Source organism: Brassica napus, chromosome C2 (assembly GCF_020379485.1).
Source record: "Brassica napus cultivar Da-Ae chromosome C2, Da-Ae, whole genome shotgun sequence".
Classification (NCBI taxonomy): Eukaryota; Viridiplantae; Streptophyta; class Magnoliopsida; order Brassicales; family Brassicaceae; genus Brassica; species Brassica napus.
In genome coordinates, this window is record NC_063445.1 from 53,287,027 (window position 1) to 53,429,329 (window position 142,303).

Here is a 142,303-nt window from a genome sequence, read left to right on the forward strand (position 1 = left end):
GTTAAGTTTATACCTGAAAATAGGATTTTTTTTCGAATAGCCTTTACTGTAGTTATCTATAAACCGGCACATTACATTCAAATGGTAAAGAGTTCTTTGTTATTCATGAATTATTATTAGCAATAGCTTGGTAAAGATATTTATATATATAATAATAATCGTCCATGCAAAAAGTATTCAAATGATAAATGTAAATATAATAATAATCGTGATATGTTCTTTGTTGAATTTTAGTTGACTCAATATATGACAATTATATGGTTAGGTTTGCCATACAAGAGTTGTAAACTTTTTACCAAAAACAAAAAAAGTTATAAATTTATAATGGAGCTGTATACGTCAAGAAGATGCCATTGATTTTCTGGTATGATTCCTAATTTATAAAAGAGCTTGGATCGGTTAAGGGAAGAAGTGATGAGTGGGTAAGATTTTTAATTGAAAACGGTTTTGGTAATGTCATTAATCATGATTTAAACAGTGGCATAGGATGGTAATATTTTAGGAAAAGTTAGGGTTATTTCAAATTTGTACTCCTGTTTTAATAGTTTAGATTGGTAATTAGTGGATTGACATTCGCCATTTATATATTACTTAATATCTTTTAGAATTTCGGATATATCCCTAATAAAAATCTATATTCCGCGATTATATATGATGCGGAAAATGACGTATATTGGTGAGTGATCGCAAATAGAAAGTGTAGGAATACATATGGTATAGTTATTTTATTAATAAGATTTAGGTTATATATATGTTGGTACTAGACAATGACACATGTAAACGCATTTATAGATCGCCCACAAAACGACGTTTTCTTGGTTTAACAACTTTCCCATACGGCCATGAAGTTTCAACCCACTCCTCTTCACAATACTAAAGAAAATATGGTTTTCGGGTGTTTTCCCTATTTTATTTCAACGTTGGATGCATTGGCGTATTTAGGATTCGAATTGACTCAAGTTGACTTTCTTGCAGGCTTCAAATGTTACCATATTTTTGCAATCGATCGTTATATAGCTATGTATACAAGATCGACGACATGATAGTGCCCGATGCATATATGTTCTTCGTGATGGTTAAATAATTCGCATCACGTAAACTCCATTGATTGATTATATTAATTTTTGTAATGCCTTATGTTTATTGGAAAAATAGTTTCTTTAACAATAATGAAATATATATTACCTATATTTATCTAATTTTGCAAAAAAAAAAAGGTCAAAATTCAATTTTTTTTGCTCAAATGAATTATATGGTTGTAAAAAAAATTGAATTGTGACCATTTTTGCACTTTAATAACTACATATTTAAACATATAAAACATCGAAAGATATAAAGAAGAAAAAGAGCAAAAAAGGTCACAATTCAATTTTTTTTTTTACAACGACAAATTCATTTAAATATGTAGTCTTGGAATATAGATTGTAGATATATTTCGCTATCTAAAATTAGGAGAGATGGAGAAACGTACACGGAAAACGAGGAGGATTTTCTATTTCATTTTTTTATAAAAAAATTGTTTGTTTGGAGAAGCAAAATCCCAAGCAGCTGTCTGTCCCCTCAGAGTTACTAAAGTGAGTTTGTCTGTTAGTGCAAATAACGCGTTTAAGGGTTTAGTGTTACAATATTCCATTTTAATGATACCTCTCATCTCTCTTGACTTTGACTTGTGCTTGTAATTTTCTTATTTCAATATGTAATAAAAAATCACCAAAGCCGCAATCATCGGTATATGTTCGCACTCAAACATGATCCCTTCATCTCTCAAGTCAACAGGTTGTTTTCCCTCCTGCGTTGCAGCCAGAACGAATCTTGAAGGTGCACATTTATCAGACGTCAAAAAGAAAGATGCACATTTATAGTTTAAATATCCTTTATAAACCAAATCTACACTAGTCTGTCATTAGTTTAGAGACTTGATATCTATTATACCAAACATCATATACAAAGAGCATGCTTCGTTTATTTAAAGATGTAAATAGGATGAGTGGGGAGAAAACTTTTGTGTTTGAAACCAATTGATTTTAGTTTAATTAGTTGTCTCGTCAGGTTTAGGTTGGGTGTCTATTGTCTAAGTTTCTCTAATCACTAAAAACAATATTTTCTCAAATCATGTAATGTTTTGGTCTCGCTTAATATATATGATATACGAAATTTATGTTGTCAATCTCTCTGTCTTAAGTAGGTTTGAACATGTTCTTAAGAGTGTGTTTAATTAGACCTTTACTGTTCTAAAGAAGTCTTTTTTAACTTTTTTTGTGGCTTGCTTAGACACCCATGCTTTAAATAGCTTTCCTAGATTCTTTAGGCTTGATTTCATCAAAACTATTGTATCACCTTGTATCATTAACATGTTAATGAAAATTCACATACTTAACAAAAAAAAGTAGGTTTGCTCCGATACGAGTTTTATATAATCACCGATCACTTGTAGAAAAGACATCAGAGTTCAAGGTCAACGAATTCATTTTTATATTTGCACCTTGTAATTATATGAACGTACACACCTGTGACCTGCCCCATTTGGCTTGGACCGGCGATACTCATTTGACCTTTGTTCATTTCAGTTTTGACAAGTGACATGGCAATATTTAAAACTTTCAAAATTTAATCTTTGAATATTTGGGCTTTGAATACTATTATGGTCAAAGGTTATTATATCAAATTATCAATATTATTAAGTCAGCTGGACAAATCACTATACATATGGATGTATAATGTGTTCATGTCAGAATGAATATATACTTACATGTAAACCAGTTCAAACTTTAATGAAGTATAAATACACTATTTCGTTGGAATGGGTTAAAGAGAAAAATCAAAACAGACTCGTTAAAATGATACTATTAACAGCAGAAAGAAAGAAAAAAAATCTAGAACAACAATTTTTTTTTTCTTGTCAAGGATTAAACTTCCTTCCATAAATTAAAAAAAAAACATTTCAGAGGGGTTGAACTGTTTGTATATTGGTATGATGTGGTGGGAATAACCCTAGACATATCAGGTGTAAACACTACTAAATGATCTTACATATTTTCTACAAATTTCATTTACATAACGTAAGAAATATCATCAAGATTAAAATGTTAATAGAATATATCAAGAGTTGATAAAAAAAACAAAGAATAAATAATTGAGATTCGCTTCTAGACATATATCTACGGATAGCTTAAACATTACACTCCTAATCTAATATGAAATTAAAATTAATTGATCATATGATTGATAGTCAACACCTTTGACTTTTGACCACTTCATCTTACCCTTATTGATATATACATTTTTAGATCTGATCTCGTGAACTTGAGCAGTTAGCTAGATATGATCTTGTGGTCAATCACATCCTTTTTATTTGTTTGAGATATAAATTTTGTTTTTTTTGAACCCATATAATAACTCAAAATTTCAAACGTAACAAAACCCGATCTCATCCATGTGCACAACACATGCATACGACATACATTCTAGATCTAGCATATATATATATATATACATACATACAGTATAACCTCTTTAAATTAATACTCTATAAATTAATATACACTAAAAATTTCTATAAAAAATATAATTTTACAGTCCCAAATTGAGTTTTTGGTTCAATTAGTATATCGATAAATTAACATTTCTATAAATTAATTAAAAAAAAATTGTTTTGGTGTAGTGTCAATATTATTAATTTATAGAAGTTTCACTTGTATATAGTTTCGGAAAGTGAGATGTAAGTTGTAAACACACATAATAGTATGTTTTAAAAATATCATATGGACCGAAGTATCAGACCCTTTTACATATACAGGCGTACGCATAAATTAATAAATTCCTTTTGAGAAGACTTTAATATATACCTCCTTAGTCCTTACGAATAAAATAATCGATAGTTTAATTGATATTGTACATGCATTAATTATTTACCGATTGGAGTTGTTGCGAGTAAGTTTCCTTATAGATAGATAGATGCAATATGTGCATATTAGATACAACTATAATAAAAAAAGGACCGAGTGGTTATTGTGGCAGCAAGTATTTGTATTCGCAGTTTGGTGATTTTGGTTTTTCTTTATAAGTAAAGCGTATGAAAAGGGACTGTGTGGACGTACGTCCTTTTCTTTTTTTTTTTGTAAAAAGGATTTCATTAAATTAAAACAAAGTACAAGATGTGATTTGTTAGATCACATAGTTTGAGAAAGTTTGATGCATAAAGCAGAGAGAAAGAACTAATACATAAGAAAACTTAATACTACTCTTAAGATTAACCAAACTAAGAAAGATATTAGTGCGCTTGATATGAACCTCGACCTCTACGGCCTCGTTTTCCTTTTCCACGAACTGTCATCCATCCCATATCTTGGTACCTTTGTGTCGGTTTGATCAACCGACCCCCTCTTGTCATACTTCCGAATTCATCCATTTGTTCAGTAATATGAAAATCCATGTTACTTACTTCTTGGATTGACTCGGTTGAAAGAGAGAGCTTTTTTAAAGGATTATTTTCTGAGAGTATTGAACCCTCATTCATGATAATTTCAGATGGAACATCGTCCATAGCTTGTAAAGAAGTGTGAGCAGATGATGTATCTGCTAGTGTAGAAGATAGAGTAAACTTTGTATCCAGAGAAGATTTACCGAAAGTAGTAGAGCTATCCTTTTGAGGAATAGCTACCTGAAGAGACATGGATTTTGTAGTTGCTGGTGAAGTATAAATGTCCGGCGAGGACTCTCCTGGCTTCCCGAATTGAAAGGGAACATGTTGAGGTGTGAGGACAGTTTTTTGAAGACCAAGCTCTTGTCCTAGAATCTGATCCATCACTAGATCAGGCAGCTCACTTGTAATGTTTTTTGCCTTTGTACTCTCTGGCACCTTAGGAGTGACACAATTCTGCTGTACATCAGAATCAACTTTATCCGAGAAAGTGTCTATAGCTACCACCGGGATGACCACGTCCTTATGTTCAGATCTTTTTTCATTTGTGCATGGAATCTTGTCTTCCTTTAGTAGACACCTCTTTGCTTTGTGACCTAGACTCCCACATTTTTCACAGGTTGATGGAATTCAAGAGTAGATCACATCAACTAAAAATATGTTACCTAGCTTGTCGTCCAATGCAATATGTTTGGGGAAGCTCTTGTCGAGCTCAATTTCCACCAAGATCTTAGCCTCTCCAATGTTCAAGGGATCCAGCCTTGGTTTATGCGTAAGCATTGGCTCACCTAGCCCTGAAGCAATATGGGAGATTCCAAGTTTAGAGTAGCAGCTGGTTGGGATATTTTTTAGGGTCACCCAAGCTGGTACAGTGGAGATTTCAGGTACTTTTAAAGACCCTTCTGGATTCCAAGGAGCCACAAACATTAAGCAGTCGTCAACATGCCAGACGCAACGCTGAATAATCCATTGTCTTGTCTCTTTATGTGGAACATGGAACAGGTAAGAGGATTCTCCTAGTTTCCGACTAACAATTGTGCAGCTTCGACCCCATAACCGGTTTACAACAGCATGTGTAAGACCACCTGATGGAACAGAACAGCGATGAAATTGCCCAATCACATATTCTCCTATGTTCTCAGGGCCAAGTTGAAGTACCTTAGTTGGAATGATGATCTCTGGAGTGCCATCAAGTCTGAAAGTTGGTCTGGAAGCACGATACAAGTTCCTCGTAGTCGGGTTCATCCTTGCAGCCCATGGAAACCGGAGTGAACCATCTTCCTTTAGTTCTGGAGGCGGCAGTTTTTTAACAGGGAGATTCAACGAAGAAGGTACTTTCAGCAAAGAGTTCTTCTTCGTAAAGTTGGTACTTTCCCCCAGGGAAGGCCAAAAATTCTCAATCTGGCTCTGCACCAACTCTAGATCATATCAGCAAGGCGTTGATGGCTCAGGTGGTGTGAAAGGAGGAGGGAACTTTAGAACAAGTGGCTTTGACCACGCTCCCATAGAAGGTACGAATGGTGCTTGTTCTTCTTCCATGGTCTCCTCGGATTGGAGAGGAACATATGGTTGTGTTTGAGGAGCCTCATGAGGCTGACTCGCTTTTGGAACCTGGTTAGAGTTTGCAGGAGCAACATCAAAGTGGCCGTCGTCACTGTAAGGAGAAGGTGGAGCTGAGGTTGACAAGGGAGTGACAGGGTCGTGGTTGTTGTTACAGTGTGACGACGGTGGATTTATGGTTGACGAAGGAGCAGTTGTTACAGTTGTGGTAGACGACGGAGCAGCCGATGCGTGGTTGTTATTGCTATGAGGCGGCGGATCTTTTTTCCTAAAAGGTGGTATTTCAGGTAGATCCATGAGTGGCGGTATAGGAGAGACAGATTGTTTGAGGAGATGGCTAGGGAATTCAACAAGAGAAGCTGGCAACGCCTCCGCCGTTGCGGATTCATCGACTGAAAACGATAATTTAGTTAGGTTTCGACGAGAGCAAAATTAGGGGCGTGTGTATCACACTTTCGCTTTACTAATTTTCACCGTGTGCTATCAAGTATAATTAATTAATCACTCATATCGATGGTCTCGATGGTCCATCTATCTTATTAAAATAGAAGTACACTTATAAATTAACCCTTAGTTTTTTAATTTATTTACATATCAATGCCAATAAAGTAATAAATTTACCTACTTTTTAGCATTCTTGTCTTTTATAGTTTAATAAATGTATTTTTATAAAATGAAATACAACAAATTATGTACTATTTATTTAAGGAATACTTCCTATAATCAAGCTAAATAATAAATTACACTTGATCAATACCAAAAATGTAACAAAATGTTCATTATACGGACTGGTTATTTTTTATTTTGGTATATTAACTATGTCTAAAAGCATAGAAAATGTTATAAAAATACATAATATAAAACACACAAAATTATAAATAATATATATTCGATTATTTGATCGCACTACAAGAAATCACATACTTAGCGAGGAAATTTAACGAGGAAAAACAATCTTCGTAAATTTACGTCGATTTTACGAGGAACTTACGTGGAAAACTAAAGTCATCGTTATTTCCTCGTAACGTAACGACAAAAGTGTTTCGTCGTAAAGTGGATGTAATTTAACGAGTATTTTACGAGGACAAACAATTTCCTCGTAAATACGACGTAAACTTTGCGTGTTATTTACGAGGAAATAGTTTACGTGTATTTAGCGAGGAAATTTTGAATCCACCAAGTTAGCTTCCTTCCATACCCTCGGATGAGAGATTCAGGTATAAATTGGTTAGCAGTGATCAAAGTTACACCTCGAGGACGAATCATCAGTGGAGAAGAACCACCATTGCAAGAAGAACAGATAAATGAAGTCGAGGAACCGGAACAAGAAATTGATGACATCCTTCTCATTGATCCGCATAATCACGAGTACGAAGATCTTACCGATGATGCCACAGACGAAGCTGTTGAAGACGAGTTTAATGAAAATGATGATGTTTCTAGTGATGACAAGAATGTCGATGTATCCGATTGATGTATTTGTTTTATGAATAAGATGAGGGAGTTTGTTTTATGAATAAGATAATGTGGGGTTTGTTTTATGAATAAGGTAATGTGGGAGTTTGTTTTATGAATAAAGATGGTTTGGAATAGAAATAAAGATGGGGTTTGAAATATATGAAGTAGAAAATAAGGAATATGGGGTTTGGGGTTTGGGGTTTCGGATTCTAGAGATTTAAACATAACACTCGTTAATTCCACGTAAGCCAACGAGGAAATAACGACGAAATATTAAAATAAAGAACGCATGCTCGTTAATTCCACGTAAGCACAAATCGTCGTAAAGACCACGTATAAGAAATCGTCGTAAATTCCACGTAGGCAGAAATCGTCGTAAAGACCACGTATAAGAAATCGTCGTAAATTCCACGTAGGCAGAAATCGTCGTAAATACCTCGTAAGCCAACGAGGAAATAACGACGAAATTTAAAAATAAAGATGGAGTTTGGAATATATGAAAATAAGGAATATGGAGTTTGGGGTTTAGAATATGAGGTTTGGGGTTTCGGGTTTCGGGTTTGGAGTTTAGAGGTTTCGGGGTTTGAGGTTTGGGGTTTGGGGTTTCAGGTTTGGGGTTTGGGGTTTGGGGTTTGGAGGTTTCGGGGTTTGAGGTTTGGGGTTTGGGGTTTGAGGTTTGGGGTTTGGGGTTTGGGGTTTGGGGTTTGGGGTTTGGGGTTTGGAGGTTTCGGATTTTAGGGATTTAAACATAATACTCGTTAATTCCACGTAAGCACAAATCGTCGTAAAGACCACGTATAAGAAATCGTCGTAAATTCCACGTAGGCAGAAATCGTCGTAAAGACCCCGTATAAGAAATCGTTGTAAATTCCACGTAGGCAGAAATCGTCGTAAATACCTCGTAAGCTAACGAGGAAATAACGACGAAATTTAAAAATAAAGATGGAGTTTGGAATATATGAAAATAAGGAATATGGAGTTTGGGGTTTGGAATATGGGGTTTGGGGTTTGGGGTTTGGGGTTTAGAGGTTTCGGGGTTTGGGGTTTGGGGTTTCAGGTTTGGGGTTTGGGGTTTGGGGTTTGGGGTTTGGGGTTTGGGGTTTGGAGGTTTCGGGGTTTGAAGTCTGGGGTTTGGGGTTTCAGGTTTGGGGTTTGGGGTTTGGGGTTTGGGGTTTGGGGTTTGAGGTTTGGAGGTTTCGGATTTTAGGGATTTAAACACGTAAGCAGAAATCGTCGTAAAGACCACGTTGGATGAAATCGTCGTAAATACCTTGTAAAAGGATTTAAACATAACACTCGTTAATTCCACGTAAGCAGAAATCGTCGTAAATACCTCGTAGCGTAAAAACTAGAAAAAAAGGGAAAAAGATAAAAATACCACATGAATTCTAATATCTTATCGTTTTCCTATTTTTTCAAATATTTATAATTTGAATATGATTTTACTCAGGAATGTGATTTCAGATAGGATGTGATTTGGGAGTTTGTGTGTGGTTTGAGAATGAGAGTTGTGGGTATATTTATAGGAAAGCAAGGCTCGTTAATTCCACGTAAGCAAAATCGTCGTTAATACCTTGTATATAAAAACACGGGCCTTTGCGATTCCTCGTAATTTCCTCGTATTGAAAAACACGGGCCTTTGTAACTGCTCGCTATTTCGTCGTAATTTTACGACGAATTTGCGACGATATGTAATCTTATATATACCCCCGAGCGCTCACTCTTTCTTTCCTCTCTACTTCCTCTCCACCTCCTCTCCATTTCGTAGCAATGGTAAGTCTCTCTAATTCCTCTCTAATTTGGTTAGTTTAGGATAGATTAGGTGGTTAGTATAGGGAATTTAGATAGGTTTACGGATTTTATGTTATTTAGTGTTCATTAGGTGGATAATGTTGGGAAATATACTATTGATGTTAATTTTAAAAATTTAATTGGGCCTTGGGGATCATTGAGAGGGTGAGGAAGAAGTTTAACGCGAAGGCGAAAGTTCGCTTGTTGGACACGGTCTCCAACTGGAAGAGTGACTGGATCGTGAAGGGGTATGAGCGTGGCAAACCCGCTGAGCTCACCACGGATGTGTGGGATGGCCTCATCCCGTCTCTTATGGAACTTTACGAGAGGACCCACAAGAACAAGGCGGGCGTATTTGTAGATGGCAAGTCCGAGAAAATCTACAACGACGTGGTTGCTCGGGTTGAAGACCGCCAGACTCAGCTGACCCAGCAGTCTACCGACGGATTACCCGTCACCTTATCCACACTTGAAGTGGATAAGATTTACGAGGAGGTAAATTTTCAAAAAATTTAATTTTTTATTATTCATTTAATATAACTTTAAATTTTTACTAACAATATTTATTTTTTGTTTTTAAGGTTGTCCCTAAAAAAAAGGGACGGACGTTGGGGATTGGTTCCGTCAACGATGTTCCGAGAGCGACATCGTTTTATGGTCAGCGACGGGATGATGAAGTCACTGAGCTGCGTAGAGAGTCCGCTCAGCTGCGTAACAAAATCTCGTATGGATGGAGTCGAGGGCTTCTTGGACGTTATAGCGGCCACAAATCCGGAATGAGAGTCCATGTTGAGGAACATGCGACAACAACATCCCATTCGAGGCGAGTCATCCGACGTACATAACGAGACGGATGTTACGAGGAGGAGTGATGAATTCTACCAGGCGATGAACGACCCTTAGTTTTTTTTTTCCGGTTGTTGTATTATAAATTCAAAACTTATTTATATATAAAATATTTTCATATTGATTTATTTTTATTTTAAATTTTAATTTTATTAATAAATTAAATAATTTTAGTTATTTTTTAATTATATTTTTTAATTCTGTAAAATAATAAAACGAAGTAAATTCGTAGCTAAGGTACGACCTATTTACGTGGAAACCTTACGAGGAAATAACGAGAAATAATAAACGAGTATTTTATGAGAAAACATTTACGAGGAAATAACGAGGAAAGATAAACGAGTATTTTACGAGGAAAAACTTTCAAGGTATTTACGTGTAGTTTACGAGGAACTTGTTTCGAGGTATTTACAAGGAAATATAGCGACCTCCTTACGTGGAATGTTGACGTGGTCTTTACGACGAAATGATCTACTTCGTCTTTACGACGAAATATATTCCTCGCTACGTTACGACGAATTAGTGAGGAAATATGTGTTACGAGAGATAAGTAACGAGCAAACGTAGTTCCTCGCTAATTCGTCGTAAAGCCTCTTTTACGACGAACTCACAAGGAAAACCGCACTCGTTAAGATTATGTTTTCTTGTAGTGTCGTATGAAACAAATATAACCAAAGACAACATTTTTATTTTACCTAATTTTTTGATCCACAAAAAATACATTTACACCAACACACAGATTATATTTTAAAAATATGGGTGTAATAATTGACGAATCAAAAAAATAAAATAAAATTATTCACTATAAAATTTAAAATTTATGGGTTTAGAAACATATTAAACAATTATTTAATACATATAAATTTTATAAATATATATTATCATTTATATAAGATAATTTAAAAAAAAATTGAAGAATATCTGCGCGGATGCGCGGATCAAGTTCTAGTTATCATTAACCTATGATAAGTAGAAAAAACCAAAGTAAAATGTTTACTGAATAAAGTGTTGTGTGGGGTGGCTTGAGATGGAAGCAACCGACACGAATGTAAGGAAAATAAAACTAGCTAATAATTACCGCGTTGAAACTCACGTTCCTATGACAACCTTCTTCTTACTGCTATTTTGGCCGTTCGATAACCATGTGTCGTCATATAAACATCTGCGTGATATTACACTGTGTTGCTGCTTTCGATCACACTCGCAAGCAGGGGCATATGCAGTTTAAGGCGCATGAGTCACGTGCCCCCAACTAATTTTTTTAAAAAAATGAAAATAGCTCAAAATCTTATTTTTTAAAATAATTTGCTCCAATCCTATGCTAATGCCCTCTGTAGAAAAAAAAAATGCCCCGTCCAGTTTAAAAGTTTATAGTAAAGCCCCAGGTTAGAAGATTTCCTAGATCCCTCACTGTTCACAAGAGATGGACTGGGTCGAGTGGGTTTATGATATGACCCTTCATTCTCCTCATATACAAAAGGCTTTGTATTTACCCCACCTCCCAACAAAAGCATCTTCCAAATTTTTATTTTTAGACGAATCGGAACTTGGGATAAGATAAATGAAAATGAAATTGTAACGAAGACAGTAAAAGTGAAAATGAAACTGTGATTATCCGAAAGTATAATATTTCCTTCCTTTCAAAAAGATACATGTTCTAGATAAAAAATTTGTTTTAAAAAATATTTTTTTTTATATTTCTAATGTAATTTTTATCAAATAATAATAAAGAATTGTTCAAAAAATTAATTACATTTTTTAAAATTCTATTAGTTTTAAAATATAAAAAATATAAAATTACAAAAAACTTTACATTTATAACTAAAATTTTAATAGATTTTATTAAAAAGTGTGAAAATATTAAAATATATAATATTTTGAAACAAAACGAGTAATACTCAGTATTTATTTAGGCTGTCCTGTAAGTGGTAACAACTTTCCTTTATATCCGCTAAAATATATTTGTGGAATATATGTTTAAAAAAAAAAGGAATATATATATGGGATAATTTGAAAAATACCCTATTTATGATTTAAATTTTGAAAAATAAATCTAGTTTTTTCTTTTTTTGAAAACTACACTTTCTTGTTTGCAATAAGACATTTTTGTCCTAATTTGATTATCAATTACAAATTCTTACAATTAATATAATACTTTGGTTATTATTTTCCATGATTATTCTTTTGTAAAGATTTTATGTGATTTTGATGAAGTTGTTATCATTTGGTGTTTTTGTGTCAGAAAAAAAAATTTGGTTGAATCTTCATTTTAGCAGTTGATCCTTTTTCACATCATAAAACAGATAAATTCAAACATTTTAAGAATGGTAAAAATACATAAAACCATTTGCAAGTAACGAAAAAAATTGTAAAAAAAGAGAGGAGAATTGTAAAAATACATAAAACTATTAGCAGAATTTTCCAAGTAAGGAAAAAATTGTAAAAAAGAGAGGAGAATACATTAACACACTCTTTGATTCTAAAAAAAAATTGTCTGGATTGTTTTTTTGTTGAATCAAAGAATAGCAATTTGTTTGGATTGTTTCATGTATGTATGTCGTATATGAAAACAAGAAAAACAGTCACCAGGTTAGAATAGAAGATCATTAAGTGATTTGGTAACGTAGTGTTCGAAAAAATTTGTTTTTAAAAAGGTTATGTACTTCTGTTCTGAGAATAAAGATCTCTGGTTAATCATCAAGTAGTTAGTGGAGCTAATTTTCTATTTTATATCAAGAGTATTAAAAATAACGATTGTTGGTAAATTTGTTTTAATTTTTTTAATACGTTTTCCTGTTTTACATTAAAATATCAAGTTATATATTAGATAATATAAACATTAAATTTGGACAATATAGTTATTTCACTTATGAGTAAGTGTAGTTTTCAAAACAATAAAAAGAAAGTGTAGTTTTTAAAATATAATCTCATCTAAATGTATTTTTCCAAATTTTCCCTATATATAAAATAGTGTAAGAAAATAACAATATATTTTCGTTGAATTTGTTTCACTGCATTTATTCTATCGTAACATGCTTTAGTGCCATATGTTAAACTATTACTATTTAAATCCTTTTAATGAATTACGACTTTGCTATTGAAGCATGTGTGAGTTTGTTTGGTGTGTACAAAATGATACAAATGGTTCGAAAAATATTATACCGAGTTTATTTTGTTATGAATAGAATTAACAAATAAAAGCTATAAATGTCTTTAACAAATAAAAATGGAAACGATGGTGGAGGCGTGGAGCAATAAATAGTTAAGAGGATTAGATGACCGATGACTTGTTGGATAAAAAGCAAACTCTGCTGCGGTATGCTTTGAGTCCGCCTATTAGAAGCTTCTTTCTTACGCGTTTACTCCTTATTTTTTATTTGAAATTTTAAGTTTTCTTCTTGCTTTTACTTTTTGTCAATGTATTCATTCAGTAATTTATAGTAGTATTAATTTTAAGTTTTCTTCTTGCTTTTACTTTTTGTCAATGTATTCATTCAGTAATTTATAGTAGTATTAATTTTGTCTTTTCCTGTTGGTTTTATCCCCTCTTTGCCTCGGAGCATTTTTCCTCATCTGATACTATTCTCTGTATGCGTAAAAGTGTGGGCTCACTTCTCACATTGTTTCCGGTTTATTTAGACCATCAATTTATATATTTTTTAAAAATAAAAAAACTCTATAATAAAATTAAGTTATATTCCAATAATATTTTATTTTAGAGTGAAAATAAATGATGAACAAAAAACAAATGAATTATTTTATTTATAAAGTAAAACTATTTTTATCTAGTATAGAATGAAAATAGAGTATCATTAAAATATTTATACTCTAAATTTTAGTTTTAAAATGAAAAATAAAATAAGATTGAAGATGTTCTTAATTTAGAATTGTTATTATATCTTGATCCCCGTTTCCCGTTAGCTTATTTACATTTATTTATCATAGGAATATTCATTTTGAATAGAAAAATGTAGGCAGTTGAAGTTAGATCGCTGATTATGGTCGCTCGCATTGGTAAATGCAACTCAAATAAAAAAAAAGTTATAAACGTAGTGCTTACTTTAAACGTAGTTGGTGTTTGAATGAATCTTTAATATTTATTACCATTGGTTAACGGAAAATTAACAAAAAGAACTAACATTTGCAACATGTAATACCGTATGAAAAGAATCGATGACAAGACGTTCAAGTCAAATTAAAATTAGGCAAAATTTTATGCCATAAAGAGCACATTTTTTTTCCCGTCAAGTGAAAGACCAGTTAGAAGATTAAAAAAAAAAAAAAAAAAGTGAAAGACCAGTTGCCGTTAAAAGTTAAAATTTAAGGAAAGCCACAAGATGCTTAAAATAAGGGAAAATTTGGATAAATACTTCATAAAAAGATTTTATTTTGAAAACTACACCTTTGTTTTTATTTTTTGAAAACTACACTTTCTACTAATTAAATTGACTAAATTATCCATGTTAAAGGTTTGTAAATACCCTAAAATTAAAATTAAAACATTAATGAAAACGTGATTAACGCACCAAATTGATCTCTTTGCAAGTAAAAGAAAGGTTTGAATTGCCGAAATCGAGTAAAATACACAAACTCGAGTTCTAATATCATGGTGAGTAGTGTGCTAGTGTTATTCTCCTATCCAACAAGCCCCACCGCAAGATCAAAACTCGCTTTAGCTAATATTTCGAAGAGCTAATGAGGGGTTTAGCAATGGGATGAGCGTTGTCCCAAAAAAACCAATGGGGATGAGCAGAAGCTGCCCTCGTGGCCTTTTTCAAGTCATACTTTATCAACAAATATTATAAATGTTGTTAAATATTAGAACCTCTAAATGAATATGATTTAAACACACAAAATAGGAAAATACAATTGGTGAACTGAGAATGCCATTTACGAAAGTTAGCCATACATATGATTTTCAAGATATGCCATCATCTTTTTCCTTTAGGAACAGAGATTGCGTTTGGTTTCTTAATTTTATTTGATACCGTATCACCTGGGATATTTTATAAAAGATCAAGGAACACCAATTTGAAGTCAAACTGTCACAGAAACATACCCAAGAGGTTTCCAATCCCTCCTCGAAACATCTTCAGTGTGTGAGACATCTCTCAATAATCATATTATTAATTAAACCAAACCAATCAAATTTTTGGCTATACCGATTACTTTGAAAAGATTTAGTGAATCGTAGGTTTTATGATAAATAAGACTTTAAAGTTTGTTAAGAAAATACATATTTGAAAGTATTGTATCCAATGATAGATTAAAAATATTAGATCAGATATTTCCGTTAATAGCTATACCAATATTGAAATTTATTTATTAAAATATTACATCTAATGTAAATCAGGACAAAATTGTCTTATCACATACAAAAAGAGTTAGTTTTCAAAAAACAAATAATAAGATGTATTCTTCAAATTTAGAAACATAAGTAAGGTATTTTTCAAATAATCCCAATAAATAATCACATGCGACAAGACCCACATCTTTTCATTTCCTGCGTCTACGTATTTTATTCCACGCGCCACTCCTTGTGTTTACGTTTGAATACACATTAGTGTATGAGTCTTGCCGCGAGGAATTCGGAGGAAAGCATGTCCGGCATAGCCAAGACATACGTCTTTTCATGTACGAATGTAATAGACGTTTACTCGGATTCACATAAAAATGAATGTAAGTTTTTCTTTTGGTAAATAAAATGACTGTAAATTAATTAAAAGTTTAGGTTTTAGAGTTTCTACGATCCAAAAAAACGTATGCTTTATCTGAAAAAACAAGTTAGTACTCTGCTCTGAGTTAGATTTTAGTGAATATTCATACTCCCTCTGTTCCTAAATTTTAGATTTTTTAGCTAAAACACATTTATTAAGAAAGTAACTTTTTATCTAAAAAGTATCATTAGAATTTTAAATTAAAAACTATTCAACCAATTACAAAATAGAACTATTAAATTTGATTGGTTACATAGTTTTTGATAAACTTAAAGCTACCTAAAAATCTGAGAACATCTTACATATTAGAACATAAAAACTATTTTAAACATCTTATATTTATGAACAGAGAGAGTATTTCATAGTAGTTATCAAGGAAGTGAAATAATTCGTCAAAGTTTTTATGAAAGATTTCCATTAATATTTCGCTTCAAAATGATATATGCTTTAGATTTTTCACACATATTAATAAAACATATTAATTTCAATATTAAATGCATAATTTTCTGTGATTATCTATTTCCTATAGTTTTAAACCAATAAAATTCAAAAAATGCAATTAATTTTCTTAAAATTTACAATTAGTCATTATTAGTTGATAAAAAGTGCATTGGAAATTCAAAAATATATCATTTTGAAAAGAAAAAAAAATTCTATAATATGTATATCTTTTTGAAACATATAGAGTATATAACACTGAGAGCTACACAAATTTCATGTAATGTTTATCTAATTTTTACCGCATTTTAGAATTATGTAGGAATCTTTGACCATGACCGGTCCTGGGTAAAGCCGGATGAAACATTTGCTTAGGGTTCCCAATTTTTTTGAAAAATTACATAAATATAAGCCCCCAAATTTTTTAAAAAGTCCCCAAAATTAAAGAAAAAAAACAAAATTAAAAAAAAAAGATTTCAATGAAATCTTTACAAAAATTACCTAAATCTCTCGAAATCTCAGGACCGGCCACGTCTTTGACAACTAATCAAACGATAGCTCATTCAGCTTATGACACACCAATTATTTGCAAAGAGTTAACTTTTTCACACTTATAGTTAAAAAAGTGAAATGTAGGGGATGATTGGTTTGGGCTGTAGATGCTCTGGACAGCTAAAATTTAGTCTACAGCTATATATGTCAACCAATCGAGCTTTGCTTTCCTTAAAAAACTCACAGCAAAAAAATCTCTGCAAAATCAAAATATGGCTGTAGAGAGCTTTATTTTCAGAGCAAAAAATTAGTGCTTTAGAAATTTACAACAAGGAAAGCTACAGCAAATAAATCTACAGATTAAATTCTACAGCAAAAAATATAAAGTTACAGCACTTACCAATCATTCCCGTAATATCTGAATAGAGTTTGGACAAGAAAAAGTCTAGTTAGTAAAATTAGAGACCAGATCGTGTAACCATGCCGTTAGGAGACACGACACGACACAACGTGGGAATAAAGCATAAAAAACAACAGAATGAAGGGACGAAAATTAAATGCTCGGCAGAGGACGGCACCGTCCCGATAACATTCACAACCGTAAGCCTCCCATGACCGGCGTTTACCGGTGACCAGTGTTTTTCTCCTTTTTATTAAAATTCCCTTTATTTAATATTCTTGCCCGCGTAAATGAAAAGGACATTTATAATAATATTAAAAAAAAAACAAATGGAAAACCTCCTAAATCCAAGCTGTTTTCCAGATAAACCCAAACTCCACAAAAGTTATATTCACACCTCTCTTTTCTCTTCTCATCTCAAATCACAACAAACTATTACAAAATACAAAAACATTTCATCAAATCAACCAAGAAAGCTAAAGAAAAGTTCTCCTATCTCTTCCTCATAAAGTGTCAGAAGATTGACAATGATGATGATATTTCTATAAAGTATATCCCTTATATATTCTATCTTTTCTATTACATGGAGAAGAAGATTAAAGAGGATCATCATCAAGAACAACAAAAAGAGGAGCCCAACAGTACCAAGAACACAGAGACAACAACAACATCATCAACACACATGATGAATCTTATTACAACATCAGATCATCATCAGATGGAGCTAGCTGGAAACAACATGAATCTCTCTAGCATCTTCGATATTCCAATATCTTCACCTTTTGCTTATTCTTATTTCGAAGATCACTCCTCTAATAACCCCTACTCTTTCCTTGACTTGCTCCGACAAGACCAACATCAGTTTGCTTCCTCCTCTAACTCATCTTCTTTTTCATTCAATGCCTTTCCTCTCCAAAACAACACCAACCACATTTTTACGTATTTACCCTTGTCTCAACCTGTAACAACAAAGGATGAGTCCTCAGAAGTTGTGAGCACAACACCGACATCTCCAAACTCAACCTCATTCTCCTCTTCATCTAACGAAGCTGCTAATGATAATATAAATAAAGAGGTTACAGTTAAAGACCAAGAAGATGGAGATCAACATGGGCCAAAGGGTACTAAGCCACAGTAAGTAAATAATTAACCTTCCATTTTATAGACTGATTGATTTATATATGTTTGGATTTTATTAATATTTGTGTGAACTATCTTGTTTTGAAGGTTGAAGGCGAAGAAGAAGCAACAAAAGAAGGGAAGAGAGGCTAGGTTTGCGTTTCTGACGAAGAGTGATATTGATAATCTTGACGATGGTTATAGGTGGAGAAAGTACGGCCAGAAAGCTGTCAAAAACAGTCCTTATCCCAGGTAAAATCTATTACTCTGTATATAAGTGAATACATATATATTACAGCCCTAGCTAGATCCATGTAGATCATGGTCATCTTGCATGCATCTGTGTTTACATATACTTCCTTAGATCCATTTTTTCTTATTCATACGGATGATCATCTACACCATCTACATGCTATTTTTTGGTTCCATATTACATTTGCGAGATGTTGTGTTACATACATGTTCATTCAACCTATCAAATACATAACACACTATATTCTGTGTATGTATATGGGCATGTGCGTGTAGAGTACCCTATACTCAGTGTATTATGCCGAGTCTATATGCATTTCACATGACTCTAACCCATACTTTCATTATATGTCGTTTTAGGTTTCAGCACACGGATTAAGAAAACAATTAATTTTGTACATTTCCTATAAAAAAACACTATTATACACCTAACCATATTTCAACCAATAAAAAAATAAATTTTGCATAAAATTAATAAATTTTGCATTGAAAATCGAAAACGACACTTATTTTGTAACGAAAAAAATTCTCTAAAACGACACTTAATATGAAACGGAAGGAGTATTATATACGTAATATAACCGGTTCAACCATCGGTTATAACCGGTTCAACCATCGTTATATAACCGGTTTTAAAAACACTGATGTTCACTATGAGTATAATATAGAAGACTATATGTACCTAATACGCGTGTTTGTGGGGTCCAAAATGTTTGAATTTTCGTTTCCAAGAATATATTTTATTTTGTTCCATTCCATGAGGTTTCTGTGTTTTGTTTCTTCCCTTGATTTATGTTGCTTGTGTCGGAAGATATCTCAACTTGTTCCAAAACTTCATCTCAGATCTCGAGATCTTCTGTCCTTCATATCTTCCTTATTCCCTTTTACAAAATTTTATAGTACATAAGAAATTATTGACTACTTTTGGTTTGTAAATTTATTACTCCCTCTGTTTCTTACTGTAAGTAGTTTAAAGAAAATTCTTTTGTTTCAAAATGTAAATAGTTTCCAAATATCTATATAACTTTTATATTTATTGGATATAGTGTAACCAATCAAATAATATCAATTTTTTTATAATTGGTTGAACTAATTAATTAAATATTATTTTTCTTAAAATACCAACTTTCTTAATATTAGTGTTTTTAGTCTAAACTACTTACATTGTGAAACGGAGAGAGTATCATTTAATATAAGTTATTTTATTGTGCAGAAGCTATTACCGCTGCACCACAGTGGGCTGTGGAGTGAAGAAGAGAGTGGAGAGATCCTCCGATGATCCTTCCATCGTCATGACAACTTACGAAGGTCAACATACTCATCCTTCCCCCATGACGCCACGTGGACACATCGGAATGCTTACGTCACCAATCCTCGACCATGGTGCAACCACCGCGTCATCATCATCGTCATTCTCTATCCCTCAGCCACGCTACTTGCTATCTCAGCATCATCAACCTTACAACATCATGTACAACAACTCTCTAAGCATGATCAATAGAAGCTCCTCCTCTGATGGCAGTTTCGTAAATCCAGGGTCATCATCATTCCATGGATTTGGTTGTGATATGTCACAAGCTTCGACGTCAACTACTTCTACCATTAGAGATCATGGATTACTTCAAGATATTCTTCCTTCGCAGATCAGATCGGATACTATTAACACTCGAACCAATGAAGAGGACAATAAATGAACAACTATTTTCCCCGGGGTACTTTTTTTTTCTGGCCGGAACCGGTTGATTTATGAGGAGTTTTTGACCGGTTTAGATAATTAAGCCGATATTGCTAGCTGGGTTTCTAATGTTTTTTTTCATCAATATTTAGCATCGGGTTTTTTTCGGAATCACGATTAAACAAATAACCGATGCTAACGTAACTAGGAAGTAGGAACAGAGGTTTGTAGCATATGTGATATAGATGTAACTTCATTTTTGTTTGAGCATTAATAAAGTGTTTCCTTCCAGGAGTATGATAGTATGCATACCGCGCATGCATTTGGAGTTTGTTAAATTATATGTAGACTTTTTATATCATTTAATTTGCAATGCTGCTATCAACTAGGCCGGCTCTCATTTTACAATTTATTCAAACCTTACTAAATTCATTCATAATCATGCATTCTTGTAGTTAAATGCATAACATATATACATTCATTCAATAACTTCAGTTTAGTTCCAAGACGTAAAATTAATTAGTGGACATACAGTTATTATATGACCTGGTGTACTAGATTGTCATTGGCTAGATTATATATAAAACTAGTAATTAATTGAATGTATATATGTTAATTTTCAAGTTTCATAACTACGATACTATCCCTTCATACTTATTCACACCCATGCACACGCACCATTTATTCAAAACTAACATCTATAATTTCAAAATGGGTCTTTAACAAATTTTTTTTTTCAAAAATGGTGACAAATAATAATAGCTTAAATAATTAATCTTTTGGCTTTAAACTCAAAAAGTCTCTTTTAGAGTTTTCTTCGCTGCGACTTTTATCGTAGTCGTCAATCATCACATATAACATTCAAAAAGACTTTTAGGATTAATAAATAAGCACGCAGTTTGTCATATGCGTACTTGACCCGCCATTGTTTTTAGATATGGGCATTTATATGGACCATATTTTAATATAAACAACATCATTGATTTATTTCTCTTTTCCTTGACCAAATATAAACTGTATTATATAGCATAAGTTTTGATAAATATCTACTTAGAAATTACAATATAAGAAATAAAATTGAATTGTTATGGTACGGAATTATAGTAATGTCATATTTTAATATATCCGTTTTATGTAAGTCAGCTTTTGACATTAATTAACAAACACAAACCTAAACCCACACACACACCGGTGTATATATATGTCAATCATAAAGTTGATGCATGGAGCTATATATGCGTGCAAATATGCTTTAGGACTTTTTCAGGAAGCCGATAGCTACGCAAGTGATGTATGGCTGATATTAAATATAAAAGTAAATGCAAAAAGCATAGAGTTAGTAATGTCCATAATGGACTGTCTTTTAATCACTAAAACAAATAGAAACAAGAGGAGTTCTAACAGGCTACTCAACAACTCTACTCCATCACCAAGTATCAAAACAAAGCATGCCTTTTATATTATGGAGAGTTAATATACTAATTAATGTATTTCTTTAATCACACCATCCCGTACGTAAAGTTGCACGCATGTACATGTAACATGTATACGTATATATATATATATGACGTATATTAGTATTATTTTTTACTGCATGACGCCGGTTATGTTAGGATCTTAATTAAATGTTCACTATAAAATAAGCTGAACGAGTTTGATGGTAATTAATTAAAATTCTACTATCATAAGAATTAGTAACTAGTATTAAATTTGAGCTAACTTTTTCAAACATTTCATCAAGTGATCGTTACGACTTTAAGAGAAAAGTAGACGTATTGCATATTGTATAAAATAGTATATCATTTCATTTTAAGCTGAGAAAAGAGAGGGACATACGTGGCAAATGAGATGTGAAATGTTGACGGTTCGTATAATAACATCACGACCAAATGTTAATTTAAATTGCACCATGCAAACGTTAGTGTTCAGCTAATCACATGCATGGTATAAACATGTTTTAATTTCTAATAAAGAGTTTCCTGTAAATTCACTTTTTAACTCAATTCTGCAAATAATATCCTCTGTTTAAACTGAAAACGTACGGGTCAATTGTATATAGTATACTGTGTATGCAATACATGTACGAATTTGTGGTATACAAGGAAGTAATCGAAGTGGATTTGGTCACAATCATTTAGTTGTCATATAACATCATTTAGATTCTAATTATTATGTATGATTGGTTTAATGATGTTACTCATTGCAACCAAATTTTGGTTATTTTATATAAACATCTATCCACTAATCAATGTCAGTGAAAATATTAAGGATCATGTAATGAATCTACTTAGATGACAGAGTGGTTGATTTCGTGAAATCAATGAATTGATTGATCAGTTATTGACATACATGTAGTAGAATAATGAAGTACAAAAAACCACAGATAAAATGTATACCGTTTTCTTTTATTTCCCAGTCAATCCTGTTTTGGGGAATTTTAAATTTTACATGTGGTGGTTTCTGTTGGGCTTATTATATTACTTTTTAGATATGGGCTGCTTTGTGCTCTGAATTTGGCTCATATAGATGGGTTTGCCGCAATATTGATGTGAATCGGTTATAATTACTATATATGTAATATATTCGAAGGAGTCCCTAATAAAGCCAATAGTTCGGTTGGTTACGTCCTCTTCTGCCGCTATCTATCTCGTTTCAGGTTCGAACCTTTCACGGTGCATAATTTTTTGCACTAATCTCTGCAAACTTGTTCCGTCACAGCTCGCCGGTAATCCTTCCTCTTGCTTTCTTACGCATCTCTGCGTCTCTTAGTCAGGGTCGGCCCTGAGATTTAGGAGGCTGTAGACAATTTTCAAAAAAAATTAGGGAAATTTTTTTTTTTGGTAAATTAGGGGCCTAAAAAATATTTTCTGTGAGTTTTTTTCTATGTAATTTTTTCCAAAATTTTTGGGAACCTAAAGCCAATGTTTCGTTAGGCTTTGTCGAGGACCTGTCCTGCTCTTGGTTAGTGATCCGCTAAAGTTTGAATCTTTTTCTCGAGCTCGTGAGATTCTTGTGATCCACGTTTTAGAGTTTGGTTGAAATCTTGTTTCTTGACTTTGCATTGTTGCTAGCAAGAGCGAAAGAGATGGACTTTGAGGACGAAGACAAACCAAAAGATGTCTCCAAGACCCGCAGGTTTGCACCTGGTCGTGCACTAAAGCCCAAACCTGAACCAACTCCAGTACATCCCTCACAAACTGATGCTCCTTCCGAGTCTGTCAGCAAGAAGACGACGTTGATTGAGGAAGAAGAAGAGGACGTTGTTGTTCGTGAAATTGACGTGTTCTACAATCCATCTATTGGTGCCAACACTGAGGTTAGCTAGAGATTATTATTACTTTCACTATTATAATTTTGCTAATCGTTTTAAGTGTTTTGATTTCTCAATGATGTCACAGCTTTATGTTCTACAATACTCTCTAAGACCGTCTTGGCGTGCGTATGAAATGGATGAACGTTGCCAAGAAGTGAGTGTTGTTACCTTTTGTTTTTGTGTTGCATTCTTTTGTGTTTTTTTTTTTTATTTAATTTTTTTTTTTGTGTTATAATCATTTGTTTGTTAATGTGTCTTTTAAGGTTAGAGTGAACCCTTCTACCTCCGAGGTGGAACTTGATTTGTCTATGGATGTTAATTTCACTAACTTTTTTTTTTTTTTTGATCAAAGTTAATTCCACTAACTATGACTCAAAGTTTGCAAGTGAGTTACATATGACTAAGCAGGTCCGATTCTAGTTCCAATCTTGATCTTTTCATGCAACTATGGTAGGATCTGGGTGTAAAATATTGGTTTAGAGTGTTTTTTATATAGGGAAAAGACTCCAAATTACGATTTTTTAATTAATATTAAAAAAAAAAATGTTTATACCCTCTCAAAATCTCAAATATGGCCCTGAATGCAACATTCATTCATTCATTCGTTCTTCTTGTATTTGGTAGACCTTGACAACAACATGGAAACCGCCTCCTAAGTTGGACTATGCTATTGGAGTTCTTTCAGGTGATAAGGTATTGATTGTATTTCCCTCTTTTCGAAGCTTGATAACATTGTACTGTCTAGTGTGGATGATATCTTATATAAGACTGGACTTGTTGTTGGTCTCGCAGTTACACTTGAATCCTGTTCATGCTGTTCCTCAGCTCCGACCGTCTATGAAGTATCTTTCATCCAAAAGAAAACAAGCAGAAGCTCCTGAAGAATCTGCCAGAACATCAAAAAAACAGGTAGGGGTCATGATCTAACATTGTTCCTCTAGAGTTTAGCCTTCTTATTTTCTCTTTGTCAAAGATTGTACTGAGTAGTTTGGCTACTAATGCCACCATTTTCATGATTCTCATCCCATTTTTTATTCATGACAGAACAAGGGAGTACAAGCTTCCAAGGATTAGAAACCAGTACCTGAAGAAGTAAAGACAAATGTGTTTATTTTGGTTTATTAATTGAGTTGTTGTTAGATATGGATTTGTGAATTTAATACTTACATCTTTCTTTATTCCTTTTAGAATTGGGTTTCACTCGAGTATCATGGACTTGAATCAGAATATCACTCTAGATACCTTACCAAAATGATGGCCAGTGAGAACTCTACTATAGACTTCAACATGAGCCGGTATATGCTGTCTTCCTTTTCACTGCTAGAGACAATTAGTGTGTGTTTTCTTTATGTCTTCTTGTATCTCATTGTAGGAACGCTTATATCAACTCATTGTGCCGTGGGGAAAGCAGCAGAAACTCCAGAAGGTTTCACTTTGAGCTCTCTTTCATCAGTTTTCTATATGTTTATAACCAAAGTGTCTTTTAAAGTCTCTGACTCTCTCAGGTGTTTGCGCAGGTGATGCAACTCTTAAGGATGGGTTTGTTTTAATGACTTCAAAAGTTTTGAATAGATGCTGAGAGATTCATTTTTGTTATCCATTAGGACCGTTACGCCATGTGCATTATAGGTTTAAAAGAGAGGATCACACGTTTTACGAGAAAAAATATTAAAAAAGCAAAAGCGATGAACTCGGTTCGTCTCGCCTCTCCTGCGTGATACCCTCTCTCCTTAAGTTCATCACTGTAGCGCGGGCCCCACAACACGTGGCGGCCCTCGATTGGTCAATTTTTAAAAAAAAAAATTAAAAAAAAATAAAAAAAAAAAAGAAAAATTTTAATAATAAAAAATTAAGAAGATGAACCCCAAAGGGGGTTCAGTGATGCTCTTGCTCTTATGATTCAGTAACATTTTGAGACAACTCTAGTGAACTTGCATTGTCCTACTTTTAGAAAGAGAAACTAAAACAATTGAACTACTCAGTCCAAAGGTTACACAATTGATGTGATCAAAAGTAATACAGACTCAAAAGCTAAACTTGTTGAAGAAGTGAAAAGCTATCAAGAAAGGCATATGAAATCCTCCTTTTGAAACTCATTGTCATTGCCTTGATGGTTTAGTGAGTTTTTGTTTTGTTTGGAACAAGTTTGGGTATTAAACTGAACACTTAAGTTGAATCTATCAAATCAGCTTCCTTCCGAGAGCTTCTTTCCTTTTTTCTTCTTCTTGCTGCTACTACTACTAGTACTAGTGCTACTGGCACTTGGTGAAGGAGAGCTCTCGGCAACATTATCAAACATACCAACTTGCGCCGCGTTCTGCAACCACTCACAGAACTCTTCCTCTGTCATTGTCTCATCCATGTTCCCGTTTGGCATCCTCTGGTTTCCTCCTCTTTACCCTGATGAACCACTTGTTCCTCGCTTTGCACCTGCCATTGTTTCATACACGCTATTTGTCTACACTCTCTTAAACCTTCCTCTTCTTCACCTTCTGAGCTTCCAAAACCATGTCCCCTAGTCTCCTGTACGTTAGCAACTTATAATATTGAGGAATGAAGCAAAGAGAGAAAGAGACTTTAGCAACAAAGATGTATTCATTCACAGACAACTATAAACATACCTTCTGAGAAGAGTTTTGAAACCTCCTAAAGTAGTTTAGTAGTTCTTCCTTCTTTAGTTCATCGTCATATGACTTCCTTTGTATAGAATCAAGCACTACCTAGAGGGCCAGCTAGAGAGATCAGAGATGGGGAAAACTTGATGCAAATTGATAAAATCATTACCTCATATGCGTTCTGAAGTTTCTTAAAAGCTTCAGCTGCTCTCTCATTCCCCATATTCTTATCAGGATGAACCAGCATCGCCTATCAAACCATTCACAATGAGTATCCAGCAATTAACACAGGCAGAGAGAAGTAAACATCATTACCTTTTTTCTATATTCCCGTTTAAGAGAAGCCATGTCAACATCACCATACCGAGGTAACCCCAAAGCTGAGTAGTGGTCATTACAATCTAGCAACCGAGCAACTTCATCCTCTTCAGATGTTAACTCAAAGTCTGTTCCGCTAGTTGATGCCCACTCCTGGACCATTAAAGGGCTCGTTGGGTCCATCAGCTGTGCTCTGCTGGTTTAACTTGTTACTGAAGAAATATATGAGAGCATCGGTTGAGATGAAAGCGTGATTGAAAGCCAGAAGAAGACCTAGCCATCCCACATAACCCCATGCACTATAGACTGAGAACACTGCTCACAGGAAGGAGTTTACGTCCGGAGAAGAGGAAGAGCAGTGTTGTCCAAAAGCTACCGTAGAGCCATAGCAAAACCAAACTGGAAATAGCAACGGTGATGAACCCAACAACAAATCCAATGAACAACGAGACCAGAACAGTTGCAACCTGTAAGTACATATGCATAAAAACCATGGTTCTAAAAATCGGTCTAGATGGCGCCTAGGCTAGCCGAATCGATTTACTCAAACTGGTTTAAATCATTGTAAATCGGTTTAAATTGTTCTGGATCTAAATTAGTTTAAATATGTTAAATTAAGTAATAATGCTAGTATAAATCGTATAATTTCCTTAGTTTTGTATATCTAATTTTAATAATTTATTAAAATATTTTTTTTTACTAAACCCAAAAACTAAAATAAATCAATAATTTGCGAGTCCTCTACAAAACGCCTAGTTATTGAACACTGGAAAAAACACATAGGCAATTGTATGATCAGAGATTCTTACCGACATCACTATGATTGTAAAAAAGGAAGCTGTTCCCATGCGGATGAAAGAATCAAAACCTCTGATTGCACAGTCCAACCAAACCAGAGATAGAAGAAGAACTATGCTATAAGCCATGTGGAGACAACAGGGGAAGCTTGCCGAATCTTCTTTGTAACAAGGTCACGTGCTTTATATACTCGTGAGTTGAGAAAAGCTATCAAAGGCCTGTTTCTTTCCATCCACTGATTCAATGGTATCCTCAGTTTCCTGATAGCTGCATTGTATGTTAGAGCAATGTTCTCAGAGGGGCTGCTGGTGCTCAAAATATCAAGCAAGCTTCTCATAAGACAGTTGATGTGTTCATGACCATAAGGAATGTATCTAGATTCTTCTTCTGTTACAGAACCAGGAGGTCTACTATCTCCAGCTAAGTCTGTATCTACTGCATGATCCATGTCTCTTTCAGACGTTTCACAAACTGGGATACTTGTTGTCTGCTTATCATCTTGGGGATTCTGTTTCAGGACACTCTCAGTCTCACTAGCGTTCCATTGTTCCTTTTCAGACAGAGAAGTTTTCTGCTTCTGCTTTGTTTGTTTGTGATCCACTCTTCCTTTCCTAGCCATGAGGACTAAATCAAAACAAGTATGTAAAGCGCAATCAACTGGAGAAGAACTAATCCAAATCAAGTCACTGCTGTATATTACAAACATCTAGCTAACAATGAAACTACACTAGTCAAGAACTCGAAGAACTGTCAGAAAGGTTCAGCCTTTAGGCATGGCAACCAAAAAAAACACAAGTTCGAATTTTTGAATAAAAAAGACGAAACTTTGGTATCAGGAGAGTCATTGAGATCAAACCCATGAAAATAATTTGAAATTGAGGTGAAATTAAGAACAATTTGGTACCTGAAACTCTGATTGCAAACGAGAGGCTGAGGAGGAGAGAGTGAATTAAAGGTGGGGAGAGGTGTGCGTGCGCCCTAGAGAATCAAGGGGGTTCATATTTCATAATGAGTGCGACTTTGGTAAGTGATTGAAGGCAATGAAGAGAAAGACACGGCACGCTTCGGTTTTGTAAATTTACATTTTTTTTCTAATTTAACTTACACACTAGATTCTGATCGGACTTCAAAGGGCGAGTATATTTTTGTTGAAAAAATTATTTTACGTAATGAAAATTATGATTTTTAAAAAATTATATATTTTGATTTTTTTGAATTTTATCTAAAATTTATTTATATGACTTATTTTTGATCTTTTAAATAGGATTTAATTTTTGAAGACTCAAAATAATTTTGACCTGTATTATGATTTTGTTTATTTAACCCATTGTTAAACTTATTTCACACTGATTTTATTTTTAATATTTTAATTTAAATAAAATATTTTATATTTTCAACCCGCTATGTATTAATAAAATTATTTTTGTATGTTTTAATCTTTTTCTATAATTTTATTAAACTTAGTTTATATGATTTAATTTTTCATTTTAAATGAAACTATTTTTTAAGGATTTGAGATAATTTAGCCTTGCATTATGGTTTTGATAATTTAATAATTTGTTATTTCAGCTTGATTTTATTTTAGTGGTTTAATTTAATAAATATTAAATAATATAAATAATAATTATTAATAAATAATTAATGAGTATTGAAATGGTTAAATCTTTAAAGTAATATTTATACCTTATTATTATTAGTGGAACTGCCGTTTAACATAAAATTATTATTATAGATAATAATTATTAACCCATTTTAAATTAACTGTCATTATTCTAAATTATTTTGTGAATTCTAATTTATACTTAATTTTTCACTCATATATATAATGTATTCGTGAATTCTAGTTAGTATAAATTAGAGTTATGGGTTTCTGGAATAAAGAAAATAAAAAGGGAGGTTATAAATTAAATGCATGAAGTTAGTTATTATTAATAGAATGAATAAATAATTAAACATAACATATATGTCATGTTCCTAATTTAATAGAATAGATACTGAATTGAATTTCAAAAAAGTTACTTTATAATAATGAACCAAAAATAAATATTATTTAAGATTTCAACTTAACAGCTTTTCAATTATTTATATTAATATTTTGTAAATATGATACTATCTGTATTTGTTTGGCTATTTAGAGAAAATGTTTTTTTGTCATATGTTTGATTCATTGCTTTTTTTGTCAATGTTTGATTCATTGCTTAAGCCCAAAAGGCTTTTACAAAATGGTTTTGAAATAATCCATTACAAATTTACAACCATAATAAGTCCAACACATGCTGAAATTAGGTTACTGGTTGTCATGAACCAAGTGACGTCATCACCGTCGCACCACCATTGTAGGTTTCAGAATTCGTCTTCTCTTCACAAAACAAATTTGACCATTTTTTTTTAGAACCCGCCATCACACTCTTTAGGAACAGTTCAACTCATGGCAGTAAGCAACCTATTAAGAATAGGGCACCGATTGTTGATAACACATGGCTATATAAGAATCCACCATCACATTCTGATTCTTCATTGACCATCGTCTATGTTTCTGTTCTTCAACTATATGCTTCGTCAATCCTTAAATCAATAAATCGAACTTTGTTGTGAAAGAAATACGTAACTGTTGCTTCTTGTTACAAAAAGAAAAAAAAATACGTAACTGTTGCTTTCAAGAAAGAAAAACAATACTGTTTTTGTTAGACAAATAGAACGTGGTTAGTGCTTTAATAACATTAGATACATTTATATACAGACAATAATAAGTGGTTGAAATAATTGTTGGACCCTAATTTTATTAATGGATCACACTACTATTTTAATAGAATAGATGTTAAAAGGTTAAATTCTAAAACCACGGTAGTTTTTTTTATTTTGGTGTTGAACTAGACCTGATGTTCTACAAAGCGCTATAAACATTTTTGTTTTTGTTTTCTTTTATGATATTTTCTCAATGTTTAATTTTGATATTTTTTACATATGTTTTGATATCTTATGTAATATATGATCATATTTATTTATGTTTTCTTTTATGATATTTTCTCAATGTTTAGTTTTGATATTTTTGACATATGTTTTGATATCTTATGTAATATAGGGTCGTCTTTTTTTTTACTGCTGTTAAAATGGAACGCTAATAATACAGCATCTAAAAATTGTATGAGATTCGTGATGTTAGAGCATGAGCAGTGGGAAGCTCTCAATACAGCTCTTATGATTAAAAAAATAGAATAGTAATAAAAGACAAGAAAGAGAAAGAGAGTCGTCCCTTGTAGGAGGGACTCAAAAAGGATAGTCTCTCTACGTGTCTTCATATAAGTTGCTCCACTAAGTTTACAAAACACATGTCATGCTATCAATAATTTCTACTTCTTTAGCATTAATTTTATTGTCTGAGAATTTCGGTTGAGTCTCTCAACACTAAGAGCAGTATTAACCGGGGTGTTTACCCAGGTGCTTAACTTAAAAAAAAAAAAATGGAAACAGAGCGCTTGTTTAAACGCAGGAAGCGCCGGTTGTTTCCACTGTTCTCGGACCCCACTGACACGTGGCGGCCCGCGAATGGTTCATTTTTAATTTTGTTTTTAATCAGTCAAAAACCAAAAAAAAAAAAAAAAAAATTAAGCATGGGTTAATTATGCTCTAATGTTGCTCTTATTAAATCTAGTGCCAGAAAAGTGGAAAGACGCGGGCATTTCTGGCGACCGAAACTAAAAGGACGATGCTATTAATTACTTAATTTCGTTCATGTTTTTCAGCCGCTGCGACAGCGTTAACAAAAAAAACAGAGCTATTATGTATGAATCATACTATTTCATATGTGATAAATATTGTTTTTATGATGAAATGATTTCGACAAGAAATTAATCATAGGCTCTTGGGTCTCTTTCATATTTTGTTAGTTAGTTCTTCTTAGGCTTAAAGGCCTTAAATCTTGAGTATTGAGTAGACCCATTTGTATTCTTACGACGATACTGATAACTTGATAAGTAATGAACTGATGATGATGCATTAACATATCAATTACGAAAAGAGATGTCCAACTCTAATAATACGAGGTTTTTTGGGAAGGAAACCAAAAAGTAAAACCATGTGGACTTGCCGAAGGTCCAAAGTGGACAATATCGTACTAGTCAAATAATATAGAATTGGACATGGATTTAATAAATCTCAACATTGGTATCAGAGCGCTAGGTTGACGAAGATATGCAAGAAGACCAAAATACTTTTCAAGTAAGAATAAAAGAGGTTCGGCAGAAACAGTCAAAATGATCATGGAACATGTAATGTCATTCTCAAAGGACCGAGACATTGTGGGAGGCGCATTCTCAAAAGAAAGAAACACATGAGATGAGTGTGGTCCTTAGTTTGAAGCGAAGAATGTGAAATATCAAATAAAGTTCCACATTGAAAATTAGACAAAAGAAAGTCTAATATATAAAAGGATGGCCAACTCTAATAGTATGAGGTTTTTTGGGAAAGAAACTGAAAAGTAAAACTATACGGGCTTGCCTAAGACCCAAAGTGGACAATATCGTACTAATCAAACAATATAGAGTTGAACATGTATTTAATAAATCCCAACATTGGCAAGCTGAAATTAACCTAGAACTAAAACATTGTTGATTACCTGAATTTTTTTCATACTTTACTGAAAATTAGAAGATCTAAATTTTCTGCACGTTGGCGGGTAGGGGTGTCAAAATGAGCTAGCTCGCTCAACTCAGCTCAGCTCATAGTGAGCTCGGCTCTTTCATGAGTTAGCTCAGCTCAGCTCATTTATTATATGAACTTCAATATGTAAACTCGAACTCAAATCATCTAGATCGTGAGTTAAATGAGCTAACTCGTGATCTAAATAAAAATAATTATAATAAAATAAAATAGTGATAGAATAACTTCTATAATATTGTTCAAAATTTAAATATTAAAAAATCCAAAACATAAATATTAAATACTAGATAAAAACCAACACATGACAAAAAAAAAAAAAAACACCTAATATAAATTAAATTAAAGCAAAACCAATAATCCAAATCCCTATTCTTCGTGAGAGTCTTGAGCCAATTCATCTTCAGTGTCTTATATGTATGTTTTACATTTTAATTTTAGAAGATAAAAATGATTAATATAGATATTATCTTTTAAGAAGATTTGGTTTGACATTTTAATTTTAGAAGATAAATATGATAAATATAGAAATTATCTTTTTTTTTACATAAAAATAGAAATTATCCAAATCCAAATATAATATATATAAAATATATTATATATTATTGTAAATATAAAATGAACAAGCTCATGAGTTAGCTCATGTTCATCAAAAGTCGTTCATATAACTCGTGATCTAATTTAAGCTCGATCATTAAACTCATTTATTAAATGAGCTTAAAATATAGAGATCGTGCTCATGAAAAAACGAGCTGAGCTGAGCCAGATCATGAGCTATAGCTCATTTTGACACCCCTATTGGCGGGTGCTTGATATTAAAACTATATCACAATAGTGAAAAATAAAATAAATATAATTACAAATATATTTTTACATCAACTTATATATCATATTTGGTATATATATATACATATACTATCAAAATTAACTGTAAGTGTACATTGATAATGCAAAACTAAAGCAATACGAATCAAATAAAAAATTGTTAATAGTTAATTGATTCAATTTTTATTTAAGTTTATCGGTTTATTAGGTTAATTAACATTCTGTACCAGTTTAACATATTTTAACTAAAGAAAACAAAAATGTAAATTTATTAAAATTTATATATTTAAATAAAAACATATTTAAAATTAAGGAATAAGATATATTTAAAATAAATAATCATTAAATACAGTATAATATTTATGTAAAAAAACAATGTTAACTCTCTTAATTTTATTTTTAAAATAAAGTGAAATAGTTAAACTATCAAAATAAACAAAATAGTAAAAAGTATATTGATGGTTTTTTTTTTTCAAACAGATGTAGTTAAAATATGAAAATAATAATATCAAAATGTAAAATAATTTTTTCTTTTAAAATAAAATAATATTATATTTTTAAAAAATCTTTCTTTGCATAGGAGAAAACTCCTATTTGTTTTTTGTATACAAAGAAATAATTTGTTTTCCATAAAATTGGATATGTTAAAAGAGCCCACAAAGAAAGAATTTATTTTTTTTTTAATTTTTATTTGTAATGATTTACATGTAGTTGTCTATTAACATAGTAATACATAATCTAAGTTATAATCGGTGCAAGCACGGGGTCGTAGACGTTGTTGTTGCTCTATCTAGATCTATAAAGGTTATGCTGTGTTTGTGAAGTTGGTGTGTTGTTATTGTCACTGATTCTCCAAGATTTGTATTGTAATATGGTGGAGTTGGTCAGTTACAAAAAAAAAAAAAATATGGTGGAGTTGGAGTGATGAACGGTGCTACTTTTTTTGTAGTAAGTGTTGTGTATGCAGGGTAATATACATGGTTGGGTTCACTTGATGTTGTATTTATTTTCAAATTATGTTTATATTAGGGGTTGGCCCGTCCTACAGGCGGGTGAGTTTATAATAAAATTATTTCATATTTAAATTTTATAAAACATTTGAAAATTTACTCTAAATTGAACATAATAAAATTCAATTGTTTTATTTTATTGGTTTGAGTTGAAAGACTACTAACATTTTTTTAGAAAAAAAGAACACTAATTTTAAATTAAAAAATATATATAAAAAATGGTTTATATTTATTTTTGTGATTTTATTTCACTTTGATATAGTTGAAGAAGTCTAAGGTAAGAATAACTAACACATTTTTCTAAGAGTTTCACATTTTTATAGCTTGAATTATCGTCTTCGTAATTTTTTTAAAATGTAGTTTAATTTTACGTATTATATGTGAAAGTTGAAATAGAAAATCGAAACCAATACATATTGTGCTAGAATTATAAAAACGAATTTGGTCATTTGCTTGTAATAAAAGCATTTGTCATACCGATTGTCTAGGTTTGGACTGGTAACATGTTATTGTTGTTCTTATTCTCTAAAATATTATTATTTTGTAATAATTTTTGTTTTTTTTTTCAGTTGTATGGATCAAAACAAAATCTGGTGTAAATTATATTTTTTTAGATACTCGGAAATTGAAGACAGAATAAATAAATTGCATCATAATTTTTTTTTGAAAATCGAGATATCTGATTCGTACCTACCCTTATTTGGAAGATTTACAGTCGGAAGTTGTGTAAGTTCGAAGGGGGATGATTGCGTTTCTTGTAACCGCGTAGTTGGATTTGCAGATTTTTTTTATATTTCTTTCATGTAACAGGTAGTAAGAGGGTTGATTGAACTTAGATTGGCTACAATACGGAGCTGCTGAATAGTGTTTGTTCATAGTTGCTTAGAATTGTTTGCTAAGTGGTTGCTAACTGTTTAATTGTATTTGTCAATGATTTGGTTCATTGGTGATGTTAGTCATTAAATATTTTGTAGTTTAGTAATTTGGGTATTGAAATTTTCTGTTTTTGAGATTGTCTTGGCATTTTGGTGTTTTTATGTATTTTACGGGTGAGTTATGGGAAAGCATTTTCTATCCGTTTTTAACTTGCTACTCGACCATTATTTTTGTTGGTATGTTGTTGGTATTTTGTGCGTGTTTTTGGTGTAACTAATATATATAATTATAAAAGCAAGCGTTTAATTGAGTAATGTATTATTTGCAAATTGAAAGAATGAGGCTAACATTTGCCCGAAAAAACATAGTAGAAGGCTAGATTTTTATAGATAAGTACAATTTTTTTCATTTGTTTGTAATAGTAAACGTCTTATGATTGGAAGTAAAATTGTAAGGTCAACCTTAACTTGAAAGTGTATGTACTGGCGTAGTGCCCACAATATCAGAGATGAACCGTGGGAGCTGGTTTTCCTCTGGATTCACAACACCTGTAGCCTACATGGTAGACAGTGTTTTCTATTGAGATAAGGAATAGAACAACAGTGGTTTGTTAATGTAAATTATGCACAAATAGTATTACCAAAATATGACCAGCGTTTGTTTTCAAAGATTTTTACTAATTTTTAAAGAGAAAATGACCAGAATGTATAACAAAAGTTGGTTTATTACTAGAGTGTTAAACATCTTTTTAAAATGACTAAAATGTTTGGACATCCATAGTAAATGACTCTAAGGGTTTTTGGTTAATTTTTTTAATTGAAATTATTTTTAAACATATAATCCATATCAGTAATTAAAATTACACATCACAACCACAATAGAAACCAACCGTCTCTTCTCCAACATAACTAAATCGAAGTTTAAAAAAAAAACTAACTAAGAACATCGTTTTGTCGTCTCGAAGAAGAATCGTCGAAGAAGGAACCGCGAGGATACTCCCACTCTCCGTCATCGACATTGTCTGTGTTAACTTCCTCTTCGTCGAAATAGCTCTCTGTCGTTGTACTCTGTTTTCTCTGTTATCATCGTGCCCGAAATCAGAATTCTGAACTCGTTTGTACGTTCGGAGTTCGGAGTTACTTAATGGCTGAGTTATGTGTTAAATCACGGCTGAATTATTTTAGTTGATGGTTGAGTTTTGTGTTAGTTTGGAGGCTGAGTTTTGTTATAACCTGGTGTTGCAGGTGCATGTGAGGAGAATGGTTTTGAAGGACTCAATGCCGGGTGAAGATGACGACCCACAACTCGTTAGGTTGATAACAGACATACATTCAGGTAGATTTGTGAAAGGTTTGTGGGAAGTGCAGGGGAATGCAAAAGGGAAGGGGAATGAGAAGAAGAGAATGAAAGGTGGAGTTTCGTCAGAAGCTGAGCCACCCACTAAGAAGCAGAAGAAAGTTAAGACACAGAATGAGTCTGAAGCTGATGCAACGGGAAAGGGTTATAGCGAGAAGGAAGGTAGCAAAGAGTTAGAGTTGGAGAACAAAGCGACTCTAACGACCATTGTGAGTACTCTGGATATTATTTCCAGAAAATTTGATCAGGTTGACTCACGGTTGGAAGCTTACGAGTTAGACTGGAACATACCATTGATGGACCAAAAGACCATTGATGACAGGGTGAATGCTTTACTGGAGGAGCGTCTGAAAGATCTGGGGATTGGGAAAATTCCTGAAAAGCATGATAACCCCTCTCCACAATTATCAGATAACTCTTTATCGATGGCATCACCGGTGGTTTGAACGCATCAGAAGTCTGTCAATAGTCCAGCGTTAGTAGCTGCGACTCCTGGTAAGGAGTTTGGACCGAAAAAGAATTTGGCCAAGGAGCTTGAAAAGGAATCAGGGGTGAAAAGGACTTTGGATGAGGAGTTTTGTAGTGTCGATAAAGCTACTGATATGCGGCCTCTTGATTTCGTAGTAGTTTCTCCTTCAAAGGCTACTAAGGATGATAAGGCTACTAAGGATGATAAGGCTGCTAAGGATCCAGCCTATGGACGCGGCTGCAGGCGCAAGCGTATTGTTAAGGGTGAGGAAGCCGATGAGAAGAAAAAAGCAGCGCAGGTAGATGATGCGTTTAAGAGGAAGGAGAAGGCTGAGGCTAAGAAAAAAACTGCTGAGGATAAGAAAAAAGAGGCTGAAGCTAAGAAAAAATTGGCTGAGGCTAAGAAAAAAGAGGCTGAGTTAAAGAAGAAACAAGAAGCTGAGCTAAAGAAGCAAAAACAGGCTGGGTCAAAGTACAAAAAGGTGACTCCACCGCGTGACGGTGTAGCAAGATGCAAGGTACAACCTGATGTAGAAGACAGTTCATTGGCTGATAAAACTGACGAAGTTGTTGCAGAACAGAACGAATTCGCGCCGGAGTCTGATGTCGAGAATTCTGAAGTGGTTAGATCTGCCATAATTAAGGACTACCGGGAGAAAAATGTTCGGTTAATTCCAAAAGGGTTGTCAATGATGGCAGTTTCTTCATCATTAGATTTTCCGAACGTAAGACATGATGGAACGACGTGCATGAGGAAGAATGTTACTCCTTCATCAGCAATATATGACCCTCTAGCACCTGTTGATCCGACACTATTGGAGAAACTTATGCAACACATCAAGGCAATTCCACCCAAACCACCAGCAGCACCAGGTAAAAAAGAAGTACTAACAGCTGATCATGAGAGTGACTTCTACAGCATACTCATCCATGAGAGACTGTGGCCGGAGAATGAGTATGGATGGGTGTTTGATAATGTAAGTCTTTATTACGGCTGAGTTATATATTATTTTATTTTATTACGGCTGTGTTATCTAATTTTTACGGCTGAGTTATATATTCTTTTATTATATAACGGCTAAGTTATATATTTGATTACGGCTGACTTGTTAATATTATTTATGTAGCATGCCGTGGCGTATATGAACGTCCTCATTAAAAGGTCCATGCGAGAGCCCACTCCATTCTGGTCGAAGCGGATTGCCTTCGTTGACGTTTGGTGGCAAAGTTTTTTGATTCACGATTACGCTCAGTTCATGTTCAAAGGCAATGGTTATGAAGATATGATAAATGGTAGGATTCCAGATCATTGTCGAACAAACTTGAAGTGGTATGAAGATGTTGATCACTTGTACGGATGTCTTCAAACTGGCGGAAATCACTGGGTTGCGTATCACGTGGATCTGAAGAAGGAGAATATTGATTACTACGATCCAATCTTTGGAGAGGTAACACTCGAAAGTGAGCAGAGAATTCTAAATTCATTTAAACCGCTGACGCACATGATTCCCGCTATGTTGAGTGTACATATTCCTGCCAATATCTGACCCATTAGCAGGAAGAAGTTCTCATTCAGAAGGAGGAGCAAAGGATACACTCCACAAAACACCCAGTTGGCGATTGTGGGGTGTATTCGTTGAAGTTTGTGGAGTGTCTAGCACTTGGTGTAACGTTTGATGGGATAAACGATCAAAATATTCAAGGTTTACGGATGAAGATGGCAGCAGATATCCTCGCTGAAGGAGGAAATGTTGTGACAGACCAAATGATGACTAAATGAACATGTGTTGTTATGAAGTACTTGACTTACGTTGTTGTTGTTTTATGATGAACTTATGTTGTTATTTTGTACTTGACTTATGTTGTTTTTAAGTATTTGACTCAGTCTTATCGTTTTTATAACCCTGCCGTGTCGTATATACGTAACTCAACCTTACCCCAAACATACCATATAATCGTAACATGTTTATATAACTCAGCCGTATCGATTAGTATTAGTCAGCCGTTACGATATTATAACTCAGCCATACCTCAAACATACCCTATAATAAAAAAAAATAAATGTTTATACTTTAAAATGTTAATTTGAAACTCCAATTATATATCTAAAGTGAATATATTATCAACTGAATGTGTCTTCTTTATTGAATCTACGAGTAGGCCCGGGCATAATATCCATAACCCGAAATCCGAACCGAACCTAAACCGAAAAACCCGATCCATACCCGGTCCGAAATGTAAAAAATATCCGAATGGGTCTTGTAAGGTGGTACAAAACATCTCCGAACCCGAAGTGTTATTAACCGAACCCAAACGGGTAACCCGAAAAACCGAAAAATCCGAAAAATCTGATAAAATATCCGAAGAAACCGATCCGAATATCCAAAACAATATACAATATAATTGTATGAAACATGAATATATACTTCAAATATTCAATTTCATATTTTTTTTGATATGTTATCTAACAATAAGTATTTAAAATTAAATAAATACCTTAAATACTTAATTATATATAAATGAGTATATATTTCTTATGTTTTACTTTTAAATTTTAGATTTTATTTCGGGTATATCCGAACCGATCCGATATAACCCGAATCCGAATGATATATGATTACTTTATGGGTTCTATGATGTGATACAAAACCGACCCGAACCCGATGTGTTATATCCGAACCCGACCTATACTTGCAAATTTAGTAGAATGGGACGTAGGAGGTGTTATAAAAGAGAACCGAAATCCAAAAAACCCGATCCGAATGCCAACGGGTACCCAAACGCCCATGCCTATCTACGAGTTTAGAATCAATCATGATCTTGAGGTATATGTTTGTCTTGTCTTACAATTACTCATAAACTTAACTGATACATTTAAGGTGTGAGCATAATTCAAAACTCATAAACTATTATTGTGTTATTTATCGTGAATTTGTGTTTTTATAACTATTTTTGCACCATAAATCCAAATCCCAAACTTAAAAACCCAGAAAAGCAAACCTAAACCCTAAATAAGCAACCTTAAACCCTAAACCCCATTTACTAAGTCAGCCGTAAATGTGGTCTGTAACTCAGCCGTGAAGTGTAACTTCATCCTGACGTTTGGCGGGAAATTTTAACTCAAGACGTTTGGAAAATTTTAACTCAAGACGTTTGACGTTCTGTACCTCTCTATATATTTTAACTCTTGGAAAATTTTAACTCTTGGAAAATTTTAACTCAAGACGTTTGACGTTCTGTACCTCTCTATATATTGTCTCCTCACTTACACCTTTCTCTCTCTAAAAAAACCTAAACAAAAACTCTCTATCCCCATCAAAAGTTATGACGATTGTTCCTGGTTATTCGACGATGTTAGAGAATAGTGTCAATGCGATACTAAGCTATGCAAATCGTGAAAACCTCCCTCTTCTATACCCTGGTCCGGGTGAATTACTTGACACAACCAGTACTATCTGGTTCAAATTTTTAAGTGATCTCTCTCTCGTCATCCCGTCGATTCTTGCAGAAGGCTGGGTTCATGATTGGCCGACATACCGCGCAATTCCTGATCATTTTAAGGAACACTAGTTTCTTTAACTCGCTGTAAGAACAGTTTGTCTACTTAAAATGATAGCATAGCGTTGCTGAGTTATTTTTCTGCTGTGTTCTCAACGGTTTTGTAATTTTTTTTTGTTGTAGCGCAAAAACACATGGGATCGAAGGCATAATTCGACAGTTTGGACACATTTTAATCTTGTGGCCATAACGTTATTTCGTTGTCAGATGCGCTATTTGAAGGGAACTTAGGCAATCGGAGGCGACAAGCTTCTGTGGATGTTAACAAGAGTCTGGCGTGATCTCGTCCACATGTTTGAAGATTTTGGTCCTGACAATTTTGGTTTCTGAAAGTGATGCCTTGTCTGTATTTTGAATCTGATAATTTCGGTTCTTGAATGTAAACATGTCGAATTCATATTTCTTGTATATTAAGTACTATAACCCAGTCATAATGTGTTTGTTTAATTCAGACGTATCTTTATAATAACTCAGCCTCTACGTATAAAATAACTCAGTTGTGAATGTTAGTTTACGATAAACCCGGCCATAAGTGACCGAAACTCAGCCGTAAATAAATTAATCATAATTCAGCCATTGTAAAACGGCAAAACCCAGCTGTGAATGTTAATATAATATATTTCTAATGTGACGTTTTCACTTGCTTGATTGGACTTAGTTGTCGATTAATTATAGCGTGTGTGGAAAATACAGCTCAAACCTAATATCGAGGCTAATTATTAACAGTATGTGACGCATGTGTCGAGGGATTTACAATATCGACACATTTAAATATTATTTTAATTATGGCGCGTGTGGAAACAATGCCGTTTCATCATGTCGTCTTTCTCACCCTAATTCCATGTAATTCCATTTTGTTTCTGAAATTGTTTTGAGAATCAAAATGTCTTCTTCATCCTGCGTTTCAGAAAATTCTCACAGACGCTGTTTGAACGCGGAAAGAGGAATGCTGAAACAGTGTTGGTGTGGTGAACCCTGTTACATTTCTACATCTGGAACCGCTACAAATCCAGAAAGATTGTATTATTGCTGCGGAAAAGGGTATAATAAGGTTCGTTTTGATTCTTATTTCGCATGTTCTGTAACGTAGTACTTAGATTGTACTATTCAAATGGGCGGATGAGTGTTTGGTTGAAGAGGTTGAGGATATTAAGTCACTGATAAGTGGCATGAACAAAGACATCTCGGAATTCAGACTTAGCGTTGCTCGGTTGGAGAAAGAGATTGAAGTAATGAAGACGACATCTGAGGGAAAAGGAGAAGAATGTATGATTCAGGGTTGGTGTTTGAGGAATGTGTTTGTTTGTGGGGTTGGAATGTCGTTACTTTGCTGCTACTACTACTTTGTTTAGTAATGTTTTGTAAGTCAGCCTATGTTTTATGTAACTCAGACTTAACGTATTAAAGTATCTCAGCCGTGAAGCAAACAAATGATAACATTGTTTAGAAACTCAGCCGTGAAGCAAACAATTGATAACATTGTTTACAAACTCAGCCGTGAAGCAAACAAATGATAACATTGTTTAGAAACTCAGCCGTTATGTATAAAGTAACTCAGTTGTAAAGTGTAAAGTAACTCAGCCGTGCAGCTGTAATGTCTAAAGTAACTCAGCTGTAAAGTGTAAAGTAACTCAGCTAACTCAGCATTGTTTATACCACAACGAAGATTATCACTCACCCACTTTCATTATTAATGGGACGTTTCCACTTGCTTGATTGGACTGAGTTGTCGATTAATGGTGGCGCGTGTTTAAAATATCGAGGCTAATTATTACTTTAACTCAGCCAACAATATGAGAATATCGAGGCTAATTATTACTCCTTCCGTTCGTTTGTATTGACGTTTTACATGTCTGCACGTAAACTAAGAAATCTGAACGTTTTGCAATGCACGTAAATGAACCTCTTTTTTTAAGTGTTTAATGCACAATAATGCAGCCGTAATTGAACAATAAATCAGCCAAAAGAAACAATAACTAAGCCTTCATTACATTCATTTGAACTTAAAAAGAAAATAGCAAAGAACTTAAAAAGATAAGTTACCGATAGATTACATCTTCACCACTTCCTTGTGTCTCTAATAACGCTTATCGGTTCAAAATCACGTAAAAACATGCCAATCTCTTTGATCCAGAAACAGCGCTCACACATGTTGTCATCATTAGTCATATCAAGGTGCCACAAGCAGAGACATTGTCGCCACACGTGTTGCACATTGGCATCTGTAGAACGACGGAACAAACTTTGAAATGAACAGCGCCCTATTTTGGCGGAACTCGTCAGAATGCCACAAATCCCATTCCCATTCCACAGATCGCACTAGTTTCCCTATCCTCTGAACGCATTATTTTGGAATACCATGAAAATATTGCCCATCACACAAAAAGATTGCTTGAGTAATTGAGTGTGTATACACAGCACGCTCATATCCTGCATCTGATGCACGCTTCATGAGAGAAAGGCCTTCTTCTTGAAGGCCGAATGTGAACTAGAACTGTACACCCTTTATATAAAGTGTGCTTAGATTTCTCTCAGCGTAGCAAGATTTCAACAACTGCGAAGGCATGTTGAGTCCCCAGGGAACGGATAACACATCGTAAAAATAGTATACACCACACCGCTCTGCTAACGCTTTCATCGGCTTGGACGATGCTTTGAGGCCATATAGATCTTGAAAGGAGTTACAGGCCACACGTTCAACCACTAACGCCTGAATTTCTTCAGGCAATTCAAGAAGAGGGAAATATTCCATTTAGATAGAGAGAGAAATTGTGTAAAAATAGAGAGTTGAACATATAATTCTTCGAGAAATGCCTTATTTATTCAGCCTAATACAAATTCTTTCCATTAATCAGCCGATTATTGACTTCGCGACGTTTCTTATTTTGGACGGGAATTATAACAGTTGCGTTTGAAAACAGAAACCCAGCCGTAATGCAAATACATGAAAATCTCTAATCCAGCCGTAATAAATATAAATGAAAACAAAAACCCAGCCGTAATTCAAATACATGAAAATCCATAATCCAGCCGTAATATATATAAGTGAAAACAAAAACCCAGCCGTAATTCAAAAACATGAAAATCCCTACAACACTTGCTTACATCGGACAAGTTTTCGCATTATGGCCACTACGTCTACATCGAGAACATGTGTGTTCTTTCCTAGGACGTTTGTTTTGAAGTGCAACTTCTAAAGCAGATTTCATCCTATTTTTCTTAGGTCTTCCTGGTTGTTGACGAATATACGGGGGAAGCACGGTTGGTTTGCCACGATTTCTGGAACAGGTTGCGCTGAGTCAGCCGGCATGATAGATTCATCGTATGCGCTCACCAAATATTCTGTTATAGTAAGGACTGCACATGGATATACGACAAACATTGTTGTACTCCGCAGCTGCGATTGCGTGTACACATGGTAATTTCTCGCGTTCGAAACGCCGACATGTGCACTTTCGCTCAACCAAATTAACAACATTCAAAGACTCGCTAAAAGATCCATATTTAACTTCAGTGTGATGATCATCAATCCTTTGGACCGTCAATTCTCTGGCGGTAGTTACACGACTCTATTAACAAAAAAAGAATAAATATGAAACGACTGAGTTATTACATATTATGGCTGATTTAAGAATTATAAAGGGTGACTTATGAATTTTATGAAACGGCTCACTTAAGAATTTTATGAATTTTAAAGACGGACTTATTTTTACTGTTACGACTGACTTACATGTAGTAGTTTCTCGACACCACGCGTAAGCGTCGTTGGCTGCGATCTGGCATCCTCTCTCCATTCAGCAAACCATCTGGTCATCATAACCCGTATCGATTCTAATATTCGAACAATGTTTAGACCTCTAGCATGCGACAATGCTCTGTTCATTGATTCCGCTATGTTTGTAGTCATCAAATTGTACCTCTCGCCCGGGAAATGAACATGCGTCCACAGGCGGACATCAGCTCTTTGGAGGTAGCCGTGGAGTGCAGGATGAATCGCTTCAATCTCCTCAAAAATCGCAGTAAAGTCAGACATCCTAAAATATCTCGCCGCTTTCTTCACCAGACGGAATGCTTCTTTTCCTTTGTACCGTCCCAATATGTTCTTATATAAATGGTAGGTGCATATTCCCCGAGCAGCCAACGGATACACATTTGTAAATGCTTTCCCTATCGAGTTATGCTTGTCCGAGATTATCGCAAGACCCTCATCGTCAGGAATCAGAAGTTTTAGTTACGTAAAAAACCAATGCCACGAATCATCATTTTCTGTGTCAACCACTGCAAAGGCTATTGGAAATATCTGGAAGTTACCGTCCTGACCTAGTGCTGTGAGTAGCGTCCCTTTATATTTACCATTGAGAAACGTACCGTCGACTACAACAACTTTGTGCATGAAAGGAAACCCATTAACGCTCGCACCAAAGGCAAGAAACACATACATGAATCTTCGAAGCTCATCGATTTGAAGACGCGTAATTGTACTCGGATTTGCCCTTCTTATCATGTATAAGTAAGAAGGCAAGCTTTCAAACCCACACTCAGGTGTTCCCTCATCGATTTCCCTTGCAAATTTCAGCGACCGGTGATTTTCAATAATCCATCTGGTCAAATGAAAAAACGATCCTCATTACTCAGCCGCATCAAGTAATTAAGACAGCCATAACGTACTGAATAACTCAACCCTATTTTACTATAACTCGGCTTCATCTAAATATATAGTAACCCAGCCGAATTGTATGATTATGTCAGCCTGTACATTTGACATTACTCAGCCGTGTCGTTAAAACAAATTAGCCACAACAAAGTAATTACCTTTATACCAAACTGCTTAGTGATATCTATTCCGACGCTCGTAGGGCGAACGGCCGGACTAACGTCGCCGAGAAAGTTCTTGTACAACATACCTAAAATATCTGGTGTTGCTTGCCGAGATCGATTAGAGCGCTCTGTGCAGGAACATGTATGCTTCGAATCGTAAATACGAACATAAAACGCCTTGGATTCTCCTTGGGTAGAAGCACGAACTCTCCAAAGACATCCATCAACCCAACACTTAACAACGTATGATGTCAGGGTTGATGTTTCTACATCAAAATCAAATTTATACCTCACTGTAAGAAGTTTCAGTCGTCTCTCCAAATCGTCTTTACTATCGTATCGTTGACCTACCGCAATGTCTATCGACGACATCTCCAAACTTAGAACCTCCAGATTCCCTTTAGATCTGCTCATTGAGAAGTTCTGATATCTCTTCTTGGGAGGTAGCGTTGGTGAATCTTCGTCATCTGTAGGAGACTCACTGTATGAGCTGAAATTATCATCTTCAGATGACGCACCGTCTGAATCGTCGAACATATCAAATCGGCTTTCAAATTCATCATCTTCTTCGTTTTCTTCGTTTTCTTCGCCTATTTCATCTTCTCCGACTACGTCATGTTTTTCTCCTTCGACATTACTAGAGCAGTCATTCTCATTGTCCTCTTGTTCCTTCTCCAAACTGCAACCATCGTAACTCCCACTGTAATTTTCGTCTCTGGACTCAACTACTGAAGCTTCTGCTTCTGCTTCTGAGCTAAAGCTCAAAAATGTTTTACTCTTCTCTCTTGCTCTGTTCTCCGTAATCTCCACACAGAGACGTAGTTGTTCGATTTTCTTCAGGCTTAGAAAACCTTGAAATTGTCGAGTATTGGACACGTAAACTGGTGTAGTGTCATGCGCCATCATTTTCAATGCTTTATTCGAGAACATGTAGCTAAGCTGAATATGATCCTTCAAATCATTCAATCCGTAATCATCGAGAACAGACTTTGCGAAATCTTCATGTGTTGTTTTCTCATCTAAATGAAGAACTTTACACCCTCTACTATCGACGTTGAATACATATTTGTTTTTCTTAATCCAGTTACCGGAAACAATAATTATCAGATCCATAACCAACTGAGAAAGATGAAGACGATAGATAACTAAGATGAAGAAGAACATGAACAGTCTCATAAAGCAAGTTATAAATTTCGTTCGTTAGTGATGACATGGCAAGGAGTTTGTTGACATGGCGGATTCCGAGTCTGTATCTTGGATTTTTTTACAAAACTCAGCCAAAAAGTTAACATTACCTCAGCCTTTAAGTAACAATAACTCGGCTATCACGTATTTAATTAACCCAGCCATGTCGTATTTAATTAACCCAGTTATGTCGTATTTAATAACACTCCAACAAAATATCTCAGTCATTATGAAATTAAAACTCAGCCGCAATTGAAGAGAACCCTTTTTACAAAAATCAGCCGTAATTAAAAGACAACAACCCAACCATAATGTAAAATATAAACCAGCCGAAATAATGTCACAGCAAAGAACATACAAAGAGAAAAGATTCTGATAGAATACATCTTCCCCACTCCCTTGTGTCCATAATCACGCTCATCGGTTCATACTCACGGAAGAAGAGCCCCAACTCTTTGATCCAGAAACAGCGGTTACACATTTTGTCACCCTTACTGTTTTCAATGTACCCCAAGACCCAATCTTGCTCCATAACATGAACACATTGGCAACTATAGAACGAAGGAACAACTGTTGAAATGAACTCGTCCCTCTTTGCCAGAAACTCGTCACTGTGCGACAAACCCCATCCCCATTTTAGAGATCGAACTAGTTTCCCGATCCTGACAACTGATTCCCTCGTAAAACGAGCAAAATACTCCTCATCACCCCCAAAATATTTTTCTAGTCATTGCGTATGTATACACAGCACGCTCATATCTTTCATCCGCTGCAAGCTTCATGAAAGCAAGTCCTTCTTCCTGAAGGTTAAATGTGAAGAAAAACTGTACACTCTTCATGCTTGGATTTCTCTCTGCGTAGCAAGTTTTAAACAACTCAGGAGGCATATTGAGTCTCCTGGGAACGGATAACACATCGTAAAAATGGTTTACCCTGCTCTGCTCTGCTAATGCCTTCATCATCTTGCACGATGCTCTTAGGCCATAGAGATCTGTGAAGGAGTTAACAGCCACACGTTCGACCACTAACGCCTGAATCTCTTAAGGCAATTCAAGTATCGGGAAATAATCCATTAAGTAACGTTCATATAACTAAGCAATGATATTTGACATAACTCAGCCATGTTGGTTAATATAACATCGACGCCTTCGTAGAGATCGAGACGGTAATACTTTATCATTTAACTCATAATATAACTCAGCCATTAATATTAACATAACTCAGCCGTTAATATTTTGGGTTTTATCGTGGCCCATCGAGATTTAGGATTGATACTTTGGGACGGCTAAGTGTGGAAAATACGGCTCAGAACTAATATCGAGGCTTTTATAACATCGAGACGATACTTTAGTATTTAAAAACTGATTTAACATTCACGGTATTCCTTTTTATAATATTAAACGCCTTATAATAATGGGACGTTTCGTCTTTCTTGATTTGACGGCTCAGAACTAATATCGAGGCCATTTATAACATGGAGACGATAATCACGAGGAGTTTAAAAAGTTAAATAAGGCAGAAATTAACGATAACTCAGTCGTAATACGAAAATATTAAAATCCATACCTCAGCCATTTTACTAATCAAGAAAACCCAATATAATCGTAACATGTTTATATAACTCATTCGTAATATAAAACATTAAAACCCAAAACCCAGCCGTAATACAAAACATTAAAACCCAATTCTTTTCATCGTCTCTCTTGCTCTGTCATTCCGATTCATTTCGTCATCCTTGTTCTCCGTAAACTGGTGGAGTGTCGTTCGTTAAATACATATCTGTTGTTGCGAATTCAATCTGTTGTTCTCAATTCATTCAATCTGTAATCATCGAGTACAGACTTTGCGAATTCTTCATGTTTTGTTTTCTCATTTAAATGCAGAATTCTACACTCTCTACTGTCGGCGTTGAATACATATTTGTTTTCTTAATCCAGTTACCATAAACAATAATTACCGGATCCATAAGATCTCGGAGAAAGATGAAGAATAAGATGAAGAAGATAGATATATAGATAGATAAAGAAGATGAAGAAAAAAGATGAACATACAGACAAACCTAGTTGTAAAGTAGTTCATTAGCAATGACATGGCAAATCCGAGTTGATGACATGGCGGATGACATGAAAAATCGGTTAATCAGCCAACAAACAAATATATAACTCAGCCTCCGTATATCAGCTCTCATTTACAATGTAAGTCAGTCGAACCATGGAAATATTTCAGTAATTAATCTTTTGATCCTTAATCAGCCGTATTAGGATGAAAAACGATAAATCAGCCGTATCGTCACATAGATCAGCCGTCAAACGAATGATATTCTAGTAATTAATCTTTCGCTAATAAGTCAGCCGTAACCGAGCTGAGTTTACTGTTAATCCATCCTATTACGGCCGACTAATCATAAACTCAGCCGTAACAACATCACATTAGTCAGCCGTAAATTATATAACTCAGCCAGTCGATATTCATTAACTCATCCGGGGAAACATAACTCATCCGTCTCTTAGTTACAACTCAGCCAAATTTTCCAGAAAACAAACCGCCGATGTATAAGTCAGCCGTAACCTTTGTCTGTAAGTCAGCCTTTATCTCATAAATCAGCCATATTTTTGTAATTCAGCCGTACCGTCCGGCTGACTTATGTTCTTAAGTCAGCATTTTCCTCTTAACTTAGCCACGTTTGTTTATTCAGCCGACATGTAGATATAAATCAGTCGTAACGAGGTATGTAGCGAATTACGGCTGGCTTAATGAAAACACGGAACATAATTCCTACGTGGCGCCGGGTTTTTGCTTATGTGGCAGCGAAAAGTAATGGCATTCCTGTAAATATGTTTTTTCTCATAACGTAAAAAAAAGAGCACGCTTGGTATTTAAAAATTGCGAGTAATAAAAAAAAGATTTGTATGGTTCTTATCAATTGTCCTAAAATTTTGTATATTTAAGTAAACTTTCCATTTTTAAATCCTTATGCGTTGTGCTTCTCTTTTCTCGCTCTCAAGTCTCAATAATCTAGTAATTCTATTTAACTTTTTATAATTATTGTTGATGTTATCAAATATATTAGAGCATGTTTATCCCTAGGACCCCACATGGTTTCTTAAGTACACTTTGATGACTATTAAATTAATAAATTGAACTAAGGACCTTAGTTAAGAATCACCTAATTTTTGAGCTACAAGGTAGTTTCTTAATTTGGGTTTCTTAAAAAAATAAAAATAAATAAATTTGCCTCTTTCGATCCTCGGTTTCTATAACTAACGTTGTATCAAACATGAACCTCCCGAACACATCTTGCAAGTCCACGGTTTACCAAAAAAGTCATTTCAATTTGAACCCCCGCAAACAAATATATTCGATTCTGATTTAGAACGATTCAGGCCTGGAGAATTCATAGTCTTTACCTGATAGGACAGTAATAAGGAAGTTTATCCAAAATCTCAAGTTCCTCGAGAGTGATTTGATCGATCTTGTTGACTGCATAGATACAGGGCATGTAGATTATTGGCTTTAATGAGACGCTTGTGAGTTATTGGCTTTATGGCATCAAGAACAATTATGATGCAGTTGCAAGTCCTAGCAGTAAAATGTCGTGACTTCTCTTGCACACATACGGACAACGTCATTGTTGTGGAATCCAAGCAGAAGCCTTTGTCTCTCTGCATACAGAAAAAGATACAATAAGATTCTTATCCAGCTTGAACATGAACATAGAAACTCGTTTTCATAATAAAACAGAACATACAAGAGAACATGAAACATGAAACATGCAACAGAAACATGAAACATGAAACATGAAACATGAAACAGAAACATGAACCATGAAACATACAAAGACACATAGACCAAAGACAGAGAACATGAAACATAGACCAAGACACTCATTTTTAAGAAGATGATATCAAGTTTTGCACACTAACCTCACAGTCTCACGTATTGTTTGCTTTTCGAAGAGCTAAACTAAGGCTGCAAGAGCTTCTGCTGCCTGTTGTTATATTATATGAACAAACAATCAAAAACCGTATTCTTATACAGAAGAAATAGGATTTTGACTTAATCAACTATATACTCAACTCATGGCATACTATTGGATGCAAATACATATCATTAAGAACAGACTCTAGAGCAGGAACTGTTTCAATCCTTACTTAAAAAATCTTCTTCATGAACCAAAGCTTCAATCTTTACTTAAAAAAATCAATCCTTTACTTTGATTTCATACTACTCAAAGACTATCCTCAAACGTTCTACATAAAGTAACAAACTTTTTTGGTTTCGAGAGCAGCAGAGATTGAACTAACCAAGGATTAGAGCGGTGCGAGGTCTGGGGCCTTTCAAGTTGCGAAGAGAGAAGAGAGCTCTGAATCGCTCCGAGATCGGCTGCGACTGGTCCACCAATCAGCTTCGACGGCGTTTTGGGTCGACGACGGGAGTAACAGAGACGGCGACGACCAGAGAATGCTGTGAGAAAAAAAGAAAAAAAGAAAAAAAGGTTTGCTGCTTTGCTGACACGTGGTTGAAAAACTACGCTAAAGATCGGTCTCCAAAGTCACAATTTAAGGATCGGTAATCTACTTTTTTAATTAGTTTTGATTTAATTAAATCAGTTATTTCCTTTAAAAACTCCACTAAGGATCATGGATAATCATGGTCTTAGTCTGAAATTTTATAGCTTTGCCAACAACCTAGACTAAAAGAGAAAAAGATAAATAGTTTTAGTTGTTATGTTTTTTTACCTAAGTTTTGTATTTATACAGTTCAAATACAGACCTTGAATTAAGATTCGAATTAAGCTTCACCACCAAAACTTTGATATATTCCAAAACTTTGTCTACATTTATTGTCCACGCCACAGATATTGGTGAAAATCTCACCCATGTATTGTTCATTCCTCATGTTCCATCTATGATTCTTTCTTTTTCTGTGAAGATTACAATTTATATAATAAGACCGCTTGAGGGCTTGATCCATGAGCCTGTGGCCGACGCATATTCCCTGAGTCCCCATTCGGACAACCCCTTTCTTATATTTGAATAGATCAGGCCGTACTGCTTCCACAAAGCTCAGCGGGTCATGGAGGCACACTCCTACAACCAACAACAATAAAAAAATTGCTTAGATCAAAGTTTCTTGCTTTATCATAGACACCATCAGATTTGACGTGCCAAGCTTTGTAAAATTTTGCACATGTCACTTAACAATCTTGTGCGTTTCCCTTGGAGTTACGCAACGCTAAGAGGTCATCATCTAAAACAGAAGAAAGAGGCTTGCTTTCAGAAGTCAGAACTATTAAGCGGAAATGTTATATGGAGATCAGAGTAACCCGATGAGTAATATTTTCGGTTTCTGTTAAATATTACCGAAATTAACTTAAAAATCATCAAATAACCTAAATCAAAACAAGCTCACTAATTGAAATGTCAAAGCAAAACAAACCAGAAAATGAAACATAGTTTTTTACAAGCTTTCCGTAGTGATTATCCATTCTTTTAAAGTCGATATACCGAGAACTCTTCTCTCAAAAACTGCACCACCGTTTTTATCCTGGGTTTGAGAAGATGATTAGCCTTAGGACTATGAACCACCTGACCCTCCACCATTTTTGCTTGCCACAGAACTATATTTATCATGTAGATGTTTCAAGATATCCAAATTTGATTCACAAAGTAGAGTATATAATCAATGCTTTCTTTTCCATCAAACTTCTCAAACCATGTCTTAGAAACCAGTATACCAACTTACATGTTTAGTTATAGACGTCTATCATATTTAGAAAATTATACAGTTTTAACTTTGTAAGATTATATGCATCTTCTGGCTTATATCAATAACTTGATGAGACATATCGCTGCTTTGTGCTGCCTTTATTTCTTCAAGCTCTCGAGTCAATTCAGCAATCTGTTTCTGTATTTTCGCTCCTCTATCAGGTAAACTTGCGACCATACTCTCTCTCACATATGAAACCCAAAAACAGAAACTTAGAGAAACCTGAAGCTTTTGCTAGATTATTACATGTTATTTACAAGTGTTGATTCATGTCTTACCTTGTTCTGGAATAGCATAGATAACCGACTGACTCTTGCTTTAATCTCTCTTTCCGACAAGTCATTTTCATCTATTGGAGAAATGTTGATGATTCTTTTGTCCAGTTTCACGTCCTTTGGTTTGAAAGCATACTCAGCCCTGGAAGAAACAAGTTTTTTTTTTCCAAATAGGTGAGCCATTATACAAACGCGCAACAGTTAAATTTGACAAAAGGTTGTGGATAGCAATATACCCATTGTTCATGTTGTCCTGAGAAGAGCTTGCTGATGGACCTCCCAAGTATGATGTTGTTCCTCTCCTTCTCCTTTTTTTTTCTTTTGCATCAAATGTTTACAAAATAATCATAAGCAGGATGTGAAGATGAAGGCAGTCTGTTTTATAAATAAAAGAGAAAAGTTGTTTTGAAATCCACATTATTTCTTCTACTTCGTTTTGTTGTATTGGAGCAGTCTTGGAGAAGAGTAAGCTGTGATGACTCACTCCAGATATACCGAGAGTTTCCAGGAACTTAACATGGGATTCTAGAAATTCATCTCTACAGAAATTTACAAACATAAGCGAATCAAATTCAACGACACTTTCTTTTATTTTCTCTCAGAATCAATGATATGCTTACAGTTTGATCTGGTTGTAATGCTCTTCGTATAGTTGCTGTTGTGTAGGTGAAACATCAAATCCTCCCTTAGGAAGACTGAAAAGTTCTCGAAGGTCCTAACATAAATAAAAGTAAAAAAAAATTGCTAAAACGATTAGAAAATAGGATTAACAATTAGAACACCATTGACAACAGAACTGAGACTAAACCTGTTGGCTGAAATAGCGGATTTGTTCTTTATGCTCAGTCACGGTTTTCAAACAAGCCTCCCTTGTACACCTACACCAATGGCATTACATCATGCGAATGATCATATCAAATCAATAAGCCAACAAAAAAAAGCAGAAAACTTAACAGACCTGCTTTCTGTAAATATTTTCTTCGACTGTTGCTGAGGTCATTAACCTATACACAATGACATCCTTGGTTTGTCCAGTTCTGTATGCTCGATCAACGCTCTGGTTGTCACAAAAATCAGAAAATCATGTCGAACATATTTTCAGTAGAGTAAAAAATATCAACAGCTTTCGAAAGAAGGAAGTACCTTGGATTCAAAGCCGGGTCAACCATAATCACGCAGTCTGCTTTTTGTCAAAGTAAGGCCGAGACCACCAACTTGAGATGTGAGAAGAAATATAGGCGCCACATGACCACTTTGAAATTCCTGGAATAAATTAAGTTTTGAAACAGTTGTGATATCATGAAGATAAAGGGAATATAACAAACTCATGATGAGAAAAAAAAAAAAATGAAATGTAATGTTAGAAAAACTCACTTCAACAGTCTTCAATCTGTCAGGGGCTTTTGTAGTACCATCAATCCGCAAGAAACTATAGCAGTTGGAAGTAAGAGAATCCAGAATATGCCAAAAAATAAATAAATAAATATATATATATATATATATACATACAAGGGCAAATCTCCACATTTCTAAGTTTATATTACAAAAATAGCAATCAAAAATTAAAATGACCAAAATAACATTTTATCTTGAGAAAAAGACAAAAATAGGATTAAATCAAGTTTTTGTTCCCAAACTAGCACTCAAGGTCAAAAGTCACAAAAATATCACTTAATGTTTTATCAAAAGTCACAAACTTAAGGTTTAGAGTTAAATGGTGGGGTTTAGGATTTAGGGTTTAGGATTTAGGGTTTAGGGTTTAGAGTTTAGAGTTTAGGGTTTAGAGTTTAGGTTTTAGGGTTTAGGGTTTAGGGTTTAGGGTTTAGAGTTTAGGGTTTAGGGTTTAGAGTTTAGAGTTTAGGGTTTAGGGTTTAGAGTTTAGGGTTTAGAGTTTAGGGTTTAGGGTTTAGAGTTGAGAAATGAGGTTTTAGGGATAAGATTTCAAATTTTGAAAAATAAAAAAATTAAAATTTTCAAAAAAGATAAACTTAGAAAGGTGCTATTTTGGTCATTTTAGTTTTTGAATGCTATTTTTGTGCTAAACTCTAAACCCTAAATCCTAAACTCTAAACCCTAAACCCTAAACCCTAAATCCTAAACTCTGAACTAGCTCTCCAAAATAGCACATTTCTAAGTTTATATCACAAAAATAGCACTCAAAAACTAAAATGACCAAAATAGCACCTTTCTAAGTTTATCTTTTGAAAATTTTAATTTTTTTATTTTTCAAATTTTGAAATATTATCCCCAAAACCTCATTTATCAACTCTAAACCCTAAACCCTAAACTCTAAACCCTAAACCCTAAACCCTAAACTCTAAACCCTAAACCCTAAACCCTAAATCCTAAACTCTGAACTCTAAACCCTAAACCCTAAACCCTAAACCCTAAACCCTAAACCCTAAACTCTAAACCCTAAACCCTAAACCCTAAATCCTAAACCCCACCCTTTAACTCTAAACCCTAAGTTTGTGACTTTTGATAAAACATTAAGTGTTATTTTTGTGACTTTTGACCTTAAATGCTAGTTTAGGAACAAAAACTTGATTTAGTGCTGTTTTTGTCTTTTTCTCTAAATCCTTAAAATTTCAAGGACAACCATTGAGGGTGAAGTTTGGTAGCAAACCTGAATGAGACTTGGCATCTTGCGTGTCTGGGAAAAGATTAGAACACGGTGCCTTTACTGGAATCAAATTTTCCTGGGCAATATGCATAGCCAATCTCTCTGCGACACCTGCTTCTTCTGGTGTTAGTGTTGATTCCATTCCTTCGAGGACGTCCTCAGCAGCCCTCTTAGTCGAGAGGAGCGGATGGTCGCATATTTTTTTTTTCAGAATCTATTTATAACAGGCAAGAACTGAATAATGAAATATATATTTGAAGCCAAAACACTTTCACCAAGTAACAAATAGCCTAAGCAGAGTGGATAAAGATCAGAAATTGAGACCACGTTTATGTGATGAACTTACTGGACAGGACACACATACTTGATCAAACAAAAGAAAACAAGAATAGAGCTTTAGGTTACCGCAAGAGCTGCTAGAGGCGAACCATCAAAAGCTGACAGAACAATTTGACTGTGTAAGAAGGCTTCATATATATATTTGCCTCTGCAACAGAAAGAGGTAAGTATCCGTAATTCTGAATGATTGAATATTAGACCAACAACTGTATTTATGTGTTAAGGAGTTATACAACAATTTCGTCCTTCTTCTGAAAGTTTGGAGGTTGTGGCATCATCACCAAAAACTTCACTCTTAAGGCGACGCAAGAAGAAAGGTTGAATATGCTCCCTCAAGTTCTATTAATCAAAAGGAGGTGTAAACAAGGTAAAATATTTCGGAAGATCTACCAACCATAACAGCATAAGACATAAGCGAATTGATAGATTATTTTTTTCGTTCGGAGGAACTTAGCTTGTGTACTCATACCTCAACTGTTCGATAGCTATATCTCACACAGAAATGCAATCTCACAAAAGAATTCAAGACTCTAAGACTATAACTTCAATGCTTGCTATATTTTATGTGATTCACTAAAAAATAATAATAATGGTCAGCATTGAAAGACATTTCATTTGCTGCCTAATAGGAAACAATGAAGTGATCATAGAAAAAAAATGAAGTGGTCATAAAAACATCACCCATGAAAATAGCAATATACCTTTTGATGATGAGAATCGATCCTCCATCTTTCAGGTAGGCCTCAAATTCATCAACCTTGAGTTCAAATCCAGGGATGCCTTTCAGTTAAAATTCCAGGCTTGGAACAGAAGTGAGATGTATTTGAGTTTAATACTCATCAAAGCAGGTTTTTACATCACGTTCTTCTTCTTGAGACAGAGCGTTGTCATGTTGCATTTGAGGCTCTTGTACTGCATTTCAAAAAAACAATATAAGCAGCTTGTAAGTACAATAAAACTGTTTTAAGAAACTAATGTTATAGTTAAAACTCGCCAGGTGTGACCATAAGTTTATGCATCGAATTATATCGTTACTACTAGCTAGACACCATTTGTTGACTCTTCTTTGTAAACTGTGTGTTCCAATTTGTTTTTCTATCAGCGGAAGCTCTGGCCTCGCAAGTGACGGAAGAGAACTTTGCGGACGGGTTGATCTATCCGCCTTTTACGAACATCAGAAAGATCTCTGCTAACATTGCAGCCAGTGTGGGAGCCAAAACTTATGAACTTGGTTAGTTTTCATTATTCTCCCATATGTATATTTTTTATGGTGTCAAAATATTTACTTTTGCAAAAAATATGATTTGATGTTGTTTGTTATTGTTGTTGCAGGATTGGCATCGAACCTGCCTCGTCCTAAGGACCTGGTCAAAACTCGGTTTTTCGATTTCGGCGGGAAAACTCATTTTTATTTTCACGGGAAAACTCGGTTTTGGCGGGAAAACTCGATTTTTCGGTTTCTGCAGGAAAAATCGTTTTGGTGGGAAAATTGGGTTTTACGGTATTGGCGGGAAAACACATTTTTGCGGTTATGGCGGAAAAACTCGATTTTGCGGTTTTCTGTCGGAAAACTCGATTTTGCGATTTTATCGGAAAAACTCGATTATAAGGTTTTTGCGGGAAAATTCAGTTTTACGGTTTTGGTGGGAAAATTCGGTTTTGCGATTTTGGCGGAAAACTTAGTTTTATGGTTTTGGCGGGAAAACTCGGTTTTGTGGTTTCGGAAGAAAAACTCGATTTTTCGGTTTCGGCGGGAAAACTCGTTTTTGGTTTCTGTTAGAAATTTTTTTTTACGGTTTTGACGGAAAAATTTATTTTTTGGTTCTGACTTCTGACGAAAAAAAAACGTTTTGGCAAATTTTATATAATTTAGTTAAAATGGTGAAAATCTATATATATAATTGAAAACCCATGGGTACACCATTACCCTTTTGTATTTATCCAACATAAATATAGGTTTTAAAATTAATAGCCATGACCCAATTAATCTTAGATGGGTAAAAACTCAATCCATTATTAATGGGTTTGGGTAAATCCATGGATAATTACCCATGTTAACATCCCTAGACAGAGAGCTGCATGTACTGTCTACAGTAACTTCCGTTAAATAATCTTTTCCACCATTTTGTCTCTCCCCCCCCCCCCCCAGCTTTTCTTTTTCTGTTTTGCTGGTACATTGGACACAACTTTTATCCTGTTTGATCGTTTTTATACATTTTCAAACTTTAAATACTGGTTGCGAGACATTAACATGGATATGGGTAGCTCTCTTTTTATGGTGTGAAATAATGTTGTTTCAACCACTGCACGCTGAAAATTAGAATGCTAAACAAGTTTATCATCTACCTATCTATCAAATAAAGTGAACTTGGATTTATCATTAGTATATACTCCCTCCTCCGTTCCTAAAAGATCCATATTCTAGAGAAAAAAAATTTTTGTTTCAAAAAGATACATATTTTATATTTTAAATGTAATTTTTGTCAACTAATAATGAGAAATTGTAAAGTTCAAGAACATTAATTGCATTTTTAAAAATTTTATTGGTTTAAAAATATAGGAAATATAAAATTACAAAAAACTATACATTTATAACTAAGTTTTTACTATGGTTTATTAAAAAATGTGAAAAGTCTAATACATAGATCTTTTATGAAGAGAGTATAACACACTTGTTACTTATACTGATCCAAACTATATAATAATAATAATCACAATTAATGTGAGCATGGTTGACCTCATGAAGCTTAATTAAGCGCCAAATTTTCTATAAATTTATGGGCACTACATGTTTTATACTTTTTTGACGTTGAATTTTATTCCAGAACAATTTTTTTGTTAGATCCACAATCAGGATCAGCAACATACAAAGAGACACATAATATTAAAGATAAAGTAAAAATAAAAATGCCAGTAGACACTATAAGAGTTTCAAAATAAGCTTCAGCTGTAAATACAAGATAAGCTCGACATTATAGGATGTCACCAGGATGCTACTGCACTTACAACAATGTTATTATCCAGTAAACATGATAAAAACTCCATATTTCAATCTTAAAGAGAAAAGTATTGATTGCAGTAGGAATCGAAGAGGAGAACAAAACCTCTCTTGTTAAGACATATGATGCCTCAAAAACTTAGAGCAACTCATAACACCAAAGTTACAAGAAGACAATGCAAGTGGCTCAAAGAAGTGAAACAATCCACATACACAAGGAGAGACTATGGGAATGAATCAACAACCAACCAAATCATTGCAAGTCATATAACATGTGTCCAATAAGCCTTGCAAAGAGATCAACCTTAAATAGTAACATAATATAGTTTCCACCATAGAGAAGAACAACTACAAGAAACAAGATAAATAGAGAAGTCATACCATCGACCTTTCAATTCGGTACAACCCGTCGATTTTTGGTCTAATACAAAGAAAAATCATGTGAACGAATGTAATGGTGCTACGAATTCTATGTTGAATATTAATATATTTAACTCGTTTACGTGAAACTGAGCCTAACTACGGAACCATGGGTTAATAAAAAAAAGAAAAAAGTCTAGAACAAGAAACGTATATCCTTTTGGTATATAAATTTATATATAGATGAAAAAGACCAAAAATAAAAGGAGTATCAATTTGCAAGGAAAAAGACACGAGAGAGAGATCCACTTAGAAACGTATATTCCCATATCCCAAACGTGCACAACAAAAAACACATCTTAAGACAACTTTGAAAATCTCATTGCCTCAAAAACATTCTTAACTCTTATCCAAGCACAAAGATACTTCGATCATATGGTGACAGAAGCTATGAAAGCCAAGGCAGAGGTCTACCATGGAGACAAGACATGCAGAGACAAATTCCGCTCCCTTTTATCCCAAATCGGTTTGCCAAACCGGCTCCTTAGTAACCAGGAGATTGAAGAATGTGGTTACGTGAAGGATACGGGTTTCGTGTGGTTAAAGCACAAGAAGAAAGAGGAGAAAAAGAGATATCAGAACTTGTTTAGATTCGATAACGTTATGGTTTGTTTCGAAGATGAAGTCACTGCGTATTTCGAACCCAACAAGATCAAGAAACTCACTGGTGTTAAGGCCAAGGAGTTCATGGTATGGATCTCACTCGGTGAGATTCATGTAAACCGTTCTTCTGGTTTAATAACTTTCAAGACACATGTTGGTTTATTGTCTAAGTCGTTGCCCTTGTCCGTGTTTGAAAACGTTCCAGCTGATCATGATATCAAGGAGAAACCAAAGAAGGTTCAACAAAAATTAAACAACACCAAAATTTTATATTAAAAGAAAACAGATGAAATAAGATGTATATATATGTATATGTTTTTGTATTTACTTAAAAATCAGTTTCTTCGGTTAAACATTGTACACATACAAAATCTATTCCTTGACAAAAAAAAAAATACAAAATCTATTCATTTAATCATTTTTATCTTTTTTTGGCATGAAATCATTTCTTTCAATGTTCAAGAAAACATATGAAATAAGATGTATATGTATGTGTTTGTTTTCATATGTTTAGGACCAGTCTCTTGTATATATAAATCAATTTTTGAAAATCCAACTAGTCAGTAAATCGGTCAAATCCAAAATGAATATTTTAAAATTAAATTTCTATGGCTCAAATTGGTTTAAACCATTGTAAAGTGGTTAAATTGATTTGAATGGATCACTATTAGTTTACATTGGTTAATCAAGTAATAATGTTAATATAAATCCATAATATATCTAATTTTTATAATTTTTCAAAACAATATTATAATTAAATCCAAACTAAAATATCGAATATAAATATAAAACATCTAAAAAAATTAATGATTTATTAACGTCTCCTCTATGCCTTTTTTTTTTTTCTTACACTGATTTTAGGCCTCGGATAATCTTTCTATCCGTTAATTCTTTACAAACTCTTAGTTACCGCGTACTATCTTTTTTTTTTTTAACATTGATTACAAACTATTTCATATAACCGTTTCTATTGAGGGATATAAAAACCTTGAACCAATTTTCACAAATCCTAAAGGATCCAAGAAAACAAACAAAAGAAAAATGTAGAAAATGCAACATAAACATACATCTATACTATAGAGCATAATTACAAGGCACTATGGTGCTGCGAAAGGCGTGAGCTGAGAACCACAAAGGCAGAGAATAGCTTCCTTTTACAGAAAACATCTCTTTCCACAACTTACTCCGTCTCTGATACACAAGAACCTGCTTATGAGTAGCCAAGAACACATACTCACCCGTCTGACAAATCGGGAAGATTCCAGGTACCAATCCTTTGATACACCTCAAACTTATGCTATCAACAACACACCAAACCTCACTCTCGTAATCTCTCATCTTCCAGATCTTCATCCACACATCAGACAGCTGAATCACAGACAAAAACCCATCCAACTCCAGGAGATAAACCCTATTCCCACCACAACTGATCTCATCAGGCAAAGAAACCTTTCTCCAAACATCGTGTTCAAGATCAAGCGCAAGCACATAACACAAACCACTCATCAACCAGTGAAGCTTCCCGTTAACAAACACAACCTGGTTCTTACTCATATGCGTGAAACCACCACAACCCTCCAACGCCGAAACAAACTTCCTCCACTTATTACTCTCCGAATCAAACACCAAACAAACGAAACTCCCGTCAGGTCTATGCCCAAACGACCTGTGGTAACCAGCCATCACCACGTAAAAACCCTTCTTACCAACATCACAAGCCAAACCAACGAGAGCCGCCTCCCCGTCCGGATAAAACCTTGTCACGTGCCTCTCTCTACTCCTAGGCAACATCCTGAACTCTCTAGTCGAAGGGTTACAAACGTAATAAACACCCTTCTCAGGAACACTAGCGCAACACAACAATCCATTACACGAAGCTCTGATTCTCACTCTGTCTCTAAGAAACTCCAACGAGAACTCAGAGACGCCTCTGAGATTATCAACGCAGATCAAGGTGGAGGAGTCCGATACCTCGGCGACGAGCGTTTGCTCTTTTACAGAGACTTGATTGAAAAGGGTGACGAAGTAACCGTCGGAAGGTAACAAGCACCAAGCTTTGCAAACGGATTTGAACCTGAAGAGGGACTTAACGGGTAACCTAGCGAGGATCTGGAGGATCACCTCGTCGGGAAAGAGAGGGCCTTTAGGGTTGCCCATTACAGGATCGACGGAGAAGAGGGGTCTAGAGTGGTAAAGGAGTAAACTTTTTCTCGTTCTTACCGCAATCAGAAAAGGTCTAGGCTTTGAAACGACGTCGGAGGAGGGTTTGTGTGTTTTCGATTAACCCATTGATGGAATCGGGGTGAGAATCGGAGATCGGTGGGGGAAGAAATGGCGGAAATGGAGGAAGTGATGAATCGAATTGCGCGAGCGTTGAACAAGTATACGATGGAGAAGAAGAAGAAGAAGAGCGCGTGTTTCTGACTCGCTGGTAAGCAAGGACCAGATGCATCATCTTTACCGTTTTGTTTATCGTAGGCCCAAGGCCCATTATCTTAAATGAAATATTTTAAGCTGAATTTCTATCATTTTGAAATACCCAAACATAATAATAATTTCTGCTATATTTATATTTTATATTTTTTTTTTGAAAATTTCTTTTAGAAACCCACAATGAAGGTGCTCTAAAAATATTAACTCATGGAAAACACTATTTATCTTTTATGCGACCAATGGATGAATTTGAAAGCGTTTCATGGACTGAAGAACCACCAAAAAATGTCTTGAGTCATGACCAAGGTAATTTAATTATGTATATATATATCTTATGTAGTTGCATACATTTTTGTAGGACAAAAAGGCTGTTTCAAGAAGAAGAAGATGGGGAATTGGTGTTCGTCATGATTCATGACTTGTTCTTCTTTATGATCAAATCAGTGGGCATCATCTTTCTTTCTTTCTTTTTTTAATTAATATATAAACCGCTAGTCGGGAATACAAATTTGATCTGAACAAAATTTTCTAAATCATACATCACAACACTAGCTTCGTTTGCCCACCATACCGATACGTTCCGCTAGAGCGCTCCGCAATCTTTAGAATATCATTGACCGTTCTCGACCGACGATGATGACCACTAAAGGGTGAGGTTTAACCTGGTTGGCTTTCTTACTCTTAGCTTTTCTTCTTATAGTTAGTATATTAATTGCTTTTTATTGACCATGTAAGACCATTTATCTACCCTTTTCTGTTTTACTATCTCCATCTTGTAGATTTCTCGATTCTGACCATTTTATCTATTTGTTGTTTGTCTCTACTAAATCGATAACAATTTTGTTGTATATTTAATAGTGTTCATATCCTCTTTCCCCTTTATTTGTCCCTCCTGAGCTACCTGACTTCTTCGCCAATCTCTTTTAAACTTTTGCGACGTATTGCTTTAGTTAAGAGATATTCAACATGTTTGTAAATACATTCTAATGCAATAAACAACAAAATTATGACTAGTAGTCTCACAAGTTATAATTTTTTAAATATGCTTTATGAATCGATCTGGTAAATTAAAGTGGACTTTTTCGTAGGGTCACTATATTGTTTAACCCAAATTTTGAATGTTTTCTGACTAATATTAAGGATAGTCGGATCTTTTGTTATTGGACTACTAAATAAACTGTCTGAACCGAAACTGAAATCCATAATTTCTGTATAACTGTGATTTAATTTCATGGAAGACTCTCCAACCTCCAAGTGTTGTAGTATATTCCCAGGTTTTACCTACCAGTTACCACAGTCATGCGTACTTCAATATCATCCGATTGGTACTCGACGTTATGCATCAATTCTCACTAAATATACGCTTACTAACTACTATCCCAACACCAAGATTTAGATTAGTCGTTATCCCGTATGTTGATTTAGATATGGTGGTATAAGTATAACTAGAACCTGATTATTAAAAAAAAAAAAGATAGCCAAGGTTACCATGATTGCCATTCCTTAGTTTGATTTTCTTGTTTTTTTTAACAAACCCTTAGAGCATGTTTATTGATGTATCTTAACAGCATCTCTTAGATTAAATGTGATTAAAAGAATTAAACCAAAAGGGAAAAAGAGAAAACACGTCTCTTAATTAAGAGCATTAAGACACAGTCGCTTAGGGGAACGTGTCACGCGTGAATTGTGCAGAGGAGAGGTGGAGACCGTGTTCCGTCTCATTTCTCGCGTCTGTTTCTCTTTCTCTCCGTTTTGATTCTCACCGAAGGCGACAAGGCGATTTCTCATCGTCTCGACGGTCACGTCTCTGTCGGTGGCTCTCGTGGACGAAGGAAGACGGTGGGTCTCATTCCGGTACCTTCCTCCACCAAGGAAGCCGGCGACGTCTCTATCGTGGTGGTTCTCTGAGGCGAAGAAGCGACCAGAGTGTTACTGGAGGGTCTGTAGTGGTGAATGCGGACGTTGTGGATGATGACGTGGCTCACCTGTTGGATCGTCAGGCACCAGTGGCCGGTGATCTCGACGCTCGTGCCTCTCCCATCGATGGTTTTGTAGCTTCCGACGATGAGCTCGTGTTTGAGTGTAATCCCCATGTCGCCAGAGAAGATGATCCAGAGAGGCTCTGGTTGTATCACATGTATTATTTTTTCTCTTTGTCTTGTGAATTCTTCGGCCTTGAGGACTTAAAGCCAGGCGAATTCAAGAAGGTGGACGCTTCACATCGCCTTTGACGCCTCAACACCTTCACGCCTCAACGATTTCTGCATAATTAAGGTAAGATTCTTATTCCAATATGTGTTTGGGGACGTGGATGAGTACGGGCACTGTGATGATTTGGACTTTCAGGTTTAAAGTTTGATTCTGAGTTTATGATGACTTCGTTTGTTTTGAAGTTTTTGTTTCTGAGTTTACGATGAAGTTGTTTTGAAGTTCAGTTTTTTTTCTTTAAAACTTTGAAATTTAGTTTTATTTGAAGATTTTGTTGCTTAAAATCTGGATTGACGCTAGAGAAATAGAGTCAATGCAGTGAGTATACTATCTCCTGGGTTCTTTTCTCACCTGTCTTGGTAAAGTTTGTGTTTTCTAATATTTTTTTCTCTTGTAAAACATAGATGGAACTTATGTATGTCTCAATTGTCAGGTATGTTTATATTTGATTTTTGTAGCATTGGTTATAGGTTTTGGTAACAAGTTATTTGCACAAGTATATGGAATAATCTTGATCGTTAATGCAGACCCATTATGGACTTCGTCGAGGTGACCTTTCATTATATAGAGTGTATACACTTCTATTTCAAGAACTCTGAATCACAGGTAAAAAATGTTATATAGCAAAAGAGTTAACTCTGTTGTTGTTGTAAGTTTTGTCTTCTTTGACATGTGTGTTTTCTCAGTTGGGACAGCAAGCTAGTGAAGTTACTCAATTGTAGATGGTGATATCATTGATATAGCTAATATCGTCGAGATAGCGGCTATCAATATGATGCGTGATGAAAGAACAGAGGTAGGATCTCTATTTTAAGTCCATATTACTTAAATATGTATCTGACTTTGGATGGCTTTTGAGTTCAAATGATAGTATCACGTATCATCTGGTATGTGGTGTGTCTGAATTGGGTTAGCTGTCTGAAAACGCACCGTTTTGGTAACAAGCGATATTGGCGATACGAAAGGCGATTCTTGATCTACGACTTCCGTCACGTTCTCCGCTGTCTGAGGAGGCAGCTGGGATGGATTCGAGTGAGATTCCGGTGGATCCGCCACCGGAGAATCGGCTGAAGGAGAAATCATGGGTAGCGGCGGCAAAGAAAAAGCAAATCATGACGAAATATGAAGTGGATCTAACGATTTTGGATGTGAAGCGCACAGTTGAAGTTTCGGTGGATATCGTGGAGAAATCAAATCATCTTTGGGAGGACTTCGTGATTGCAAGGTTCTTGGAAACATCGCCTCATATCGCGAAGGTACACATGATTGTTAACAAGATTTGGGCGTTTGGGGAGAAATCACAGAAATTTGATGTATATGAGATGGATGAGAAGACGATGAGGATAAGGATTCCAAGCGAGAAGATAAGAGAAAAGGTGATAAGGAGAGGGATGTGGAACATCGCGGGGGTGCCAATGGTGGTCTCGAAATGGTCTCCTGATGTTGATGACTCAAATGTGAATTTGATTCCCCTTTGGGTACATCTCACGAAGGTGCCAATGAGTATGTACTCTTGGGAGTGTCTAAGCTTTATGACAAGCACGGTGGGGGTACAAGATCATCTTCATCCCGAGACGATCGCGTGCTCAAATTTTGATGTTGCTAAAGTGTTTGTCAAAGCTGATCTGTCTAAAGAATTACCAGAGAAGATTGACTATACGATTCAAGGGGAGAAGATTACAGTGGAGTACACTTACCCTTGGCTTCCACCTCGTTGTGTTTCTTGTGGAAGATGGGGGCATTATGAGACGTTTTGTAAAGAGAAGAGAAAGGAGAAAGAAGTAGAGAAGATAACAACAATAATAGAAGGGGATCAGAGTAAAGTAGTAGAAGGAGATAAAAGTGTTGCTGAAGAAGGAAGAAAGAATACTGAGAAAAAAACAGAGAAGACGGAAGTAAATAATACAACAAAGAGAAGTGAAAGAGATATAGAAATAAAGAGTACAAAAAAGAAGGAAGAAGAAGTGGTTCTGGAGGAGGGAGAAATAAGTGAGTGGAGAACAGTCTTGGGTAAAAAGAAAGAAAGAAGTCCTAAAGTAACAATTTTGAAGTATGGTCAAGTGAGTATTGCTACACCATCACGATTTGATGCTCTGAGGAATACTGATGAGAAAGGTGATAAGGTGGAAGTGGAGCAAATAGAAGAGGTAGAGGAGATGAGAAATGAAGAAGCAGATGACATATTGCAGAGTATGGTGGAAGAGAGTATCGAAACAAATAAGAAAGGCAGAGCGAGGCAGATGTTACCAAGGATCTCGAAGATGAATCATCGAGTGGTTGTTCCTGAAACTTCAGATCATAATAAAAATATGAAAAGGGGTTCTAGGAAGCAGCACTGATGGCGGGTTTCTTTTGGAACATAAGGGGTTTCAATAAATCAACTAAGCATGAAGTGGTGAGAAGCTGGTTAAGAGATCATTCAATTCTATTTGGTTGTCTTATTGAAACAAGAGTAAGGGAGAGCAAGGCAGAAAAGATTGTAAATGAGGTGTTTAAGGTTTGGAGTTTTATGGCAAATTATGAGTATAATAGGTTGGGAAGGCTGTGGGTAGTGTAGAGGCCAGAGGTGAGGTTGACTCCGGTATATAAGAGTGCACAAATGATAACGTGCTCGGTTTTGTTGCCGGGGGAGGAAGAATTCTTCTGTTCTTTTATCTACGCTCATAACTTGATGGAGAGTAGGAAGGAGCTTTGGGAGGATATTAGAAGTCATCATGATTCGCAAATGTTTAGAAACAAGAAATGGATGCTAATGGGAGACTATAATGAGATACTCGATGGTGAGGAGCACTCGGGTTTTGAGGACTCTCCACGGATTCCTTTGGGTATGAGAGATTTCCAAGATGTGACAAGCTACTGCAAACTAGCAGATATGGGATATCAAGGCCCAAGGTTCACGTGGTGCAACAAGAGGGAAGAGGGGTTGGTCTGTAAAAAACTGGATAGAGTGCTAGTGAATGAAGAATGGTTGAATAACTCAGTATCTTATTGCGTTTTCGAATTGGGTGGATGCTCAGATCATTTGAGATGTCGAATTCATATGAAGCAGGGTGAAATAAGTAAGCGCAAACCATTCAAGTTCACTAATGTTATAGCCAAGATGCCAGAGTTTAGAGTTCTAATGAAGGATAACTGGAAGGACTATGAGGCATTATTCCACTCGACTTCTGCTATGTTCAAACTCACAAAGCGTTTGAAGGCTTTGAAGCAGCCTCTTCGTGAACTGAGTAAACTAAAGTTGGGGGAGTTATCTAAGAGAACGAGGGAAGCATATGTCGACTTATGTATGAAGCAGAAGGAGACTATGGAGTGTCCTAGTGCAGAGAAAATTCGAGAAGAGGGCAGAGCGGTGACAAAATGGCAAAGGCTAGCTGAATTAGAAGAGGAATTTTTGAAACAAAGATCCAAAGTTCACTGGCTTGATGTTGGTGATGGGAACAACAACTTTTTTCATAGCTCAGCAAAAATTAGAGAAGTCAGGAAAGCAATTCACGAGTTTGAAAGACCTGATGGATCTATAGCCAAGACAGAAGATGAGATTAAGACAGAAGCTGAAATTTTTTTTGCTGAGTTTATGAAGGTGAAACCAGATGACTTTGTGGGGGCTTCTGTGGAGAGTCTGACGGAGCTTTTGGGATTTCAATGCAGTGAGGGTGATTGTCTTTGACTTGAGAGAGAGGTCACTAGAGAAGAAATAAAGGAGGTGTTATTCCATATGCCTAGAAACAAATCGCCGGGGCCAGACGGATTTACAATGGAATTCTTCAAAGGGGCATGGGAAGTTATTGGAGGAGATGTCACTATGGCGATCCAATCCTTCTTCATCAAAGGCTTGTTACCGAAAGGTTTGAACTCCACAATATTAACTCTGGTTCCAAAGAAAGATGAAGTGAAGATGATGAAGGACTATCGGCCCATCTCATGATGTAACGTCCTCTACAAAATAATTTCGTAGATTATTGCAAATAGGTTGAAGAGTGTACTGACTCAATGCATTACTTTGAATCAGTCTGCGTTTATAAAAGAGCGCTTATTGATGGAGAATGTACTACTGGCGATGGAGATAGTAAAAGACTATCATAAGGATGATATTTCTCCTCGGTGTGCAATGCAGATTGACATCTCAAAGGCGTTCGATTCAGTGCAGTGGCCTTTCTTGATCAATACTCTAAAAGCCTTGGGTCTGCCAAACAAATTCATCAACTGGATTCAGCTGTGTGTAACTTCTGCATCCTTCTCAGTTCAAGTGAATGGAGATCTAGCAGGTTACTTCCAAAGTGAAAGGGGTCTAAGGCAAGGATGTTCCCTCTCTCCTTATTTGTTTGTGATATGCATGAATGTCTTGTCAAAGATGCTGGATGATGTTGCAAAGAAAGGGAAAATAGGATACCATCCAAGATGCAAAAATATTGATCTCACTCATCTCTGCTTCGCGGATGATTTGATGATATTTACTGACGGCACGAGAAGCTCTATTGATGGGATTATTAAGATCTTTGAGGACTTTGATAAGATGAGTGGGCTTAAGATAAGTAGAGAAAAATCAGTGTTGTTTATGGCTGGTGCAGATCAGAGAGGGGAAGAGATATTAAGGCAGTTCCAGTTTGCTACGGGGAAGCTACCGGTTCGCTACCTTGGTTTGCCTCTACTGACAAAGAACATGACTGTCACTGATTTTCTACCCTTGGTTGAGAAGATCAGAAAGCGAATCAGATCCTGGACAGGGAGGTTTCTTTCCTATGCAGGTAGACTTCAGCTGATCAACTCTGTTATTAGAAGCCTCACAAACTTTTGGATGGCAGCCTTTCGATTACCCAGTGGATATATAAAGGAGATAGAGAGAATCTGTTCTGCTTTTCTATGGTCTGGTCCAGAGCTAAATGGCAGGAAAGCTAAGATATCTTGGGAGGACATTTGCAAGATGAAATATGAAGGAGGGCTGGGATTGAGACCGCTAAAGGAGGTGAATCAGGTTAGCTGCCTCAAACTCATTTGGAGAATTCTATCTGCTCACTCGCTTTGGGTGAATTGGATCAAGATTTATCTTATTAGAAAAGACTCATTTTGGACGGTTAGAGATAATACACAGAGTTGGTCTTGGATGTGGAGAAAGGTTCTCAAGAGTAGAGAGATGGCAAAGCATTTCTACAGAGTGGAGGTGGGTAATGGTCGAGGAACTTCTTTCTGGTATGAAATGTGGAATCCAATGGGTCGTTTAAAGGAAGTTGCAGGGGAGAGAAGTCATATTGACATGGGTATCTTGATGAATGCTAATGTAGAGGATTGCTTAAACCACAGAAAGAGGCATCATCGAATACAAATCCTTAACAGAATAGAGATGGAGATAGAGAAGTTCAAAGCTAATAGAAATGAGGAAGCTGATATTCCTTTATGGAAGAATGAGATGGGTAAGTACAAAAAGAAATTCTCCACAAAAAGTACTTGGCTCAGTATTAGAGAAAGACATCAGCCTTGCTATTGGCATCAAGCGATTTGGTTCAAACACGCAACACCAAAGTTCTTAGTCATTACTTGGATAGCTATGCGTGGGAGACTAGCAACAGGTGATAGAATGAGATAATGGAATGGCGCTGCTGATGTTTCATGTGTCTTATGCCGAGAGCCTTTGGAGACTTTATATCATCTCTTTTTTTAGTGTCCTTATTCAGCTCAAGTGTGGGAGGCGTTAACAAAAGGCATTCTTCATGATCAGTACACTGTTGATTGGGAAACGATCATCAGAATGCTTGTGGAGAGTCCGAGTTGGAGCAGATCAAAGATGTTCACAATGAGATATATTCTGCAGGCTACAGTTCATACTATTTGGAGAGAACGCAATAGACGAAGGCATGAAGAAGATGCAGTTCCTACAGAAGTTATGATAAGGAGGTTGGATAAGAATGTGAAAAATCAGTTAACTGTGATACAAAGAAGAGGAAACAAGGACTATAGAGAAGGGATGTCTTTTTGGTTTGGTACTAGAGAGTAAAGAAGAAAGAGAAATTATTTGAGTTTGAAATTGCTAATAGAATTTTTGAAATGTTGCAATTTATTTTTGAAAAACACTTGATGGAAGGTCTTTTTTTTTAGTTCAATTTAACATTCAATTCAAAAAAAAAAGAATTGGGTTAGCTTAGGCTTATAATAAGTTAAGAAGTAAAAGACTAACTAATCATATATGCTCTGTAATCTCTAATGCAGTTAGCGACAAATGATTTGCTTCAAGCTGCATAAATAAAAGGTGCATGCTAAAGCCAAGAAAGAAATAGAACTCCAAGTTAAGACACTACCAATAAACCATTAAAATTACAGGTCTCTTAACCAAAACCCTTAACTTCACTTTAATACTTAAAAATCACTAAGACCCCTAAGTGGGTTTTACCAATAAACATGATTTACGTTGATTAAATTTTGTATGATCTAAAGACCTTAGACTGAAATTTGTATTCTTATAGCTTGTCAATATATCTGGTTATATTTTCATTAGAAACATCTAAAAAGATCAACTATGACTGAAATCACATTAACTAGAAAGAAAAAAAAAGAACAAACTCGCTCTCCCCACTACTGGACGGATTATTCTATCATATATTAAGAAACAATCACATGATCATGAATAGCAATATAATGTTTTAGTAGTAGATTACTACTGATAGTTATATATATTAAGATATGCCATACTTTAGAAAAGAAGTGTAGATATGAAGACGACGTAAGGTTGGATGATGTGTTACAGTGCAAGGAAGGTATTTTCTGGATAGTGGTGGGATCGTCCGTACAATAATATAATGGGGTTGAATTAAAAATTAAGATTTGCACGCGTTAATGGTGGAATTATCATCACTAACCATGTATTTCTCTATATCTTATTACATAGCTAGATTGATGATTATAACATTCCCACAAGAATAATAATCCTAAGCCCTTTGTCAAAAAAAAGAATAATAATCCCCTTAATGGTCACCTTTAAACTCAGAGATTAACCATTAAGACATTGCCACGTGGACAAAATTTTAGATTGTCTACTTTTGAACCCAAAGCCTTTCACACACTTTGGTCCCCTTTTTCCCATATACAGGTCCCATAGACATGTCTCTTAAAAGCATCATGAATTGGATATTTGGATTATCCATTTTTCTCATATATCATGCCAACGTCATTATAATATATGCATACTTTTTGTTTGCTTCTGTGATATACTGAGTTAACTAAGTATAGTATGAAACATGGTGGAATTATGGTTTCTTTGGCAAAAACATACACAATGAAATGAATTGTATTTATATAATAGCATGCATCCATGAAGGAAATCATCAAATACGTTTGGTTGCAAAACATCAATCAAATAAAATTCACAAACGATCAAAAATAAAAAGATACCAACTTATTAATTTGATTCCAAATTGTTTTGTAAATTATTGGCATAAATATAGTATATATCAAATCCCAAAGGAACACAAACCAATCAAATTGACCCAAAAATAACAAACTCCTAATTACCCCCAATATATTTAAAATTGCTAATATTTAAGAAACCCTCCTTTTCAAATACAAATTCCTTTTACACACTGATTAATCCACTTTACTATTCTTTTCTTTCTTATTTTCTTGTTTAGAAATAATTTCTTGTCTATTCAGAAGCTTCCATTGTTGACGAGCTGCTGTTGTTGCTGTAATAAGAGCCAAAAGTCTTCATCACTCCCTATGTTCCAAACACTGTCCGAATAAGGAGGTATCATTCCATTATCATTTTCAAACCAATTATGATAACTCTGCGTTAAATCTTCGCTTAATAATCCACCGTTAACATCCAAATAATTTTCCGGCGGCGACATGATTTGTGGACCCACCAAACTCTGATCCTGGTTGTTCTCAACCTTTTCCACTTCACTACCGATGTGATACTCGGTTAAACCGGACGTCGGGGATACTGACACGCTTGAAGTTTCCTGCGTGTCATAACCATTAGGGTTGCTCATGAAACTCAAGTGGTCCATGTTGGTATTGTTATTGCTATTGAGTCCGGCATCGTACGACGTCATCAAGAACTGATCTGAAGGGGTGGTGACGCAAGACGACGTTGTAGCAGAACCGGTGGAGGTTGAAGCGGAGGCTTGGATCCGCTCTACGAGACGAGGCATCCAAAGATACCTCATGGTGTCTTTAAATTGTTGACTGTTCACGTCGCATTTAAGTTGTTTTGCATGCTTTTGCACACGTGTTCTCCAGTAGTTTTTGATCTCGTTATCTGTTCTTCCTGGTAAATATTGTGCAATCTTAGACCATCTGAAATCACAAGAAAACATATTGTATTAGTGACTAAAACTGTGACGAAAATTTTGTTACTAGAAAATAAACAATCTTAAAATTCTATGATCTTTTAAATACATGATATTTCATCTTTGCAACCAAATTCTTGTAAATACAATAAATTACTATATGGATTGTTTGAATTTTACCTATTGCCCCAACGGGAGTGAAGTTCAAGAATTAAGAGTTGTTCTTCAAGGGTTATGTTTCCACGGCGGACGTCTGGTCGGAGATAGTTTAACCACCGTAGTCTGCAGCTTTTTCCGGTCCGTTTGAGTCCTGTTTTAAATCGGAAGAGACTACTATTTAGACATCATCATGTACACGTATATTGTATGATGGTTTCATACGCAAGAAACTCATCATAATGTTCATAATTTGTAAATTAATAAAAATAAATCCATAAATTATATGGACCGTTGCTATGAGGCAAATTGTCTAAAAGGGTCTTTTTCTCCAGCAAACTTTCTTTCATTGCGTTAGTGCTCTTCCCATTTACATGTTGATCATTTATTAGCATTTTTTTCGTCGCGAATATATAGCTACTTTATTCAAAACCTAGAGTTTAAACTATTGAATCCATACCGAGATTCGAAAATATAATAATTGTCCATACAGCGAAAAATCAGTAGAATCATATATATATTGGCTATAACGAAATTACTTTTAGCAATTCATAAAGAAGAAAATTAGTGAGAGGAATAAACATGAAGGTTATAAAGTTTTGGTTTATCACATGTGCATAAAATGCAAAACCCGTTTTCTTGAAACTTCAAATAAGTAAATTTCATCAACAAAAAAATGAAGTTCGATTCAAAAACAAAAACACTCATGGAAATCGAAACATGAAAGAAAAGAACAAAAGATATCACTAGTTATAATAAACTTATGCAACTTGTGATTATTTGGCCATTTAAATTTTAATCAAGGAACACATATTCATTACACAAGAATACATATACTACTAATCTGAGTGTTTAGACGTGTAAGTAGATGTGGTAGTGTATGATACCGGCGCAACGAGAGAGAGAGTTCCATCGGCCTTCACCATGAGTGGAAATGTAATTGATGAGCTTGAAATCTTCCTCAACTGTCCATGGACCTCTTCTTAGGTCCATTTCTTCATCCACGTTATTCTCGAAATCTCCAATGTTCTTGTTCATCATTAAGCTTCTTTTGTCATCCATATTGAAAGTTGAAACAAAGAGAGATTAAGAGAAAAGACACTACTTTTTGTTGAAGTTGTGTAGAGAGAGAATGGATGTTGTTTGTGTGCACAGGGAAAGATGGAGAAGTTGATAGTTTTTATAGATGAACAAAAAATAAGATATTTTTAAAAAAGTTTACTTTTCTAAATTTATTTGCAACATGTGTGACAAAGGCATAAACTGCCGCAATATAAGAAATTTGTATTTTCATTAACCTATATATCCCCTATATATTATTTGTGAAACATCACAACTTCTTTTTGTAGCCACATGTCATCATTAGGATGATTCTTAGAATTATTAGAGAAATAGGTTGATCCATCTAATTATATAATAAATTTTTTATTAAACTAACCATAAATTCATTATTAATGTCATTTATTATTTCCTTAAATAAAGATTACGGAATTGTCTAATGTGAGTAAAGTATATACGACAATTAATGATTTTGAATAATAAAGATCTGATAAAAAAAATGTATCTTCTATCAAATTTGTTTAATTTAAAACTATTAAAATAATTTTAAAAAAAACACAATAACCATATTATAAAAATTTAGATTTTTCTGTATATTTTATATTTTGAATTTTAAAAAATGACTATAAATTATTAAAACTGTTAAAAGTCTCACATTCAAATTTTGCGATCCATGGTTTAAAATTTTTGTTATGACAAAATACAAATGATTACAAAATCATATAAGTAAAAGTATAATTTAATTAATCATTAAGATTTAAAATATATATGTATTCTAAATTAAACTATAAACCATATTGAATAAATAAATATTTTAGTTTCAAAATTTACTTTGAATAATTTTTTTTTTTGATAAAAGTTTTGAACTAACATTGATAAATTTTTTTAAATTATCAATTACTGAAATTATTAATCCCACAATGAAAATTTTGTTATCAGTAATTTAAAGTTTTTGCTATTAAAAATACACATGATAAAAAAACATATGAGTAGAAAGCATCATTTTTTAAAAAAAATAAATAAATAAAATAGACATTATATTAAAAATATACTATGTATGTTAATATCATTTAAATTTAATTACATATCCTATCAAAATTTTTTAAAAAAATGTTTGAATTAATAAAATTGATTTATACGTTCCCACCAATTTAATTATATATGTAATAGTTACTGACTTTTAATTATTCAATATATATTTATTATTTCATAATATATAAGAACATATAATACATAAAATAATTTATATATATAATGTTTATCCTGCGCAAGTATCTTAATCTAGTACTGTACTATAATTGCAAGAGATTCATAATGTAATCACAATCATAAATAACTATATTTTTAAATATACGCGTATATTTTTTTTATAAAAAAAAGGCAATACATACACGAACAGAAATAGTGTACAGTTTAATATTCAATTCGTTGGTCAACCTTGGTTTCCAAGAGTATACTGAACCACTCGTCCGAAAGTGTTCATCATCTTGAACCGCGTTGTTCCATCTTTTGAATTGCTCGAAATTTTGTAGATTCGAGATCAAATACCCTAGCTAGGATTATAGCTTGATAGAATTTATTAGCAACTAATTTATACTTGGAGTTATAGATTCTTCAATATTAAACTATTAATGTCGTTAAATAATTCGTTCCCAAACAGATTATATTATTTTCCTTGTTTTTGATTTATGTTTTGTTCTCTATGCTTTTGGTAGCTATTTCTTACTTTTCTAAACGGGGAGAGTATTTCACATGTTGTCATTGGTTACTACTAGAAACTTGAGATATACATCGTAATAAGAAGGGACTTTGAAAAATCATTGAGACATCAACATATATATTCAGTTTATGTATGTTTTGATATATATACATTACATGAAAAATAAATAAATTGGAAACTCATACATGTGTGATATCATAGACCAAACTGAGTGGAGAATGTTGCTGATTTTAGAATTAACTTAAGTTCAGAATAAAACGAGAAATTAAATTACTATTTAAAGCGTATTAAGAATGTTATATCAGATTATTTTATGTCCTATCGGCTGATATAAACCATCATATATTACCAATGTTGAGACACTCAAAGAAATTAAAGATAAAACAAAAGGGAACAAAATAAGCTTTATAACTACTACAGGTTGTGTTAAAACTCCAACAAAAATTCTGCCAACTCTAAGCAGAGATACTCGAAAATGTAGTTTTAATGATGTTGATCGTTTAGATTTGGTCACTGAACCCTTAATTAAGATCATAAGTCGATCTTTTTTAATAAAAAATAAATTATGTAAATAGTAATAAAATATTTCCTCCGTTTTTTAATATAAGTCGTTTGAGAATTATGCACATACATTAAAAAAATCATTATTTTTTTATATTTTCTAAAAAAAACATCATTAATCATTTACCAAACCATAAATCAACCAATAATAAAATATAAAATATATTATCATTGGCCATATAATATTAAGTGTTAATAAATTTTACATAGAAACCTGAAAACTTAATATAATTTGAAACATAAAAATTTCTCTAAAACGACTTATATTAAAAAACGGAAGAAGTATCTAATTTGACTCGCTTTCACTTTTCTTTTCTTTCACCAAACGCGTTATCCTAATGAACAAAGTTCAAGAATGCCGCAAACTGAACATTAGTTAAAGAATCGTGTTAGGAATTAACTAATGTTTAAAGTGTTAATTAATTAGTGTACTTAGCTAGCACTTACTTCAGCACTAGAGCTTTAAAGGTTGACATTTGACTTCCCTGCGTGTAACCTGTTGATTTAATTTTAATAAGCTAAATTGTGTAACTTTGTATTCCTTGCAATTTTTATTTTTCCAACTTCAACCAAGTTTTAATAATATACTGTATCTGTATGTATATTTTTTCAACTTACGTTTTGTACTTCCCTTCTCCTCCCTTTTCATAAAATCCAAATTCATGTATCCCACAATTCGCATGACATGAGATGTATTTTAAAATAATGGAGGGCGATACTAACGTTAACTATTATTTTTGAAGTTAACCATCAATCATTCTTATGTCGCTCTGCTATAAGGATATGTTAACACCTAAAACTAATTGACGGGATGAGTCAGCTTTACTGGTTAGAGCTTTGAGGGACAATTGTCATGTTTCCGGGTTCGACGCCAGCCAGAGGCGAACTGCTCATCCATGTCACGAAGCGGGTACTGGGCCTTCGGGCTCAGGACATACCCTCCCGGGTGAAGCCGGCCCGCTGCCTGACCGGACCCAGGGAATGATCCGCGGAACGGAGAACCCTGGATTACCAAAAAAAAAAAAAAAAACAACTAAAACTAATCAACCAGTACTAATAGTTCAAAGCTAGCTATCCAATATTATTTTGATAAGAAGTGAGTTTTAGGTATTAAAATTCACCTTTTTGTAGCTCTCCATTATGCGTACACTATCCTACTCAAGTAGAAGTAGGACCGTTATTCACCCTATTTCTTATCTAGTTATTTAGTGTGAATTATTTATAGAAATAATTACTTTAATTAAATTTGGACCAATCTCAAAATAACCCTATAACTATTACCCACGGCCAAAGTAATTGTATTAGTTTTTTTTTTTGAAAGCTCAAGTAATTGTAATAGTTTGATGACAATTAAATTTAAAAGCTTGACTACACTAAAACGACCTCTACTTCTCGTGAAGAAACATCCCGACCCCTAATGCCCAAACCTAATAATCCATATTTTCAAATAGATGTTTTTCAGGAATAATTCTCAAATAGATGTTGCTGGGAAACGTATTCCTCCGGGCAGCACTATCATCAAAATCCGTTACAAATAAAGTTATATACATATATTTTAGTCAAAAAAAAGTTATATACATATAAATAATAGAAACAAAAATCTGCATTGCAACTTTATGTTAATTCGGGCCAACCATATAGTCTAGCAATAAGACACGCACACACAACCCCTTATTAATCACTTCTATTTAATTTATATTGAGAATTTTCTTTTCCCAGAAGTTTCTAACCATGATTGTTACAGATGACACTAATCTTAACTCCTCACTATTATTCTAATTGTATAATTTATATCATGAATGATAACGTGCATTCTTTTGCGAATCTCACAACCTCTTTAATTATTCTGAAGAATCAATGCATTTGTAAAATTTCCTGTTATAATATCATTGCAAGAAAGTGTCTCTGGAAAATAGAAACTATTATAAGATATGTTATTTCAGAACTCAGATCCCCTACAAAAGAAGAATGGTATTCTTCGAACATTCTTATATAATTAATTATTAGGAGAATCATTTTATAATTACCATCACAAATAATGGTTAAAATAGTAAACTCTCATGGTCAAAAAGTTAATTAAGAGATTATCCATAAGTAAGAAAAATCTTGAAGAATATTATGGTTTGACAAATGAGTAATCTTGTTAGATAACAATCATACATCTTATTGAAGTTCTTTTTTTTTTTGAACAACTAGGAATTCATTAAAACTGAAAGAGGCCTTAGACCCAAAAGTTTACAGTATTTTGAAGACAGGTTTTTGCTAGATTGTCTGCTAGTCCATTCTGGCTTCTAGGGATAAAAGAAAAAAAGCAAAAATCAAAGAGAGAAGATAGATAATCGATATCCGACAAAACTCCATAGAGAATCATCGGTTGTGTGATCGATTTTAGAGCTCTGATGAGCGTTTCTGAGTCCGATCGGAGCCAGATTTTGGAGTAGCTGAGGCTATGAGTGTGACGTAGTGCTTCACTGATCGCCAGTGCTTCCGCCATAAGGCTGAAGAGACAGAGCTTTGGAATTGCGATCCACAGTTGACCGGTAGAGGAGTTGTCGATGAGAAAAACCAGGCGAGACCAGCGAGATGTGTCTCTGTTTTCCAAGCTGCGTCTGTATTGCAAGTGATTGTGTTTGTTCGAAGCGAGGGCATTAGCGTCATCATGTTTCTTTGTTTCGGGTTGGGTGTGATGGGTATCTGAGCTAGAGTCCATTCACGTGCTCCTGCTAGTGCTTTGTTGAGGGTGTCGATGGGTGACGTTTGGCGTGCTTCAAAGATCGATTGGTTTCTGGTGACCCATATATTCCAGCAGATCCATGAGAATAAATTCCCAGTTATTCCACAGGGGGGGAGGCTTGTCCATTCGGAAGCTTCTTCTACTGCAGTTATGAATGATGTGTGTCGGTCTGGGCGAAGAGGTGATGAGATCGGGATTTGATTCCAGATTTGTCGAGCAAACTGGCAATGGAGGAAGAGATGTTATGTGGTTTCAAGTTGTCCACAGTGTGTGCAGTTTGAGTTCTGTAGTATTCCTCTTTTGCGAAGGTTATCTCCTGTGGGGAGAGTCCCTTTGAGAGCTTTCCAGATGAAGAGTTGGAGTTTAGGGGATGTAGAGGATGACCATACATTCCGCAACCAATTGAAAGAGTTTTGTGTCGACAGTTCCGCTGGAGTATTCTCTTTATCTGCAATTGTAATTGCGTATCCTGATTTTGTTGTGTAAGCTCGAGAGCGAGTTGGATACCAAATGTAAGAGTCCCTTGCTCCTGTGAGGCTACATCTGAGAAATAGGATGTCTTCAGTGAAGTCGGGTAGTAGGCTCATAATTTTCTCTTTGTTCCAGGTACAGGAGCCTCGTGTGATGAGGTTAGATACATAGAGGTCGTTGCACCCTTCTTTGAGGGGACCGTGGGGGAGCAATTTTTGGCTTGTTGAGATCCAGGGATCAAACCAAATTTTCGTCTCTGAGCCATTACCAATGACTTTCCCCAATTGCTTCAGAAGCAGGTCTTTGCCCACAAGAATTCCATTCCAGCCATGAGAAGAGGATTTTGAAGATTGTACCTTTAGAAGGGATGAGTTTTGGCAATATTTACCCATGAGCACTCTAGAGAGTAGACAGTCTGGATTGGTAAGCATTCTCCAGGGGATCTTTGCCAGCAGTGCAACATTGAAGGCCTGAATATCTTTAAAACCAAGACCACCCATTCTTTTTGGCTTTGTAAGTTTCTCTCATGCAACCCAACACATTTTTCTTGTTCCATCATTTGCATCCCACCAGAAACGTGTGAGGGCTGACTGAATGCTTTTACATATACTGACTGGCAGTTCAAAGCAAGTCACTGCAAAATTTGGAACAGCCGAGAGGACTTCTTGAAGCATGATCATTTTACCAACAGTCGAGAGTTGTTTTGTAGACCAGCTAACAGCTCTTACTTTGATTCTGTTGACGATGGAAGCAAACATATCATGTTTTTTACACCCAAAGTGTTCTGGCAATCCCAAGTATTTGCCTACACCTCCCTCTTTACTGATCCCCAACGTTTGTTTTAATCTTTCTCGTGTTGAAGAATCTGTTTTTGCAGAGAACGAGATGGGTGATTTTTCTGGGTAGATCATTTGTCCAGAGGCTGCTTCATATAGGCGCAGGATCTCCATCAAGGTGATGCAGCTTCGACTATCAGAACGGATGAAAAATATGGTGTCATCGGCAAACAGTAAGTGATTGATTCGTGGATTGTTTGTTGCAATTTTGACCCCCGATAGGTTTCCATTCTGTTGAGCCTCTAAGCATAATCCTGATAACACTTGACTGCATAGGATGAAGATGTATTGGGAGAGAGGATCGCCCTGTCTAATCCCCCTTTGCGGTGTGACTCTCCCAAGAATAGAGTCATTTAACAAGAAGGAGTATTCCACTGTGGAGACGCATTGCATAATCTAGGTAACGAACAGCTCGTGAAATCCCAAGGTAGATAGAACGCATTCAATAAATCCACACTCTAATCTGTCATAATCTTTGCTCATGTCAGATTTAATTGCCATGGAGCAATGCTTTTCGGCCTTTGAAGTCTTCAGATAATGGAGAGTCTCATGGGTGATTAATATGTTGTCTGAGATGGCTCGGCCAGGTATAAACGCTGAATGGTTCTCTGATATTACCTCTTGCAGTTGTGGCTTTAACCTCAAGGATAATATTTTTGAAATCACTTTGTAGTATACATTACATAATGCTATCGGCATGTACTCAGAAACCAGTTTTGGGTTGGTGATCTTAGGGATTAGCCTGATATGAGTAGAGTTCACAGTATGAGGCAGAGTTCCTTCAGAGAAAAATTGCTGAACTTCTTTTATAATTGCAGATCTCAAATTCTCCCAGTTAGACTGGAAAAAACTTGTAGAAAACCCATCAGGCCCCGGGGTCTTGTCTGGGTGGATGGAGAATACAGCTAGTCTTATTTCCTCTGCAGTTGGTGGAGTTATGAGGTTATCATTTTGGGTTGCTGATATTTGTGGCTTTAAGGCTTTGTGGACTGTACCGGAGCAATCTACAGTCGTAGAGCTGAAGATCTCGCGAAAATAGTTAGCAATTGTGTCTGCGATCTGTTCCTCTTCATAGAAGATGTTCCCTTCCGAGTCTTCAATGATATCAAGTCGGTTTTTTGCTCTCCTTCCCCGAGCAGCAGCGAGGAAATACCATGTATTTCTATCTCCTAGGGTAAATCACAACTGCATGCTTCGTTGCTGCCAGTACTCCTCTTCTTTCCTGTATGCTTGGAGTAAGTTGTGGCTCAGTGTCATGATAGGCTGTCTCATCTGCTGTTGCTTTAGAGAGCTCCCCATCCAGAGAGTTTCAGTGAGCCTATCTCTTTCCGACTGTTGAGGTATTGCTCTCTGCTCCATTGTGCAATTGCTCTTCTCCATCTAGCAATTCTAGCCGTGACATGTAGATTGTTATCCTTATTTTATGTTTCTTTTACTAGGTTAGTAACCTCTGTGTTGTGGCGGAGACGTCTGTCATATCTGAACAGTTTGTGTGATTTTTTCCTCGTAGGATTGAAGATGGATAGCAGAGGCCTGTGGTCTGATTCCTCGAACAGAAGATAGTGGCTTTTTGCCTTTGGGAAGAGGTTAGACCAGTCGTTGTTTGCCACAGATCTATCCAAAAGGTAATGTACCAAGTGAGTTCCGCGTTGACCTCTCCACGAGAGGAAGTTTCCAGTGTGTTTCAAGTCAAAGAGGTCGCATTGTGATAGAAAGCTGCGAAAGGCACAGAAAGAGCTCTCGGCTCTGTGTTTGCCACCTGACTTTTCGTCATTGCTGACAATTTCATTGAAATCCCCAGTGAGAAACCATGCTCCTGTTCGGGATGAAGATAAAGAAGCTAAAGCATTCCAGACTTCCTGGCGGTTTGCAACTTACGGAGCTCCGTAGACAAAGGTACAGAAAAACTGTGATCCTTTAAACGTTATTTTTGTATCAACAAAGTTATGGTTGGATGTTAAAATCTGAACGTCAAAGTGTTGTTTCCATAACAGTGCAAGCGCTCCTCCACCGTGACCATGTGGGGAAACTAGGAAATGATTATCAAAATTCAAGTCTTGGAGCTCTTGGAGGACGAAGCTATCTTGGTTTTTTGTTTCCATTAGGAAGACAATATCCATTGAGTAGCTTCAAACAAGTTCTTTTAAACGTCGGACTGTTGAGGGGTTTTCCAGCCCACAACAATTCCAGCTTGCAACAGCTAAGGAAGAGGACTTCTGGGGGTGTGAAAATCCGAGTTCCTAGCTGTGGCAGCTGGGTCATTGGTCGGATTTGCCCCTGGAATTGGTGGGGTGGAAGATGAGGACATAGCCGGGTTCCTAGCTGGTGATTGGCGGGCTTTAGCAAATTTGCGCTTTCTGGAATTGACTCCTGCCAGGTTCTTTGGACTAGCTCCAACTTTTTTTGGATCAGGGGGTCTTCCACGGCGCTTAGGAGGAGCTAGTGAAGCAGGGTGGCTGCAGCTAGAGTCCATGGGAATGGTCTCCTGGTTCATTGATCTTGCATCAGGGATCATAATAGGGTTTGCATTGAGTTGAGGCCCCCAGGAATGAAATTTGCTGCAGCATTTGCCGCTTCTATGATGCCAGCTGCAGTACTCACCGTAAGCCCCTGTGTTTAACCTTGTATGATCTTGAGTCTTCTAGCTGCACTCTCTGTAGGGTCTGCGCAATTGATGTATTGAACTGTGACATCTTGCAGTTCAGTCATCACCTCTTCTGTAGTGGGGATGGAAGGGGGAGGAGGAAAATCACAATTGTAGAGATTTCTTCCAAGAGGCGCCAGAGTAGTATCAGGAGAGCCTGTGTGGTTCATCGGCGTTTGGGGAGGGGTTTGTGGTCTCTCACGAGCTCTCCATTGCATGTTTATCTCCCTAGCTCTCGCAGTACTATAGTGTTTGCTTGCCCTTGGTGCTTGTTGGCTCAAGTAAGGTTGCCTAGAGGTTGCTGGAGAGATCTTGTTCCTTAGTGGTTGAACCAAAGATGTGTTCATAGTGACTCTCTCCCCATATGGTCTTCCATGCCTATCCACTCTTTGTTTGAAAGGTGCCACATGAGGGGTAACACTTCTCCTAGGGGGGGAAGGGTGTTTTGCAGAAGGGATATGAGTTCCTGTGAGGAGTAGCGTCGACTCACACGCTCAGTAGCTCCCCTGCCTTCCTCCCTCGTTTCAGATTTAGTTGGGACCAAAGGAGGAATCTCTCTTTGTCTTTTGTCACAATGGCGAGAGGAGTGGGTCAGCATGTTGCAGATAGAGCAATGGTTGGCCATGTTCTCATATTTGAACGTTATTGGTATATCTTCCCCCGAGGAGAAATTCACAAGGGAGTCTGTTACGAAGGGTTTCAGAGCATCGAGAGTGATACGGATACGAGCAGGGGTCTTCGTTATCTTGTAATCCTCCAGTGTCCCTAGCTCGAGACGGATGTTGTAGATCATGCTCTCGTGCGAGAAGTGGAGGGGTAGTCCTCTGAGAGTAATCCGGAAGGGTATGTGAGATGGGAAGGTACGAGAAATGACTGGTTCCCATTGTTGAAGCACCACCATCCAGTTGTAAAACTGGTATGGCCTGTTGAGAAGAATGTTGTGTAGATCTTCTTCGAGATCGAAGCGGAACTGAAAACAGTCATAGCCTAGGTCAGATCCAACGACTGCCTTTTAGAGACCATTTCTTGGGGAGTTCAATGATGAGTTGCCAGATCTTTTGTTCCTTGGGGTTCAAGACTCTCCCAATGAGGGTTTTTGCATTATCCTTGATCAGGTCTGAGTAGTCGATGTCGGGTGCTCTGATTCATTTTCGCATCGACTATGTGCTGTCACGAACAATGCCTTTCCCTTTCTCTGCTGTGAGCCGCTGCGGAGCCATTCTTGAGTTCGAGCGGTAGAGGAGATCTTGACGGTGGTGAAAGGAGGCGGTGGAGTAAGCAGTCGACACCGGAGAGCAGCTTATTGAAGTTCTTATATTGGGATATCTAGAAAAAGACACCGTTCTATAAACCAATGAAATTATCCACTTTGAGTAACTAGTCATTTTCGAATTCTACATTATGAAAATATTATTCTTGACAATTTTTATTTGTAAGGCCAACATACGCTATGTAAAAAAGAACTTCACTTACAAGAATACTTTACAAACTTTGAAATGAAACATTGTTGTATTTTGACATGTTAATTATGCACTTTGTACGGCTAACCTTAACTCTCCGTAAGCTACAATTCTTTGTCTTGCTTACCATGTCGAGATGAACTACATGCATGACTTTGCACGTGGCCACATATAAGTTTGATATATAGTCTCCTCCTTCTGAACTCTAATTCCAATTAGTGGGTGAACATCATAATCTGATTAACAAAAGCTAATTTTCAGAATATTTTATGTGGTTTCAAGTAAGTTATGTGATTAGGCCAACTGACGAAACATTAAACTATGTGCCAAACTAATCTTGTGGGCATCATTAGTAGGAACATTTGCAGAGGAACCACTTAGAACCAAACCCAATTGATATACATCATCTAATGTATTTGTTTACTAGATAATAAATCTGACCATGGATGGTGTTACAAAATAAGACCATGGATGTTATGTTTTAAAAATATTAGTGAAATAATTTCTGATTTTTTTTCAGCAAATAATTTCTGATTTAAAGATGAAAATATGATAAAAAAAGAGAAAGCTGAAACAATATTGGTTGAAAAATGTTCTAGCCCCTAAAACACATATACAATAATGAACTTTTTATTTTTTTTAAACGACTAGTATAGGCTAAATCAACACTTTTAATTGAATATATCAATATTTCTCATTACAATTGGATAAAATATATGGAAACCCATGAATATATATTATATATGGTCTCACACTTAAGTAAAGATTCATATATGATTTTAAAATATCATTATAAGCATATATACATATATATATACACTTTCATACATACACTTTACATAAATGAGAATTAATCATATGATAAAATGTACACGATGAAAATGAATGCAACAGAAATCATGTTTGTGGAGGTTGATGAGGAACAAACAAAGCGTGTCATCAGCAACTGTAAAGATGTAGCAGACAGTCAGGCTCAGCTTAGAATTTGATCTATGGTTCTCGGACTTGTTTGCACATTTTCTTATATATTTAATGATTAACTATATTTTCTAATGTGTTACTAAATTTCTTTTGAGTTTCGAGTGACTCATTTAACATTTGATTTTTACAAAGAGAATAAAACCAATCTCAAAACTGTAAAAGAAAACCGCCAGCTTCATAACTGGACCAATCTAATCAACCACACAATCAATATTTTCTTCTTTCACGACTAAGAATTCACTTCATAATAAATCCAAGTATTGCGTGTATCCAAGGCTCGCTCAATGGTGCGATAGACCCTGAGGCAAAAAAAAAAAATTTAATTTCCAAACTATTATTTTTCTTTAAAAAATTTTATAGATATTTTTTTTTCAAAATACTAGAAATATTTTTTTTAATAAATTTATAAAAATAAAAAAAATACTTTCATATAAAAAAATGTGGACCTCATTTCTTATTCTTAATATAAAAATACATGTATTTTTTTAAAAAAAAATGGGCTTTTATTTATTAAGAAATAGGGGACAACGGATTGGACCAGGGGCGGTCGCACCGTTTGCCCCTATCTAAGTCGGCTCTGCCAGGATCGGCTCAATGGTGTCATAGACCCTAGGACAAAAAAAAATTTAATTTTCAAACTATTATTTTTCTTTAAAAAATCTGATAGATATATTTTTTTCAAAATACTAGAAGTATTTTTTTAAATAAATTTATAAAAAAAAAACTTTCATATAAACATAGAGTAGGGTTGAAGATGCATTCGAAAATCATAATTTTACAGATTTTAAGCTTGAACTAATAGATTATGCCACATATTTGTTATATCTATATTATATTTAGAAGATTAACAAGAAAAAGCAATGAAATCGAAGAAAAAAAGAATATTGTCAAAACCATGTGTTGTTCAATGGTGTAGTTCAATATTGGGCAATGTGTTGTTTAGCCTACTCGATATCAGCAGTTGAAGAGGAAAGTATGGCATTATTGGCAGCAGCACAATGTACTATTTTTTTGGGATACAAGAAGATCATTTTTGAATGCGACGGTGAAGTGTTACAAGCGATGGTGTAGTCAGTTTGAAAGTATTCACTATCGTCATGTTCATCGGAAAGAGAATGCTGTTGCGGATTGTTTGATCCAAAAACGGTGTATTTGCTAGTGATATTTGTTGGAATCATATAATAAAGAAAATAAAGATAAGTATTAGATTCTTGAGGTTTAGGAAAAATTTTCATAGAATCAATATGAGAAAAAGAACATCCAAAGACTTTATTGATCAAAGATTGCATTACAAGAATGATTTCTAGTGTAAAGTGAATCAAATAATATATAAAATTCTTATAGGATGTGTTCTAAATCTAGATGGAAAAAAAAGTCTTTTCTAATAAGGAGATATCTCCTTATTTATAGAAGAAAGATATCTAGGGTTTCCTAACAAATTTGGCATAATTCATTGTTTTAATGGGCCTTGAGAGAGGATGTAAATCCACCCCCAACAGTAAGCCCCCCCCCCCCCAGTTCGTAGAGAGAGATGAAACCGATCTCTGCGAATTTTACGAATATGGTTTATGAGACAATGAACTAGGCACATACCCATGTCGCAGACGATTGTCATGAACGGGCCGTCATGGCTAAGTTGCCATAGATGAAGTGTCATAGACGGACTGTCTCGGGCGAGCTGTCATCGACATACTTCTTATTCCGATCAGACTTCTTACTCCGGGATGGTTGCGCGAACGATCTGTGAGGACAGTGTTAAGAACCACCAGAGCAAGTTGCCATGGATGAAGCGTCAATCGACAAACAGCCAAAGACAAGTCGTCATAGACATCATCATGAACGTACCACCATGAGCGAACCATCACAATCAAATCGCCACGGGTGGATGTGTCTTCGCGGTATCACGTCATCCTCGAGACTTGTGAGCAATCCGAGTGACTGCGAGAGAGCGATTCGAGCCGAGTAACTGCGAGAGAGCGATTCGAGCCGAGTAACTGCGAGAGAGCGATCTGTGACGAGTAACCGCAAGAGAGTGATATGTACCGAGTAACTGCAAAAGAGCGAGTCGAGTGACCGCGAGAGATCGATCCGAGCGACTGCGAGAGAACGATCTGCGGCGAGTAACTGCAAGAGAGCGAGTCGAGTGACCGCGAGAGATCGATCCGAGCGACTGCGAGAGATCGATCCGAGCGACTGCGAGAGAATGATCTGCACCGAGTAACTACAAGAGAGCGAGTCGAGTGACCGCGAGAGATCGATCCGAGCGACTGCGAGAGAATGATCTGCGCCGAGTAACTGCAAGAGAGCGATTCGAGCCGAGTAACTGCGAGAGAGCGATCTGTGACGAGTAACCGCAAGAGAATGATATGTACCAAGTAACTGCAAAAGAGCGAGTCGAGTGACCGCGAGAGATCGATCTGAGCGACTGCGAGAGAACGATCTGCACCGAGTAACTGCAAGAGAGCGAGTCGAATGACCGCGAGAGATCGATCCGAGCGACTGCGAGAGAATGATCTGCACCGAGTAACTGCGAGATAGCTATCCATGACGAGTAACAGCGAGAGAGAGATCTGGATTCTCCCAAGTTTGATATGCTTTGAAGATAGTTCTCCTTGTTCTCCCTCCTTCTAACGCCAACTGTTTGACCCAAAAACGGTGTATTTGCTGGTGATGTTTGTTGTAATCATACAATAAAGAATCTAAAGATAAGTATTAGATTCTTGAGGTTTAGGAAAAATCTTCATAGAATCAATATGAGAAAAAGAACATCCAAAGACTTTATTGATCAAAGATTGCATTACAAGAATGATTTCTAGTGTAAAGTGAATCAAAGAATGTATAAAATCCTTATAGGATGTGTTCTAGATCTTGATGGAAAAAAGAATCCTTTCGAATAAGGAGGTAACTTCTTATTTGTAGAACAAAGATATCTAGGGTTTCCTAACAAATTTGGTCTAATTTATTGTCTTAATTGACCTTGAGGGAGGATGTAAATCCACCCCCACCACATATGAACTAGCAAAGCGAGTCACCACGGCTCAGCCCTTTACTTATTCACTAGGTGATATCTGCGCCCTGCGCGGAGTGAATGGATTAAAAGAGATTATAACTTTTAATCTATAGATATTAGAAATGTAAAAGTCATAGTCACAAGATTACATGTTATATAATGAGTTGAGACCCACCATAAGTGTTTTGCTTGCGAGATCGAATTTGTAATGAAGGTTTGGGAAAAAGAATGTGATGAGTAGATGTGCTCAAAACAACCTATTTATATATACGATGAGGAAGGATTAGATTTCAAATGATAAAATCGTATGTGATTAATTATATAAAACATTCACAAATTCATTAACCAAAACTTGCGCTCCAAGATTATCGCCCAAATTACCTTAACAGACCATATACCCTATTGATCTCACGCAAATTCAGTAGTGGAAAGAAAAATAATTTAAAGATCTGATAAAGTTAAGGACACAAGGATTCAATTGAAGCAACTCGTTTAAAACGTATATAATGAATCGACCACAACTCTTTTAAAAAGAATATAGTATTTTTTTTGTCAACATTAAAAAGAATATAGTATAATCCGATAAAAATGTAAAGATTTGATAATGACTTGTGCATGATGAGATAATGTATGAAAATATTTATGTTATATAATAATAAATATGTGTGATATAATTTAATTTTACAATACAATATAAAATTTTTAAAAATTATAATACATGTACAGTAGAACTTCTATAAATTAATAATCGATAAATTAATAATATTTATAAATTAATAAATTTTCTCGGTCCCAATTTAGGCCGGTTCAAAATTTGAAACAAATCGATAAAATAATAAGATAATAATTTTTTAGAAAATTAAATTCTATGTAAATATATGGTCCCAGTAAAATTATAAATTAATAAGTTATATGTATACATATTTTATATAAGTAAGAACCTATTATTATATTATTTGTTTTATATTAACAATGAAATTATCTTTATATTTTCTTAACACTTAATATATTTTTGATGAAATTTAGTAATATTATATTTAAAACCACATTTAAGTTCTATATAATATATATTATATACAACAAATAATATAATAAAATTAATATAAATGTCAAATTTCAAAAATAACAATTAATGTCTATACACTGAAATCAAATCTTTTTCCTATCTTAGAATAAATATATCATAAAATAAAAAAATCTAAATAAGAAATTTTTTGTAAATTAATATCTCTATAAATTAATAAAATTTCAAATTTCTGATTTAGTTATGATAAAGATACAGTGGTATCATGCCTCATTCTTAATTAATAATTAGTATTCAATGTGTCATATATATTCCTTAACGAATATAAAAAATTATAGGATGTTCAAATTAAAAGTCCATATATGGCAATGCTAATTTACGTCTCATTATTGCTCATAAATTAATCACTATAATTTAGGCAAAATGTATTTATGAAAATTGGGTATGAAATATTACCAAATGGCCAATAGTTTTCCAAGGTTATATACGTGAAGATTTAATATACCATTTACATATATGATTGGGCCAACCTTTAATTTAAATTGATATAAAGAACTCTTATGATTTACAGTACGACCATATCAATTATATAATATAATTAATTTTTATATATTTATATACATAATATAATTATTTTTTTGTAATTGTAAGATCATAATAAATGAGCGTTAAAAAAAATAATATAATTATTTTTATAGACAATATGATCATATCAACTATATAATATTAATGTTTTGCATATATATTTATATAACTATTATATAATTATTTTTTTTGCTATATAGTACGACTATATCAACTATATAATATAATTATTTTGTATATATTTATAAAAATATATAACTATATAATTTAGTTTATATCAAGGCGACTTATATGGACATTGTAAACATGTTCTATCTAAGTTTAATATACAAACATAACCATGATAAAAAAATCGTTGATGCAACTAATGATTACAAATTTCTAATAAGGTAGGTTTATAACAATGGCAATACATGTAATTATTTTAGTAAAAAAAGAACTTTTAGTTAAAGGTTGTGAGAAGAGCTCTTGTGATGACACGTAAGAAATGACATTTTGGTTAATAACACATGACTGCAAGGTTAATTTATAGGAATGCTCCTCTTTTAATATAAAGGGGATCTTGTTTCATTCCATATTGGTTAACCAATGTGCTTTGTAATGATTACATTCATTAAAAGTTAATTTGTGAAAAAAGAATAATGTCAATAACTAAAACCATGCTAAATTTGAAGACAAGGGTAATTTTGTCAATTAGAAGCCATTTAACCTATTAAGAACTAAAAATGTTGACAAAGTGAAGTGTTACTTTTTTTTTTTTTTTTAACCAGGTGTTGGCCTTGCGGCCCACCACCTAATCCCGGCGCCAGCCTTTGTCTGTACCTTTTAACGGGTCCTGGACACGCTTCCCCCTCCACGCGAGTCGAACAGCCGACCTCCCCTCTCCAAGGAGGTAGTACCACTGGACTACGAGGTCCTGGGTAGTGAAGTGTTACTTCCTTCGAAGTATTTAACGTTTGGATTTTTACAAAGAGAATAAGACCAAGTTTCATGATATCCAGGAACGAATCATCACATGAATTAGTTATCCTGTTGTTGACGATTGGTCCTGATATAACCATGACCAAGTTTCATGCTACTCGCTCTATCGATCCTCTTACAAAACTATCATCATCAAAACATCCATAGACAAACAAACACACTGACATTTTGAGCACGTACATCTTGATATACCTCAAGAAATAAAGTTGCGAAAATACAGAAACCAAAAGAACCATTACAAAGATTAAAGATATTAGGTAGCAAAAAGATACGATCTGTTTCGTGTTTCGTTTAAGAGACCAAACAAAGGTTACTTTAAAGACATTGACTGCCCACAAAACATGAAACGGTCTCATTAATCCGTCTTTTTAGAAGAATCTCTCGACTTGGCGCAGTAGTCGAACAAACTCCCATCGAAGCATCTCCTAACAGCTTCTTTGGATAAGTAACCATTCTCGTCTTTAGCCAGCAAGTAGAGTACTCCCCACTCCATTTTACTCGCTGCCCTGTTTCCATTTTCACACACCATTAAGGTTAAGGGACAAAGCCATCAAAGAGAGGGAAACCAAATAAGGATTTGGTAAGGATTTTAATAAATCTTTTTTAAAGAAAAAACTAGATTTTGAACCGCACGACCGTGCGGGTTTTCTTTAATATTAAAATATTTTAGGATATGCAATAAAATATAATAATAAATTAATATAATTTGGCGTTATATATTATCTAATTTTATAATAATAATTGTGTGGCGTATAATATTACTACTATAAAATTTATAAATTTTGTATTTTTGTAAAAAAAAATTATTTTGAAAAAATTATTATGTAACAATACTGATTTACATAAATTTTGTTTTATTTCTAAATTTGAAATATATGTGAAAATTAAATTAAGTTGAACCTACATAATAGAGAATTTAGTGTATAGTGATTAATTAAATCAATTTAGTATAGATACTTAAATAATAAACCGAATTGGTTTTTAATTCAAGTGAATACACATACGTTAATAATAGCAGACTAAAATCTGGTATATACGATATAAATTAAGATCAAATGTTTCATCGATGGAGGGAAGTGTAAATTAATTGTATTACATGGTAAAAGCATTTAAAGATATGGCTTCCAAGTGATATAAATTTAAAAAATAACATATCATATAAGTCATAATTTATGTGCTAAATAGATAAAATATTTTATTTTTAAATTAGAAATAGAAATGAATATTTCTTTTTAAAAACATCTTTTAAAATATTTCTTAAATTTAATTTTGAAAATTAATTCAACTTAAAATTATTATTTTCATTAAAATATTATTAAAAGTATTTTATATAATTATTAATATATTTTTTCAATCAAAACTAAACTAAAATTTAGTTTCTAATTATAATTTATGATAATTAAAATTTTAAATAACTAATTTCGAAAATAAATTTTAAAAAGATTCTAAAAGATATTTAAAAGATTTTGTTAGACATTTATTTAAGATATTTATTATTATTTCAAATAATATAAAGATATTAAAAGATATTATAATTATGTTAAGTAAAATTTAATAAATTTCTAATGATGGTCCAAATAAAAAAATCACACATGAAAGAAGTCATGACTTTTATTTTAATAGTATAGATTAGATATTAAATGTAATATGAGTTTCAAGTAGATCCATTAGGTCCATTTAAAAAAAAAATCACACATGAATCAAAGCTATGATTTATGTTTTAATATATAAGATAATTTGGAAGACTGTTATATATATCTATTAACTAGAAAAAATAGGGATCTAAAACCAATGTTTCACTTAACTATGCACAATCGATTATGGGTGGAACATACCAGCCAAAGAAATCGAATGCGTTGCGGTTAGCCTCAGTCATTTGCCACAGCTCGTAACGGGTTAGCTTATCAGGCACAGTACGTGCGTACTTACTAAACATGTTCTCCAGATTTGCCGGAATGTACCTGAAAGTTTCATATATATTCATAACCACAAGTCCAAAGAAGTGTATATAATGGACAATGCGAGACACGAACCGTCCTTCTGTGTCGTAAGTAGAAGTGTCGCTTCCATGTTTTGCTCTATGGATGTTTTTGATGTAAATTGGGAAGGAGAAAGAAGGTATCCAACTCTGGTTTATGAGAAAAGAAAACATGGACAACAACATATTGAGTAGCCTAAATAAATAAAATGCTACTCTCAATAATGACATAATTTTAAAAGTTAATAACTCAATCTAATATATATTAACTTCTTTGAAATTATAGATCCTGAATTTAGAAGTATTCCTAAAATTTTAAGACTTTAGACAATAATCTCGATATCTGTTTAAAAAATGTAAGAATTAATATTTTAGAATTGGACCATGTTCACATGATTCACATGATTCACACAGATAGAAGACGGCTAAATTACTATACATCTTAACTGAGATGTGGATGAGAAACTTACAGGCAATGTGGCGTAACTCATGGTAAGATGCACGATGAATGTCAGAAAGAAACTAAAGATCACGTTGAAACCAAGTGCTCTAAATCCTGAAGCAACGCAAAGCAATGATTAATGATCTAATTATAGTTTTTTTTTTTGTTTATTTGTTCTCGAATAATACCTTTGAATGTTTCCGATGGGTAGATGATACCATCACCGTCTTGGTCAAAGAAGGCTACGTGCTGCTGAAGAACAGACATGTCCTGGTGCTTGTGTCCCCTTGTCCCGTTAACATTTTCCATGTCAGGTGCAACCATGGCTCGAGGCACATCTATTTTCAATCCATCAAAACAACAATTCAGAAAAAATGGACTGGTACAACTAATTTAACTCTCTTTTTTAATGATTAGGGATTCTTGATCTAAAGTTATGTTCATTTCCTAAAGCGAAATTCAAATCATGTTAAATCAACTATTTTGGAAAATAGATTTTCTCTAAACATAGTTGAACTTCGCGATCCCTTAGATTTGTAGTAGGTGGTCCAAGTTATCCACTATATATTATTCATCAATCATAACAGGACTAAATCCCGCGTACGAAGGAACGGAAGAGGTCTTACTGTTATAATTTTTGAACCATATATATATATATGGAAACGAGCACGAATATATAAAACGTTAATGTTTGTGGGTGGAACCAATTAACCAAGTTAATCCACTTTATAAATAATTGTGGAATTGATTTACCACTACAAAATAAATTGCAAACGCTGTGGAAGTAGAAAATAACACATATATGGACATGAAACAAAACAAAGAAGAGATGGAGAGAATGTATACGAACATGGTTTTGGGAGACGATCATCGAGATCAGTCCGGACCCTCCTCTCGGCCGTCACCGGAGCCTTTGCAGCCACTGTCGCCATCGACTCTGATCCTGCATCTGTCGCCATCTCTCTCTCCGTTCTGTATTGGTAGTGGAGAGAGTCTTTTGTGTTTATAAATAAAGAGACGTGAGAGAGAGTGCAACTGATTCCAAATAACTCGCGGGAGTTTACTTAGCCTTGAACAACAACCTCTTATGTTGACACGTGGCCCGCTTTCCACGTGTTTCTATGACTAAGCATTTTCGCTTCCTTTTAATAAAGAGAAGCACATCCCTTTAATAGTTGTTTAATACAATATCAAACCAGAAATCAAAAATATATCTTTTGAGCATGTGAGTGTAAAGTTTTTTCTGGTTTACTTTGCCATTTTTCATTCGGGTTGTAAATTTTTTTTTTTTTGACTAAAGGTTGTAGAATAATTGCTCCTTTTGTACAGCACATATTTATGATTTTTAAATCTAAATTACCTTTTATTTTAGTTAATGCGATTTTCTAAGTGCTCAAATATATTTCTCATTTTAAAACTAAAAAGTAAGCAAAAGGTATTAACAAAAAAGTAAGCAAAAAGGTTATGAATGTGAAAAACTTTACACCAAATAATTATTTTCTTACAAAACTAAAAAAAAATAAAATGATATCATCTTAAAAGATATGATTCCAAATGTTTATTGAACAATTCTCCTTATTTAATATTTCAATATTCTCCACCATTACCTAATTAATTATTATTATTTTTTAACTGTTGCCATCTTCCACAGTTTCAATTAAATTATATTTTTTTCAATTTTATTGCACTTTGACGTGGCATTTGACAAATCAAAATATACATATTTGTTACTAAATTTAAGAGAGCCAAAAATAACCATTAAGTGGGGGCCCTTTCTGGATCTTATACAACAAAGAGAAAAGAATATTCGTACTGTGTGAAACTCTCAGCCGTTGATAGACACACGAGTGGAATCCAGCGGTCAGGAAAGGTTTAAAAAACCCTGGTGGACACAACATAAGGGGAGAAACAGAGTTCTTTGAAGATATCGAGAAGACAAAATACTTAAACCCAAAAAGCCTTCTTTGATCAATCATCGTCATCAGGGCCCCTTATGTTCCGTTCCGTGCCGCCGTTGATGAGTTCGAGTACGATTCTCTTACTTAATCTCTCTTTCTCTGTAGTTTGATGGTTAGATGAAGAGGAAAGTTATCAACTTTCACATTTGTTTGTGAATTTTCAATCAAAAGGTTTGATTTTTTCGTGATGGGTTTGTTTATGATCTTAAGGAAGAGAGAGTTTATGTTAAACCCAGATCCTAGAGTTGCCTTTAGGATTGTAAAGTTTTAAACTTTGATTTGATTCTGAGTGTGCTGTCTTTACAGTGATTGATTGAAAAGTATTCTCCTTTATTGAGTTTTTACAATAGTCTCTCTGGCTCATCAAAAGCCAATATAGTGGTGAAAGTGGGGCGTAAAATTTCATTCTTTAAGCATTGATTCCATATCTTATATATGTAATGGACTTTCACTATCTAAGATGTAAGATGCTTTATCATCTCCATGATTTGTCCTCTCATTTCCTTTTAGTGTTATTAGACTGAGAGGTAAGAGTTTGTTTGTGATCTAAAACAAAACAAAAAGGGTTGGGAATATTCATATTCCTGAGCAGACTGTTTTTGACTGAGTAAAAAGGAATTTATTCAATGGTTCATCTCCTCTACCTAAAGTTTTATTCTCTACATTAACTCTCTCACTCATGCATCAAAGGTTTCCTTCATTGCAAATCCATTTTTCTCCATCTGAGTTTAGGATACTGTGTGGTGTTGTTGTGACAAAACAAAACTGTTCTTGTTCCATGACTATGGCTAATGATTTCGGATATTCAACATCTTTTTCAGCTCTGCATACTTCTGTAGAAGACAGATACCCTAACTCTTTCTATGGTTCATCAGGGCAGGAGCTGATGAACAACCACCCTGTGCCTTGTCAGGTGGTCTCTGGTGGCAACTCTGGTGGGTATATGTTTCCTTCTCCCTCCGGATTCTGCAATGTTTCACCTCTCTCAACTCATGGGAGGGCTTCCCAAACTCAGCCACCTGTTGCCACCACCCCAAGCGACAGATTGGCTATGCAGGATTGCTTTTTGGAAGCACAATCAATGAATCACCCCCTTCCAGAGTTTTCAGATCCACTTGACGAGTTCTTTGATTTTGCTGACCATGTTCCTGCTCTGAATCCACAAGCAGAGAGTAGTGACCTAAGAGTGGGCTCATCAATGGAGCTTCACGAGAAAAGCGAGTGGCAAAGTTGGGCAGATCAGCTGATGTCCGTTGACAACGGTTTGGAGCCGAACTGGTCTGAGCTTCTTGGAGATCCAAGTCCACACAATCCAACACCACCAACACCATCTTTGGATGTACCAAGGCAAGAGATGGTAGCTAACCACCAGCAGCAACAGGTGGTTTCGTTGGAGGAGCAGCTGAATGGTATAAACTCATCAGCTAGTGGAGCAGCAACAACTAAACAGCGCATGCGTTGGACACCGGAGCTTCATGAGGCGTTCGTTGAAGCTGTTAATCAGCTTGGTGGTAGTGAACGTGCGTAAGCTTTCTTTCTTCTCTCTGGTAATTATAAACAGTGGAGCCTATTTCTTTTCTTGACGTTTTTTTTTTATAATTTCAACCTCAGGAGCCACGCCTAAGGCTGTTTTGAAGCTCTTGAATAACCCTATCTTGACCATTTATCATGTCAAAAGCCATCTGCAGGTTTTGTTCTTACCCATGTGTTTATTTGTTTCTCTGCTACACTTAGCTCATTTCTTATTTATCTACTGTCTTTATATTAAAATATTTTTCTACAGAAATACAGAACGGCAAGGTACAAACCGGAGACTTCAGAAGCTACAGGTTAGGATTTCATATAGTTTAACTCTTAGATGCAAAACCGAAATTTTGGTTCGGTTCGGTTCAAAATCTCAGGCCTAGTTTAACAAAATACTTGTACATTTTTTTCCTAAGCTTTAAACCACATAGGCCTCTTAAAGAATTGGTCACCTCTCTAGAAAAGACTAAAGTCTGTATTAATCTTTGTTTCTTTCTTTGCACAGGAGAACCTCAAGAAAAGAAGATGACATCTATTGAAGATATCAAATCTCTTGACATGAAAACGTAAGTTAATTTTCTTACTGCATAACAAACTAAGAGAGTATCTGATTGTAAATGTGTTGAAGTTACTTATATGTGTTTTCTAGCTATAGTTAATTTATGTTTTCTATTTTTCTTTTACTAGGAGCGTTGAGATCACACAAGCTCTAAGGTTACAGATGGAAGTTCAGAAACGTCTTCACGAGCAGCTCGAGGTAATGATTTCTCAAAAAAAAAAAGAAACTATCCAGAAAGAGTATTAGCCTGTTGTGACTATTGGCTGATGTTTGTTTTAAATATATATGTCACAGACCCAACGAGCGCTGCAGTTACAGATTGAGAAACAGGGCAGGTACCTGCAGATGATGTTTGAGAAACAACAGAAGTTAGAAGAGAACAAGAGCTCTTCCTCCTCAAAGCAATGCAACGGCACATCTACAGAAGTTGAATTTGAATCTGGTGTTGTGACACAAATAGCGGATCAAAGTGAATCTGCTGTTTCAGTATCAAGGAAACGGGCCAGAGAAGATGAGTAGATTGAAAAACATATTGATTTGGTTGACGAGACATGTTTATTGGGAGTTAAGTTAGGTGTTCTATGGAAAACACACAGAGATGCATTAACTACAGTTTTGTTAAAAGAAAATTGTTTCTTCACAGCTTTGTGCTTTGTTCAGTTTAGGAGGCAGTTGCTTTGAAGGCCCTGCAAAATACTAACTGAAGATCTATTATTGCTTAGGGCTGAGATTTTGAACCGAAATATACAATCAAACCATACCCTAACCGAATTTGACCGAATTTATTTGAAATTTTAACATGATTAAACCAAAATAAAATAAAAAAATTGGTAGGATTTTAAAAACCCAACTATTTAAGCTTTTTGGGGGGTTAATTTGGTAAGATTTATATTGAACCTAGCTATCTGAAAACAGAACTGGATTATTCAAACTACCCGAACCCGCATGCCTTATTGAAATTAAAAATGATTGAAGAGAGCAAAACGGCTGTTTCTTATAGCAAACGTGTTCCTTAACAGATTCACAAATAAGATGGCATCAATAACACAACAACCTCTTGTCATCTAAGTGACATCCAGTTTTTCAGGATGTCAATTATTATTCCTGTTCTTGATTGGAACGGGAACTCGAGGAACTAGATTTAGGAGCACTATGATTCCTATTCTAGCTTTCTTGGCTTTCATTCTGCGTTTCTTCTCAGCTGAGCGAGTCAACCCATGTGTAATCTGACGGTATGAGGAAAGGGTCAACTTCATTGTCCTTGTACCTGTTACTGTCCTGTCACTTATCTGGCCACTACCACTGGTACCTTTAATCCAATGATCCACGACCCCTATGAATCTATGATGCTGATGGATGACTTTGCATCATGAAAAACATAGCTAAACTGATATACTGGAGAGAAGATACCACATCGGAAATATGAAAGGGACTTGAGTAATATATAAGGGACTTGGGCCAATCCACTAATTGACAATTGGTTTTAAGTTGGAAGACCAAGAAACTTATTATGGTATCAGAGCCCAGATCCTAATAAATTAAACCCCTAATTAATATTAATCCTACCCGACCGGGTATATAGGTCGTAATTGACTCGCTCGACAGAGTATAACTGTCTTAAAAAAAGTTTCCGAGATTTCTGGCCGATAAGAGCCATCATCTTGAGGAGGGACATTAGTGGATTGGCCCTAACCCTTTAATTTATTAGGATCTGTGCTCTGATACCATGTTAGATTCGGGTTTACTATGGACTTCCAACTCAAAACCAATTGACAATTAGTGGATTGGCCCTAACCCTTTATATATTACTTAATGTCCCATTGATTTTCCAATGTGGGATACATATCCCTTAATATAAAAACAAAAAAAATGAACATTTTGGGTTTCACAAATTTTAAAAAAACCGTAGATGATCAAGTAGCTAACACATCTACAAAGTTCAGACAAACCAAGAAATAAAAACATCAGCATAGTCGATTGCATTACAAGCGATGAGATTAGACGATTCTTAACAAACAAGCTCCAAAGATTCTGCCCAATCACTTTGCATTTTATGTTACGCAAGATTTAAACAATATGATGAAATAATAGCATTTGCACAACCTTCAACTTCTAAAGTTTTGTTTTCTTACTCTTATTCAATCAACACTGGCTTTGGTGGATCATAACAAGAGAGTGAATCCAAGGAAGCTTGACCTTTATGAACTCATAAGGGAGCCTCCAGCAACTCATCCCTAACCTCACCACTTCCATTCATTGAAAGCCTTATGTACTCTCTATGTGCAAAACGGTCCCACTCTGTCAACGTAGGCTTCTCACGCTCATGTTTCCGTTTTGAAATGTTATAAGAGCACCCCGCGTCAAGAAGCACCAAGGTTAACTATCATTCAGACAACAAGTAATGGATCATGTGTTTCAAATGCCATAAATTTGTTAAGATTAAACAGCATGTTGTAGATGTCCCCAGAGAGCTTGGAGCCCTTCAGGTCAGGCATGGTTATATAGCTTTTGAGACTGACACTCTCCTATAATTTACTTTAAATACTAAAATGGCTTGAGCATATAATAACCACAAAATCATGAGACATAGTGTTTCAACCTCTGGTCCGATCATATCACTAATCTTGCATAAGACATCCTCAAAAAGAACAGCCTCTTCCTCCATGCACTCCTTCCAACGCATATATCTGCTCCTCATAAATGAACTGCATCATGTCTCGTAAGAATCCCATTCCCATCCAAGTCTACGTACTTAAACCTGGTACAATACATCATTATCTCAGATCAAAATGCTATCTGTCTGGATCCTTGCCTACAGCTTACCAGTATTCTAGGCTAGGCACTGATGATTTATCTTCTTCCGCAAGTATGAAATACACAAAATCCTCATACCCCATCGTCCCTTCAACTTTGCTTGTGACCTGAGTAGCAAACCAATGTATGATCAGTAAAGAGAACTAATAACTTGGAACAATAAAAGAACATAAAATTAAATAAATCTTAAATATATTTATTTTGATACTAAAATTCAGTCATAATATTAGTTTTGAGTGTGAAGTTGATTTTTTCAAGAATTTTGTTAATTGAATTTTTTTCATGATTTTTTTTTTAAATCAGATTCAAATTATATTTGATATTTGAAATATCATTTAATAAAACTTGTTTGGGTTTTTTACAATTTAGAACGAGTACAAATTCGAGATTTTGGCTATGGTTTGATTTGAACCTCGGTTCAATTAGCAATGTCAAACAGAATATTTAAGTGTGAATATTAAATCTAAGAAAATCAATTGAATTTGAAGAAATTAAATTTTTAATTAATTTTGATGTTATTTGGTTATAAATTTCAGTAGTTTTTTAATTGTATTATTGGATTAGGCATTTGTAATCACTTTTGTAAAATACTTAAAATTATAGTGTTATTAAATTTAGCAATTTTGGTTTTATTAGATATTAGTGTTATTCTAATTTTGGTGTATTTTGTGATAATAAAAATTTATTAGAACTCTACTACAAACATGCAAAAACCCAATAATGTTTTCAGATTAATATTTAAATTATTTGTATATCATTTATATAAAAATATATTAAATCTTATTATTGATCACTATGATACAATTGATTTTATAATAGATGTACCTGTTTTAAAATTTATTTTTAAGATATTCATAAACAAATTATAAGAATAATTTTTATTATTTTGTATCTAAATTTAGTGCTCTATATTTTATCTTGGTTTTTATTAGCTAATATCATATAAAATTAGCTAATATTATTTTTTTGTTAGTCGAAATTTTATTCTATTTTTTAAATGATTTTATATAAGATATAAAATAATACTTATCAGCCTTTTTCATATACAAAGAATTAAAATGTTCATAAAAGAAATTTATTTTTCTTAAATGTGTTTATATTTTTTAAAAAAAAATTAAAAACCTAAGAAAAGACAAGTGCATTAAAAACCATCATAAAAAAAGTAATTTTCTCGTTATCTATTAGTTAAACTAAATTATTTCATAATCAATAAAAAATTTGAACTGTTTTGGAGGATATATTAGTCCTAAGCCAAAATTAAAAATGAAAAATACAGAGACGCAGTAATCGAAGATTTGACGAGAAAGATTAACAAAACGAGTGGCGTTGCTCTCCTCTGTTCATCATCTTCCTCCTTAGCTCGTCTCCTTGTCTATTTATAACAACACACAGAGTTCCTCTCCGTCCTTCCACAAAGTCCTCACCTTTATCTCCCCCTCTCTGCATTATCTCTTCTTCACCGTCTCGAAGCTTTCTCAGGTTAACTGATCTAATCCCGGTTTGGTTTTCTGATTTGGTTAGTGTTTGAGATTGCAAGATTTTGATATCTTCTCTCTCTCCGTGTGTGTGCTTCTTCTGTGGATCAGATTACCAAAGTTCTGAAACAGTTTTGTGTATATATAGTAATATAAAGATTGTACATTTAGCCAATTTGCATGAGATCTGACTGTTCCAGACTTGTTGGATTTGCTTTCATCCCTTCTCATTTTGATTCAGACATTACAAAGTTTAAGTCTTTATTGTTCTGTCTTACTAGATTTTTATTTTTGTCTCTTCCAAATTTTTGATTCAGACATTACAAAGTTTAAGTCTTTATTGTTCTGTCTTACTAGTTTTTTTTTTGTCTCTTCTTATTTTTGATTCAGACATGACAAAGTTTAAGTCTTTATTGTTCTGTCTTACTAGTTTTTTTTTTGTTTTCGTCTCTTCTAAATTTTTGATTCAGACATTACAAAGTTTAAGTCTTTACTGTTCTGTCTTACTAGATTTTTGTTTTGGTCTCTTCTTATTTTTGATTCAGACATCACAAAGTTTTAAGTCTTTACTGTTCTGTCTTACTATATTTTTGTTTTTGTCTCTTCTTATTTTTGATTCAGACATGACAAATCTTAAGTCTTTATTGTTCTGTCTTACTAGATTTTTGTTTTGGTCTCTTCTTATTTTTGATTCAGACATTACAAAGTTCAATTCTTTACTGTTCTGTCTGACTAAATTGGTGTGTAGAATGGCTGCAAGCACCAATGGAAGTGCTGACTATGGAGCCTACACATACAAGGACCTCTCTCGAGAACTCTACTGGCCTTCTCACAAGCTCAAGATATCAATCACCGGCGCTGGAGGTTTCATAGCTTCCCACATTGCTCGCCGTTTGAAGCACGAGGGCCATTACGTCATTGCCTCCGACTGGAAGAAGAACGAGCACATGACTGAAGACATGTTCTGCGACGAGTTCCACCTCGTTGATCTCAGGGTCATGGAGAATTGCCTCAAGGTTACCGATGGCGTTGATCACGTCTTTAACTTGGCTGCTGATATGGGCGGCATGGGTTTCATCCAGTCCAACCACTCGGTTATCATGTATAACAACACCATGATCAGCTTTAATATGATCGAGGCTGCTAGGATCAATGGGATTAAGAGGTTAGAATTGAGTTTTTACTGAGCTATTGGTGGTTTTTAATGTAAACAGAGTTAAAAAGATTGGAACTTTTGATGTGGTTGTTTCAGGTTCTTCTATGCTTCTAGTGCATGTATCTATCCGGAGTTCAAGCAGCTAGAAACTACTAATGTGAGCCTCAAGGAGTCAGATGCTTGGCCTGCTGAGGTTTGTGCCACCCTGATGATGATTATCCTTCCTTTTTGAATAACTAAAAGGTTTTGGGCCCGTAGGCCCGTACATAGGCCCAAACCATTTTAAATTCGCTTTCTTTTGGAGAGGAGACCCTTTTTGAACCTGACCTCTTAGACACCTACTAGATGTCTATCTATCATTCATATGAAGAGTCTTTAATACTTTGATTTATGATGTTATATATAGCCTCAAGATGCTTATGGTTTGGAGAAACTTGCAACGGAGGAGCTGTGCAAGCATTACAACAAAGATTTTGGGATTGAGTGCCGCATTGGAAGGTTCCATAACATTTACGGTCCTTTTGGAACATGGAAAGGTATTACAAACAAAACAAAACAGTTTCCAGGAACTATTCTTTGCTTTACCATCGTGTTTAATATTGGTAGGTGGAAGAGAGAAGGCTCCAGCTGCTTTCTGTAGAAAGGCTCTCACCTCCACAGATAGGTTTGAGATGTGGGGAGACGGGCTTCAAACTCGCTCTTTCACCTTCATTGATGAGTGTGTTGAAGGTGTACTAAGGTGAAGACATTAGCTCCACATTAGAAATAATATAATTTGTATCAATGTTCTAAAAATCGGGGACCTAAACGAAATGATATTTTAAAAGAAAAAAATCGGTCTAAATGCTCAAAAATCACTTTAGGTGCCTCTCTAATCAATAAATTTCATATAAATTGTGTAACTACCGCATAGCTATTTCTTTGAACATTAATTTGAATGTTACAACGTTGTATTAATCTTCCTCATGGTTGTGTGTTTAGGTTGACAAAATCAGATTTCCGTGAGCCGGTGAACATAGGAAGCGATGAGATGGTGAGCATGAACGCGATGGCTGAGATGATTCTGAGCTTTGAGGAGAAGAAGCTACCGATTCACCACATTCCAGGACCAGAAGGTGTTCGTGGCCGTAATTCAGACAACAATCTGATCAAAGAGAAGCTTGGTTGGGCTCCAACAATGAGACTGAAGGTACCAAAAAAACTTTATTATTATTTTTATTCTAAGTAAGCTCAAAGATAGGATGAGAGTTTGACTGACACCTTATGTGACTCGTGGTGGATCAGGAGGGGCTTAGAATAACTTACTTCTGGATAAAGGAACAGATTGAGAAAGAGAAAGCCAAAGGCAGTGATGTGTCGCTTTATGGATCATCAAACGTGGTTGGGACTCAAGCACCGGTTCAACTTGGCTCACTCCGTGCTGCTGATGGAAAAGAGTAAATGGCTCAAAGCTTAATATATAATTAAGGTCAGGGAAGTGCTTAATATATACCTCTAAAGTAAGCTTTTTAAGCAGTAATAATTGTTTTGGATTTGAGTGTCCTCTTCTGCTGCTGATATTTCTTGTTCAATTATTATTTTTTGGTTGGAAAAACATTTCCTGTTAAACTAGATTATACTATGTATTAAGTATATATTATTGTGGTCCAGATACAATATTATTGTGGTCCTGATACAATATTTTTCTGTCATCTTTATCAATAATGTCTCAAGACCATATCTTCACACATCTCTAGAGATTAGAGATTACTCACCATTCTTTCTCTTCTCTCCACTTCTTTCTCAGCCAAAACAATCACACGTTACTATCCCCATTGATTAAATGTTAAACATTCCACACTGATTAAGAGTAAGATTAACTAGGAAAAGTCACATGGCACTCTCCTTTTCAAACTAGCTTATGTGGTGTGCTATTTCTAGGTGTATTCGGATTTGATTATATGTTAGCCTGACATAACTTCGTATATTATTACGATAATCATCGTATATTATACTTTGTGATAAATATGATTAGTTAGAGATAATGTTTATCGGTTTGATAAGCCGACTTATGTGATGTATATATACTTTGCCTTGACCACATTAATAAAACAAATCTTATAGTTAAATTCGATATCCTCTTCTACATGGTATCAGAGCTTACGTTCATTCAATAAAATTTCTAGTTTTGTGTTGGTTCTTTTGTTCAAAGTTCGTCAGTGACAATGTCAGGAGATGATCCTAAAGATGATTTAACTTCAGGATCAAGTGTAAAAACCAGCGAGAAGGCAGAAGTTTCTCCTCTAACGCCATATAGTCTTCACAGTTCTGATAACCCTGGTGCGTTGATAACTCCGGTCATGTTGAACGGAGAAAACTATAATCTTTGGGCAAACGAGATGTTGAATGAACTCCAGGCCAAGCGTAAGGTGGGGTTTGTTAATGGAACGGTGAAGAAGCCTTCAAGTGAAAGTTATGACTATGAAAATTGGGTGGCAGTTAACTCAATGGTTATAGGTTGGATACGTACGTCTATAGATGTTAAAGTAAAGTCTTCGGTTACTTTTGTTTCTGAAGCAAGTCAGTTGTGGTCTGGACTCAAACAACGTTTCTCCGTGGGGAACAAGGTTCGGATTCATCAGATAAAGGCGCAACAAGCAGCTTGCAGACAAGAAGGACAATCTGTTCTAGAGTATTATGGACGGTTGTGTACTTTGTGGGAGGAGCTAGCTGTCTACAGACCATTGCCGATGTGTACTTGTGGTGGTGCAGAAGAAATCAGACAGGAACGTGATGATGACAAAGTACATCAGTTTATCATGGGGCTAGATGATTCGCGTTTTGGAGCTCTGTGTACTACTCTCATTGGTCTGGATCCACTACCTTCAATTGGTGAAGTTTACTCAAAAGTTATAAGAGAGGAGCAAAGGCTGAACGGTGCTCGTGTTCAGGAGCAGCAACAAGATGCGTTAGGCTTTGTCACACGCCATTCTACTACATCTGATGAGGCTCAGAATAGCTCTCGGTCAGACTCTTTGATTTTGCGTAACAAAGACAGAACATGCTCACATTGTGGACGTTCAGGTCATGAAAAGAAAGAGTGCTGGCAGTTGGTTGGTTTTCCAGACTGGTGGGTTGATCGTTCTGAACGTGGTGGTGCGAGTAGAGGACGGGGAAGGAGCGGACGCGGTTCTAACAGTGTTGGACGCGGTAGAGGTCTTGCTCCTGTAGCTCACGCTACAAGCTCCAATGCATCAGCGTTTCCTGAGTTTACACAGGAGCAATGGAAGGTTCTTTCTCAGATGATTCACGAGAAATCTAGTGCTGACAAGTTGTCTGGTAAGGCCAAGTTTGGTGATGTTATTCTTGACATCGGGGCCTCCCATCACATGACTGGGGATCTCTCGTGTCTGAAGGATGTAGTGTCTATTCCTCCGTGCTTTGTTGGATTTGCGGATGGCAATAAAACTTTCGCAATGAGCATGGGAACCTTTCCATTATCGAAGAAAATTTCTTTGAACAGAGTCCTCTATGTTCCCGCTCTAAATTGCACGCTTATTTCTGTTTCGAAAATCTTGAAACAAACTGGTTGTCTTGCTACCTTTTCTGATACTGTTTGTGTGTTGCAGGACCGTTTCTCGAGGACTCTGATTGAACCGGTGAGGAGCGTGATGGGGTTTACTTTCTGACGGATGTGGCTACTGCGAAGGTTCACACTGTTGTCGTCTCTACTGATCAGACTTTGTGGCATCAGCGGTTGGGGCATCCAAGTTTTTATGTGCTTTCTACTTTACCTATGTTATCATCGTCTGTTAGCTCTAGTCCTTGTGACATTTGTTTTCGAGCTAAACCGACTAGAGAAGTGTTTCCAGACAGTTTTAATAGATCAGAAGAGTGTTTTTCATTAATTCATGTTGATGTTTGGGGCCCTTACCGTGTACCCTCTACTTGCGGAGCAGTTTATTTTTTGACAATTGTTGATGACTTCTCTCGTGCTGTTTGGACTCACCTCATGCTTGCAAAGTCTGAAGTTCGTGTGATCCTTCCAAACTTTCTTACATACGCTGAAAAACAGTTTGGGAAAACTGTAAAAACAATCAGAAGTGACAATGGGACATAGTTCATGTGTCTCTCATCTCTGTTTCGAGAAAAAGGAAACATTCATCAAACATCCTGTGTTGGCACACCGCAGCATAATGGAAGGGTTGAGCGTAAGCATAGGCACATACTTAACGTGTCTAGGGCTTTACTTTTTCAAGCAAGTTTGCCAATAAAATTTTGGGGAGAGGCGATTTTAGCGGCGGCATATTTGATCAACCGGACGCCTACTGCCTTACATAAAGGACGCTCACCATATGAGGTTCTTCATGGTCGTAAACCTGATTACGATATACTTCGTGTCTTTGGTTCTGCGTGTTATGCGCATCGTGCTGCAAGAAACAAAGACAAGTTCAATGAGCGAAGCAGGCTCTGTGTCTTTCTTGGTTACCCCTTTGGCAAGAAAGGATACAAAGTGTATGATATAGAACGTGATGAGTTCATCGTGTCTCGTGATGTTATCTTTCAAGAGAATGTGTTTCCTTTTTCACAACAAAGTTCATCACCACCTCCTTCAGTGACTCCTGTTGTTACGTATGATGAAGATTGGCAGTTTGAAATGCCTTCAGAAGTGAGGGGGAGCGATCTGAATATCGCTACTGAAGCTGGCGAAACAGGAGTTGTTCCAGTACATACTGAAGTTGTCTCGATTGGTGACACTGGAGCTGTCGATACTGGAGTTATTGACACTAGTACTGATAATACTCCAGCTCAGGATGTTGTGGTGGCAGAGATAGAACGTGTTGAACCAGAGGGGATCTCAGAACAAGTTGATAGTGTTCCTCCTTCAGAAGCTAAAATTGTTCAGGCACAGTCAGTTGAACAACTTGGTAGAGGACAGCGTAAATCGGTACCGTCGGTTCGTTTAAGGGATTTTGTTACATACAATACGACGGCGTCACAGTCACAAACCCATCACGCTCCCTCCGTCTCTCTTTCACAGTCCTCTACGGTCCAAGGTAATACAATTTATCCCTTGACAAATTATATCTGTGATTCTAAATTCTCACCACAACACCAAGTTTTTCTAGCTGCAATCACAGCTGGAGTTGAGCCAAAGCATTTTAAAGAAGCTGTTGGTCAAAAAGTCTGGGATGACTCGATGACAGTGGAAATTGTAGCTCTTGAAGATCAGCACACTTGGGACATTGTTGATCTTCCCCCAGGAAAAATAGCTATTGGAAGCCAGTGGGTTTACAAAATCAAATATGACGCTGATGGAACAGTACGGCGTCACAAATCTCGTGTTGTGGCTATGGGAAATAAGCAGATTGAAGGACAAGACTATAAAGAAACTTTTGCTCTTGTCATTAAAATGACTACAGTTCGTTTGCTGCTTCGTCTTGTGGCTGCCAACAACTGGGAAATGTATCAGATGGATGTTAACAACGCTTTTCTTCATGGTGATCTCGAAGAAGAAGTGTACATGAAGATTCCACCTGGTTACCGTCATACTCATCCCAACAAGGTGTGTCGTCTCCGCAAATCCTTGTATGGACTCAAGCAAGCTCCTTGATGTTGGTTCAAGAAGCTTTCTGATTCTCTGTTACGGTTTGGATTTGTTCAGTCTTATGACGATTACTCTCTTTTCTCTTATACACGAAAGGGGATTGAGCTACGTGTTCTTGTTTATGTGGATGATTTACTTATTTGTGGTAACCACAGCCATATGCTCCAGAAGTTCAAAGAGTATCTTGGGAAGTGTTTTTCCATGAAAGACTTGGGGAAGTTAAAATATTTTCTTGGCTTTGAAGTAAGCAGAGGTCCGGAAGGTATTTTTGTGTCTCAACGCAAGTATGCGCTAGACATTGTTACTGATACAGGCAATCTTGGTTGTCAGCCTGCAGCTACTCCACTCGAGCAAAACCACAAGCTTGCCATTAGTACGAGCCCTGTCTTAACAGATCCAAAGAAATATCGCAGGCTCATGGGACGTTTGATTTATCTGGTTCACACTCGACCAGAGTTGAGCTACTCAGTTCACGTGTTGTCGCAGTTTATGAAATAGCCTCGCCAGGATCATTGGCAAGCTGCTCTTCGTGTTGTTCGGTTTATTAAAGGTTCACTTGGACAGGGAATTATGTTTAGTTCATCGGCTGACTTGTCTTTGACAGTGTTTTGTGACTCTGACTGGTCGTCATGTCCTTTCACCAGGCGGTCTCTTAGTGCGTTTGTGGTTATGCTTGGTGATTCTCCGATCTCGTGGAAGACTAAGAAGCAGAAAACGGTGTCTCGTTCTTCCGCTGAGGCCGAATACAGGTCTATGGCAGCTGCGTTGCGTGAAGTCAAGTGGCTTCGGAAGTTGTTAAAGGGGTTGGATGTCGAACAAAAGTCTACACGCTTCTTCTGTGACAGTAAAGCTGCCATACACATAGCTTCTAATGCTGTCTTTCATGAGCATACCAAACACATTGAAAATGATTGTCATGCTGTTCGGGATGCGGTTCAAGCTGGTCTGATTAAGCTTCACCACATTTGGACTCAAGATCAAGTTGCTGATATACTCATAAAGGCGTTGGGGCGTGCACAATTTCGTAACTTGTTGTCCAAGTTGGGCATTCATGATCCTCATGCTCCAACGTGAGGGGGAGTATTACGATAATCATCGTATATTATACTTTGTGATAAATATGATTAGTTAGAGATAATGTTTATCGGTTTGATAAGCCAACTTATGTGATGTATATATACTTTGCCTTGAGCACATTAATAAAACAAGTCTTATAGTTAAGTTCGATATCCTCTTCTACATATATACATCAAAAGATTTCAAAAGTTACCAAGCAACAAGCACAATATTTCCGTTTAAAGACACTATTTATCATCCATAGTCAACAATAATTTCAATCAGACCAAATGGCAGAGACAATGTGGGGTTGTGGATTCGAGCAGCTGCTCAAAGACCGTTTTGGAACGTGTCTATTTTGCTGTCCCTTTGTCAGCGGAAGTCTGGCTCTTTCCCTAACTCTATATTCAACGGTGCTGCCATTTACACCCCTGATATAGTGGGCTATAGGGGGTGATTGGTAGTTGTTGTAGGTGCTGTCCACAGCCCTATTTATTTCTAAAGCACCAAATTCAGAGCAATCAAGCTTTAAATTTTTTTTTTTGAAACCACAGCTCTTGAAATAACCTACAGCTGTACAAGTGCTCTGCAGAGCCAAATATTCAAAGCGATTTTTTAGTGCTTTCCATAAAATTCTACAGCAATAAAATCTAAAGCCACAGCAAAAAAATCTACAGATTTTTTTCTACAGTAAAAATTTCAAAGATACAGTCTTTACCAATCAGACTCATAAAAGTCCTTATGAGCCTCATAACTCATATTTGAAAAGCCCATGAAAAAATTAAATAGATACTTCTACATGAACAAAAGATGTAAACTCTGTCCATCACTACCATGATCATCTACGTTAGGATGTACAATTACATTCCAATTGCCTGGTTACCTTTTTTTTCCTCTCCACGCTTTCCATTATCTTGTTTCTTGTAAGATGCTTACCAATAGAACTCGTAATTTAGATACTTTAATACTGTTTGTTGTTTAATGTTTATAAAATCTATCTAGATATTACTTTCAAAATCATTACACAGAAATAATGTATTATATTCAAATTATTAACGAATATTCAAACTATAGTATCTACAAGACAACTTGCAAAACCATATCCACACCAAACTATGAATACTTGGAAAGTCCAAACATTGTGGACCAAGAAGATATTGCTCGTGTAAAAGCATGCACAAAGACTTCATGTGGTTCTAAAGGAGGGAAACCTAATAGGTCCCATGAAGTCTTGTTGCTTGAAAAGCGGTGCCTATTATATTATCCAGAATGAATGAGCCATCACTTTTCATGTTGCCCCATTTACACATCTCGACAAGAGGTTTGGCACAGGTGCGCCATAAATGCAACAATCAAATTGGACCCACGAAATGCAACTTGAGTTTTGATAGATTCTTATCCAAAAATGATATCTTTAGTACATTTCTCTAATCTAACTTACCTCAAAAAAAACTATATCTTATGTCGCTCTCCTCCTTATTTAGTTATTTGTAGAATGCAAATGGGAATATTAAATGGGCCCACGAAAACAACGACGCCAATCAACTTCCCATTATTTAATAAAATACCCCTATTGCCACGTCAGTCTTACTTGGATTTGACCCCAAAAAGCGTTGGAAAAATATTATTTAATCCAATAAGGCAAAAATATTCACTACGTGTAAGTCTGTGATGGAATCAACGATATTACTTAAAGCCCCTCAAAGTCTTATTTTTGTTAATCATCTGTTCCGAAGTATAGTTTTGATTAAATAACCCAATGCCGCCCAATTCCAAAGTGTATTCAAATAGTTTGAAAGTTGGTGTATGTAATATTCGTGTATACAACTAGCCAGTTAAGTATTTTATAAACAAATTTTTAGGTTTTTTTCATGTTATCAATTATGATATTAAATATAATTTCTTAACTGAAAAGAGTAATTTAGAAACTGTTTGGCTAATTTTAGTTAAGTTGAAAAGATTTACTTATTCCAAATTTTCAAAATAAATGAATAACTTTGCATTTATCTGCCTTTACTGCATGAAAATTATAAAAAAATACATTGAAAAATACAATAAAATAATCTCTCAAAATATTTATTAATTGGTTTATATTAACTAAACTGAAGCAAAAAATACATCACTTGAAAATTGAGATATATATTCATTACAAGTTGCATGGATTTTTCATGGTAGTGGAGACACGACATTTGAATACGTAAGTTTTATAATCATTAACTTTTTACAAGGGTTTGCTCTCGAAAGAGTTATAAAAATCTGAACCCTCAATTAATAAAAATAATAATCAAAGACCATGTGTATTTGCATATCTTAACTATCTTGATCTTTACATGGAATCATATTTTTCTCATCCCTTTTGCCCAAAAAAAATTGCAATGAGAAATATAGGACTTTATAGAACGAATCAAAAGTATTTGGTGTGAATAAGAATACACTATTCTTGTCGAGGCCTTGGGAGGTAATCTGATAATACGATATGTCTTACAAATTAAAAAAAAAATGAAAAGAACACATTAAATGGAAAAGACTGACCAATCGGATAAGAAGAAACTTTTGTAGGAACAAGAACAAGAAGTTGAAACCCCAAAATGGAAAAGACTCTCTCTGTCGAAGAAATCTCCTGCAACCATCTTTGGTCGGAGCTGGCCGAAGAGACCAATGGAACAACAGCGAAGGGGGTGATGAACCGTAGTGACTCCGAGTGGGCATTCCAACGCTTCATCCAAGAGTCCTCCTCTGCTGGAGAAGCTGCGTATGGCGTTTCCGTCTCTGGACCTCCTTCTCCGAGTGTTCCTGTAGATTCAGAGGAATACAGAGAGTTTCTTAAGAGTAAACTCAACTTAGCTTGTGCTGCTGTCGCCATGAAAAGGGTAAGCAACTAAGTCTCTCTCTAGTCTCTTCACCCTTCAGTTTTAGTAGCTTCTTGTTTAGACTAAGTTTCAAAGTTTCGATTTATTAGTGAGAACATGTTCTGAAGATAAGAAGAGTAAATGGCTACAAAATCAAATGATAGGATCCAAGAAAATCAAACCTTTTATCATTTGACTTGTACTAGAGTCTAGAACTAAGCTTATTTTGTTCTTCAATTAGAGTCTTGTGATCTTATATAGGATATGATTTGAGTCTGTGAAATTTATATTTTTCTTTTGAAAATTGATTTTGAATTGGAAAAATAAAAATTAAAAATTTGCTATTTTCTTCCCTAAGATTTTACACTATTTTTGATAATTGAGTTGTTGTGTTACTATGTGAAACTTGATAGGGAGTTTTCAGCAAACCTCAGGATACATCTGTTAGATCTGAGAATGGTGGAGCATATACATCCACTGCTTCAGACCAAGGCTCTCTTGCTTCTTCCAAAGGTTTTTTTTTTGTAATTCCTCAAACAGTAATCTAATGTTTTCTGAATTCATTTACCTATGAGATGAGCCCTTTAAAGATGCTTTTGATAGTTATTGTGTTTGTTAAATGCGTGCATTAACAAATGCTAATGGAACCAATCTATATGGTTCTCATCTGCAGCTACACCAGTGATGAGCAGTGCTATAACAAGTGGATCTGAGCTCTCTGGTGACGAAGAAGAAGCTGACGGTGAAACTAATATGAACCCCACCAATATTAAGCGTGTCAAAAGGTTTGGATTAATATGTACTATTGCCTCTCAGAAGAGAAAATCTTGCTTGAAAATGATTGTTTGTTTATCTGTTGTAATTACAGGATGCTCTCTAACAGGGAATCGGCTAGGCGGTCCAGAAGAAGAAAGCAAGCACACCTCAGTGAACTTGAGACACAAGTATGTTACTCTTCCCCTCATTTGTTTCTTTCTTTTTCACCTTTCTCAGCTCACTTATTACAATCTCTCTGATAGGTTTCACAGCTGCGTGTGGAGAATTCAAACCTCATGAAGGGTCTCACCGACGTAACTCAGACCTTCAACGACGCAGCTGTAGAGAACAGAGTTCTCAAAGCCAATATCGAGACGCTACGAGCAAAAGTAAAAATCCATTTTCCTAACTTAACAGACTATAATATGACTCTGTTGAATAAACATGTTTTTTTTTTTAATTTTGCAGGTGAAAATGGCTGAGGAGACGGTGAAGAGACTCACAGGCTTCAACCCAATGTTCCAGACTATGCCTCAGGTTTCAACTGTCTCTAATCCTTCAGAGACGTCAGGTTCTGTAGACACAAGCGTTCAAGTGACCACACCGGAGATCAGCTCAGGGAACAAAAACAAGGCCTTGACCGGATGCAAAATGAACAGGACAGAGTCGATGCGTAGAGTTGCGAGTTTGGAGCATCTGCAGAAACGTATTCGCAGCGTTGGTGATCAGTAGCTTGTGAATAAAAACAAACTTGTTCTGTAACATTGTCACAAGTGAGATAATGAGACAAAGGTTATATGTTCTGTATATATGTATTCCCTTGTGGATTGCTTAGTTATCTCTACTTCTGTTTTCCTCTTATGTTCAATCTTATCTCCAACATCTGCACCATCTTGTAAATACTACCAAGTTAACAAAAGAAAACCAATCTCAATCTTCATCAATATTATGTAGTGAATGATGCTGAGGTAGTGTAAACCTTATAATGTAAATATTTATTAAGCTACAAAAGAAAAAAAAATGAAAAATGATAATTTGAATTGATTTGATTTTTATTAAGTTTTAAATGATTTTAAGTAAAATGATAATTTACTATGATTATTGTTACATCATTCTAAAATCTCATCTAAAACTATAAAATTTGGATTTTGTTTTTCTTAATTATGAAACTCTACCAAACATTCTTAAATGAGTACGAAAAAGATTCTAAAATACACAACTTAAAATATATTCAATAACAATAAATTTAAAAGTAGTTTATCAAATAACAATTTTAATAACACTAGATTTTTGAATATTTAAAAATCATGTTTGAATAACTGTCATTTTAATACAAATCACCTTAAACTTTGAATACACTCCCTAAATTTTCTAAAACTATTTAATTCCTGTTAGTGAACTTAGTAGAATTAATCATGTTTATCTGCAAATTTGATAATAATAAAACATTTGCTAGTATCAATATTATTAATTCAGGATCACTGCTAATATTTACCCTTACTTTTACATGGCATATTACTTAAAATGCCATTGTATTTTCAAAAAATAAATACTCCTCATTAACGGTAGAATGGTAATTTGAGATATGGACTAACAAGTAACCACGAAAATCGTGGGTGGGACCGTTACATATATACATCGACTATTAGACTAAATTAAAAATATTCATTTGTTTATTGTGCTGTTATTTATTATCGGTTTCTTTCCAAAATATAATGAAACACCAAACCAATAACATCGAATTTCATCTTTATATTGGTATGGAAATTTTAAATTTCAACCGACCCCACTCATCAATTTAAACAGCTTGACATGTCAATATTGAATAATTAAATAATTTATTAGAGAATATATCATCAACCAATAATAAGCATCAAGAGTTAAATAATTTTATGTACAATTTTATAAATTCTAAACATAAATTTAAGTAAGTATTCATACAAAATAACATAGTTCATGGGTTTATAATATATATTTTAAACATGGTATTAAAAATCTATCTTATTAAATTAGAAACATAACAGCTTCTTTTAAGTGAATTTTTACGGTGGATCTCATATTTTAATACACAAAATATATTAGACATTAGAATATAATAAAATTCACTGAGCAATTATGTAATAATTGTTTTAAAAAAATTAACTTCATAATTCACAAAAAAAATCAAAATACAAGTTTTATAGCAATTTTTGCATTACAATAAAAAAATTACAATCCGCGTTTGCAAAGGAATAAAAATCCGTCCGCCCGGGCGAGTGATGATCTAGTTTTCCTATTAATTTCTACTTTTCTACGTATGAGATGAGTTTTGTACTGCATGTAGAGTTGAGACAATAAGAAGATTAATTTAGTTTCTATAACATTTCTGAATATTTAATTGGATAAAAACTCATAGAAAACACACATAACATCAGAACCAGAAGATAGCAGTAATGGCGACAAATGTTGCGACTCTTTCTTCTCTCACAGCAGTTTCTTTGCCTCTCTCATCATCTCGCTCTTCCTTCTACTACAACTGCTTCACTGTGACGACTCGACCATACACCCGTTCTCTAGTGGCGTTCCGACCGGAGCAGAGGAGAAATGCACTAACTTGTAATGCTCTGTTTGGTCTCGGTGTCCCTGAGCTAGCTGTGATCGCTGGAGTCGCTGCGTTGCTGTTCGGACCTAAGAAGCTTCCTGAGATTGGCAAGAGTCTTGGCAAAACCGTCAAAAGCTTTCAACAGGTTTGCTCATTATTAGAAACACTGGTACAACTTTGGAACTTGAAAGTTTCAGTTTTTTTTTAGCTGCTACAGTTTTTGATGCGTCTTCTTCACTAGAACCAAAGAATATGAATGCAGTTTATTGTGCCAGTTCATGTGAAAAGCTTGTGGACTGTAGTTTGAATTGATGTTAAAAGGTCTATTAAGGAGAAATGTGTTTTTTGGAAATTTGGAACTTGAAAGTTTCAGTTTTTTAGCAGAAGATTAATATTTTGATTTGTCTTCTTCACTAGAATCAAAGAAGAGGGTATGAAATAATGGAATTTACTTTGCCAATTACTTTGTCTTCTTCAACAGGTTTGCTGATTATTAGAAACACTGATCGAACTTTGGAATTTGAAAGTTTCAGTTTTTTTTAGATGCTCCAATATTTTTATGTGTCTTCTTCACTAGAATCTCAGAAGAAGATGCGATTGTGCCAGTTCATGTGAAAAGCTTGTTGCTAGTAGTTTGAATTGATGTTATAAGGAGAAATGTGTTTTGAAAATTTTTATGTTTTCAAGTGATTTAGTTCTTCTTGTATGGGTTCTGTCTTGCTGTTGTGAAACAGTTCACTATGACACAGTAAGATTTTTAAAACAAATGTTGTTATGTTACACAAGAATATTAGCTTAATTATATTTCTATAAAACTTACTGCCAAGTGTTGGTTCTTCCGAGATATTTAGCTTCTACTTGCATATTTTGTGTTCCTTTTAGCTCGTGTTTTATATCTGAACTTGATGCAGGCTGCAAAAGAGTTCGAGTCTGAGCTTAAGACGGAACCTGAAGACTCTGTTGCTGACTCATCTCCGATAGCAATGAGCAACAAAGCAGAGGAAAAACCTGAGGTTTCCTCAAGCTCCAAGGACAAATGTATAAATATGACAAGACTTTAGGCTTTGCTTTTCTTGTAGCTACAACAGTTTAAGAAATGAGTTTAGATCAAATACTCTTTTGTTCAAGGAAGCAGAGTAGTGTTCCCTATAAGAATTGGTTCCATGATGTTTGAATCTGTAAAGCTCTTCTTCTTGAGAACCTAAAATAAAGACTGCACAAAATAGATTGAAGATGTAATTCTAATGAAGACCAAGGAAATGGAAAGAGTACAGAGAGCTCTGCAGTAAACTAACATATGGTGGAATTGAAACAGAAACAAAAGTACAAAAATTTCTCATGACACTCCAAGATCCTGTTCTGGATATTACAATTCCAAATCTGTAGCACAAGATACATTTGTCTACAAGACTTTATTCACTGACCTAGCTTCTGTCTCTTTATCCTCTCCAACGCACCCAGAGTCTTCCCTGCACCGTCTTCCTCAGCTTCTTTACCATCTTCCTCTCTCTTTCTAGCAAGTCCTCCAAACACAGCAGCAGGGACTTCTTTCTGAGCGATCTCTACATTGTCGTCTCCATCAGACTCATCTTCATCGCTCTCGTCAGGAAGCTCAATATCTTCCCCATTCCCTGTCACAGGCTTCCCCGCATTCTCACCTGACTGCGAGATGACTCCTGCGCTCACAAACCCAACTCTCCTCCCACCATCCTTAGATGTAACCGTGGTAGACATTGGCGCCGCCATGAGCTGCCTCTCCAGAGCCGCCATTTCATCTTCTGGCAAACCCGCTTTCTTCAGCTCGTCTTTCGCCTCCTCCACGTCTATCTTGTCCTTTTGCATCATGTTCTCCGGCAGAATGAAATGAGTCTGAAACAAAAAAACATATCAAATACTGTCAGGTTGGTTGATTCCTTGAGAGCTGAAAGCAATAGAAAGAGGATAAGAGAGCAAACCTGACTGTAACTTGCGGAAACGCTTCTCTTGATCCTAAGCATCTCTCTATACGTGTCTTCATTCCCATGGAGCACCTCAAACTCGTGCCACTTGTTCCAGAACTCCGGGTCGGATCTCGGATCAGCGTACTGAGAGGCGTACTTGTAGACAGCACGAGAACGATCAATCTCTCCCAAGCTTCTCTCCAGCTCTGCGAACTTTATGCACATGATCTTCACATCCTTGTGTGGAAGTCCAGATTCTATTGCTTGCTCGTATATCTCTCTCGTTCTTGGAACACCGAAGATCTCTGCCGCACGGGAAATGTATATCTCGTACATCTCCAGCCTCTGGCCTTCTGGAACCTTCTTGGTGGCTTCTTCGTAAACTTTCATGGCTCGCTTGGCTAGACCGTAATCCTCTTCTAGCTTGGCGTACTGAAGGTATAAGGTCCTGACAGCATCTGATGGAGCCTGAAAGAAAGATAGAGAAGTTAGATCAAACACAAAATAGCCTTTTAATCCAATGTTTGTAAAACCGAACCGAATAATTATTTGGGTCACAGTTCAATTGACCGAGTCAGACATGATTTAATAACCTGGTTCGACATATTTTCAATATATATTTTAAATTAATATTAGTAAATATGACATAACTAATACATAAATATATATTAAACTTAAACTAGTTTTTTGTTCATATGGTTGGTTTATAGATTTCTGATAGTTTTAATGGTTTTTATCTAATTTAATAACTTCCGAGTTCTAATCAAGCTACGTGACCGGTTAATGGTAAAACATGGTCTAACCATCGGGTCGTCCGGTTTTGAAAACACTAAAGAAAGTGTAGACTTACCATTGAAACAGCATGCTCAAACAACTCTCTGGCCCGCTCCAGCTTTGCCTTTCCATATCTCTTGACAAACTTCGTAAGATAAGTAACCCATATGTCTTTCACATGAGGATACTTGAATATCTTGACACCTCTCTCATACACCTTGAAAGCATCTTCAAAGTACTTATTCTCCTCAAGAAGGTAAGCATAGTTCAGAATGATCTGAGGAGTAGCTATCCTCAGATCCAATATCTTCTCGTACACAGCTCTCGTCGACTCCAGCGTCCCAAGGCTTTCCTCCAAATCAACGTAAAAGGACCAAAGCCTCAAGGACCTGTGCAGCTTCATCTGAACCGGCTCGTTCCCATCAGCAGCCACTCTCCTTTTGACTTCTACCGTTGGCACAGCTGTAGCGCGCCTCATCAGCTCTAACGCTCCTTTGAAATTCTTGTGCCTCAGCTCCATCTCAGCCCACTCACACCAGACGCTGGCGAGATGGTCGACCGTCTTGTAGTTCACTTGAACCGCCTTGTCCAGAATCACTCTAGTGTTGACCAAGTCTTTGTGGTCTTCATACAATTTAGCAAACGCAACCCACAACGTGTGAGGCTTCCCAAGGGCCTTCATAGGATCAACAGTCCTCACTGCTTCTGTGTAAGTGAGAATCTGCTTCGCTGCGTCTCCCTCGAAGATCTTAACTCTCCGATGCCACTGCTCAACGTTGTGTGGGTTCTGCCTAAGGAGGACACTGTTGGCTAACGCAGGCCTTCTGTTCATCAGCTCCTCCAAGCGAGCCAACCTCAGATCAACATCGTTATCATCGTTAAGCCAAAACCCATTCAGTATCTTCCTCTGCAGCTCCTTCACAGACAGAGAAAAGTTAAGCCGGACATCCTCCTCCTCATTCTCCTCTTCAGCCTCATCTTCTTCCTCATCACTCGAACTCATCATCTCCATCTTCTTGGCAACAGTACTCTCCTCAAACCTCGAATACACATCGAATATAACACTAAAGTCCCTCACAGTCACAACCTTCATCATCCCTTCCTCATAAACATCCCTAGCCTTCTCAAGCAGATTCTTCCTAATGTAATAATCCGCAAGAGACGTCCACAGCATCCCAACCTCGTCGGTAAACTTCCTAATCCCTCCTCTAATAATAGCATCCACATTCAACCCCGAGATCTCATTAGCATGACGCACAAGAAGCTCACAAAGCTCCATCCACAGCTTATGCTTAGTCTTCCCTTTAATAGAATAAAACTGATCATCATTCAAAACAAAAGCCAACCTCTCCGCAGCCTCTTGCCAACGAGCAGACTTCAACAGAAACTCAATAAACTCCTCAATATGAGAAGGATCATACATAAGATACCTCCTGTAAACTCTAAGCGAGGTCTCAATGGGAACACCCTCCTGCCCCACAAAGACGAGATACGGCTCCCAGATCCTCTCGTGCTGAGTCACAGGCAAGGCACAGAGCGCACGATCAAACGTCCTCCTCGTCCTAGTCACGAGCCTCTGAGCTGTAAGCGTCTGGAGATACATAACCCAGATCCTAGGCATCTTGTGCATAGTCACGAGCCCTCTCTCGAAAGTGTTGTTGAGGGAGTCGTAGTGAGGGTGAGTCACGGGGAGGTTACGAACGATCTCGAGCCTCTCGCGGAGGTAGGCGTGCCAGAGCTTGTAGCTTCCGGGGAGGGCTTTGAGGGCTCTCTCGTAGATGACGAAGCGTTTCTTGAAGGGGGAGTCGGATTTGGAGATGAGGTAGCGCCACCAGAGCTTGAGGCTGAAGGGGTTTCGGAGGATCTCTTCCTCGTAGACGAGGTCTTCTTGGGAAGGGTAGAGATCTTGGGAGATAGCCATAGCTTTAGATCTACGATTGGAGGAGATAAAGGTAGAGACTTTAGCGTTTGTTTAGTGAATTGAGGATGTAGGATGGGTCTGGGAAGCTTACCTAGTAATGGGTAGAGGTCAATTTTCGACGGCGCGGTGGTGAGGAGCAGCAGACGACGGTGAAGGTTGTTGCTTTTTTTCTCCCCAGCGTGAAGGTTTTTGTTAGGGTTGGGGGAAGGAAGAGCGAGGATGTGAGTTTTGTCAAGTGTTATAGATTTGGAAATTAAACCGAACTAAAACGTACCAACCAAACCAAATTTAATTCGGAGTTTTATCAAACCCGAGTTAACAAAACCGGATCAAACACAAACCAAACCCCAAATTAAACCGGAACTCTATTACAGGATAATAAAGTATGACAAATAAGTTATAGAATAAATTGTATTCAGTGAACACCGAGTCAAATCAAACCAACCGAACCGAAATCGATCCGAACCAAACCAACGTCTATTATCAAATAGGTTGATTTAAGATTTTCTCAACTCGAACAAACCAAACCGAACTGAACCAAAAAAACAATGTATTTTTGTTATTATTTACATTAAACATAATAGCAATATACAATATACTAAATTCTAAAACTAAAGTCACTATTAACTGTGTTAACAATGTTGGGTTTTTAGTTTTCTATTTATTTTGGTTTGATTGTGTTCTTATAAACTTTTGTGGTTTTTTAAGATTGTGTTTCAGTTTTTTATTAGATTTAATTTACATAGTTCATTTTTTATATCCACCATGTGTTATAAAATATTATTTTTTAAAAAAAAAATTAAACTGGATCTGATTAAGGTAAATTAAACCGATTCAAACCAAATTAATTATGGTTTACTCCAGTTGGAAAAATTTATAAAACTGAATTAACCAAATCGAACCGAATCTAAACTGAACCGATAAAATAACCAGAAGTGTTCACCCCTAAAGGAAACAATGTAAATGAGAAAGAAAAAACTGTATTTTTTAAATTGTAAATGTTATAATAACATTCATATCAATCGATCAAAATATATCTTAGATAAATTTATTTTAACCAAAAAGTTGGAGAACAAGGTATTAGTCATGTGGCTTCTCTTAATCACCACTTTGATAAAACTAAATAACTAAAAATAAATAAATCATTACAAAAATATAAGCAAAACAACAAGAGCAAGAAATACTAATAAAATCAATTAAACATGTATATACATATGCTTAAAAGGTTGAATAGCTCTTTTGGATAATAATAATATCCAATATATATGTTAGTTACATCTGTACTAATTCAGTAATCAACCAGTTTTCTATTTTTTTTTTTCTTTTTCACATATATCATCAATATATAAAACAAACGAGTTGCTAATATGAAAGAATAGCAGTAAAATAATGTGCTAGAAGAGAGTTGATAGATACAACTTCATGAGTTAATGTCTAATGCTGATAGACTATGACAATAGAGCCGGTTTAGAGGTAAGGCTTATGAAACACAAGTTATAGGCGTTAACATGTATACAACTTTGAGGGTGTCGTTTATGTAAACGAATCTTGCAATGTCCTGGTATATTCAGCTTCGCTAGGCTTCACTGTGTATGGATTAAAAATTCAAACCATTAGCTAATTAAGTCGACATAAATATACCTAGCTAACTTGGACTATGTAATGTGTTTAGAGCTGTGATTGAGTTAGGATGATCCATGCCATTTGACATGCTCCCCACATGAAGAATGGAGGGAGATGTGATGAATATATCGGTGTGTCACTGTGTCTATAATACTGTGCTGATGTTGAATCTGAATTTGTGGGTTGAATGGAGTTTTGCCTTAACTAGTGCTCAATATGATATTTAAGAAAAAAAAAACATTTTGTGTTACTTATCTCCTTGCATTACAATGTCACTTAAGAAGTTATTGATAGACATGTAAGATACTGTCAGAAATTCATATCAAGACAATCAAAGATCTGTACATTGCATATGACACATGTGACGTTCTTAGAGCACCTCCATCAATAATGAATTTTCATCCTAGATATTTTTAAAATTTATGTATCAATTTGTCAAACTATAAAAGGTTTTGTTGTAACAACCCGTTCCGTGGATCCCAAATTGGCTCCGAAGAGCACCGACCCTAACCCTTCACATGTGAACCCTAGCTCCTCCCATGTAGGTTATTGGTGCGATTTATATTCCTCGAACCAAAGACCTCACCCTTTAACAACTCTTTCACAGGATAAGTTGTCACCAGTTAATATGCACCTCTTACATGTAAGTCCTAAGCTCTCTCCAACTAGGTTATTGGTGCGCTTGGCGTTCATCGAACCCAAGACCTCACCCATTAACAACTTTTGTACATGACAAATAGTCACCGATTAAGATTAATCTGAAATAAAATCTAACTATTGTTACATTTGCTTTTTAAAAAATAAATAAAATCTAACTATTTAATAAACCATAATAAAATAAAACTATTTTTGGCTGAGAAACACAGTTTGAAAATCTAATTGATAAGATTGCTCTTATGGAAAGCATGCTTGAAAGTATTTTCACTGGTAACCATCAAATCCACAACCATATAGTAAAAGTGTATATGCATACAGTACACAAATAAGAAAGGGCTTCATGTCTTCATCTTGAATTTCTATGTAGAGAGAGAACCATAATCTCTTACTCTCTCTGCGGTTCTTTCTTTTCTCCCAAAACTTCTCTTTCAGAGAGATCCTTCTTGGTAGGATTCTTTTACTATATCTCACCAACAAAAGTAGAAAACAAGTGCTTCAAGTTGAAACTTAGCTCACAAACGTCTACACTCATTAGTGCGATTGCATCATAAAATATTCAGCAGCTTGTGCCCAATGCCTTAATCTTTGTTTCACCTGTTGGGGATTGTCTCCTGCATAACTCAAATTCACAATGGTTAATGTATGTACTGTTTCTATGAACAACAAATCAGCATTTATAAGAAGATGGAATATACTTTTTGTTTTACCTGGACATAAGATCTTTGATGAATCTGAGTCAGTGTTGGGGGAAATGTAGAAGATAAGGAATTATATCCTCCATTGCTGCTACGGCTGCTACTAGGTGAAGGGAGAGGAGAATGCTGCCTATTCACAGCACAGTAATGTATTGCACAACTTCAGTCCTTTCGCCTTGAAACCAAACCCTAACTCGATCGATCGTTTGAGTTCCCTTAAGTCTTCATCAGTTATATCCCTTGAATCATAATCGTTTTCAGAGACGCCTTTTTACTTCTACTCTTGGATTTCCAACATCTGACGGAGCCTTCTTTCCCAAGGAGCCTTTACTGGAGGATTAGAAAAAATAGTTTCCACCACTGATTTATGAAATGGAGTCAAGCTATTTTCCCTCCATTGGTTAAATATGATATAAAGACTCATTTCATATATTTAGAGACTTTCTTTGTTTGAATTCTTGACCCCCTAAAAGAAAGCGAGTTTCAAAATTATTCTACTCTAAAAGAATATGCATTGACCAAACTTGATAGTTTTCCTATTTTAAGATTCAAGTAAAATGTAAGAATTCTATTTATATTTTCAAGTATATTTCAATTAAAATGATAATAGTAAAGTCATGAATTTTATTTCATTAGCATGAAAAAAACTCAAAACATATGTTTTTCCTCTTCTAACCAATTTGCTAAACATAGCTTTCTCGATTAATCCTCTCTACCATACGTTCTCTAACTACTTTTTGTTTCTCTTTCCAACACAACACCGAAAAATGAGAAAAAACCAATAACCTTTTTGTCTTGTTGAGGTTTCTGCTTCTGTTTCCATGGCTTTGATCATACATTGTTAGGTTACAGAGAGGAGAAGAAACAAGCCTCCAGTTTTCTCTGCTGGTGCTTAAGGTAATAGCTTACAAAGAAAAGTCATTTCTTATGTTTCAATTAGTATTCTAAAAATCGGTATAGACAGCGTGTAGACTTAGAAGACAAATCGGTCCTGAACAAAACTATTTTTTAAACGTTTTCTATGTTTCTTGAACATTGCTTTTAATCATTTTTGGAATTTAAACTTGTCTATGATTAGTTTCAATCATAATCTTGGAATTTAAACTTGTCTTTTATGTTTCAGCCATGAACGAGAAAACGCGGAATCTATGTTCCCTCATCTGTTTCTTCTATGTTTTTCTCGTTTCCCCTTCTCAATCTAACGCTAAAGACGTTGCGTTGGGCTGCGGAGCGACAGAACCATCTACTGATCCAGACAAGAAAAAATGGGAACCAGACACCAGGTTCTTGAAAACACCAAACACGGTTCACGCAACAGCTACATATCAAGATCCTTCGCTTCTCTCAACGATCCCTTACATGACAGCAAGAATCTTTACAGCTCCTGCGACTTACGAGATCCCTGTTAAAGGAGACAAAAGACATTTGCTCCGTTTACATTTCTACCCATCAGCATACACAGGACTCAACATCGACGACTCTTACTTCTCCGTGGCGGCTAACGATGTTACACTTCTAAGCAACTTCAGTGCATCTATCACATGTCAAGCCCTAACACAGGCTTACCTCGTTAGAGAATATTCTCTTGCACCAACCCTAAAAGATGTCTTGACCATCACGTTAACTCCCTCTGATAAACATCCTAAGGCGTTTGCCTTCATAAACGGTATTGAGGTCATTGAGATGCCTGAGCTGTTTGATACGGCTGTTCTTGTCGGGTTCACGGACCAGACATCTGATGTTAAGTCCGCGAATCTTCAGACAATGTTTAGGGTTAATGTCGGTGGTCAAGATATACCTGGAAGCAAAGACTCTGGTGGGTTAACAAGAACATGGTACAACGATGCTCCTTACATATTCAGTGCTGGTCTTGGTGTTACCCTTCAAGCAAGCGATAACTTCAGGATTGATTACCAGAAAATGCCGGTCTCTACCGCCCCAGCTGATGTCTATAAAACAGCTCGATCACAGGTATTGAGATATTTGATATATACAAAAATTAATACATTTTAGTTTTCTTAGTAAGCTAATTATATTTAGCTTTTTGAGTAAGTGGAGTCTGTTTTATACTCCCTCTCCAAGGTTTTTGCACAATGATTAAAAAAATATAAAATTTTAAACAATTTATTTTGATTTACATAAAAGTATCATAAAAAAAGTTCAATCAATAAAATATAATATTTTGAAATTAGTCACGAATTTTAAATGACATTAAGTTTTATTCAGAATATTGAGAACATCATCTATTTTCCAACAAATATTTTTCTTTCAACACTATTTATAATGAAACAGAGGAAGTATAAACTATGTAACGCCGGTTAAGGAAATTCAAATTAATCTCATATTCTTATAACAGGGACCCAATGGAGATCTCAACGTGAAATCAAACCTAACATGGGTGTTTCAAGTTGATACAAACTTCACATACATCATGAGACTCCATTTCTGCGAGTTCCAGCAATCTAAAATCAACCAGAAAGCTTTCAACATTTACATCAACAACAAAACCGCACAAGCGGACGCAGAGGCTGCAGATATAATAGCATGGTCTGGAGGTAAAGGTGTCCCAACGTACAAGGACTACGCAATGTACGTTGATACTACTAACGGAGGCGAAGAGGTTTCACTTCAGATGACTCCTTCCGTATTTGCTAAGCCAGAGTATCTCGACTCGCAGCTCAACGGGCTAGAGATATTCAAGATGGACACAATGAAGAGCCTCGCGGGTCCAAACCCTAAACCATCTGACATGAAAGCTAATGAAGATGCTAAAAAGGAGTTTCGAGGTGACAAAAGAGTCACAGCTTTCGTCATTGGCTCAGCTGGTGGAGTAGCAGCGGTTTTGCTATGTGCATTGTGTTTCACAATGTATCAAAGGAAACGTAAGTTCCAAGGAAGTGAATCTTACACGTCAAGCTGGCTTCCTTTATATGGAAACTCCCATACTTCTACTATATCCGGTAAGAGCAACAACGGAAGCCACTTATCTAACCTAGCAGCTGGCCTATGTCGAAGATTCTCGTTGTCCGAAATAAAACACGGAACTCAAAACTTCGATGAGTCTAACGTCATTGGAGTTGGCGGGTTCGGTAAGGTTTACAAGGGTGTGATAGACGGAGGAACAAAAGTGGCGATCAAGAAATCAAACCCTAACTCAGAACAAGGTCTCAACGAGTTCGAGACAGAGATCGAACTCTTATCAAGATTAAGACACAAACACTTAGTCTCCTTGATAGGTTACTGCGACGACGGTGGAGAGATGTGTCTCATCTACGACTACATGTCACTCGGAACACTAAGGGAGCATCTTTACAACACGAAGAGACCTCAGTTAACTTGGAAGCGACGTCTAGAGCTAGCCATTGGATCTGCAAGAGGGTTGCATTACCTTCACACGGGTGCAAAGTACACGATCATTCACCGTGACGTGAAGACAACAAACATCTTGTTAGATGAGAACTGGGTCGCGAAGGTTTCTGACTTCGGTTTATCCAAAACCGGACCGGACATGAACGCGGGAGGTCATGTTTCGACCGTGGTCAAAGGAAGTTTCGGGTATTTAGATCCAGAGTACTTTAGAAGACAGCAACTAACTGAGAAGTCAGATGTGTACTCTTTTGGAGTTGTGTTGTTTGAGATCTTATGCGCTAGGCCGGCTTTAAACCCTAGCTTGCCTAAGGAGCAAGTGAGTCTTGGAGACTGGGCGCTGAACTGTAAACGTAAAGGGAATCTTGACGATATTATTGATCCTAACTTGAAAGGGAAGATCAACGCGGAGTGTTTGAAGAAGTTTGCGGACACGGCGGAGAAATGTCTCTCCGACAGTGGGTTAGACCGGCCGTCCATGGGAGATGTGTTGTGGAACCTTGAGTTTGCGCTTCAGGTGCAAGAAACTGCTGATGGCACGCGTCGTCGAACGCCTAGTCATGGCAGCGCTTCTGAGGATCTAGGCGGAGGAGGTGGTGGTGGAGGTATGGCGGTCAACGTTAGCGCCGGTGAACATGACGTCAGTGACTTGTCCTCGGAAGAAAATAGTGGGATATTTTCTCAAATTGTAAATCCTAAAGGGCGATAAAGGTAATTTAACAACCGAACATTCTTGATATGAAAAGTTCATTTTTTCTTATTTTGTTTTTTCTTTATGTCATGTGATAGACAAAGAAGTAACTATCCAGTATATTCATTCGTTTTAATTTCCTTGTGGGTTTATCAATTAATCAAAACTCAAAAACATTTGTAAAATTATATATCTATGTGTTGTTATTATATGTTATCAAGATATTGTATAATGGTTTGAAATTAGAGTTCTAAATCATTTTTCCACTCTGTATGTTGCTTTAGTTTATATTTAGAGAGTAAACCCAAAGAGCTTAAGGAAAAGTTTGAGGAGGAATCATTTTCTCATTCAAAAGTTAGTAAAGCAGTAGGATATATGCAGAAGTTTTAGCATAAGGCCATTGGATTTTTGGTTAAGGAAATTTATTTCTCGACGTCCCTTTGGGTTGGATAAGCCTTGCAATGATTTTAAAATACACTTCTCCTTTTGGATTGGATTCCATCGGATTGCGCTATGAAGCCCAAGGCAAAATCCCTTTTTTATTATTTGAGGAGCATTGATAAAAACTAACTTTTGCTTCGTGTGTTTATTACATGTGTGTCATTTCCTACGTGTCATCACCACAAGCTCTCTCACCTTATATATTCAAAAGCCCATTCTTAACTAGACTAATTACAAAAAAATGCCACTGGTCATTAGATTATAGTATAAGCTTGTCGAAAGCTTGTCGAGTGTTGATAACAACATAATGAACATTGCAACTCTTACAATGCGTTTATTTTTAAACACTTCCATCTTTAAATACGGAAATATTTTCTTACCATACCAAGAGATTTTTGATTGTTATAATTCATCATATAGCATAACTACATATATATATTTTAATCATGCTTAAATTTGTATTGCAGACGTGTGGTGATAATTCACATTATAGGTTCATACGGTTAATTAGATTTCAATACTTTTCATATGGGGTTTTATAATCTATTAAAGTTCTTTATATATTGTTTTTTGCACTTGGAATTAGTTTTTTTCATGGCAAATTCAACGATCCAATTTATTAAAAAAAAAATTCAACGATCCAATATATTATATTTTATAAACCAGGATTACAGTTTCATATCTCATCCTTTGCACGTTAACCATGTTTATCATTTCCATAATTACCAATGCAATATACTATGTACATCATGTTATGGCAGTTTAGTGTAAATTAGTTTGATTCGAGGCAACACAATTAAATACATTACCGTTTAGTTATTTTCTCTAATTCATGATTCATGTATGAATTGTCAATCACGGAATCAAATAATTTTTTTTCAATCACTAAGGTAGCGCGTGTTAAGAGAAAATTTCTATATATGGCCTTTAACGGATATGTGATCTTTGTTTGCTGATACGGTTTTATCATGTCAAATTTATTACGAATAAAATTTATGGCCTTTAACGGATATGTGATCTTTGTTTATTGATACGGTTTCATCATGTCAAATTTATTACGAATAAAATTTATTAATAGAAAGCCTCTTTTATTATTTATTTCTCGATGGAACATGTTTTGTTTTTGAACTTGTGTGTGTTTAAATTTTTTTGGAGTTGTCTCCTAATGTTTACATATCCTCAATAAATTTGTGCTACCAAAATTATGAACCATACTTCAAATCAGGTTTTACTATTCGTAATGTTTCAGTTTATGAGTAAATATCGAGAATGTTTCAAATATTGATAGGAAAGTCTACGTTTATTATAGTTTCTATATATGGTTTTGTATTAATTTTCTTATTTAAGATCTGATTTTTCTGACTTATAGTTGATGGCGGGCATTGAATTTTGGGTCTGAATCATAGAGAACTTATTATGATCAAAACCTTATTAATACGAATTTGATGAGTATAAACTTACATACCTTATCAATTAAAATTTTATAATTTAATGAGTATAAGGAATGTGAATATTTTGCATTGGATAACAAACCCTTAGATGACATCGACATTTGACTCACAAGGAAATATTCAAAATTTTGATTCCCCCATATGCTAATTGTGATTAAATACACATATACTACTGAATATTGTTTTGTCCATAAAAAAAAAACCTTGGTGAACACTACTATCCCTTTATTATTATTTGAGGAACATTATAGATAACTAACCTTTAGTTCATGTGTTATTTTCAAAATTGTCATTTCCTACGTGGCAGCACCACAAGCCCTCTCACATCTTATATTCAAAAACTATTTGTTAACTAGATTAATTACAATAATTGTCATTGCTTGCCATTGATCATTAGATTATAACTTTACTAATATACTGTAAGCTTCTTCATTACAATGACAAACAAAACAATGATGTCCATGTTTAATGCGTTTTCATTATAATTCAAACTTACGGGCGTATAGTCATTTATTCTCAGATCCGGTCCACAAAGTTAATTATATATGAGATAACGATTTTGTAGATGGTATAATCCGATACATATATAACTAAAATAAGTATAATTTATAACACGTGTATGTGGACCATCTATAATGATTCGGATTATACCATTATGTGCATATGTATTGGATTTCATGTAACAAAATATTACCGTTAAAATTATAATCTCTTCACAATATTAACAGAACTCTAACATATGTTATAAATTATACTTATTATAGTTAATATTTAAATAGAGTGAGACAAAAATATATGCACACGTTGTTACAAGTATTCATCATATAGCATTTTATAATTTGTTAGTCATTATATATATAAATACGATATAAGTATAATGCCTAACTATATTCTAATTCAAAAAAAATGTCTAACTATAGTGTTTACAAATTAATTCCGTTTAAGGACTTATCGTAACAAGGGGATGTCTAACTATTACGAAATCACGATGGCCCATATAACTCCGTTTAAGAACTTATCATAATTGTAATTGTAAACCATGATTAATGATTGATACGAAATCACGATGTGTAACTATTAATATTAAAAAGAAACGTGATTTGCAATAACTTTGTTCAAATCTGGGTGAAAGTTAAAAAGAAACTTCTAATAACGTTGCAATATATATGATATATATGAAAGTTGAAAGGAAACTTCTAATAATTTTAGTTGTTCTATCTCTTAATTAAACGTGATTTGCAAGGACAACCGTGATTAATGATTGTTAAAAGGAAACTTCTAATAACTTTTATATATTTTTAAATTACGAATTTGGTAACATTTTGGTAATAATACTTGAATCAAATCCGCCATTATTTTTGATAAATTTTGGTAATAATAGTGAGTCGATTATGGTTACAAAATTTTGTCAACTATTAATATGTTGTATATAAGGAAGTTAGATTGTGGATTCAAATTATTCGAATCAATTAATAATCGTGAATTTTATTTATTTTGTTCAATTGTAATTTATAAAAGGAAGTTTGATTATAGTGTCTACAAAATTTAGGTAAGTTGCGGTTACCATTGGAGCCCAAGTTATGTGAAATTAAATACAGTAGAACCTCTGTAAATTAATAATGTTGAGATTTTGAAATTTAATTAATTTATAGAGATATTAATGTACAAAAGTTTCCTTATTTAGATTTTTTATTTTAAGATATATTTATTCTAAGATAAGAAAAATATTTGATTTTAGTGTATAAACATTAATTATTATTTTTTGAAATTTCACATTTATATTAATTTTATTATATTATTTGGTGTATATAATATATATCGCATAGAAGTTAAATGTGATTTTAGATATAATATTACTAAATCTCATCAAAATTTATTAAGTGTTAAGAAAATATAAAGATAATTTTATTGAGAATATAAAACAAACAATATAATAGTAGGTGCTTACTTATATAAAATATGTATATATAGAAATTATTAATTTATAATTTTAATGGGACCATATATTTACATAGAATTTTTTGAAAATTTATTATCTTATTATTTTATCTATTGTGTCAAATTTTGAACCAACCCAAGTTGGGATCGGCAAAATTTATTAATTTATAGAGATTATTAATTTATCGAGTATTAATTTATAGAGGTTCTACTGTATGTAATAATATCTTTAATTACGGTCACTATTTTGTGTATCATTAATCACATGGGCGCTGCCTTCTTAATATAAATATATGTTCTCTAAAATTCATCGACTCACCACACACTTCTTCTCGACTTCCTAATTATCAAAACATTCTCTCGGGCAAACAAATGGTTGGCTTTAACTCCGTTTCAGAAAGTGGTATATCAGTTCGTTTAGTGAATTTTTTAAGTATGTATGTTTTGTTTGGTAAACTAATTTTTAGTTATTTCTCTCTATAGGATTGCAAACCAGAAGTTCTGAAGACCCTTTTCACGACATCTTAGTTTTATCAGTTTTTTATTTGTTTCCTTATAATTTGTTTTTTTCGTATTTTATTTTTCTATTACTTATGTTTTTAATATTATAATCATAATTTTATTATGAAATCAATAATTATATTTCCTATGTTTTGTTTTGTCTTAAATTCATAATAAATTAATAAAAGTTATTGCATACTATTATATATTTTTTACATAAAATATATCTAATTTACACATAACCAACTACACAAAACAATCTTTTTCAAAAAAAAAAACAATATTTTTCAAAAAACACTTAAGCTTACATTATATTCACACTTTCGTTCCATATATATCATTAGATCTAATATTTTTGCCTATAACTTTAAAATTTCTAATATCTGTAAAAAAAATTTAAAAAATCTCTTTTGATCACTCACTGCGCGGATTATCACCTAGTGTTTTATATTAGTAAAACATTTTGTAAGCATATAACAAAGAAGCTTTTAGGGCCGAGGGAGTTTGGTCGGTTCCTCTATATCTATAAGCATATAACAAAAAAATACATATACTCATGTGGTTGGTGAATGTTCGGAACTTTCATAGGCTATAGGGGAAATATCTAAAATATCATCTACTTTTAAACCAGCTGATTTTTTCGAAGATTTTGAAAAAGAAGAAGCAAAGATCAACACACATTTTGCAGACTGGATATTATAAAATTAGCATTGTATACGTATATTTATATGGTAGTGTATGTATCGTATATAATGGCTCAATGATTATGTTGATGGGGATCATCATATTCACATTCCATAGTGGATGTCGAACCAAAGGTCACTACCAAAGTGGACGATGGTACGAATTTCATATTTTTTGTCTTTATCAGCTTTGCAATCATCCTATATATCATTTTAGTACATATGTTATATATATTAGCACTTTATACATTGTTTAAGAAAAAAATGCACATCTTAATATCAAAACTATTTTAGTATTCAATCTTCCCAGGTATGCACCATATTCCAAGTGCGACGCCATATATCATCACTAAGTACCAATAGTATCTTTTTTCAATCTTCCTAGATATACAACAAACGTCATCCTAATCGGAGAACCCAACTTGGTTATTATAGTTCGATTTTCTAACCAAAAAATACAACTAATTTCGCGATACGGCGCACGTCAGTATTAAAGCTGCACATGGACACATATGTGACATACATGTATATGATTGGATAGGAATGAAATCAAAGAAAGGAATGGTGATAAGATATGCATCGTGGGCTTGATACGATATCCAATTTAAAAAGAAGAAAAGGCTCCATGCGTCAGAAAGATTATTGTCAACAAAATAATTGATTTGCTCTTCGGCTTTTGCTCCCAATGTTTTCGACGATTTCGAGAGCCTTATTGGATGCGCTCTACGTATTAATTATAGTATTAGAAAACGAATATACTAATTAGAAATTTTAAGAGGTGGAGTAGGCTAATCTAGTGATTATATGATAGTGCAGGCCTACTTAACCTAACGAGTAGAGGACGAACGAACATACAACGACAAAGAAAACGACTATGATACATAAAGTATTGATTTGAACGATACAAAAGTTGAATTTCTTATATAGCCTCTCTACACAAACAGAAAACACATGGCAAAACTTATGTCATCGCAACAAGTAAATGGATGAACAAAATCGAAACCGCTAAGGTACAAAATAAATCTCTTTTCAGTACAGAAGCGTGGAGAAACAAATAGTTCATTAATTACATGACAAGAGGCAAAGAGAATCTTTGCCGGGTCAACTCATGTCTGTGTCTTATTTTGGGTCCACTCTTTTTAATTGAAATTTTACTTCTTAGTTTTCTTTTTCTTTATTACTGTGACGAGATCTCGAATTTATGAAAATAATCAGACTAATTTTTAAGAAAAAGTACAATTTTTCCAGATATTTAAGTGAGTTTTAGAACATATCTCTATATCATTATCACAAAGTAAACCGCAACGAAATATCTTCATACCCTTTTATTGGAATAGTAAATTAATTTTGGATGTAAAATAAACAAAAACATATGATTGATATAAAAATTAAATGTCAATAAAGTTTTCCATTTTCAAAATAAGACAAGAAACAGACAACAGTGCATGTTCAGTCAACATTCCAGCTACACGTGTTACGAAGAAGACAGAGACCTTTGAATACGTGTCGCAATCTTAGCCGTGGTTTGTCCAAGTTGCATGCTTGAGATTCTGAAGAACACATAGCTGGAACATGGACCCATTGACGACAGGTTTCAAGTTTCATTTTATTTATTTATTTTGGTTCCAAAAGCATCCCCGACTCATTTCTACCGACTCTAAAATAGAAGAAAAAATAGAAATTTTGTTTTTGCTTCAGTATGTTTTTCTATAACAAAAGAATGCTATATTTATCTCTATAAATAGATGAATGCTATTTTTTTCTTAAATATAGAAGAAAAAATAGTATTCTTCTATTTATAGAGTCAAATATAGCATTCTTCTATTATAGAGGAACACATTAGAACAAAAACACTATCTTTATTTTTTTTTTCTATTTTAGAGATCTCTATTATAAACATAGGGTTAGAGATGGTCTTTAACATTACGATGCTATATCTTGTATTTTTTAAAACAGCTACATTCATGCTATGTTTTGGATTCAAATACAAGTTTAGCTCATCTTTAACATATTTTTATATTTTTTTAACAACAGATTATTGTTTTATAATCATTTTAGTATAATCTTCTAAAATACATGAATGTTTCTCTATTCATAGGGTAATACATTGGACCAAAAATATCTTTATTTAAAAATTTCTCTATTTATTATAAAATGTTAAAATGAGCTGGAGATACTTTTATAGTACTATTTTAATTTTTATCGTATATATAAAATATTAAGGATAAAATTCTCCATATCAAATAGTATCTTTTGCTAAAAAAAGAAAACAAAACTTGTTAATTACAGTTTCACAATCAAAATAAAAAGTAGATGCGAAGTAGGTCCAGTAGTGGGGACCTACCACAAATCTTTTACAGAGGACTGTTTTTCTCTATCCTTCCTCTTGTGACTGCGACGACCATCTCTCAAAGGCCAAACTCCACTTCACTCTCTCTTCTCTCTTCTCTCTTCTCTCACCTCTATGCTTTTTTCCTTTTTGAATATTTTAAATCATAGCGACAAAGTAGATGAAAAGATTTGTATTAATGGTGGTGAGGGAATATTAGTGAAAGAACATCTTCCTCCCAGATAAAGTAAGTCATAACCTTTGTACTTCTCTCTTCTTACAGGAAGATTTGTTAGGCATGTTCCTTCTTTCTAAGGGGATCTGAGTTTGGTGTTATCAAGAGATTTGATATTGCATTCATAAGATATTAAGTTTTTTTTTTGTTTCTTTCCTCTTAAGATTGTGTGGGAAGGAAAATGGAGGAAGTTGAAGCTGCAAACAAAGCAGCAGTGGAGAGCTGTCATGGAGTCTTGAATCTCTTGTCACAACAAACCAATGATCCCAAGTCCATAATGTTTGAAACAAGAGAAGCAGTTTCCAAGTTCAGGAGTGTCTCCTCTCTCTTGTCTAGTGGGTCAGGTCAAAGGAAGATTAAAAAACACAACAACAACTACTACAAGCTTAGGTCTCTTCAGTTGCCCCAACAAATCTTCCTGGAAAGTCCTGTTTTTAGTAATAATGCTATAACTGGTTGCATTCCAATTCTAGCACCAAAGCCTCTTCGAATTATACCACCTGCTGCTCCTAGTTATAGTGAACAGAGACAGGGTCATCCTCCACCTATGATGCTTAACCAGAAAATGTGTGTTGACAAGTCCTTTCTGGAGCTAAAGCCACCGTCGTCTCATCAAAATCCCTATCAGTTTATCCCTAACCACCAGCAAGGAGTGTACTCTAGGAGCAATAGTGGTTTAAATCTGAAGTTTGATGGGCCTTGTGGTGGTAGTTGTTATTCTCCAAGTGTCTCAAACGGATCAAGATCGTTTGTTTCATCTCTTAGTATGGATACTAGTGTGGCGGATTACAACAGAAACTCGTTTCATTTGATCGGATTACCTCAGGGATCTGATCATATCTCCCAGCATTCAAGGAGGACAAGCTGCTCTGGTAGTTTGAAGTGTGGTGGTAGAAGCAAATGCCATTGTTCTAAGAAAAGGTATGTGTTGATTTTTTTTCCTTCTTATTTTAGAAAAATTGGTTATGTAGTGTTTGATTCTTTACAGGAAGTTGAGAGTGAGACGATCGATTAAAGTACCTGCAATTAGTAACAAGATTGCTGATATACCACCAGATGAGTATTCATGGAGGAAGTACGGACAAAAGCCAATAAAGGGTTCTCCTCATCCTAGGTAAGTACATAGTTACATGTTTAAGGAAGTGGACTGGTTCATATGTTTGGTTTTATAATGTTGTTTGTTGTTGCAGGGGGTACTATAAGTGCAGCAGCCTGCGAGGTTGTCCAGCAAGGAAGCATGTTGAAAGATGTGTAGATGAAACTTCAATGCTAATAGTGACTTATGAAGGCGAGCATAACCATTCGAGAATACTCTCTTCCCAATCAGCTCAAACTTGATTAACCATCCCGTTCTAGTATCTGTGGTTTACAATTGTATATTCCACTTGACATGATGGTACTTACTTGGGATTTTACTCTTGCATGACAACGGTGGCTTCAGCCTTATCTAAATATAGATAAAATGGTATAATCTAGAAGGGTTTTTGGTTTGTATCAGATGTTGGTTCAATAGGTTTGGCTTCAGCCTTATCTACATATAGTTTTATATATGGTATAGTCTATAGAAGGGTTTTTGTTTTGTATCAGATGTTGGTTCAATAGGTTTGGCTTTGTTGAGCAAATGTCAACTGATATGTATCTGATATGATTTGGTTCCTCTATTCTCTTCAGCAAGTCCAGCAGGATGTAAACTAATGGCAAACTCTTCAAGATTTAACTTCATTGGCTCTTTAGATGAGTGCTATATAGAGATCCTCTCACTCTGGGCTCATTAACAAGATTTTTTAAGGCCCGCATTGTTCATCTATCAAACCCAATAGGCCCAAGTTATTAAACTACCATTCACGTTTTACATTTTTAGACAAATATCAGGAAAGCAAAAACTTCGATTTCAGTTCACTAGTATTAGACCGTTAGAGCACCAGCATTGGAGGTTCGTGGGTGGAGTTCACACGCTTTCCCAGAAAAAAAATATATTATAATATGCTACAGTAATGATTCTGTCTCACCACGCTCCTTCCGTATGAACCCGAGTCATCACTGTTCAGCGGGTTCCACGCCACGTGGCAGCCCGCTATTGGTCAATTTATTATTTTAAAAAAAAAAAAATAAAAAAAAAATAAATAAAAAAAATAAAAAAATTCAAATTATGAACCCCAACCGGGAATTCATTAATGCTGGTGCTCTTAAGATGGATTTTTTTCTTAAATCCGAACCGGATAGTGGGTCACTGAGTTTACTGGCTTAACCGTCGGTTTGGTTTGGTCCGGGTTTGAAAACATTGCTTTCTAGTTAAGGTTTCATTTTCATCACAAGATTTCTGAGTAAGCCTTTGGATCCCATGATTAAATAATCTAAAGCCACAAATTTTAGTGGGCCGACAGGTTAATTATATTGCATGGTTTATTTGTGGATAACTAGAGTGTAATATAGTGAATTAATTTAGATAGATGTAATGTACCTTATGTCACATGGCTCGATTTCAAAATGAGAGTGGACCTTTTCGGATGCAGCAAACATTAGTATAAGTACGACATTCAACGAGGTTAAACACGGTATAGTTTTGTAGTTTGGAATTATTCTAAAGCTTTGTTGTCGATGCAATATATATTTAGATTTTGTTTCCTCCCCAGTTTGAATTTCATGAAAATGGAAATGAAGATGTGACGTTTCATTGGAAGAGGGAAAAAAGCTTCACCCAAACCAACATTGCATGTGAATTTTATGTTTTTTCTCTTTCCTTTTCATCGAATTCAGTCACATGCTCCCTTCTATCATACCCTCTAGTTTCTTAAAATAGTTACAGTAAGAGTTAATTGTTCCCAATAATTATTGTAAGTAATTACGCACGATGATCAAGAATAATCAATATGGTTCTGTTTCAGTTTTAGATCTCTGTTACTTCATCACGGAAAAGGAACTTTATTTTTATTTCGAAATTTCCAAAACTCTATATTTGAAGTTTCAATGTGTTCTTTTCTAAAAGTAAAACTTAAAACATAACTTCAAAATTATTTATATTTTATACTATGGTTCTTATATTTGTCATAGTTGATGTAAATTCATAAAATTTCTATAAATAACTAGTACATATATATAAATATTATAGAAATATTAATTAAAAAAATCTTACACTAAAATATAAAATTATAAATAAAAGTACATAATTAAATATTAAACTGCAAGCAAATACTACATTATTCCATAAAATTATTTTCGTAATGCTTTCATATATGATCAATTAGTGCATTTCGAAGTAAGAAATAATTCTCTTTATTTTTTATTTGTAGATTACGAGCCAAAAATTGTTGAAATCGGATATCCTCATAATATACCCACTGATAGTTTGATATCATCAAACGAAAAAATCTTTGATCTTTTAAACGAAAGTACAACAAACATGGAAAAATGTCATGAGATGATTGAATTACGACTGTAAAATGAAGCAAAAAATTAGCTTTTAAAGAAGTAAAAGAGGAAAATAAAATATTGCTAAAAAACTTAGCTTCTATCGATGATGTTAATATTCATGAATACATTCGATCTGAATAAGAAAAAATCGTACGAAAAAGGCGTCAAGAGAAACAACAACAATCATCTTCGGTAACATCTTGGGCAATATTTTGGAGATTTGAGAGGTTCTGGAGCAAATTTACCAGACTATTAGTGTTGTTATAATATTTAAATTTGAGTAATAAATATGTCTTCATGTGTCTTTTTAATAAGTTTTTATTATGGTTTTTTGTAATATTCTTGTTGTTTAATTCTAGTTTAAAAATATTATAAATGTTGTTTAAATTTTTTTATTTAATTTCATGTGTAAAAATGAAATTTATAAAACAAATTTGAAATATTTATGAGATATAAAAGTTTTAAATATCAAAAAAATAAACAAAAAAATATTTAAGAATTATAAATATGATGTATATTGTAAGGACCAAAATGCAAATAAAAGGATGAAATTTCAAATTTGAAGTTTTGAAATTTCTTTTTAAAAAGCAAAAAACTCTATATTTGGAGTTATAGAGTTTCTTCCGGAGATGCTCTTATATAAGTATCAAATATGTACTCCTTAAACCTTTAATTTGTTACTTTTTAAAAGTTAAAAGTAACTTCTTGTATCACTCCACCAAACCTTTAATTTGTTATCATGAAGTTAAAATAATTTGACAGATTGAGTAAAACTGGATTTGATGTCCACCATGCTCCATAATTACAAACACGAACCGAAAGGGAGACGAATGGATTGAAAAGTAGGGTATGTTTCCTTGTAGAGGTCCTAAAATTATTTTGACGCCACTTACTCAACAATGATTAATGCCCTCATACCCACCCACATGTTCCCTTCTCTTGTAGTTCCAATCAATTTGGTTGGACAAAACACAGAGCAATATTAATGGTAACCCAACAACTATTCTCAAATCATTGTTTCCTAAGACCATCTCTATTTTTCATCTATAACCAGTGGCGAGCGAAGGGTTTTGGAGGCCTAAGACGAATTAAAAAAAAATACGTTTTACATGATATTTTATGAACGAAAAAATGTATTCAACTTCAAAGTTTTGAATTAGAATATACATATAATATGACACTACAAAGTTTTGAATTATTACATAAAAAAATTTCACCAAACTTTTATAAACGAAAAAAATCAAAATCATGATAAAAAAGTATGAATTTGTACTATAAAAAAGATGTGGATTTTGGATTGAAATGTTGGTGGTGTTAAAAAGGCAAATCTTATCGTTAAATTAAATATAGTAAACTATATATTCAAACTTTTATGATTTTTTTAACCAAATACTCGTACATATATAAAATAAATCTAACTCATAGCATATAAAAAGAAGACAAATGTGGATCAAATATTTGTAGTTTTTTAGAAGTAGAATCTTTGTAGTTTTATTTATAAATATAGCAAAATTGATCATAAACCTAATTATTTTAAACGGAAGTCGAATTCAGAATCAAATAAGAATAAAAATCTAACCAAGAGAATATGTTAACTACCTTGTAAAAATAATTTTTTTTGTAGTTAAGGGCCCTGAAATTTCAACAAAACTTGGGGGCCCTAGGCAAATGTCTTTTTCAAAAGTCTATATGCACGGCTCTGTCTATAACAGAGGAACTCTATAATAGAGAAGGATTCTTCTCCAATGTATTCTCCTATTTTTTCCTCTAAAAAGAAATATTCTTAAAAGATTCTTTTTTTATTATACAATTAGCGCTTTTACTTTTGAATGTTAAAAATTAACCCATTCATTTAAATTTTTGATTTTTCTTCATAAAATTGCAGTATTATTTAAACTAAACATTTTAGCACAGAAAAAACATTAAAAATAAGATAACAAAATATACATTATCTAATTATCAATATTATTATACTTTTCCCATAAATGATCAATTAATACATTCCGAAATGAGAAATGAGCTTCTTTATTTTTTCCCATTCGTTTGGACAATATTTTAATGATCTTTGTGGATCCGGAAATAATTTACCGGAATATTAAGTTGTTTCACTATGCTGTATTAGTTATATTTATGTTCAATTTATTTTTTATCTATATGTAATATTTATGTGCAACTTTTAATAATTAATTTATAATTAATCATTTTTGTTTATATATATAATTTTAAATATCATTTGTTTAATAAAAAGTTTGACTTTCAATAAAATTATATTATTTCTGCTTATTTCAAGTATAATTGTAAAAATTAAAATTATTAACTAAACAAATAATTGTGTGTTTATGTGTTAAAAATTGTATTTCTACGTAAATTTTTCTTTTATTAATAATAATAAAAAGTTAAAGGACTATTTTGTAAATAAAAAAGTATATCTCTATATAGAGGATTGCTATTTTTTTTTCCTTAAATATAGAGGCAAAAATAGCAATCTCTATTTTATGGAAAAAAATAGAGGTGGGTTAGAATAAATTTTACTATATTATAGCATATAGAGGCAAAAATAGTTTAGGGTTGGAGATGCTATAAGTCTCATTCACTTTTTATTATCTTCTATCATTATCAGTACCATACCATTACCAATACTACTTTTTTTCTTTATCCCTTCACATCAAGACTATGTAAGTTTGGTTCAAGATATAACTTGGTACTAGCCACAAACACCAACAAAATGTTTTTACTTTGTGTTTGTGATGCCGCTCCTCAAAAGTTATATTTTGTTCTTTGTTTTCGGTAAAATCATAGTTTTTAGTTATATTTTATATATATCAGACGGCTAAAAGTTTTTTTAGTGCTATCAAATGGTAAAAAAATTCCGAGAAAAGATCTGGTTAAGTTAAGATTCATAGTTCACAAAACAGTTGCATACAAAATGCTATAAAAAAAGAATAGGATAACATATTTAGGAATGTGATTGGACAAAAAGATAACTAAAAGCTACATGATTTTTTGCTTCTAAATTATAATAGATTATTGCCAATAATGTTGTTAAAGAGGACTGGTTTCAATCTTATATTGTTTCAGGTTATCCAGCTTGGCTAAGTCACGTCTTTGTTCAGGTTGCTTTATTCTGCCTTGTTTTTCTTGTAGTCTCTTTGGATTTATCCTGATCCCCTCTCTATTCATCTTTATTTTGTTAATATAATGATAGTATTTGAAAAAAACTATAAAATATTATATTTCAAACTTTTTTTTACAAATGTCTTTGTTTCAACTACTGACCGTCTCTTCCAGTGTATTTTTGAACCATCTATTCCAACAGTTCCTTTCATCTGCATGCATGGCTGGTCCTGGTCAACCCGAATAAAATATTCGCTTTTAATCTCTATATCTTTTGAAAAAAAATTATATAAATATAGATTCTTGAATTTGTAAAAAAAATATTTTTATTAAAATCTTTACTAAATCGCCTATAAACTTTCTCCTTAATTTCCAGGACCTGGCCTATTTGCATGTATGGTACACTAGACTCGATTGTGATGATTTTTCTTTTGCTCGAGAGGACTGTCCAGAATCATGATGAATTTTTTTTAAAGGCTTAAGAATCATGATGACTTCATCACACAAACATGAAACATAATTATCTTATGAACTCATTTGTACTTTGTAGTTAATAAGAACAAACCAGAATCTCATTCAGATAAACGTGATTTAAGTTAAACAACTCTACAAATGATTTATAAATGACGTAAAACATTTTACGTCACTTAAATAAATGACTTAGTTTTTGGTGATACAAATAATTTGTATCATTTTTTTCAAAACTGATGTAAGAAATAGCAAATATTTCCATTAATTATTTAAAGTGATGTTACTATGTGTCAATTATTACAAATGATGCTACTACTTATATCATTTGTTCTAAATGATGTTTGTATTAGTGTCGATTTAATAAATTGATTGTAATTATTTAAATCATTTACTATTACCTGATGTAAAAGTAATATCAGTTCTGCTAATCATTTACAACAAGTGATTTAAAATATTTATATCATTTGTAAGTAATTGATGTTAAGCTTATATCAGTTCCATAAATGATTTCAAAAATTGTATCATTTACAAAAAAAAATGATCCAAAATATTGTTATCACTTTTATATAACAAATATGTTAATATGTTAATCATTTGAATATTAATGTTAATCATTTGAATATTAATGTAGTACAAGTAAAACATAAATACAATTATCTGATCTGGATTAGGTGGATCCGGTATGTTGGCAAACGTTGGATTTGGTATATTAGCCAAAGCAACATCAAAACTTGTAGCCCATGCTCTTGCCTAAATATTTAGTTAACATATTAGTTCTATATACCAAAGTATAGTAATGTAATTTAACTAATAAATGATGATATAATTACATGTTCACCTGTTGAAGTACCAATTTGTTGGATGAATATAGTCATGCCTTTGACTTGATCTCAACAACCATTCAGAATTCTCTATATCTTGTCTATTTGCTGTTGAGCGGCACACTAATTTTGAAGGTGTAGGTCCACGACCAACACATCTTACTTGTCCTGGACGCTCCGGACCAAAAACTTGAGCATATTCATTGTCCAAGCTAGCCGTAACATTGTTTGTGTTGTGCGGGTTTTGGCTCAACAATGTAGTAAGTGATTCCTAATAAACAAATAAAAGATAAATATCTAGTTTAATTAACTCATCAATCAATAGAATATTTAAATAAAACTAATCCCGCGTTTTTTTGCTTCTTCACATACA

The 142,303-nt window shown here is 34.8% G+C and overlaps 15 protein-coding genes and 2 pseudogenes across 20 annotated transcripts; 9 read left to right on the forward strand and 8 right to left on the reverse strand.

Moving 5' to 3' along the window:
• Positions 1-17,513: 17,513 nt before the first annotated feature.
• Positions 17,514-20,465, forward strand: LOC106382505 (probable WRKY transcription factor 48). Its single transcript, XM_013822533.3, has 3 exons — positions 17,514-18,256; positions 18,350-18,493; positions 19,707-20,465. Exons 1-3 carry the CDS (start codon positions 17,706-17,708, stop codon positions 20,185-20,187), a joined length of 1,176 nt encoding a protein of 391 aa, XP_013677987.1. The 5' UTR covers positions 17,514-17,705; the 3' UTR covers positions 20,188-20,465.
• A 2,788-nt stretch (positions 20,466-23,253) lies between these two features.
• Positions 23,254-25,002, forward strand: LOC106378874 (DNA-directed RNA polymerase III subunit rpc5-like). The gene is made up of 8 exons (XM_013818931.1): positions 23,254-23,484; positions 23,567-23,635; positions 23,745-23,795; positions 24,106-24,174; positions 24,274-24,390; positions 24,670-24,776; positions 24,854-24,907; positions 24,999-25,002. Exons 1-8 carry the CDS (start codon positions 23,254-23,256, stop codon positions 25,000-25,002), a joined length of 702 nt encoding a protein of 233 aa, XP_013674385.1.
• Positions 25,003-25,442: 440 nt separating this feature from the next.
• On the reverse strand, positions 25,443-28,267 carry LOC106378873 (annotated as a pseudogene).
• An 11,710-nt stretch (positions 28,268-39,977) lies between these two features.
• Positions 39,978-50,740, reverse strand: LOC106382504. 2 transcript variants are annotated; one of them, XM_048748407.1, is made up of 3 exons: positions 50,269-50,733; positions 49,888-49,952; positions 39,978-49,626 (listed from the first exon to the last, which is right to left on the reverse strand). In XM_048748407.1, exon 3 carries the CDS (start codon positions 45,953-45,955, stop codon positions 44,726-44,728), a length of 1,230 nt encoding a protein of 409 aa, XP_048604364.1. In that variant the 5' UTR covers positions 45,956-49,626; positions 49,888-49,952; positions 50,269-50,733; the 3' UTR covers positions 39,978-44,725. The 2 variants fall into 2 exon arrangements, with proteins under 2 accessions (XP_048604364.1, XP_048604365.1); XM_048748408.1 differs by lacking the exon at positions 49,888-49,952 and having other exon boundaries at positions 50,269-50,740.
• A 761-nt stretch (positions 50,741-51,501) lies between these two features.
• On the reverse strand, positions 51,502-55,382 carry LOC106378871 (annotated as a pseudogene).
• A 2,803-nt stretch (positions 55,383-58,185) lies between these two features.
• Positions 58,186-60,047, forward strand: BNAC02G39230D. The gene has a single exon (XM_013820071.3). The coding sequence runs from the start codon at positions 58,764-58,766 to the stop codon at positions 59,265-59,267; it is 504 nt and encodes a 167-aa protein (XP_013675525.1). The 5' UTR covers positions 58,186-58,763; the 3' UTR covers positions 59,268-60,047.
• Positions 59,970-61,429, reverse strand: LOC106382503 (F-box protein At5g49610). The gene has a single exon (XM_013822532.3). The coding sequence runs from the start codon at positions 61,146-61,148 to the stop codon at positions 60,066-60,068; it is 1,083 nt and encodes a 360-aa protein (XP_013677986.1). The 5' UTR covers positions 61,149-61,429; the 3' UTR covers positions 59,970-60,065.
• A 9,578-nt stretch (positions 61,430-71,007) lies between these two features.
• LOC106379986 (transcription factor MYB78) lies at positions 71,008-73,274 on the reverse strand. Its single transcript, XM_013819826.3, has 3 exons — positions 72,955-73,274; positions 72,092-72,221; positions 71,008-71,918 (listed from the first exon to the last, which is right to left on the reverse strand). The coding sequence occupies exons 1-3, from the start codon at positions 73,127-73,129 to the stop codon at positions 71,267-71,269; spliced, it is 957 nt and encodes a 318-aa protein (XP_013675280.2). The 5' UTR covers positions 73,130-73,274; the 3' UTR covers positions 71,008-71,266.
• A 9,161-nt stretch (positions 73,275-82,435) lies between these two features.
• On the reverse strand, positions 82,436-83,477 carry LOC125582486 (uncharacterized protein At4g02000-like). Its single transcript, XM_048749230.1, has 2 exons — positions 83,271-83,477; positions 82,436-83,101 (listed from the first exon to the last, which is right to left on the reverse strand). Exons 1-2 carry the CDS (start codon positions 83,475-83,477, stop codon positions 82,436-82,438), a joined length of 873 nt encoding a protein of 290 aa, XP_048605187.1.
• Positions 83,478-90,299: 6,822 nt separating this feature from the next.
• Positions 90,300-93,690, reverse strand: LOC106382502 (peroxygenase 2). The gene is made up of 6 exons (XM_048747970.1): positions 93,404-93,690; positions 92,742-92,891; positions 92,582-92,667; positions 92,167-92,261; positions 91,969-92,094; positions 90,300-90,639 (listed from the first exon to the last, which is right to left on the reverse strand). The coding sequence occupies exons 1-6, from the start codon at positions 93,510-93,512 to the stop codon at positions 90,489-90,491; spliced, it is 717 nt and encodes a 238-aa protein (XP_048603927.1). The 5' UTR covers positions 93,513-93,690; the 3' UTR covers positions 90,300-90,488.
• Positions 93,691-94,458: 768 nt separating this feature from the next.
• On the forward strand, positions 94,459-97,236 carry LOC106382499 (protein PHR1-LIKE 1). 4 transcript variants are annotated; one of them, XM_013822527.3, is made up of 7 exons: positions 94,459-94,580; positions 95,333-96,031; positions 96,123-96,199; positions 96,295-96,340; positions 96,541-96,601; positions 96,723-96,792; positions 96,889-97,236. In XM_013822527.3, exons 1-7 carry the CDS (start codon positions 94,547-94,549, stop codon positions 97,111-97,113), a joined length of 1,212 nt encoding a protein of 403 aa, XP_013677981.2. In that variant the 5' UTR covers positions 94,459-94,546; the 3' UTR covers positions 97,114-97,236. The 4 variants fall into 4 exon arrangements, with proteins under 4 accessions (XP_013677981.2, XP_013677982.2, XP_013677983.2 ...); XM_013822528.3 differs by having other exon boundaries at positions 94,467-94,580; positions 95,387-96,031; XM_013822529.3 differs by lacking the exon at positions 94,459-94,580 and adding an exon at positions 94,589-94,682 and having other exon boundaries at positions 95,387-96,031.
• Positions 97,237-100,664: 3,428 nt separating this feature from the next.
• On the forward strand, positions 100,665-103,730 carry LOC106382501 (GDP-mannose 3,5-epimerase). The gene is made up of 7 exons (XM_013822530.3): positions 100,665-100,887; positions 101,632-102,048; positions 102,136-102,232; positions 102,446-102,575; positions 102,646-102,778; positions 103,021-103,228; positions 103,324-103,730. The coding sequence occupies exons 2-7, from the start codon at positions 101,633-101,635 to the stop codon at positions 103,477-103,479; spliced, it is 1,140 nt and encodes a 379-aa protein (XP_013677984.1). The 5' UTR covers positions 100,665-100,887; position 101,632; the 3' UTR covers positions 103,480-103,730.
• Positions 103,731-111,185: 7,455 nt separating this feature from the next.
• LOC106382498 (basic leucine zipper 63) lies at positions 111,186-113,148 on the forward strand. The gene is made up of 6 exons (XM_013822525.3): positions 111,186-111,552; positions 111,945-112,044; positions 112,205-112,316; positions 112,400-112,475; positions 112,551-112,676; positions 112,756-113,148. Exons 1-6 carry the CDS (start codon positions 111,271-111,273, stop codon positions 113,017-113,019), a joined length of 960 nt encoding a protein of 319 aa, XP_013677979.1. The 5' UTR covers positions 111,186-111,270; the 3' UTR covers positions 113,020-113,148.
• A 1,494-nt stretch (positions 113,149-114,642) lies between these two features.
• LOC106382497 (sec-independent protein translocase protein TATA, chloroplastic) lies at positions 114,643-116,107 on the forward strand. The gene is made up of 2 exons (XM_013822524.3): positions 114,643-115,013; positions 115,780-116,107. Exons 1-2 carry the CDS (start codon positions 114,720-114,722, stop codon positions 115,927-115,929), a joined length of 444 nt encoding a protein of 147 aa, XP_013677978.1. The 5' UTR covers positions 114,643-114,719; the 3' UTR covers positions 115,930-116,107.
• Positions 116,108-116,154: 47 nt separating this feature from the next.
• LOC106382496 (pre-mRNA-splicing factor SYF1) lies at positions 116,155-119,752 on the reverse strand. Of its 2 annotated transcripts, XM_013822523.3 has the most exons (4): positions 119,595-119,752; positions 117,659-119,513; positions 116,824-117,276; positions 116,155-116,737 (listed from the first exon to the last, which is right to left on the reverse strand). In XM_013822523.3, exons 2-4 carry the CDS (start codon positions 119,501-119,503, stop codon positions 116,285-116,287), a joined length of 2,751 nt encoding a protein of 916 aa, XP_013677977.1. In that variant the 5' UTR covers positions 119,504-119,513; positions 119,595-119,752; the 3' UTR covers positions 116,155-116,284. The 2 variants fall into 2 exon arrangements, with proteins under 2 accessions (XP_013677977.1, XP_048603926.1); XM_048747969.1 differs by lacking the exon at positions 119,595-119,752 and having other exon boundaries at positions 117,659-119,588.
• Positions 119,753-123,246: 3,494 nt separating this feature from the next.
• Positions 123,247-126,785, forward strand: LOC106379985 (receptor-like protein kinase ANXUR2). Its single transcript, XM_013819825.3, has 3 exons — positions 123,247-123,375; positions 123,602-124,449; positions 124,835-126,785. Exons 2-3 carry the CDS (start codon positions 123,604-123,606, stop codon positions 126,551-126,553), a joined length of 2,565 nt encoding a protein of 854 aa, XP_013675279.1. The 5' UTR covers positions 123,247-123,375; positions 123,602-123,603; the 3' UTR covers positions 126,554-126,785.
• Positions 126,786-133,926: 7,141 nt separating this feature from the next.
• LOC106382495 (probable WRKY transcription factor 74) lies at positions 133,927-135,769 on the forward strand. The gene is made up of 4 exons (XM_013822522.3): positions 133,927-134,125; positions 134,278-135,034; positions 135,102-135,227; positions 135,304-135,769. The coding sequence occupies exons 2-4, from the start codon at positions 134,295-134,297 to the stop codon at positions 135,449-135,451; spliced, it is 1,014 nt and encodes a 337-aa protein (XP_013677976.1). The 5' UTR covers positions 133,927-134,125; positions 134,278-134,294; the 3' UTR covers positions 135,452-135,769.
• Positions 135,770-142,303: the final 6,534 nt, after the last annotated feature.

What these genes read in the sequence shown, in the direction of transcription:
- LOC106382503 (XM_013822532.3), bottom strand. Translation starts at nt 61,148, where the DNA reads ATGGGCAACCCTAAAGGCCCTCTCTTTCCCGACGAGGTGATCCTCCAG.
- LOC106379986 (XM_013819826.3), bottom strand. Translation starts at nt 73,129, where the DNA reads ATGGATGACAAAAGAAGCTTAATGATGAACAAGAACATTGGAGATTTC. An exon ending in CTCTCTCTCTCGTTGCGCCG is followed by an intron (nt 72,222 to 72,954) that starts GTATCATACACT and finishes GATTTAAAACAG; the next exon opens with GACTCAAACGGACCGGAAAA. An exon ending in CACTCCCGTTGGGGCAATAG is followed by an intron (nt 71,919 to 72,091) that starts GTAAAATTCAAA and finishes TTGTGATTTCAG; the next exon opens with ATGGTCTAAGATTGCACAAT.
- LOC106382497 (XM_013822524.3), top strand. Translation starts at nt 114,720, where the DNA reads ATGGCGACAAATGTTGCGACTCTTTCTTCTCTCACAGCAGTTTCTTTG. An exon ending in CCGTCAAAAGCTTTCAACAG is followed by an intron (nt 115,014 to 115,779) that starts GTTTGCTCATTA and finishes AACTTGATGCAG; the next exon opens with GCTGCAAAAGAGTTCGAGTC.
- LOC106379985 (XM_013819825.3), top strand. Translation starts at nt 123,604, where the DNA reads ATGAACGAGAAAACGCGGAATCTATGTTCCCTCATCTGTTTCTTCTAT. An exon ending in ATAAAACAGCTCGATCACAG is followed by an intron (nt 124,450 to 124,834) that starts GTATTGAGATAT and finishes TTCTTATAACAG; the next exon opens with GGACCCAATGGAGATCTCAA.
- LOC106382496 (XM_013822523.3), bottom strand. Translation starts at nt 119,503, where the DNA reads ATGGCTATCTCCCAAGATCTCTACCCTTCCCAAGAAGACCTCGTCTAC. An exon ending in TTGAGCATGCTGTTTCAATG is followed by an intron (nt 117,277 to 117,658) that starts GTAAGTCTACAC and finishes TCTTTCTTTCAG; the next exon opens with GCTCCATCAGATGCTGTCAG. An exon ending in TTTCCGCAAGTTACAGTCAG is followed by an intron (nt 116,738 to 116,823) that starts GTTTGCTCTCTT and finishes TTTTTGTTTCAG; the next exon opens with ACTCATTTCATTCTGCCGGA.
- LOC106382495 (XM_013822522.3), top strand. Translation starts at nt 134,295, where the DNA reads ATGGAGGAAGTTGAAGCTGCAAACAAAGCAGCAGTGGAGAGCTGTCAT. An exon ending in TGCCATTGTTCTAAGAAAAG is followed by an intron (nt 135,035 to 135,101) that starts GTATGTGTTGAT and finishes GATTCTTTACAG; the next exon opens with GAAGTTGAGAGTGAGACGAT. An exon ending in AAGGGTTCTCCTCATCCTAG is followed by an intron (nt 135,228 to 135,303) that starts GTAAGTACATAG and finishes TTGTTGTTGCAG; the next exon opens with GGGGTACTATAAGTGCAGCA.
- LOC106382502 (XM_048747970.1), bottom strand. Translation starts at nt 93,512, where the DNA reads ATGGCGACAGATGCAGGATCAGAGTCGATGGCGACAGTGGCTGCAAAG. An exon ending in CCCATCGGAAACATTCAAAG is followed by an intron (nt 92,668 to 92,741) that starts GTATTATTCGAG and finishes GCGTTGCTTCAG; the next exon opens with GATTTAGAGCACTTGGTTTC. An exon ending in ACTTACGACACAGAAGGACG is followed by an intron (nt 92,095 to 92,166) that starts GTTCGTGTCTCG and finishes TGAAACTTTCAG; the next exon opens with GTACATTCCGGCAAATCTGG.
- LOC106382501 (XM_013822530.3), top strand. Translation starts at nt 101,633, where the DNA reads ATGGCTGCAAGCACCAATGGAAGTGCTGACTATGGAGCCTACACATAC. An exon ending in TGTGTTGAAGGTGTACTAAG is followed by an intron (nt 102,779 to 103,020) that starts GTGAAGACATTA and finishes TTGTGTGTTTAG; the next exon opens with GTTGACAAAATCAGATTTCC. An exon ending in CTCCAACAATGAGACTGAAG is followed by an intron (nt 103,229 to 103,323) that starts GTACCAAAAAAA and finishes GTGGTGGATCAG; the next exon opens with GAGGGGCTTAGAATAACTTA.
- LOC106382504 (XM_048748408.1), bottom strand. Translation starts at nt 45,955, where the DNA reads ATGAGACTGTTCATGTTCTTCTTCATCTTAGTTATCTATCGTCTTCAT.
- LOC125582486 (XM_048749230.1), bottom strand. Translation starts at nt 83,477, where the DNA reads ATGACTAGTTACTCAAAGTGGATAATTTCATTGGTTTATAGAACGGTG. An exon ending in CAGAGAAAGGGAAAGGCATT is followed by an intron (nt 83,102 to 83,270) that starts GTTCGTGACAGC and finishes GGTCTCTAAAAG; the next exon opens with GCAGTCGTTGGATCTGACCT.
- LOC106382499 (XM_013822526.3), top strand. Translation starts at nt 95,191, where the DNA reads ATGCATCAAAGGTTTCCTTCATTGCAAATCCATTTTTCTCCATCTGAG. An exon ending in TCAGCTTGGTGGTAGTGAAC is followed by an intron (nt 96,032 to 96,122) that starts GTGCGTAAGCTT and finishes TTTCAACCTCAG; the next exon opens with GAGCCACGCCTAAGGCTGTT. An exon ending in ATGTCAAAAGCCATCTGCAG is followed by an intron (nt 96,200 to 96,294) that starts GTTTTGTTCTTA and finishes ATTTTTCTACAG; the next exon opens with AAATACAGAACGGCAAGGTA.
- BNAC02G39230D (XM_013820071.3), top strand. Translation starts at nt 58,764, where the DNA reads ATGGTGACAGAAGCTATGAAAGCCAAGGCAGAGGTCTACCATGGAGAC.
- LOC106382498 (XM_013822525.3), top strand. Translation starts at nt 111,271, where the DNA reads ATGGAAAAGACTCTCTCTGTCGAAGAAATCTCCTGCAACCATCTTTGG. An exon ending in CTCTCTTGCTTCTTCCAAAG is followed by an intron (nt 112,045 to 112,204) that starts GTTTTTTTTTTG and finishes TCTCATCTGCAG; the next exon opens with CTACACCAGTGATGAGCAGT. An exon ending in TCAGTGAACTTGAGACACAA is followed by an intron (nt 112,476 to 112,550) that starts GTATGTTACTCT and finishes TCTCTCTGATAG; the next exon opens with GTTTCACAGCTGCGTGTGGA.
- LOC106378874 (XM_013818931.1), top strand. Translation starts at nt 23,254, where the DNA reads ATGGACTTTGAGGACGAAGACAAACCAAAAGATGTCTCCAAGACCCGC. An exon ending in AACTTGATTTGTCTATGGAT is followed by an intron (nt 23,796 to 24,105) that starts GTTAATTTCACT and finishes TGTATTTGGTAG; the next exon opens with ACCTTGACAACAACATGGAA. An exon ending in GAGTTCTTTCAGGTGATAAG is followed by an intron (nt 24,175 to 24,273) that starts GTATTGATTGTA and finishes TTGGTCTCGCAG; the next exon opens with TTACACTTGAATCCTGTTCA.
- LOC106382505 (XM_013822533.3), top strand. Translation starts at nt 17,706, where the DNA reads ATGGAGAAGAAGATTAAAGAGGATCATCATCAAGAACAACAAAAAGAG. An exon ending in CCAAAGGGTACTAAGCCACA is followed by an intron (nt 18,257 to 18,349) that starts GTAAGTAAATAA and finishes CTTGTTTTGAAG; the next exon opens with GTTGAAGGCGAAGAAGAAGC. An exon ending in AAAAACAGTCCTTATCCCAG is followed by an intron (nt 18,494 to 19,706) that starts GTAAAATCTATT and finishes TTTATTGTGCAG; the next exon opens with AAGCTATTACCGCTGCACCA.